The 144,179-nt window shown below is 42.0% G+C and overlaps 4 protein-coding genes across 10 annotated transcripts; 1 reads left to right on the top strand and 3 right to left on the bottom strand.

Moving 5' to 3' along the window:
* Positions 1–32,794: 32,794 nt before the first annotated feature.
* Positions 32,795–34,444, bottom strand: LOC112262546 (vasopressin V2 receptor-like). Its single transcript, XM_024438168.1, has 2 exons — positions 33,309–34,444; positions 32,795–33,096 (listed from the first exon to the last, which is right to left on the bottom strand). Exons 1-2 carry the CDS (start codon positions 34,222–34,224, stop codon positions 32,891–32,893), a joined length of 1,122 nt encoding a protein of 373 aa, XP_024293936.1. The 5' UTR covers positions 34,225–34,444; the 3' UTR covers positions 32,795–32,890.
* Positions 34,445–34,723: 279 nt separating this feature from the next.
* Positions 34,724–43,333, bottom strand: trnt1 (tRNA nucleotidyl transferase, CCA-adding, 1). Of its 4 annotated transcripts, none has more exons than XM_042331584.1 (8): positions 43,312–43,333; positions 42,734–42,876; positions 37,264–37,457; positions 36,890–37,028; positions 36,664–36,790; positions 36,326–36,519; positions 35,863–36,116; positions 34,724–35,710 (listed from the first exon to the last, which is right to left on the bottom strand). In XM_042331584.1, exons 2-8 carry the CDS (start codon positions 42,867–42,869, stop codon positions 35,462–35,464), a joined length of 1,293 nt encoding a protein of 430 aa, XP_042187518.1. In that variant the 5' UTR covers positions 42,870–42,876; positions 43,312–43,333; the 3' UTR covers positions 34,724–35,461. The 4 variants fall into 4 exon arrangements, with proteins under 4 accessions (XP_042187518.1, XP_024237616.1, XP_024237623.1 ...); XM_024381848.2 differs by lacking the exon at positions 43,312–43,333 and adding an exon at positions 43,214–43,305; XM_024381855.2 differs by lacking the exon at positions 43,312–43,333 and having other exon boundaries at positions 42,724–42,863.
* Positions 43,334–43,709: 376 nt separating this feature from the next.
* Positions 43,710–47,098, top strand: LOC112220179 (PRA1 family protein 3). The gene is made up of 3 exons (XM_024381866.2): positions 43,710–44,030; positions 45,915–46,132; positions 46,323–47,098. Exons 1-3 carry the CDS (start codon positions 43,852–43,854, stop codon positions 46,499–46,501), a joined length of 576 nt encoding a protein of 191 aa, XP_024237634.2. The 5' UTR covers positions 43,710–43,851; the 3' UTR covers positions 46,502–47,098.
* A 16,694-nt stretch (positions 47,099–63,792) lies between these two features.
* Positions 63,793–141,151, bottom strand: LOC112220185 (FERM domain-containing protein 4B). Of its 4 annotated transcripts, none has more exons than XM_024381901.2 (23): positions 140,839–141,150; positions 107,991–108,056; positions 107,777–107,871; positions 107,213–107,305; positions 106,443–106,527; positions 95,160–95,216; positions 94,699–94,721; positions 81,512–81,595; positions 80,722–80,787; positions 80,159–80,216; positions 79,575–79,661; positions 75,120–75,196; positions 74,363–74,501; positions 70,938–71,079; positions 70,675–70,808; positions 70,476–70,592; positions 69,964–70,192; positions 69,687–69,743; positions 69,414–69,561; positions 67,018–67,763; positions 66,664–66,781; positions 65,517–65,667; positions 64,854–64,990 (listed from the first exon to the last, which is right to left on the bottom strand). In XM_024381901.2, exons 2-22 carry the CDS (start codon positions 108,054–108,056, stop codon positions 65,550–65,552), a joined length of 2,739 nt encoding a protein of 912 aa, XP_024237669.1. In that variant the 5' UTR covers positions 140,839–141,150; the 3' UTR covers positions 64,854–64,990; positions 65,517–65,549. The 4 variants fall into 4 exon arrangements, with proteins under 4 accessions (XP_024237655.1, XP_024237669.1, XP_024237646.1 ...); XM_024381878.2 differs by lacking the exon at positions 65,517–65,667 and adding an exon at positions 66,023–66,274 and having other exon boundaries at positions 64,868–64,990; positions 140,839–141,151; XM_024381887.2 differs by lacking the exon at positions 65,517–65,667 and having other exon boundaries at positions 63,793–64,990; positions 140,839–141,146.
* Between the last annotated feature and the right edge of the window lie 3,028 nt (positions 141,152–144,179).

The raw sequence follows: 144,179 nt of genomic DNA, 5'->3' as shown, positions 1-144,179 counted from the left end.
AACAAATCTAAATATATTTGATATTTGAAATTCTTCAAAGTAGCCACCCTTTGCGTTGATGACGTCTTTGCACACTCTTGGCATTCTCTCAACCAGCTTCATGAGGAATGCTTTTCCAACAGTCTTGAAGGAGTTTCCACATATGCTAGGCACTTGTTGGTTGCTTTTCCTTCACTCTGCGGTCCAACTCATACCAAACCATCTCAATTGGATTGAGGTTGGGTGATTGTGGAGGCCAGGTCATCTGATGCAGCACTTCATCACTCTCCTTCGTGGTCAAATAGCCCTTACACAGCTTGGAGGTGTGTTTTGGGTCATTGTCCCACTATGATAGTCCCAATAAGCGCAAACCAGATTGGATGGCGTATCGCTGCGAAGACATGAAAACTATGAAATAACACAGGAGGTGTGACGGTTTGGGTGTGCTTTGCTGGTGACACTGTCTGTGATTTATTTAGAATTCAAGACACACTTAACCATTATGGCTAACATAGCATTCTGTAGCGCTATTATTCTACAATGTAGAACATAGTAAAAATATAGAAAAACCCTGTAATGAGTAGGTGTGTCCAAACTTTTGACTGGCACGGTATTTATGACCAGCAGATGAATACCTGTATTCCCAGTCATGTCAAACTCATACACTAGGGTCTGATGAATTTATTTAAATTGGCTGATTCCCTTATATGAACTATAAGTCAGTAAAAACGTTGACATTTTTGCATGTTGTATTTAAATTTTTGTTCCGTATATATGATCTGCATATGATAATAGAAAATACAAATTTTATTAACCTTTGCATTCATTTGAATTCTTAATTTTAATATTTTTTTTGCTGAACACATTTACTTAATGAAAATATATAAATGGCAAGGAACATGACTGACGTGGACTTGTGCTTTGTGATAATAATCACTCATTAAAGAGGGATTCAGCAGTCGGCACCTGAATAATAAAAATATGATACATGAACATGAATTCTCATTTAGCATGCATAATCTCCAGTCCAATTCAAATGCCATCCCACGGCTCTCCCTCTCCTTTCATTTGTGGACTCCATGTTTCCAAGCTCCTCATGCATTTCATGCATCGGTTATTCATTTTCTTGCTGGTTTTCCTTATGGCGGAGTCTACTCTTCATATTAATGTAGGGTAGGTGTACCCATTAAGCCCACATAACCTTGATTAAGCCCACATGCATCATTGGTTAAAACTTCTTCGGGATCGGTGTTCTGTCCACGGGACGGTTGAGCTAACGTAGGCTAATGCGATTAGCATGAGGTTGTAACTAACAAGAACATTTCCCAGGACATAGACATATCTGATATTGGCAGAAATATTAAATTCTTGTTAATCTAACTGCACTGTCCAATTTATAGTAGCTATTAAAGTGAAAGAATACCCTGCCATTGTTTGAGGAGAGTGCACAGTTTTGAACATGAAAAAGTTATTAATAAACAAATTAGGCACATTTGGGCAGTCTTGATACAAAATTTTGAACAGAAGCGCAATGGTTTATTGGATCAGTCTAAAACTTTGCACATACACTGCTGCCATTTAGTGGCCAAAATCTAAATTGCAACTGGGCTGGAATAATACATTATGGCCTTTCTCCTGAATTTCAAAGATGAACATTTTTTTTTTAAATTGTTTTGTTTTTTCTTTCTATTATATTTTACCAGATTTATTGTGTTATATTATCCTACATTCATTTCACATTTCCACAAACTTCAAAGTGTTTCCTTTGAAATGGTACCAAGAATATGGATATCCTGGCTTCAAGGTCTGAGTTACAGGTAGTTAGATTTGGGTATGTCATTTTAGACGAAAATTGGGAAAAAAGGGCGTATCCTTAAGAAGTTTTAAGAATGATGGAGGCCACTGTGTTCTTGGGGACATTCAATGCTGTAGAAATGTGTTGACTCTTCCCCAGATCTGTGCCTCAACACAATCCTGTCTCGGAACTCTACGGACATTTCTTTTGACCTCATGGCTTGGTTTTAGCTCTGACATGCACTGTCAACTGTGGGACCTTATATAGACAGGTGTGTACCTTTCCAAATCATGGCCAATCAATTGAATTTAGCACAGGTGGAGTCCAATCAAGTTGTAGAAACATCTCAAGGAGGATCAATGGAAACAGGATGCACCTGGGCTCAATTTCGAGTCTCATAGCAAAGAGTCTGAATACTTATGTAAATACGGTATTTCTGTTTTTCCTTTTTAAAACATTTACAAAAATGTCTAAAAACCTGTTTTCCCTTTGTCATGTCATGTGTGCAGCCTGATGAGGAAAAAATAATTTAATCCATTTTAGAATAAGACTAATGTAATGTAACAAAATATGGAAAATGGAAGGGGTCTGGATACTTTCTGAATGCAATGTAAGGGGAAAACATTGAGCCCACAAGTACTTTGTGTGCTAGCTAACTTTAGCTAATGTACAGTATCTAACAAGCCAATCAAGGTGCCAAACTAGCTAGCCCACCAGGCGATATTTAGCTAGCTAGCTAGTTAACATTAGCTCACCATTCGTGTAGTTAGACTTTTCTAGGCAGTGACGTGCTAGCTTACCAACTGTCCTTGCCATGGTGCTGGCCTAACATTAGCTGGCAAGTCTGACTACATGAACAGTGAGTTAACGTTAACTAGCTAGCTAAATATCCCTTCCCTGGTGGGCTAAGGCTAGCTAGGATGTCACCACATGAAAAAGTATGACTAGACGAACAATGAGCTAATGTAACAGTTGTTAAAGTACTATGTGAATTTCATCAGGTTCATATATTAATATGTCATGTTGATTTGTTATGCATGCCTGCATCCTGGGAGAAGGGGAGTGTGTACCTACGTTTTGCCCGGCGTGCTCGTGCTCAAATCATTTTGATGCACTGAGAGAGGTAGGCACGCTTTTTCTGTCTTCAGAAAAGTTTGATTCTTTTAAGTACAAAGTCATACACACAGTGTTTTGTTCATGAATAATGATGTATATTTAGAGGTTACTCATAAGTGGATGGTATTGTTAATAAGATGTAATTGTACTTTTTAGGATGATATCAACATTCTGAATTCAACATGTGGTTAATTAATAGCTAGCTAAAGTATTGGCAGGCTATTGTATGTGTGAGTGATGGCTAGCTCCTCGAATGATCCCAGTCCCTCCTATTGTGCATCTGTTGTAGAAAGAGTCGACGATTTGCTGAACATATGTGCTCTACAAATGTTTTATTTCCTTTTGGATGCAGGTATGTTTATCTATGTAAAATATGTTATGTATAGTAAGGAGAAACTGTACTAATTTTTGTATTCGAAAATCATTTTGATGCACTGAGAGAAAGAGTCGAAGATTTGCTGAACATATGTGCTCTACAAATGTTTTATTTCCTTTTGGATGCAGATGCAGGATGCAGAGAGTGAGTTCTGCTTAATTAAAACTACCTGATCTCCAAAGTCCACGTCTATAGTCTCAATCAACCACACACAACACAGAGTTACAGGGGTGCAGTATAGCACAAGTTATACTAACATTAACTAGCTGGCTTGCTCACTAAAAACTTGTCAATAAAAAGGTCACACCAGTCATTATGCTAGCCTATGCTGGTTTTCATTTTACTTGTAAGGAAGGGTAACGTGTGTTGTAAATCTAAATACATTCGGTGGTTATCTAAAAAGATTTCATAAGCACCTAGCTAACCACAGATCTTTACCGGAACCAAAATAGCTTGTTAGCACCTAGCAAACAGAGCTTACCTTATCACACGGCTCCAACAATGCCTCTAGCTTACAGAGGTCGGAAAATGATAAAACGCACGTGTGCTTATCAGAGTAGTATTTACAATCTGGTAGATAGCACAGAATCATCCTTGCTTCTGATCGACAGAGAGACCTAAGGTTAGCTAGTTACAAAGGCCGGGGTAATTAAAACAATTACAATCATTAAGAAAATGCTAAGGTAGGTCATTTGAAAGATGTTAAACAACAACACACATGATAAATACATGTTATTAATGATTTAAACGAGAAAAGGCTATAATATCTACTAGTTATTCTATTTTACTTTACTTATTAGGTTACTCGCTACTTGTTGCTGAGAGTTCTTTGTGGAGAAATTAGTTGGCTTTTCCCACTTTGCAATGCTGCGTTGAGTGATGACGTCAAAGCTGACAACATGATGTGTAATTCTGTAGGATAGCTACATTAGCGGCTAATTAGAATTACATTTTGTGGGGGTAATTACAGGCGAATATATTGATTAAAGTTACGTTTTCCTAGAGAAATGTACGTGGTTATCAAAATGTCGCGCCATGTTAAGCATACACGAAACACAGGCCTTTATATGAAGTCGTTCTAATGTCCCCTATGGAAAATTTTATGGTGGAAAAACAATTGGAACCATTACCATGTTTGACCACTAGATTTTATGGGTATTTTGACTCATACTGTGGTACTCAATAGACAACAATATTATACAAAGTTAACATTGATGATATGGAGCAATATTTATTTCCATTTACATTCTGTATAATTGGGGTGCTTTTTGTGCTACTGTACCCTTTAAGACCACTTAAGCCCACTTGAGATAAATGTCAAATTTATGAAAAAGGCATCTACGTATAACAATGCAAGGTTCATTTAACAGTAAATAAGACAAAATTAGATGTGACTTCTTGATATCTTTTACATTGTTGTGGCTCACTGAGTTATGTTAAATATACCTATGTGAGAATGCTGTTCATCGACTACAGCTCGGCATTCAACACCATAGTACCCTCCAAGCTCGTCATCAAGCTCGAGACCCTGGGTCTCGACCCCGTCCTGTGCAACTGGGTACTGGACTTCCTGACGGGCCGCCCCCAGGTGGTGAGGGTAGGCAACAACATCTCCACCCCGCTGATCCTCAACACTGGGGCCCCACAAGGGTGCGTTCTGAGCCCTCTCCTGTACTCCCTGTTCACCCACGACTGCGTGGCCACGCACGCCTCCAACTCAATCATCAAGTTTGCGGACGACACAGAAGTGGTACGCTTGATTACCAACAACGACGAGACGGACTACAGGGAGGAGGTGAGGGCCCTCGGAGTGTGGTGTCAGGAAAATAACCTCACACTCAACGTCAACAAAACTAAGGAGATGTTTGTGGACTTCAGGAAACAGCAGAGGGAACACCCCCCTATCCACATCGATGGAACAGTAGTGGAGAGGGTAGCAAGTTTTAAGTTCCTCGGCATACACATCACAGACAGACTGAATTGGTCCACTCACACAGACAGCATCGTGAAGAAGGCGCAGCAGCGCCTCTTCAACCTCAGGAGGCTGAAGAAATTTGGCTTGTCACCAAAAGCACTCACAAACTTCTACAGATGCACAATCGAGAGCATCCTGGCGGGCTGTATCACCGCCTGGTACGGCAACTGCTCCGCCCACAACCGTAAGGCTCTCCAGAGGGCAGTGAGGTCTGCACAACGCATCACCGGGGGCAAACTACCTGCCCTCCAGGACACCTACACCACCCGATGTTACAGGAAGGCCATAAAGATCATCAAGGACATCAACCACCCGAGCCACTGCCTGTTCACCCCGCTATCATCCAGAAGGCGAGGTCAGTACAGGTGCATCAAAGCTGGGACCGAGAGACTGAAAAACAGCTTCTATCTCAAGGCCATCAGACTGTTAAACAGCCACCACTAACATTGAGTGGCTGCTGCCAACACACTGACACTGACACTGACTCAACTCCAGTCACTTTAATAATGGGAATTGATGGGAAATGATGTAAATATATCACTAGCCACTTTAAACAATGCTACCTTATATAATGTTACTTACCCTACATTATTCATCTCATATGCATACGTATATACTGTACTCTATATCATCGACTGCATCCTTATGTAATACATGTATCACTAGCCACTTTAACTATGCCACTTTGTTTACATACTCATCTCATATGTATATACTGTACTCGATACCATCTACTGTATCTTGCCTATGCTGCTCTGTATCATTACTCATTCATATATCCTTATGTACATATTCTTTATCCCCTTACACTGTGTATAAGACAGTAGTTTGGGAATTGTTAGTTAGATTACTTGTTGGTTATTACTGCATTGTCGGAACTAGAAGCACAAGCATTTCGCTACACTCGCATTAACATCTGCTAACCATGTGTATGTGACAAATAAAATTTGATTTGATTTGATTTGATGTTGCTACTGTATTGATTGTTAGTATGAAAAACCCACATTTTCAATTGGCAAGAAATAGTCATTAATAACCATGTAGTATGCTATCATATGCAACACATTAATTTCTTAATTTTACATTCAAAATTTGGTGTGGTGGCCACTCTCAGATTAAATGGAAGAAGTTTGGAACCACCAAACTCTTCCTAGAGCTGGCCGCCCTGCCAAACTGAGCTTTCGGGGGAGAAGGGCCTTGGTCAGGGAGGTGACCAAGAACCCAATGGTCACTCTGACAGAGCTCCAGAGTTCCTCTGTGGAGATGGGAGAACATTCCAGAAGGACAACCATCTTTGTATCACTCCACCAATCAGGCCTTTATGGTAGAGTGGCCAGGCGGAAGTCACTCTTCAGTAAAAGACACATTAGAGCCCGCTTGGAGTTTACCAAAAGGCACCCAAATTATTCTCAGACCACGAGAAACAAGATTCTCTGGTCTGATGAAACCAAGATTCAACTCTTTGGCCTGAATGTCAAGCATCACGTCTGGAGGAAACCTGGCACCATTCCCACTGTGAAGCATGGTGGTGGAAGTATTATGCGGTGGGGATGTTTTTTAGAAGCAAGGACTGGACGACTCGTCAGGTTTGAGGGAAAGATGAACAAAGCAAAGTACAGAGAGATGCTTGATGAAGCTGTACTCCAGACCTGCCAAGAGGAACGATGTTAAGTGCCACATGCCTTTTAATGCATGACTTTGAACACCTTGAAATGCATTTGTTGTTAGAAATGTGCTATATAAATAAAGTTTGATTTGATTGATGACATTACAGCTGTAGAATATTTAATAAGCTCGAATTTTCACGAGGATAGTTTTTCCATGAACATTTAGATGATAACTTTTTTAGCACTTGACATAGCAATCATACAGTGTGAAGGATCCTATACATGAAGACTGTCTGGCTTCATGTACCACTCCAAATAAATAAATACTTTGCCTTTGAAGATTTGTCTCTGGTCATGTAACTACAATACAGGCTGGATGTCTAAACAAAGTCAAATTCTGAATGTCAATATATTTTTTGATTAATTCTCATCAATGAAAACATTCTAGAACTTAATTATCACTTATCTCAAGTCTGGTATCGGGGGTAATCTGGTTAATGATTATATAATAGAATTTTAAGTGGCTCTTTCCTTGCAGAATGTTAACAGCTGTATAGAACACATTGTATTGCTAATATGCTCAAACTTAACTTAATAGCTACACTCAGCGACACAGGATAAACGTTATCCCTCATGCTGGCCCTAACCAAACTGGTAAATTGCCTAGACACCAAAATTCGACATACTGTTGTCATGACGTTGGCCTGGGGGGGTAGGTTTATGTCATAAATACCTCTTCCCCCCCTTTTCCTCTCTCTACCCTACTGAGGTTACATTTCTAAAACACTTGGTTAGCATAGAGATTCTGGGAACATCAGAAGGTGGGGGGAAATGAACTATATTCTGGTAATCCGACCAATGGAACATATGCGGTGGTACTTAATGAATATGATGTCAGTTCGGTTGTCATCTGAGACATTCTCATCAATGATAAGATGACATAAACTCTACAGTGGAAAGTTTACACATCAGTGTAGTTATCGGATTCACATGGAATTGTTGTTCAACTTAAATGTTTGAATATGAAATTATTCATGATGGGATGAAATGCGATTTTAGCTTCTAAAATGTGAGATTTGGGTTTTCATAAGATAGGGCTCTGCTCAATCAGTGGCCCGCCCCTGTGAAGGGACATGGGCTATAAAACTTTTCAAACGCGCCCTCCTCTCTCTTCCTATATAAGCCCTTGATGACAATGAAACCTCCTGTTCCGAGGATGTAGGACAACGGTCCGATATCAGAATGGTTCAGATAATAACTACAGAATGAAGCCAACATCAGCGTGAGCTTTGGTTGCGAATGGTATGAACTTGGAAGTCTTATTCACTACAGAAGTGATACCTCCTAGCTGTTGAGTTAGCAACAGCAGCTGCAAACTCAAGATAGGAAGGAACAGACAGAGTATCCCGTCTACCACACAACGACGTTACTACAACGTATCCAATTGACAACCAGAGAGATTCTTCAAAGGACTCGGTTGGGCAACACGGCCTTCCATCTACCACCAACCAACAGAAGCGCAGCTCAGAGATAATATTTATTGCATTTTCCTTTTCCAACTGGACGGTAATTTAGAATGCATACAATACTGTATTTATGATAGCACAGCTTCGGCCTTTGTTCCTCAGTCTTCCCGTCCTTCACTCAAACCCAGCCCCTTTTCTTTTGTGTAACAAGCTGTCATCTCTGTTCTGCCCGCTAGGGAGGTTTTCCTTTATGACGTCATTTGTAATCAGGTTATAATTTAATTATGTGTATGTGTAAATCTGTGTGATAAGTTAGGTATTTAGTAAAGAAATAATTAAACCCAATTTTGTATTGCTGATTCAACTTGTGAGCCAGGTTTCGTGCAGATAACCAAGAATTTACAACTTTCAGATGAGACTGAATTAAGATGACAATTAATATTGACTGCTATTGATGTAAAATATTACTAGGTCTTTAAGAGTTTACTCGGAAGATAACAGCTCTATAAATATTATTTTGTGGTGCCCAACTCTCTCTCTCTATTTACATGATTAGCTCAATCAGGTGATATTAATTACGGAGAAATTATTTTATAGAATAGCATGTCATATCACTAAATCCGGCATAGCCAAAGACACAACACTGTACAAACAATTATCTAGGCTAAGTAAAACAAAATATGTTTTCATCTACTGCTCTGCCAGCTAGCCAGCTAAAGTGTAGCCAGAAGCTAACTAAGACAGAGAAAGGGGATGTAAGAAGTTCAACACTTTATTCAATTCATTTCAATACACCACATGGATTCATCATGGATTGGGCACAGAAGTTCTCTGATTGCTCTGGTGAATGATAGCTGACAGTGTTGGTTAGAGATGACATGCAAGAGCTTCCTGCAGGAATCTTTAGTCTTACTGAGGTCTTCTCTGTTGCTAATTAGCATTTCAATTTAGAGTAAATTTAGGTAAATATATTGATAAAACTCACTTTGTCCGAGAGAGAACTACACGGTTATCAAAACGTAAGCCTACACCACACACATACTTAATTTGAAGTGTTTGTAAAATTCACAATGAATGATGGAAACATGATTGAGCGCTAGGTTTAATGGGTGTATTATGACCGTCCACTATGGAGGACTATAGTGTATATTTACACACCAGACCATTGGTTTCCAAATATTTTATGAGTAAACTTTGATATGCTGTCTTTTTTATCATAAATCATTGTTGTTCCAACTAAGCCCAAGTATGCTCCTATTAAGCCCGGTTTGCATTAAAACACATGGGGATTTTGTGTTGATATCACTAATATTTAATTAATCTGAACATACATGTTTTATGCATCTATACATGGTGCCTTTACAAAGATTGAAAAACAATTAACCTCTTATGGCTACAAAGATTTTAAACCTCTTGCGACAAGCAATCCCGTATCCGGGAGCGTAATTATAGCCTCAAGCTCATTACCATAACGCAACGTTAACTATTCATGAAAATCGCAAATGAAATGAAATAAATATATTGGCTCTCAAGCTTAGCATTTTGTTAACAACACTGTCATCTCAGATTTTCAAAATATGCTTTTCAACCATAGCTAAACAAGCATTTGTGTAAGAGTATTGATAGCTAGCATAGCATTAAGCCTAGCATTCAGCAGGCAACATTTTCACAAAAACAAGAAAAGCATTCAAATAAAATCATTTACCTTTGAAGAACTTCGGATGTTTTCAATGAGGAGACTCTCAGTTAGATAGCAAATGTTCATTTTTTCAAAAAAGATTATTTGTGTAGGAGAAATAAGCTCCGTTTTGTTCATCACGTTTGGCTGAGAAAAAAACCCGAAAATTCAGTCATTACAATGCCAAACTTTTTTCCAAATTAACTCCATAATATCGACAGAAACATGGCAAACATTGTTTATAATCAATCCTCAAGGTGTTTTTCACATATCTATTCGATGATATCTCATTCGTGGAAGTTTGGTTTCTCCTCTGAACCACATGGAATACTGAGCACACCTGATTCAACTAATCAAGTCGTGATTGAAGAATATGATTAGTTAGTTGAATCAGGCGTGTAGTGATTGGCAATAACAAAAGTCTAGGCCTAGATTGATCTCTGCAGATACAATTGGACACCCCCTGTTATGAGTGCTACTTCCATGATGAATAATAATGATAAATAGATTTTAATAACTTTGGGTGAGAGGATTATAATTTAAGCATACATGTCAGTTTAAGTTTTCAACATCTGGAAATTAATTACAAATTGATCATTTAAGAGGTGGGCTTCTTTGTAACACCCATAGGCTTAAAGGGTACATTCAATACCCATTAAGCCCAATGTGGATTTTCACATATTTTATCAAAGATTTTTCTCTTACATAACAAATATGGCGTAAGTCTAGTCATAAAATTTCACATGAGAGATTCATCACCGCACAGCGGGCTGACTGAGATAACATATACACTGAACATATACACTGAAATTCCTAAAACACACACTCGACCCCCCTTCTGGATGGGCTCCAAAGGATACTGACACCAGGCTGGAGGAGACTGTCTATCACCTACAAGCAACCTACCAGAAGCCAGGACTACCAGAATCTACCTACGTCATTTCAATGTATAAAATGAACTGTACGACATGTTTCCGGCCTCTTCTTCCGATAGTTCCCTAAGAACTAAACGAATGGGGCCGTGCAGCACGTTTTGCCAGATGTCATTACTCTTGAATAAACGGCCTTTACTATACCTTATCCGCCTTGTCCAGAGTCGCAACTTGGTCTCGTTTCTCATATATCTATTCATCAACAAATGCGAGAAGGATCAGAGGACCAAAATGCGGCGTGGTATGTGTTCATGGTGAATATTTAATTCAAGAAAGTACTGAACACTGCATACAAAAACAATAAACCAATAACGACCGTGAAGCTACAAATGAGACCTGTGCTGACACAAGCAACTAGCATAGACAATCACCCACAAACAAACAGTGCAACCCAGGCTACATAAGTATGATTCTCAATCAGAGACAACTAATTACACCTGCCACTGATTGAGAACCATACTAGAACGAAATGTACAAATCCCCAAATCATAGAAAAACAAACACAGACTGCCCACCCAACTCACGCCCTGACCATACTAAATAAATACAAAACAACGGAAATAAAGGTCAGAACGTGACAAAAAGTAGATTTTGGTGGGCTTAATAGGTCAACTTACCCTGCACACTACTATATCATTTAAATTCTCCAGTCCTTATATATATATACAGGTCAATCAACATAGGTAAGTCATGACACTTGTGGTTCAATGAACAGTCCTCATTTAGCTTTTTTTCATAGGGAGTGTTTGCTATGTATGATAATACCATATGTTTTGTAAGCTACATATTTACACAACTTTCCTTCATGACCATTGTCCCATTCTGGTCTTAGTCACTGTCCGCTCCCACGTTGGGATGCATTGACACTGACTTGTTATTTCTGGGATAGCTGGTCATATTCTTCTCTCCTCCTGCTCTCTCAGTATAGTCACTCACTATCAGATCTGAAGTATCATTGACGTCAATGTGATACCTTTGTGGTATAATCATGTCACAGAGATTATGTCAGATATGACAGAGGTAAAAATAGAGTCAATTGCCTCAAAATACAGCTGTACACTTTAATAGACCAACCTTATGTAAGGCCTCAGAGACACATAACAAAGCAAATCATCTCCGGTACTTGTTTTTCTCAATAGGCTCCAGAGCTTCCATAGTCTAGGCTACTATTAAGTAACACATAACCATCCAGTCAATCTGAGCTTCCATAGTCTAGACTACTATTAAGTAACAAATAACCTTCCTGTCAATCTGTGCTGCCTCCGCTCCCCTCCAGCTCCCCTTACTTTGACGCAAGTGATTGCTTCAATAACAATGATCAGAGAGGCACTAGCTATCTACCTGCTCTCTGGCAGAAGCACCATCTTATTTAAAATCACAGAATGCAGAATAACTTGACAACTCTCTCCCACATAATCCCATGTCTGCACCTAAGTTTGGGGGCTTGTCTCTTTAGTTTGTCTCCTGAGGATGCCAGTGTACCACTAATTAACAATGAGTGGAAGCCATAAGGCAGAGGAGGCAACAGGATTCCAGCACCGGTTTTGATTCTTCTCTTCTTAGTGTCACACAGTTGTCAACCGTTCAGTGTGTGGTACTCAGAGATAGCGTATGTATTAACAGTGCACTCCGTGACTTATCTGTATTGTGCTTTATGAGTTTAGCTATGACTCTGTTACTGTTGCATCCCCTGTTTAGTTATTGCAATGAGAAACTCGACAGTATAAAGCATTATCACAAAGAAGGTTTATTTCCAACATGACAGCGGATATAACTTACCGGGACCAAGCTGCACCTGCTCAAAAGTAGCACACTTGAATACCATGGCCAACAACCAATGAGGACATGTCAATAAAGCTATGCACATCCAAACAGATACATATTTCCAAAACCACGCACTGAACACCAGCATACCATTTTAACCAGGTGTGCATAATAACATGCTGCTTATCTCTCAAACACTACAGTTACTTGAACCTTTCCTTCACTCAGTATTATGCAGTTATAACAAATCTCTAGGGGGCACAGCTCTCAGATGTATCTCAACCCTCACCTGGAAACGCCAACATAAAGTGTTTTAACAGGGTGTTGGGACACCACGTTCCGCCAGAGACATTGATAATGTATGATGATTTGATTGTATTGTTATGGTAGGGGAATAGCTAACTTATTTCAATTTGATGGGAGAGGGGTGCCAGGTAGCCTGTTAGTGGTTAGGGTGTTGGACTAGTAACCAAAAGGTTGGAAGATCGAATCCCCGAGCTGACAAGGTAAAAATCATTCTGCCCCTGAACAAGGCAGTTAACCCATTGTTCCTAGGACGTCATTGAAAATAAGAATTTGTTCTTAACTGACTTGCCTAGTTAAATAAAGGGAAAAAATAATAATAATTTGGAACATAGTAACAACCCACTGGGCACAAACAGGTTGAATCAACATTGTTTCAATGTCATTTGTCAAGATAATGGTGACGTGAGATCTATGTGGAAAATACATTGGATTTTCAAAAAGTCATCAACTGGATAGCTGTGGATAGGTGGTGTTTTGAGGATGAACACACAGCATTATGTCATCATGGTAACCAATTTTCAACATAGACAAACCTTATATATAATATGTTGAATCCGACCTTTGAAACAACGTCATATCTTCAAAGTTATATCTACTATCAGAAAAAAATAAGAATAGGCTGGGCAGGACCTGGAGAGTTGAATCAAATCTAACTTGAAATGCACATTAAATAAAGTTTGATTTGGTTTTGTCCTATTCTTAAACTTTTTTATGGTTGAGATGGAGATGTAAATCCCAACCGAACTGGAGTTAAAGCCAGACTAAGTCTGTGGCACAGATGGAACTATACAAGCAGAATATCCATTCCCTTCGAATTGTTAGGTTCTAATTCTCAGAGTAAAACAGTCAACAGACATTATGAAAGCTTAACCAAGTTTATTCTTCCCAGAGGATCAATACAGCTACATTAGACAAAAAACGTATATATAAAAAAAAAGTATATATACTCCAATTTAGGCACTCTTCCTCTCCAATCCTTACATGTATTATGGTTTGACAGGAAGACGAAGTAATAGGGTAATAAACCATAATTTCTCCCTCAAGGGGATATGACCTTACCTCAACCCCTCATTTGCTTAATCCACAGATGTCCATCCATATGCGCAATAGCAATCCTGTGACTTCCTCCCGTCCACCCAGCACATTCCAAAGCCATCTGTCTCCTACAGATAAGCATTAACTTCTGATGTAAAAACAAGTCTCTAGGATAGCAATGTTCCAAGTTTAACCCAGAATCCAACAGTCACCCATTTTGAACATTTTAACTCCGTACTGTTCAACATTACATACACTTGGAAATGACTTATAAATGAACAAACAATAATAATAAAACATGAACAAAAAAATCAAATAAAACATGATTATAAATGAATGAACGATGATAACAAAACCTTCACCGGCAGGTTTACAAACTCAGAGACTTATGGCCTCTGATCTATGACCACACCATACACAATCTTATTTCCATCTCTCATCACACAACAGAATGACATTCCAGCTGAAGCTGGTGGCTTCCTCCACTTCAGCTGGAACTGCTTTTAGTTTCTCCACTTTCTGCTTCTGGTTCCTAAGAGAGTGACAGCATAAGACTTGGAAAGCAACAAAATGACACACAAGACATAACATTATTAACAATGTGGTAAGCTATGCATAATTATATATAAGCATGAAAACAAAAGTTTGAGACCATGACAATTTCCACTCTCTCTTCACCTGACTCTATGCCTCCAGGATACTTTTCTGATGGATTCCACAAAAATGAAAGACCTAAAAAGCGTCCTCATGCTTTCGCCCAGTCTTCCCCTTTCTGGCCACAGGTTCCGAGAGGTGTTCCCAAGTCATCTCATTTTCACTTTGTTCCCCATCTCCTCCATTTCCACCTGATAGGCACGTCACCTGATAGGCAAGTGCATATCCCTAATCAACACTACATCCTCTTGAGGTAACTCAGCACTGTATATGCTTTCACATCAATGCCTTCAAAATGTTGTTTAGAGTACAATTACCCCAACGTCTATCCTCTTTCATATGATGCATTAACCAACAAAGCAGCTAACCCAACTAAACTATGATGTTTATAGTAGCTCCCAGCCCCAACCCATTTGCATGTCTTACAGTGGAATCTAGCCTCTCTTTCTCTCTTTAGTTCCACTTCGTCTGTCATGGTGTCTTCAAGCTCACCCATGATTTCTTTCTTTATTTTTTATTTTATTTATTTCACCTTTATTTAACCAGGTAGGCAAGTTGAGAACAAGTTCTCATTTACAATTGCGACCTGGCCAGGATAAAGCAAAGCAGTGCGACACATACAACGACACAGAGTTACACATGGAGTAAAACAAACATACAGTCAATAATACAGTATAAACAAGTCTATATACGATGTGAGCAAATGAGGTGAGATGAGGGAGGTAAAGGCAAAAAAAGGCCATGGTGGCAAAGTAAATACAATATAGCAAGTAAAACACTGGAATGGTAGATTTGCAATGGAAGAATGTGCAAAGTAGAAATAAAAATAATGGGGTGCAAAGGAGCAAAATAAATAAATTAATTAAATACAGTAGGGAAAGAGGTAGTTGTTTGGGCTAAATTATAGGTGGGCTATGTACAGGTGCAGTAATCTGTGAGCTGCTCTGACAGTTGGTGCTTAAAGCTAGTGAGGGAGATAAGTGTTTCCAGTTTCAGAGATTTTTGTAGTTCGTTCCAGTCATTGGCAGCAGAGAACTGGAAGGAGAGGCGGCCAAATTATGAGCAATGCTCTCACTTCACATGAGAACTATGCACCCACCGAGGAGAGACATGATCATTACCACTGCAGGTGCTGTAAGGAGTACTGACCAGACCAAAGCTGTCCCAACACCCTCGCCTGGTGTATCTTGATGTAACAGTATAGCTTCCGTCTCTCTCTTCACCCCTTCCCGGGCTCGAACCAGGGACCCTCTGCACACATCGACAACTGACACCCTCGAAGCATCGTTACCCATCGCGCCACAAAAGCTGCGGCCCTTGCAGAGCAAGGGGAACAACTACTTCAGGTCCCAGAGCAAGTGACGTCACTCGATAGAAACGCTATTAGCACACACCACCGCTAACTACCTAGCCATTTCACATCGGTTACACTGATGTACACTCAATCTCCAGAATTCAACCTCTGCCCTCAATTATCTCCTGCTCCTCATGTGCTGCTTTAACCTGAGGATAAACAAACTGCAACACGTGTCATTTCCTGACAACATAGACTCTCCTCTTATGGCAAGATTACTAGTTTGTGACATTTGAATAACAACCCCCTCTGTACTCCCATCGGTATCCCAGTTACCAGTTACCAAGCCATGTGGCATGAGTCTTCATAAACTGATATGCCAACAATGCTACTAAAGTAAACCCTGCTACTACTAACATGGCCCATGAATATAGCCTCCTTTAATTACAGTCCCTGCAGCGACTGCCGTGAGAATAACTACTGCATGTAAAGTGTTTTCCGGCTGTTAGAAATTGGGATAGAATGAATGAGTTGGAAGAATATCTAACCTAACAAAACTCATAGTCACAGGTTGCTTGAAACTTTACCATAGTGTCTGAAATGCCACCACTATTTCTTCTACTCTCACCATGATCTGGGTATGTTTAATGTTCAATTTAACTTCATAATTGTCCCTATATTGTGCACAGTTAGCTGTCCTCCCTCTCCTATGAGCTTTCTCCTGCAACAATATACATAGTCTCTGGAAATGATGCCCCTCTACCACCACAACCTTAATTTATGAGCCCCCACAGATCTCCACTGCAGTCACGTTCCATCCCACTTAACAGCCCTATGTAAACATTCTGTGTCAAACACCTCACCTCCTGCTACAGATACATTTGCACATATAACATTCAATCTAACCCATAACACACTACTCACTACTCCTAATGCAATTCTACTGTCACAACTTCCACCGAAGTCGGTCCCTCTCCTTGTTCGGGTGGTGTTCGGCGGTCGACGTCACTGACCTTCTAGCCATCATTGATAATTTTTCATTTTCCATTGGTTTTGTCTTGTCTTCCTACACACCTGGTTCCAATCCCATCAATTACATGTTATGTATTTAACCCTCTGTTTCCCCTCATGTCCTTGTCGGAGATTGTTTGTTGTACTGGATGTAGGTGTTTATTGTTAATTCTGGTGTGAGAGGGGTTTTGCCAAATTCAAAACAACAGAAATCCCATAATTAAAATTCCTCAAAACATACAAGTATTATCCACCATTTTAAAGATAAACTTCTTGTAAATCTAACCACACTGTCCGATTTCAAAAAGGCTTTACTGCGAAAGCACACCATGCGATTATGTTAGGTCAGCACCTAGTCACAGAAAACCATACAGCCATTTTTCCAGCCAAAGAGAGGAGTCACAAAAAGCAGAAATAGAGATAAAATTAATCACTAACCTTTGATGACCTTCATCAGATGGCACTTATAGGACTTCATGTTACACAATACATGTATGTTTTGTTCGATAAAGTTCATATTTATATCCAAAATTCTCAGTTTACATTGACGCGTTATGGTCAGAAAGGCATTGTCTCAAACAAACATCTGGTGAAAGTGCAGAGAGCCACATCAAATTACAGACATACTCATCATAAACATTGATAAACGATACAAGTGTTAAACATACAAATAAAGATAAACTTCTCCTTAATGCAACCGTTGTGTCCGATTTCAAAAAGGCTTTACGGAGAAAGCACAATTTGCGATTATGTTAGGTCTGCACCTAGCCACAGAAACCCATACAGCCATTTTCCAGCCAAGGAGAGTGTCACAAAAGTCAGAAATAGAATTAAAATTAATCACTTACCTTTGATGATCTTCATCTGGTGGCACTCCCAGGTCTCCATGTTAGACAATAAATGTTTGTTTTGTTCGATAATATCCCTCTTTATGGCCAAATACCTCCTTTTTGTTTGCGCGTTTTGTCCAGTAATCCGAATGCTTAAGGCGCGTGCACTAAATCCAGACGAAAAGTTTTAAAAAGTACAATAAAAGTAAGTATAAACATGCCAAATGATGTTTAAAAACAATCCTCCGGTTGTTTTTGTCATAAATAATCAATTATATTTCAACCAGACAAAAGCTTTGTCAATAGGAAAGGAGAAACACGAAAGGCGCGTTCCCGAATAGGCGCATGGCTGATGAATGGAAATTTCCACTTGCCACTGATTGAAAGTGCTGTATCTCCCTCATTTTTCAGAGTAAAAGCCTGAATCAATGCCTAAAGACTGGCCACAATGCCTAAAGAAAGCCACAGAGCTCATGAACTGGATCCTAAGTCTTTGTATGGTGGATAGGCTTTCAATGGAAAAAAGCTTTCCAAAAAAAGCCTTTCAAAATAATAGTACTTCCTGGTTGGATTTTCACCTGCCATATCAGTTCTGTTATACTCACAGACATTATTTGAACAGTTTTGGAAATGTTAGAGTGTTTTCTATCCAAATATACTACTTATATGCAAACCCTATCTTCTGGGCCTGAGTAGCAGGCAGTTTAATTTGAGCACGCTTTTCATCCAAAATTCCAAATGCTGCCCCCTACCCTAGTGAAGTTAAACAGCTCAGTTTTTACCAAGTTCATATTCCTGCGCCTGACTTCTCTGCCACCAGCACGCACCACATTACATCTACAGTTATAAACATACTAAAACATTCTCAAATCAATTAGTCAATATACATCAGTCCCTCCTCTGTCATCCCTGTTTAACATATATCCTTTCCTTCTATGTGCAGACTGAACAACGAACAGTTGTATATTTACCCAGGACCCCAGGGAACTGGTAATTTTCCCTTCAGACACATGACTCACATCGTGATTCAAAAACAACATGTTAAATATAAAATAAGCACATTCGAATAACCAATCAACTTATCTCATAAAGCAATGGTAAAATAGAACAAAAAATTGTGTTTCTCATTCATTTTATAATTAAATCCCACCTGTTTCTATAATTTCTGGGGAGATTGAGCAGGCCTCACCAGAAAGTCAGGATACAGGACATTTAACACCATTAAATATTTCCTCTCACTTTTCTTTCCCTGTCCTTCAGAAACCATTTCAGAACCTTCCAAATATTTCCATCCTCCTGCATACCCAATTTTAAACTAAATTGAAAAGACCACTTAAATCCCACAGTATCAACACCACTAACGCATATTTGTAACTGGTAAATTGTGTGTGCTTGCTGGTGTGTGTGGTAAAACGTAGGTATAAAAAAACACACATGAACAGGCCTTACTTATCTGGGAACTCTGTTTATGGCCTAATCCAGATACTTTTATACTTAATATCACTAACTGCTCTCCCCAATACCACAGTCTACGGGGACATTCCAAAGAGAGATATCTTCCTCTTCTGGAAAAGAAAGTGTACATTTTAATCAGCAATCCAAAAGTGTTATTTGTAAACCAAACATGATAATGGTGAATCCACTGTCCTTACTCCAATCATTAAATGGTTGTTTTCAATCCACCCCATAGTATATTTAGCACATTATCTCGCAACCGAGTCTAACGATTCACTGCTCTCTTTTCCCCATGATTCTCCATAACCACTGCACCACCATGTTCATGAACTAACTAAAATTAAAAGTTCATGTTAGGTTTGGTAACCCCTTCGCTAATTCCTCGTGACTCCTCCACCCTTTCTTCCATTCTAGAAATCTATTTCAGAATTAGACGACATAAACTGGAAATCTATTTAATAATAAAACCACATAAAATGTCTCATGAGATAAAAATAAAAAAATCCAGGGCTCTCTGAGTTTGCAAGGAGTGTTTGGCCAGATAATTTAATTTTGTTAGCTCTAGAATCCATTCCCCTGGCATTTCGCCTAGATTCTACAACCCAAAATTTAAAAAAATTGTGGCAAATGTAGCCAATTTCTCATCATATGGAATCTGCAATATATGTTCCCTGGCATCTATTAACAAGTTGTGTAACACGTGATCTCGTACGTCTTCCTTCACATAGAACTGTAATCTCTATGAACCACTATCGATCGTACCAAGGCTATACACCGATATGTGACATTTCCTCTCCTGCTACTCTCAAAAGGATTTGTTGTTGCTCTTTGGAAAAATATGCAAATGCTTGTATAGAGGCATTTCCTTCGAATGCAGCAGGTTTCAGTATCACCTTACACTCATTCTTCCAATGTCTGATAGTCCCACATCTAAAACAGGGAGCTATCTCCTTACGCTTTGATGTTTCTCGCTACATTTCTTTGTCTTACCTTGGCCATTGAAACTATAGTTAGTGACGTTCCCTGTGGCCCTATTAACCCTTTGTACGTCTGCGAAGTGAGTGGAGTTATATTCCACTCTCAAAACATCCTGCTCTATTTCATCCACTACCCCCGCAATTACCGTTTTGATCACAGGGTCCTTTGTTTAGTCTTTATTTAGTATGGTCAGGGCGTGAGTTGGGGTGGGCAGTCTATGTTTGTTTTTCTATGTTTGGTTTCTATTTCGGCCTAGTATGGTTCTCAATCAGAGGCAGGTGTCGTTAGTTGTCTCTGATTGAGAATCATGCTTAGGTAGCCTGGGTATCACTTTTGAGTTGTGGGTGTTTGTTTCCGTGTGAGTGTTTGTTGCCACACGGTACTGTTTCGGTTTTCGTTCATGTTCACGTTTATTGTTTTATATTTCATAGTGTTCAGTTTATATCTTATAATAAACGTTATGGACACTTACCACGCTGTACATTGGTCCTCCGATCCTTCTCGCTACTCTTCTCGCTATTTTGAGGTTACTGTAACTATAAATGTCTTATGTAATCATAGAAAGTGTGCATGTTCAAGATTGCATGCATAGGTCGCAGGTCTGTGGAGATCTTCACAATAATATAATAATCTGTGCAGAATCACTTGCACCATTGATGTTTAATGTAATCTCAACTGCAATCAAGGTTATTTGGTTGTGCTATTAGTTGAAGCACAGTGATAACACATTCAGTTGCATAAGTTGTAACGGTATTCAGAGGAAGAAGGTGAAAACCAAGGTGCAGCGTGGTACGTGTTCATATTATTTATTCTTACTGAACACTGAATACAAAATAACAAAAGAATAGCCGAATCAGTTCTGACAGGTGCAACAAACACTAAACAGAAAATAACCACCCACAACTAACACTGGGAAAACAGGCTACCTAAGTATGGTTCCCATACCCGGCCAAAACATAGAAATACAAAACCTAGACATACAAACATAGAATGCCCACACACATTCATTAGTCCATTGTTGATATAGTCCCAAAAATGTTTTGCAAGTCAGCAATAATGTTTTCAAGATATATAACTTTCAAAATACAGAAATATAAAAAAAAGCAAAATGCATCATACTGACTGTATTTCTGTATTTTGAAAGTGACACATCTTGAAAACTTGATTTCTGACATGCAACATTTTGGGACTATATCAACAATGGTCATACTATCTGTTGATAAGCAACTGCTTGCTAATGTTACAGTTATGTTTAGAATAAGGGGCTAGGGTAAGGGTTAAGTTTAGGGTTAAGGTTAGGGTTAGTAGATAGCTAAAGTGCCTCCGGACAGTATTCATACCCCTTGACCTTTTCCACATTTTGTTGTGTTACAAAGTGGGATGCAAATTGATTTAATTGTAATTTCTTTGGTCAACTAGATACAAAATATTCTGTAATATCAAAGTGGAAGACAAATTCTAACATTTGTAAAAAATAAAAAAAATAAAAAATTAAAAGATCATGAAAAATAAAACACATATTTTGATTACAGTGCATTCGGAAAGTATTCAGACCCCTTGACTTTTTCCACATTTTCACACAGCCTTGTTCTAACATTGATTAAATTGTTTTTTTCCCTCATCAATGTACATACAATACACCATAATTACAAAGAAAAAAGTATTTTTGCTTTTTAATTTTAAGTAAATGTATAAAAAACGTTTATATCACATTTACATAAGTATTCAGACCCTTTACTCAGTACTTTGTTGAAGCACCTTTGTCAGCAATTACAGCCTGGAGTCTTCTTGGGTATGGCACTACAAGCTTGGCACACCTGTATTTGGGGAGTTTCTCCCATTATTCTCTGAATATTCTCTCAAGCTCTGTTAGGTTTGATGTCGCTACACAGCTATTTTCAGATCTCTCCAGAGATGTTCGATCGGGTTCAAGTCCGGGCTCTGGCTGGGCCACTCAAGGACATTCAGAGACTTGTCCCGAAGCCACTCCTGCATTGTCTTGGCTGTGTGCTTAGTGTTGTTGTCCTGTTGCAAGGTGAACCTTCGCCCCAGTCTGAGGTCGCGAGCACTCTGGAGCAGGTTTTCATCAAGGATGTCTCTGTACATTGCTCCATTCATCTTTCCCTCGATCCTGACTAGTCTCCCAGTCCCTGCAACCGAAAAAACAGCATCCCACAGTATGATGCTGACTCCACCATGCTTCACCATAGGAATGGTGCCAGGTTTCCTCCAGACGTGATGCTTGGCATTGAGGCCAAAGAGTTCAATCTTGGTTTCATCAGACCAGAGAATCTTGTTTCTCATGGTCTGAGAGTTTTTAGGTTCTGCAGAGATGGTTGTCCTTCTGGAAGGTTATCCCATCTCCACAGAGCAACTCTTGAGCTCTGTCAGAGTGAACGTCGGGTTCTTGCACACCTCCCTGACCAAGGTCCTTCTCCACCGATTGCTCAGTTTGGCCTGGGTGGCCAGCTCTCGATGGTTACAATCTTCTTCCATTTAAGAATGATGGAGGTGTTCTTGGGGACCTTCAATGCTGCAGAAATGTTTTGGTAGCCTTCCCCAGATCTGTGCCTCGACACAATCCTGTCTCGGAGCTCTACAGACAATTCCTTCAACCTCATGGCTTGGTTTTTGATCTGACATGCACTGTCAACTTTGGGACCTGAGATAAACAGGTGTGTGCCTTTTTAAATCATGTCCAATCAATTGATTTTACCACAGGTGGACTCCAATCAAGTTGTAGACACATTTCAAGGATGATCAATGGAAACAGGATGCACCTGAGCTCAATTTCGAGTCTCATAGCAAAGGGTCTGAATCCGTATGTAAATAAGGTATTTCTGTTTTTATTTTGAATACATTTGAAAACCTTTCTAAAAACCTGTTTTTGCTTTGTCATTATGGTGTATTGTGTGTAGATTGATGAGGGGGGAAATGGTTTCATCCATTTTCGAATAAAGCTGTAACACAACAAAATGTGCAACAAGGAAGGGGTCTGAATACTTTCCGAATGCACTGTAGATAAGTATTCATCCCAAGTATTCAATACATGTCAGAATCACCTTGGGCAGCAATTACAGCTGTGAGTCTTTCTGGGTAATTCTCTAAGAGCTCTCTACACCTGGATTGTGCAACATTTGCCGATTATTCTTTGCAAAATTCTTCAAGTCTGTCAAGTTGGTTGTTGATCAATGCTAGCCAGAGATGTCCAAGTCTTGCCATAGATTTTTAAGCCAATTTAAGTCAAAACTATAGCTCGGCCACTGTCTTCCTGGTAAGCATCTCCATTGTAGATTTGCCTTGTGTTTAGGTTATTGTTCTATAGAAAGGTGAATTAATCTCCCAGTGTATGGTGGAAAGCAGACTGAAACAGGTTTTCTTCAAGTATTTTGCCTGTGCTTAGCTCCGTTCTTTTTTATCCTGAAAAACTCCCCATTCCTTAACAGTTACAAGCATACCCATAACATAATTCAGCCACCACTATGCTTGAAAATATAGAGAGTGGTACTCAGTGATGTGTTGTATTGGATTTGCCCCAAACATAACACTTTGCATTCAGAACAAAAAGTTAATTGCAAACAAGATGCATGTTTTGGAATATTTTTGTTGTGTATGAGCTTATTTTCATTTAGATTAGTATTGTGGAGTAACTGCAATGTTGCTGATCCCTCCTCAGTTTTCTCCTATCACAGCCATTAAACTCTGTAACAGTTTTAAAGTCACCATTGGCCTCATGGTGAAATCCCTGATTGGTTTTCTTCCTCTCTGCCAACTGAATTAGGAAGGACACCTGCATCTTTGTAGTGATTGGGTGAATTGATACACCATCCAAAGTGTAATGAATAACTTTACCTTGCACAAAGGGATATTCAATGTCTGTTTTATTTATGTATTACCCATCTACCAACAGGTGCCCTTTGCGAGGCATTGGAAAACCTACCTGGTCTTTGTAGTTGAATCTGTGTTTGAAATTCACTGGTCGACTGAGGGACCTTACAGATGTGTGGGGTACAGAGATGAGGTAGTTAATCAATAATCATGCTAAACACTATTATTGCACACGGAGTCCATGCAACTTATTATGTTACTTGTTAAGCACATTTTTACTCCTGAACATATTTAGGCTTGCCATAACAAAGGGTTTGAATACTTATTGACTCAAGACATTTCAGCTTTTCATTTTTTATTAATTTGTAAACATTTCTCTAAACATAATTCCACTTTGACATTATGAGTTATTCTTTGTAGGCCAGTGACCCAAAATAATCTCAATTGAATCCATTTTAAATTCAGGCTGTAACAAAACACATTGTGTAAAAAGTCAAGGAGTGGGAATACTGTATGCTTGAATTCTCCTGTGAAATTTCCATTACATCTTGGTAATATTCATATTTACACTTATGCAATGAATGGCATCATTTGAACATAGTAAACATGAGGCATTTCTTATTAGAAAGAATCCTGTCTGTCAAGTGGTTGTTGTTAAAAAATATATATTTCACAAATATCAGTGTGATGGTAATGGGTCCAACATGAGCAATGCATTTCTGTCTCATTAATGATCCGATTAAATACGGAGAAGGGAACATTGGAACACCAACGGATGACATCCAACATTGATGAACCAATCTGATTCACAAAGTAGCCTGCGTATGTCATACATCAAGAGATGATTGCTATTCCCTGCCATTTTCAAGACATTGTGTGCTTTGTCTGTGTCGCACAACCATGGAATCGATCATACGTTATTTGTCTTTGTTCGTTTGTTCATTGTATTTCTAAAAATAAATCACTTTCAGCTATCCTATTTTGCCTGGGGATCTTAAATTTATAGCCTATCTCATTGCATTATACAACCATCACCTCAACGGGTCATGGTACAGTCAACTACTGTATTGTGTTTGGCTGTGCTCAGTCCACTGTGTTCAGTCCACTGTGTTTAGGCCACATAATTGATTTAGCTTTCAACTTTCAGTTTCAGATTAAACAATTACCTCCTAACTGTACATTGACACCTGTACATTGCCCAAAGTGATGTTATTTACATATCACAATACTCTGTTCATATGTATTTGATAAAGCAAGTTTGTCATAAAAATAATAGAATTGGTAGAAGATATTGAGAAAATAACAATTTGTTGGAGATATTTAGGACAATAAAGATTCGATACAAGGGTGTTAGACAGTGTGAAATGTAATGTTACAAATATTCTGAAAATGTTTGTTTTATATTATTTTTGTCTTTCATTATATCACATACTCTAACAAAACCATACAAATGAAACCGAATGTAATGAATACATCTCGTTAAACACTAACACTATCTATCAGTCAGTGCTACACTCCCCATGTTCTCACTTCTCCACTGGTTTTGTTTTCATGCGGTACTCATGGATCGACTTTGGTGATTGTTATCACAGCATGGAAATACACCTCTTTGGAATTGCAATGAGATACATTAGTGGAGCCTAAATACAAAGTAAATCTAAAACACTGTGTTTAAAGGCACTTATTAGAGCTAGCTAGTCTTACTTTACTATGTTGGCGATTAGATTTGTTTAGGGTTAATTAAGCCATCTATAATAACCTTTGTGCACATGCAATCATTGGTATTTAGAAATTACTATTGCATTTTAGCAAATAACGGTGATTATTGGTTTAATTTGTATTTCTAATCAAATATATTCTATGCAGCAGGTTTTAATGGAATAGCTTTCAACCATAATGTGTGAGTCATCCCTTTTACATGCTTACATTTGTAAGGTGGCTGGTGTGAGGGAAGGAGTGAGTGAGTGAGTGAGTGAGTGAGTGAGTGAGTGAGTGAGTGAGTGAGTGAGTGAGTGAGTGAGTGAGTGAGTGAGTGAGTGAGTGAGTGAGTGAGTGAGTGAGTGAGTGAGTGAGTGAGTGAGTGAGTGAGTGAGTGAGTGAGTGAGACCAACAGACAGACAGACACAGACAGAAAGAGAGAGTGAACATTACGAACGTACATGTGTGTACTGCAGTATGTGTGGTTTGATTTTTAATACAGCTTTGATTCCACTCCCCAGGACGTCTTCCTGAAGGAACAGACTGATTGACAATGTAGTCTGTTTGTCAGGAAGCTGGATAATGATGGACGGTGTGAATGCTTTATCAGAAAAGGTCAAAGCTGAGACCTGAGACAGCTGCCACACTGGAGAAATAACAGATTGCAGGACACTGGGCTCAACACACACCCTACTGCTCAAAGGCTTTTAATGCACCAGTCTTCCAGTGTTATGAAGTGGGACTGGACTAGATTCATTGAGCGTCCTTAATTCAGGATATTGAAACATGATAAGAACCTCATTCTCTTTTAGATTATAATGTGCTGTGCATGATCATTTTCAAAACGTCTCAGAGGATGGACCATGGTATGGTAAAATAACAGTTCCAGAATATTATAATCATGACCAGGGACCATACTATATTTTCAACACAACTTCAATGCACTACAACAACAACCTTTTTTTATTAAGCTAGGCCTACTGAGTCAGAGTCAGATTTAGCTGATGGAATCAAACGGCTCTCATCATTAGATGTGATAGCCGTCGATAACAGGCTGCTATTTTACTGTAAGCAGCAGATTTTTTCCAAACCTCTGCTTGGCAATACTCAACAATCCGTTCTCAATTGAGAAGTCAACGTTGTCTTCTAAACTCTCGTGGCTAGTTGCAGGGGGAACATTTAAAATTAGAAAATGCCCCGATCCATTATTAAATTAAATCAATTTTTGCTCCATTAAGTAATCCAACAATGTATACATCATCTTGTTTATTTTTGATCCTCTCTCATTAATAAAGCCAGGCGAGTGACATTCAAAGCAACGCTTGATTTCTTAGTTTCGCTCATGATGTGCAGCCCTTTGGGCTGGACACCCACCTGTCTCGGACTTCGCGAGAATATCAGAAATGGACAAGAGGATGGCGTATACATTGTTGGATTTCTTCTTGGAATTTTTAAAAATGTAGTTACAGAGCATTTTCTCAACTCAAGCGGTTCCCCTGCCACTAGCCATGGGATTTCAGTAAACACCGGTGACTTCCGAATTGAGAACAAACTATCACCAAGTAAAGGTTGGTAAAAAATCTGCTGCTTACTGCTAAATAGCAGCGTTTTGAACAGCCATCACAGCTGATGATGAGAGCCGTTTCATTAGAGAGCCATCAACTAGATATAATTGTGGATGGGCCGTAGTGAGAAAGAAAGTTTAGTGCCAAAGTCCATCACAATTGTAATAATGTGGGAACCAAAGAGCTGATCAGACATTACATTGAGGATTAGTTTGAATCCATATTAGGTTTTCAAATGCCATGTGAATGCTCAGCAGGGACTCCAATTAGACCGTGATTTGGCAGAATAGGCAATTCATGTCTCAACCATATCCTCTGTAGCTCATTACAGAAACATTTAGTATATTTACTATGCCTTTGAGTAATTATTAATGGTTCACAGTAAAGCTGTGAAACCTATTGTTATTGTTAGATTTTTTTTTCATTGACATGGTCAAATAACTCAACTATAGATAGGTAAAAAAAAAAAAAATTGGGGGGCACACAAAAACAAGAGGCCATGAGCAACTTGGTAAAAGATAATAGCCTATAGGTGACGCTGTTATAAGCATTAGACCCTTATATCCGCCACCCGTTTTACCTAGAGACTTGAAACTTTGTATGTACAGTTGAAGTTGGAAGTTTACATACACTTAGGTTGGAGTCATTAAAACTGTTTTTTCAACCACTCCACACATTTCTTGTTAGCAAACTAGAGTTTTGGCAAGTCAGTTATGATGTCATGGCTTTAGAAGCTTCTAACAGGCTAATTGACATCATTTGAGTCAATTGGAGGTGTATCTGTTGATGTATTTCAAGGCCTACCTTCAAACTCAAAGCTTCTTTGCTTGACATCATGGGAAAATCAAAAAAAATCAGCCAAGACCTCAGAAAAAAGATTGTAGACCTCCACAAGTCTGGTTCATCATTGGGAGCAATTTCCAAACACCTGAAGGTATCACGTTCATCTTTACAAACAATAGTACGCAAGTATAAACACCATGGGACCACACAGCCGTCATACCGCTCAGGAAGGAGACGTGTTCTGTCTCCTAGAGATGAACGTACTTTGGTGAGAAAAGTGCAAATCAATCCCAGAACAACAGCAAAGGACCTTGTGAAGATGCTGGAAGAAATAGGTACAAAAGTATCTATATACACAGTTAAACGAGTCCTACATCGACATAACCTGAAAGGCCGCTCAGCAAGGAAGAAGCCACTGCTCCAAAACCGCCATGAAATAGCCAGACTACGGTTTGCAACTGCACATGGGGCCAAAGATCGTACTTTTTGGAGAAATGTCCTCTGGTCTGATGAAACAAAAATAGAACTGTTTGGTCATAATGACCATCGTTATGTTTGGAGGAAAAATGGGGAGGCTTGCAAGCCGAAGACTACCATCCCAACCGTGAAGCACGGGGGTGGCAGCATCATGTTGTGGGGTTCCTTTGCTGCAGGAGGGACTGGTGCACTTCAAAAAATAGATGGCATCATGAGGTTGGAAAATGATGTGGATATATTGAAGCAACAATTCAAAACATCAGTCAGGAAGTTAAAACTTGGTTGCAAATGGGTCTTCCAAATGGACAATGACCCCAAGCATACTTCCAAAGTTGTGGCAAATTGGGACAACAAAGTCAAGGTATTGGAGTGGCCATCACAAAGCCCTGACCTCAACCCTATAGAAAATGTGTTGGCAGAACTGAAAAAAACGTGTGCGAGCAAGGAGACCTACAAACCTGACTCAGTTACACCAGCTCTGTCAGTAGAAATGGGCTAAAATTCACCCAACTTATTGTGGGAAGCTTGTGGAAGGCTACCCGAAACATTTGACCCAAGTTAAACAATTTAAAGGCAATGCTACCAAATACTAATTGAGTGTATGTAAACTTCTGACCCAATGGGAATGTGTGATGAAAAAAAATCAAAGCTGACATAAATCATTCTCTCTACTAATATTCTGACATTTCACATTCTTAAAATAAAGTGGTGATCCTAACTGGCCTAAAACAGGTCATGTTTACTTGGATTAAATGTCAGGAATTGTGATAAACTGAGTTTAAATGTATTTGGCTAAGGTGTATGTAAACGTCCGACTTCAACTGTATGTGTCTTTCTTCATACTGAACCAATTTGCCTCAAGGACCCAAAAGTTCCATTAGTATAGATTTTCCTCAATCTTGGTAATTTTGGATAACCTTTGACAAATGTATTTTCATTCAAACTTATCTCCAAATTCAGTATTTATGCTCATGGTATATCGCTTAACTTCATTTGAGAAGAGCTAAGGCATTGGTTAGGAGATGGCTGAGTTATTCATACATCAGTAAATCTGATATTATGTGTCCATTTAAATCTTTTGTAAATCCACTTCACAATGGTCTCCACTCTAAATGTTTTAGCATCATCAAAGGGGATCCAGAGTGGCGCAGCAGTCTAATGCACTGCATCTCAGTGCTAGGGTTAGGGTTAGTGCAAACTGGCTCTTATGGTTAGGGTTAGCGCAAACTGGCCCTCTAGGCAGAGTTCCTCTGTCCAGTGTCTGTGTTCTTTTGCCCATCATAATCTTTTATTTTTATTGGCCATTCTGAGATATGGCTTTTTCTTTGCAACTCTGCCAGCATCCCGGAGTTGCCTCTTCACTGTTGACATTGAGACTGGTGTTTTGCGGGTACTATTTAATGAAGCTGCCATTTGAGAAGTTGTGAGGCATCTGTTTCTCAAACTAGACACACTAATGTACTTGTCCTCTTGCTCAGTTGTGCACTGGGGCCTCCCACTCCTCTTTCTATTCTGGTTAGTGCCAGTTTACGCTGTTCTGTGAAGGGGGTAGTACACAGCGTTGTACAAGATCTTCAGTTTCTTGGCAATTTCTCACATGGAATAGCCTTCTATTTCTCAGAACAAGAATAGACTGACGAGTTTCAGAGGAAAGTACTTTGTTTCTGGGCCTTTTGAGCCTGTAATCGAACCCACAAATGCTGATGCTCCAGATAATCAACTAGTCGAAAGAAGGCCAGTTTAATTGCTTCTTTAATCAGCACAACAGTTTTCAGCTCTGCTAACATAATTGCAAAAGAGTTTTCTAATGATCAACTAGCCTTTTAAAATTATAAAATTGGATCAGCTAACACAACGTCACATTGGAACACAGGAGTGATGGTTGCTGATAATGTGCCTCTGTATGCCTATGTAGATATTCCATTATCAATCAGCCGTTTCCAACTACAAATAGTAATTTACAACATAAACAATGTCTACACTGTATTTCTGATCAATTTGATGTTATTTTAATGGACAAAAACAGTGCTTTTCTTTCAAAAACAAGGACATTTCTAAGTGACACCATACTTTTGAAAAGTAGTGTATGTTGATTTTACTGTGTATATATCATGTAACCAGCTCAATGGTTGGATGTTAAAATTCATGCCATGAGATTTAGAACATCTCTGAATCATCATTAGCCTTATCTCTATGTTCAAATGTACACGTGCAACAAGGTTTCTTAACATTGTCAGTAGGCCTATTTACATATTTGTACACAGCTCCCAGTCTATATTCATTTTCAGAGTTAAAAAAACAAACAGATGTGCTATAACATTTTCTTGTGTATGACATGTACAAAAATAATTATCATTTTCCCCTAAGATATAGATGATCTTAGAATGACCTGTATACGGAATATGCTCTTTATATTTACAGTTGAAGTCGGAAGATAAAATACGCCTTAACAAAATACATTTAAACTCAGTTTATCACAATTCCTGACATTTATTCCTAGTAACAATTCCCTGTCTTAGGTCAGTTAGGATCACTACTTTATTTTAAGAATGTGAAATGTCAGAATAACAGTAGAGAGAATGATTTATTTCAGCTTTTATTTCTTTCATCACATTCCCACCCAATGGGTCAAAAGTATGCATACACTCAATTAGTATTCGGTAGCATTGTCATTAAATTGTTTAACTTGGGTCAAATGTTTCGGGTAGCCTTCCACAAGCTTCCCATAATGAGTTGGGTGAATTTTGGCCCATTCCTACTGACAGAGCTGGTGTAACTGAGTCAGGTTTGTAGGCCTCCTTGCTCACACATGCTTTTTCAGTTCTGCTAACAAATGTTCTATAGGATTGAGGTCAGGGCTTTGTGATGGCCACTCCAATACCTTGACTTTGTTGTCTTTAAGCCATTTTGCCACAATTTTGGAAGTATGCTTGGGGTCATTGTCCATTTGGAGGACCCATGTGTGACCAAGCTTTAACTTCCTGACTGATGTCTTGAAATGTTGCTTCAATGTATCAACGTAATTTTCCTCCCTCATGATGCCATCTATTTTGTGAAGTAGACCAGTCCCTCCTGCAGCAAAGCACTCCCACAACATGATGCTGCCACCCCGGGGGTTCACGGTTGGGATGGTAGTCTTCGGCTTGCAAGCCTCCCCATTTTTCCTCCAAACATAATGATGGTCATTACGACCAAACAGTTCTATTTTTGTTTCATCAGACCAGAGGACATTTCTCCAAAAAGTACGATCTTTGGCCCCATGTGCAGTTGCAAACCGTAGTCTGGCTTTTTCATGGCGGTTTTGGAGCAGTGGCTTCTTCCTTGCTGAGTGGCCTTTCAGGTTATGTCGATGTAGGACTCGTTTAACTGTGTATATAGATACTTTTGTACCTATTTCTTCCAGCATCTTCACAAGGTCCTTTGCTGTTCTGGGATTGATTTGCACTTTTCGCACAAAAGTACGTTCATCTCTAAGAGACAGAACACGTCTCCTTTCTGAGCGGTATGATGGCTGCGTGGTCCTATGGTGTTTATACTTGCGTACTATTGTTTGTACAGATTTACGTGGTACCTTCAGGCAGGGCGGCAGGGTAGCCTAGTGGTTAGAGCGTTGGCCTAGTAACCGAAAGGTTGCAAGTTCGAATCCCTGAGCTGACAAGGTACACATCTGTCGTTCTGCCCCTGAACAGGCAGTTAACCCACTGTTCCTAGGCTGTCATTGAAAATAAGAATTTGTTCTTAACTGACTTGCCTAGTAAAATAAAAGTTAAAAAAAATTGGAAATTGCTCCCAAGGATGAACCAGACTTGTGGAGGTCTACAATTCGCTTTCTGAGGTCTGGCTGATTTCTTTTGATTTTCCCATAATGTCAAGCAAAGAGGCTTTGAGTTTGAAGGTATGCCTTGAAATACATCCACAGGTACACCTCCAATTGACTCAATGATGTCAATTAGCCTATCAGAAGCTTCTAAAGCCATGACATAATTTTATGGAATTTTCCAAGCTGTTTAAAGGCACAGTCAAGTTAGTGTGTGTAAACTTCTGTCCCACTGGAATTGTGATACAGTGAATTATAAGTGAAATCTGTCTGTAAACAATTGTTGAGAAAAATTACTTGTGTCATGCAGAAAGTAGATGTCCTAATCAACTTGCCAAAACTATAGTTTGTTAACAAGAAATTTGTGGAGTGGTTGAAAAATGAGTTTTAATGGCTCCAACCTAAGTGTATGTAAACTTCCGACTTCAACTGTATACATCAAGCTCTATCAGCCCCGCTGTGCCGCTTGTTTCATCTGGATTCGGAAAGGCTCTTAAAACTGATGTACAAGGAGCTGACCACAGTGGCTTCTTCTTGTATGGAGTCCTTAATGTCCGACTGGCTAACACACACCGCCATGAGTCTCTTGGGGAACTTCCCGCTGAAGAGCAGGTAGATGCAGGGGTTTGCACAGCTGTTCAGACTTGCCAGAAGCATCAGGATAGAGAAAGTTGCAGCTGAAATCAATATTAAAACACAGAATATTCTTATCAAGTAGCAGCATCCTGATTCAATGTAATTCTATACATTTTAGCATAGGCCTACCCCAATAGAAGATAAATAAATTAAACCTATGTTGTAAAGTTTTAATTCAGGCATTAAAACATTTGACAATATGATTGAATTCTAGTAGAATTGTAAGTTTTTCTGAATATTGAAGAGCACTTACTCTCAGTGGGTGCTTGGACATCCCAGACAGACCACAGCTGGACAGTGAAGAAAGGAGTCCAACAGATAATGTAGACAAGAACAATAACCACAGTCATCTTCACGGTCTTAATCCTGGCTTTGGACACTCCAGCAACACTACTGGTCCTGGAGTGCAGAGGTTTGGTGACAATTTCCGATGCTTGATGTGTTTTCATGTGAAAGTTGATTTGAACAGCTCGGCAAATACGCACCTGGCAAACGATAACAGTTAAGATTGGCAACACAAATATCACCACAGTGGTCCAGGTCACGTAAGCTTTTAGTCCCCAAGGTTTGATGAAGTCAGCCCAGCAGTCATAGACACCAGGCGCAATTTGAACTCGGGAGAAGATGAACAGTTGAGGGAGACTGCCGAAGAGGGACACGGACCATGCAACGCACACAGGCACGTTCCAGCTCGCTCTGCGCCTTTGGAAAGTCACCATGGGGTTACAGATGGCTTGGTAGCGATCAATGGTCATCACTACAATCATGTAAGTGGAGGCAAACATGCCAACAACCTGCATGTATTTCACCAGGCGGCAAATTATGTCAGGACCAATGAATCTGTCCGTTACATCCCACATCAGCTGCGGACAAACTTGGAAAAAGGTGACCACCAGGTCTGCCAGGCAAAGGTGAAAAACAAAGACGCGCATCCTCGACAGCTGCTTCCTCCGCTTCCACAGCACCAATAGCAGTACAAAGTTTAACATTGCGGCACTGAAAAATATGATGCTCAAAAGGGCTATTTCAATTCGAGCCAAGCGCTCATCACGAGGCACATCTTCTGCCAATTCCGTTTCCAAACTTATATTACTATTATTTGAAGTAAAGAAAGTCATAATTTCGCTACAAAATGACACAATTTTAAGATAAAAACTCAAATAATTCATTAAGCTAATGTTCACGAATAGTTCAAATATAACCTATCAACTGCACAGCATATCACAATAATCAAAATCTGCCTTGGAAAATGTATGCAACTGAAATACAAATTTCCTTATGAAAATGTACACATAATTAACAGACTAAAGACGTTAACTGATCTACAGCAATTGTTTAAAGGATAGACCTAGAAAGCGTCTTGACGCGCGAAAACTTGAGGTGGATGTCACCAAGTGCGTGCAACGATGTGAATAGAGGAGAGTCGGCAGCAGCAAATTATTTATATTGGATGAGCAGCAGGAGGGAGGGGCTATGCTTCTGCGTCTTTACAATAACGCCTTCTATACATTTTATAAATAAATTATACATCTGGATAGGTTATACCGGTACTCAGGATTCACTGCAAAAGGCAGAAAGTGGCATGCAATAGTACAACATGATAGGACTAATAGGCATCACACAGTAAGCAGCATATATATATATATATCAAAATTAAGTAGAATACCATTTGTATTTTAGTTCAAGTCAAGCTTGTGCTTTATTATATGTGTCACTTAAATATCATCCTTTCAAAGTTAGGCTATAGTTTAACCTTTTACACACCATCTGCTTTATCTATGAAACAGTAATTAAATAGACTAAATATTTAATAAGAGAAAACACACAAAGAAACCACACTATACACAAGCTGATTTCACCCTCAAGCCATTTGATGAGTTGTCAAAAAAAAATATCTAAATTCCTGGAGTCATGTTTTTTCTCAGCCCATGAAATAGATTTATTCAGTTCACTATATTGGTCAAAGAAGACCGTCTTTCTGAGATATGCTTATAGGGCATTTAAAACAATTCCACATGGCTCATTAGCCTTTCATTGCTCAAATCTCTCCAATCACCATTGAGAATTGGCAAAATATCCAGTTTTCCACTTAATCGTATTGACTGAATCCCAACTAAAATCCCAACAGCAGACTGGCCAATCTCAAAGGAATTGCAGGGCAGGAAATGTACAAAATAATAGTTCTGATATCAATAATGCCACAGATGTTGAGATACTGCAGTGGCTTAGGTTGATTACAAACTTTCTTCATAGGACAGCGGTGCAGCTGAGAGCATAATACCCCAACTCTAAGTGCTGCACTGGGCTAAATTAGTTAAACACAGTAAATATGATTCAGTCCTTGTGGGGTTTCTTTCTCATATTCAACACTGTGTATGAGGGGGTAACACCTGATACACACTGGAATTATGTCTTGTTAACATGACAAAGCAGCTCGTCTTTGTCCATCTGGTAACGGCTCCTTTTCCACACGTCTCGTAGGTTCTGTATGGTAGTACCGATCTCCTTGCCAGAGGTGATGCCCATCTTCCTCAAGTCATGCCCACTCACGGGGAAGCGAGGAATGGACCATCTGCTCATCTCTGCCAGTAACTTGTCCTCTCCCTGGTACTTGAGCAGTTCACATACTTTACTCTGAGCATCCACCTCCCGACTCTGCAAACAAGATACATAGAAAGTATCTATCAGACCATGTGGTTCTGTCAGATTGGGCTTCATACACTCAGTTCCAAAAAGGACACCATCTTGACAGTCTTAATTTAAATACAGTAAGTGGTATTACATCAACTCATTTTGACTGTGCTTACATCGATGATAAAGTCAGTGTAGGGCTTCAGGCTGTCTGGATCATCCTGGGACTTATGGAGGTCCTGTCTGTGTTTGACCAGGAACAGACCCAGGTTCTTCTCCTCCCTGGAGACCTTCAGCCTCAGGTCCATCTTCTCCACATCCTGGGAGCAGCGGAACAGGGCCGACAGAACAGTCACGGGCTTGGGAGAATGGTCCTTCACATGCTGCCAGATCCGCTTCATCTCCTCCACGTCGCCCTCTACAGGTAAACCTTGGAATAAAAGTATAACTCTTACACAACTACAATAACATCTAAAAATACCTATGCTCTAGCTGAGAACACTTCTAGTGGTCTGTCACCAGGATGCCCTAAATATAGTGCTTTGAGGTATGCTTTATGTAGTTGGTTGCATGGTTACTATAATTGGTTGCATGATTTTTCATAACATTGTTCTTAGCAAACAGGGCTTTCTCCCTCACCTATGTACTGAGCCAGGCCCAGCTCATACATGACCTTTAGTAGGTGGGCAGCATGGTTACCCACCACCATCTTCTTCAGCTCAACCCAGATGCGCTCCCCTGATATGGCTGCCAGGCCACGGGCATTTTCCCTGATGGCCTCCAAGGTGGCAGGGTCATGTTCCGCTGCCTTTACTGACACCCGGCCATAAAACCTGGGGGCAGACCGGGGGAAATACACAAGTAAGGACAGAAGTAACATGCAGAAACCCTCACATACTAAAGTTTAATTTGTTAATAGCCATAGCCAAGTCCAACAAACACCTGCCCCATTTACACCCCAGACAAGTCTAGATTACCTGAAGTATCGTAGTATTCTCAAGTAGTCCTCCTGAATCCTTTGCTCAGCACAGCCAACAAACTGAACCTTTCGGTTCTTGAGGTCCTCATATCCTTGGAAGTAATCATATAGGGTCCCATCTAACCCTGTTTGGTCAGAAATCAAATAAGACATGTTTTATCCCCCCTTCTAATGTCAAGTTTGGCATTCATTTCAGAAGGGGTGAAAATATACTATAAACACACCTAAAAACATGGAGTTGATGGTGAGGTCTCTACGCTCTGCGTCTTTTTGCCAGTCTGTTGTGAACTCTACCTCTGCATGACGTCCATCCGTCTCAACATCTACACGCAGTGTGGTCACTTCAAAGTTTTCATTGTGAAGCTAGAGATGAAAAGACAAATGTCATGTGTTTTAAAGCAACAAACACACAGGCCTACTGTACAGCAGAATTCACGCTACATTGACTTTTAACACTTCACCCCATCGTAACAAAATCAGACTGTAGAAAGAAATGTAGTGTAAGAGAACATTTCAGCATCCAAAATGTGAGACTGATGTGATCTGGAATATTTGTGTATAGCTGGTCAAACTGCACATCAATCTTGGGTACTCTTACTCGAGCAGTGATGGTCCCATGCTTCTCCCCTTTATTGTTGATCATCCTGATCCCTGCATTCTGGAACATGCTCTTCATCTCCTCTGGTGTTGCTGTGGTCGCAAAGTCCACATCCTCTGGCCGCTCCCCAGACAAGAGGTCCCTCACAGCACCCCCTGCTATCCTCAGCTCAAACTTGTGCTTCTCAAAGAGCTCTATGGAGAAATACAGTGGGGCAAAAAAGTATTTAGTCAGCCACCAATTGTGCAAGTTCTCCCACTTAAAAAGATGAGAGGCCTGTAATTTTCAACATAGGTACACTTCAACTATGACAGAAAAAAATGAGGGAAAAAAAAAAATCCAGAAAATCACATTGTAGGATTTTTTATTAATTTCTTCGCAAATTATGGTGGAAAATAAGTATTTGGTCACCTACAAACAAGCAAGATTTCTGGCTCTCACAGACCTGTAACGAGTGGAGGACAGGCTCCTCTGTCCTCCACTCATTAACCGGAAATTAATGGCACCTGTTTGAAATTGTTATCAGTATAAAACACACCTGTCCACAACCTCAAACAGTCACACTCCAAACTCCACTATGGCCAAGACCAAAGAGCTGTCAAAGGACACCAGAAACTAAATTGTAGACCTGCACCAGGCTGGGAAGACTGAATCTGCAATAGGTAAGCATCTTGGTTTGAAAAAAAAAAAATCAACTGTGGGAGCAATTATTAGGAAATGGAAGACTTACAAGACCACTGATAATCTCCCTCGATCTGGGGCTCCACGCAAGATCTCACCCCGTGGGGTCAAAATGATCACAAGAACGGTGAGCAAAAATCCCAGAACCACACGGGGGGGTCCTAGGGAATGACCTGCAGAGAGCTGGGACCAAAGTAACAAAGCCTACCATCAGTAACACACTACGCCGCAAGGGACTCAAATCCTGCAGTGCCAAATCAAATCAAATTTTATTTGTCACATACACATGGTTAGCAGATGTTAATGCGAGTGTAGCGAAATGCTTGTGCTTCTAGTTCCGACAATGCAGTAATAACGAACAAGTAATTAACTAACAATTCCAAAAAACTACTGTCTTATACACAGTGTAAGGGGATAAAGAATATGTACATAAGGATATATGAATGAGTGATGGTACAGAGCAGCATAGGCAAGATACAGTAGATGATATCGAGTACAGTATATACATATGAGATGAGTATGTAAACCAAGTGGCATAGTTAAAGTGGCTAGTGATACATGTATTACATAAGGATGCAGTCGATGATATAGAGTACAGTATCTACGTATGCATATGAGATGAATAATGTAGGGTAAGTAACATTATATAAGGTAGCATTGTTTAAAGTGGCTAGTGATATATTTACATAATTTCCCATCAATTCCCATTATTAAAGTGGCTGGAGTAGAGTCCGTGTCATTGACAGTGTGTTGGCAGTAGCCACTCAATGTTAGTGGTGGCTGTTTAACAGTCTGATGGCCTTGAGATAGAAGCTGTTTTTCAGTCTCTCGGTCCCAGCTTTGATGCACCTGTACTGACCTCGCCTTCTGGATGACAGCGGGGTGAACAGGCAGTGGCTCGGGTGGTTGATGTCCTTGATGATCTTTATGGCCTTCCTGTAGCATCGGGTGGTGTAGGTGTCCTGGAGGGCAGGTAGTTTGCCCCGGTGATGCGTTGTGCAGACCTCACTACCCTCTGGAGAGCCTTACGGTTGAGGGCGGTGCAGTTGCCATACCAGGCGGTGATACAGCCCGCCAGGATGCTCTCGATTGTGCATCTGTAGAAGTTTGTGAGTGCTTTTGGTGACAAGCCGAATTTCTTCAGCCTCCTGAGGTTGAAGAGGCGCTGCTGCGCCTTCCTCACGATGCTGTCTGTGTGAGTGGACCAATTCAGTTTGTCTGTGATGTGTATGCCGAGGAACTTAAAACTTGCTACCCTCTCCACTACTGTTCCATCGATGTGGATGGGGGTGTTCCCTCTGCTGTTTCCTGAAGTCCACAATCATCTCCTTAGTTTTGTTGACGTTGAGTGTGAGGTTATTTTCCTGACACCACACTCTGAGGGCCCTCACCTCCTCCCTGTAGGCCGTCTCGTCGTTGTTGGTAATCAAGCCTACCACTGTTGTGTCGTCCGCAAACTTGATGATTGAGTTGGAGGCGTGCGTGGCCACGCAGTCGTGGGTGAACAGGGAGTACAGGAGAGGGCTCAGAACGCACCCTTGTGGGGCCCCAGTGTTGAGGATCAGCGGGGAGGAGATGTTGTTGCCTACCCTCACCACCTGGGGGCGGCCCGTCAGGAAGTCCAGTACCCAGTTGCACAGGGCGGGGTCGAGACCCAGGGTCTCGAGCTTGATGACGAGCTTGGAGGGTACTATGGTGTTGAATGCCGAGCTGTAGTCGATGAACAGCATTCTCACATAGGTATTCCTCTTGTCCAGATGGGTTAGGGCAGTGTGCAGTGTGGTTGAGATTGCATCGTCTGTGGACCTATTTGGGCGGAAAGCAAATTGGAGTGGGTCTAGGGTGTCAGGTAGGGTGGAGGTGATATGGTCCTTGACTAGTCTCTCAAAGCACTTCATGATGACAGATGTGAGTGCTACGGGGCGGTAGTCGTTTAGCTCAGTTACCTTAGCTTTCTTGGGACCAGGAACAATGGTGGCCCTCTTGAAGCATGTGGGAACAGCAGACTGGTATAGGGATTGATTGAATACGTCCGTAAACACACCGGCCAGCTGGTCTGCGCATGCTCTGAGGGCGCGGCTGGGGATGCCGTCTGGGCCTGCAGCCTTGCGAGGGTTAACATGTTTAAATGTCTTACTCACTTCAGCTGCAGTGAAGGAGAGACCGCATGTTTTTGTTGCAGGCCGTGTCAGTGGCACTGTATTGTCCTCAAAGCGGGCAAAAAAGTTATTTAGTCTGCCTGGGAGCAAGACATCCTGGTCCGTGACTGGGCTGGGTTTCTTCCTGTAGTCCGTGATTGACTGTAGACCCTGCCACATGCCTCTTGTGTCTGAGCCGTTGAATTGAGATTCTACTTTGTCTCTGTACTGGCGCTTAGCTTGTTTGATAGCCTTGCGGAGGGAATAGCTGCACTGTTTGTATGCAGTCATGTTACCAGACACCTTGCCCTGATTAAAAGCAGTGGTTCGTGCCTTCAGTTTCACACGAATGCTGCCATCAATCCACGGTTTCTGGTTAGGGAATGTTTTAATCGTTGCTATGGGAACGACATCTTCAACGCACGTTCTAATGAACTCGCACACCGAATCAGCGTATTCGTCAATGTTGTTGTCTGATGCAATACGAAACATCTCCCAGTCCACGTGATGGAAGCAGTCTTGGAGTGTGGAGTCAGCTTGGTCAGACCAGCGTTGGACAGACCTCAGCGTGGGAGCTTCTTGTTTTAGTTTCTGTCTGTAGGCAGGGATCAACAAAATGGAGTCGTGGTCAGCTTTTCCGAAAGGGGGCGGGGCAGGGCCTTATATGCGTCGCGGAAGTTAGAGTAACAATGATCCAGGGTCTTTCCACCCCTGGTTGCGCAATCGATATGCTGATAAAATTTAGGGAGTCTTGTTTTCAGATTAGCCTTGTTAAAATCCCCAGCTACAATGAATGCAGCCTCCGGATAAATCGTTTCCAGTTTGCAGAGAGTTAAATAAAGTTCGTTCAGAGCCATCGATGTGTCTGCTTGGGGGGGGATATATACGGCTGTGATTATAATCGAAGAGAATTCTCTTGGTAGATAATGCGGTCTACATTTGATTGTGAGGAATTCTAAATCAGGTGAACAGAAGGATTTGAGTTCCTGTATGTTTCTTTCATCACACCATGTCACGTTGGTCATAAGGCATACGCCCCCGCCCCTCTTCTTACCAGAAAGATGTTTGTTTCTGTCGGCGCGATGCGTGGAGAAACCCGCTGGCTGCACCGCTTCGGATAGCGTCTCTCCAGTTAGCCATGTTTCCGTGAAGCAGAGAACGTTACAGTCTCTGATGTCCCTCTGGAATGCTACCCTTGCTCGGATTTCATCAACCTTGTTGTCAAGAGACTGGACATTGGAAAGAAGAATGCTAGGGAGTGGTGCACGGTGTGCCCGTCTCCGGAGTCTGACCAGAAGACCGCTTCGTTTCCCTCTTTTTCTGAGTCGTTTTTTTGGGTCGCTGCATGTAATCCGCTCCGTTGCACTGGTTGTAAGGCAGAACACAGGATCCGCATCGCGAAAAACATATTCTTGGTTGTACTGATGGTGAGTTGACGCTGATCTTATATTCAGTAGTTCTTCTCGGCTGTATGTAATGAAACCTAAGATGACCTGGGGTACTAGTGTAAGAAATAACACGTAAAAAAACAAAAAACTGCATAGTTTCCTAGGAACGCGAAGCGAGGCGGCCATCTCTGTCGGCGCCGGAAGTACCTGCTTAAGCCAGTACATGTCCACGCCCGTCTGAAGTTTGCTAGAGAGGATTTGGATGATCCAGAAGAAGATTGGGAGAATGTCATATGGTCAGATGAAACCAAAATATAACTTTTTGGTAAACTCAACTCGTCGTGTTTGGAGGACAAAGAATGCTGAGTTGCATCCAAAGAACACCATACCTACTGTGAAACATGGGGATGGAAACATCATGCTTTGGGGCTGTTTTTCTGCAAAGGGACCAGGACGACTGATCCGTGTAAAGGAAAGAATGAATGGGGCCATGTATCGTGAGATTTTGAGTGAAAACCTCCTTCCATCAGCAAGAGCATTGAAGATGAAACGTGGCTGGGTCTTTCAGCATGACAATGATCCCAAACACACCGCCCGGGCAACGAAGGAGTGGCTTCGTAAGAAGCATTTCAAGGTCCTGGAGTGGCCTAGCCAGTCTCCAGATCTCAACCCCATAGAAAATCTTTGGAGGGAGTTGAAAGTCCGTGTTGCCCAGCAACAGCCCCAAAACATCACTGCTCTAGAGGAGATCTGCATGGGGGAATGGGCCAAAAAACCTTGTCAAAAGTTCAGTAAGTCTTCACCTCTGTCATTGCCAACAAAGGGTATATAATTGAGAAACTTTTGTTATTGACCAAATACTTATTTTCCACCATAATTTGCAAATAAATTCATTAAAAAATCCTACAATGTGATTTTCTGGATTTTTTTTTCTCCATTTTGTCTGTCATAGTTGAAGTGTACCTATGTGCCTCTCATCATTTTAAGTGGGAGAACATGCACAATTGGTGGCTGACTAAATACTTTTTTGCCCCACTGTACAGGGCTCCCTTGTGAAAGCGTTCTCTCAATGTCCCGGTTTAAATAAAAGGTTCATCATTTTACAAATCACTAAGTAGAGAAATGGGTTATTTTTAAACTGCCGAGGATAAACTTATTCTGAGCAGTTCTCATCTTCCACTTTCTGCTTGTGAGGTTAAGTGCCACTGACCTAGACTTTGATGTAGCCAAATTGGTTGGTAGCAAAAATGTACCTGCTCTCACCTGCTATGCCATTCAGTCCATCGCTGAATAAGGACTTGAACTCTGTAGTCTTCAGCTGCATGGTGAAGAGACTTCTGGCACTCCAAGTGAGACGAACTCTGCTAATCACCACAGGATTCAGGATTCTCCCCCACATCTAGATACTGTCGTTGAGCAGAGCAAGTCAATGTTAGCTATAGCTAGCTGTGGTTAGCTAGCTAACGTTAACTATTGATGTGCAATTGCAGTGAATTAACTTGTGGGGGTTGCCACACACATTCAGCTAGTTTAGAGACCAAACAACTATCGTAATATTATCATTACAGCTAGTAGCTGGTTAGCACAGAAATTGGATTCCATGTTCCACTAGCTATTGCTAGATAATTTAGCAAACTGAAGCGAGCATATTGGCTCTTGTAAGCGACATATATTTAAAAAGTACATCTGGTAAAGTACAATTGTATCATCATGCAGCTGGCTATTAATCTCATATGGACAGACCTGCAATAAAATATGAATAATTTCCCTTCTTTGGGGATATTGGTAGAAACATTATTCCCGTTCCATACTTGTTCTGCTACAGCAGGAAGTGTACTTACTTTCACCACAGGAAGTCACTGACTGTGACCAATAAGAGTGTGATTCGTCATATAAAGGGCGGGGTACAGAAGAAACAACGCGCGACTTCATTCGAATAATTTTTTGAATTACTGTTACTTTGTTGCAATTTATTTGACACTTTTGGCCAGTTGCGCAATGTCTAGCAGCGTAGAACATTTCCCTAAACTAAGTACTAATTCCACTTGTCAGCTCATTTTGACTGAGCGAGAGAGAGATGAAAATACTGTAAATATATGTATGGTTGATAACTATTTTAAATTGATTCAATAGATTACTCTAAAATCAATTAACTGTTATCAGAGAGATTATAAAACGCATTTTCAGCACGCTAGATAAATGACTCCGTAGCCTCTGATCAGACCATTCATTGATCTATGGGTTCTACAGGGTGGTACTTCGAAAGCTATCGCGAGAAACTGAACATTTTTTATTTAGTGACTGTTGAATCTGATCTTCTGTTTGCTGTAGCCTACAACAAGCCGAGTCATTATATTATACACTCTTCACACAGTAGCCACATGGCTAGGGTAGAACTCACACCGTTGAAACCCTGGGACGATTTCTTCCCAGGTTCCGACCGATTTGCTAAACCAGACGCGAGAGATTTACCTAGATGGAACAACAGGGTTGTCAACAACTTGCTTTATTATCAGACAAACTATTTTGCAATGGCTATCATTGTTTTCCTTATTGTGGGGTAAGTAGCATGAGACTGTCCACAATTTGTATCGAGAACATAACATATCTGGTGTGTCATACTACATTCAGGTTAAAATGGGCTGGGTGATATATTAAATGTGCAGAAATCACTCAGCCATTTCCTGTTTGCTAAAATTTTAATAGTTTGCCTAATTTCAGTTTATGTGATTAAACAAGCAATGTATAGTGTCGAGAATCATTGTACCTTCAAAACTGCAGTACAATATATTTTCAATACCAGGAAATAGTATCTTCGGCTGTTTGGAGCTAGTTTACAAAATCGAAAGAAAAAAGACAAACTAAACCTAAGGACGGGAAGCATATAAATAGTGAACTATTAATAGATATACTGCTTCTTAGACTTGCTCTATAACTTTCATTTGTATGTGAATCTGGTCAGTCGCCCAAAAAGTTACATATTGCAGCTTTAAGTGTTGGGAAATCTGATTTACTGTAGTTCACCATCACTAGTCATAACAGTTAACATCAATTAAAACTACAATCTTGGATTCGTTTATCAGCTAAATGACAGCCGCTCCTTGTTTTGGGATACATTGTTAGGTTATTCTTGTGTGTATGAACAATGGAGTATAATTTGGGATATGATAGGGTAAAACAGTTGTGCTATTGAGCTGAGCCATTTATATGTTCTTAAAGAATAATTTTATCAATGGCCATTAAACAGATTCTCAGATCCCAGATTGCACCTTTAACTAATGCCTGAAATTAAAGTTGGGTCTCATTAGCTAATTATGGATGCAGGGACTCACTTTTTAAAGTCTAAACATAGGAGCTGCCCATAGCAGCTGTTATGGCACTATGTGGCTACTATGCATGATGTTGATGTTCCTCCAAACGTCACTCTGTAGATACTGGTCCTCTATTGCCAAAGACGTAGCACCCATCTGGGTGATGCAATGGCTGCTGAAAAGCACACAAAAAGCCACCACGTCTTGGCAATGGTTAATCTCTGGATGCAGCATACAGTCCTTGTTGTGGTTATTCCCAACAGATGAAAGCCGGGACTGCATTATTTCAATTCAAACAGCCATTTAGCTAGCTATTGCAAATGCAATGCTTTTCTATGTATGCTATCACATTAACATTTAATTTATTTAATTTCACAATGCTTTTAGAAAATTAATATAAACCCTTGCTAGTGTCTAATTCGTTATTTTTTTTCTAGAATTGCTCAGATTTACAATGTGTAATTTCACAAATGGTGGTATCCTGTCATGACTGCATAACTAACAATTGATCACCAAAATCACTATAGAGGAAGGGTTTTTACTTTAAAAATGTGGATTCAGTTTTTCAAAAGAATGGTCATCTTTTGGCTAGGCCTACTTGGTTATGATGACACACCGCTGCTATGGTGGTCAACTACTAGGCCCCTAATCCCTGCTCACTTATCAGCTGCTGTTCTAGATCACAGGGATATGAGAAACAGCTGTCGTTATTCACTGGAGGTTGGGCAAAGTTCACTATTGAAGTCGGAAGACATAACGTCCAGGAGTCATATTATCTTAAACAACACTCTTGAATGAAGTTTGAGACAAACCATTGGAAATGATAATATTCCTAACATTGCACCATAGGGCTATGTCAAAACTACTTGCTGTGTAAATGTCCCACTCATCCTTCAGTGGGTTATTCTTTTGTAGATTCACTTCTGTAACATGTCATCATAATCTTTGAAATTGCTCTCATTGTGGTTGTTAACAAAACATCTTTTGTATAAATATTTGCATTTGGGCTAAAAAAAGTCACGTTGATGTGTTGACAACCTATCACCACTAGATGGTATATCCATGACTACATGAAATATCAAGTGTTCCACCCACCCAGTCCTCATTATGTTGTGGTATGTGTTTCCCTGCAGGTTTCTCAACCCTATGGGGATGTTCATGGGCATGGCAGTGGTGTCGCTGGTCTTCCTGGGCTCAGTGTGGGCTGGAGAGAATAAGGCCATGATCAAAGACTTTAAGAGGCAGAACCCCACATTATTTGTCATGGCAGTGATGGTAGCCAGCTACTTTCTTATGTCTCTCTTCGATGGTGTCATGGTCTTCATGTTTGGGATCACATTTCCTATTCTCTGTAAGTTTAACGGTTTGGTATTAAATGTTTCTTTAAGTTACACCACAATTATGCCATTGGTAAATAAATAGGCAAACTTGAATAGAAGTTATTCCAATTTGAAAATATCCTGGAGGTATTACTTACATTGGTGTTTTTACATTAGTGCAATGTAAGGGTATTAATCTGCTTCTATATATTTTGACTTCAGTGATCTTTGTACACGCCTCACTTCGACTTCGCAACATGAAGAATAAACTGGAGAATAAGATAGAGGGGGCGGGGCTGAAGAAGTCACCAATGGGTATTCTACTGGAGGCGCTGGGCCAGCAGGAAGAGAGCCTGCAGAAGATCCAGGAGTTCCTTGAGGGGAAACCCAAGGAAGGATGAACTCTACACAGAAAACCAACAACACACACGCCACAGTCCCTATGTTGTCATAGGTCCCCTATCACATCCCTGGCCTCTGATTAATGGGAACGCGTTCCTTTGCACACCCCCTTTAATGTGCAGTCTCAATGCATTCAATCAATGTTGGATAGAAATCATTGTAATACATGTTTGAACACTTCAGCTACAAACCGTATAGCCTATCTCGCATGCAGGTATATGTGTGTTTGTTGATTTAGTCTAGAGAACATGTGTTGAAAACCAAAGCTTTAATTTTACTTCAGAATATTTGTTACTCCACCCAGAACTTGTCAGAACCCTTCTTTCAAGTAGTGATGACAGCATCTCGATACTGGCTCACATCCTTGCTATGCAATGTTGCAAACAAGTTGCAAATTACTATTCCTTGTTGAATGTATTTGTGTGTGTAGGTGGGCAAATGTTTCCAAATCCCACATGCAATATTTACACAACCTGTTCATGCTTTGTGACTTTTGTAAATATAACAAGAGTGAAAACATTGTGGTGTTAAAAGCACATCTGTGACCTGACAGATTGAGGTCACTTGGTTTGAAAAAATAAACAAACAGAACTATGTTTTATTGTTCCATGAATGAATTCAGTTCTCACAAATGAAGCGGTAGTGAATTAGGTTTTTTAAACGCTGTGGATTCTCTCTCTGAAGTGTATACAAACATTGTAATGTGAAAATTCTGATTTGTGGAGAGTAGAACTTTACTACCTTTATTTCTAAGCTTTACTACATTTTTGGTTACCGTCTTCAAAGGATCTGAATTATTTAATTTATGCTTAATTATTTTCAATTAACAGAATCTGACAGGCTTGCCTATGAGAGGCTGTGAAATCACTGTGGATAATAAATTATTGTGTAAAATAAATATATCACTGCCAAACTATTCTGAAGGCAAGAGAGTATCAAGTGTTTTATTTTGTACAGGGTGTTTTTCCTCACTAAATTCAAAGGTGTATTTAACTACAACATTGGATGGTAAGTAGCCCTAGATTTTACTCTAATAAAATAAGAACCAGACTAAAGAACCAAGCCAATGCTTTGTGTCCTGGTGCATATGAGAGAGATGTAGAACTTTAATGTGGTGTATTTCATAATCGCATCAAATAGTCTTTAAACAAGTATATGATTTAGAACTTCAAAGTAATAAGGGGTACTAACCTATGTCCATCAGCATTCACTCAGCACCTCACACTATCTAATCTCCATAGTACCTCCAAGGTTATGGATGACCTAACTTCTCCCTCTTCCGCACTTGTCCCAATGCTAATCAATAGGCTGCAGTAGATTATAGTGAAGAGCAGAGTACTGCACAGTCAGTGACAGAGTGGATTCATCTGCAGTCACTTGCTTCCCAACCCCTAAACCTTCTCTGGATTGCGGTGTCAGCTACTTCAACCAGGCTCACATTGGAAATGTATTATAAATCCCAAAGTGGGCTCTCTCTATTGCACTCTCCACTTTGACATCTTGCACATAAAGTTTTTAAGAAAGGTTTATGATTTACATAACAATAGTCTTTGGGGGTGTGTGTGCATATGGGGGAGAGAGAGATAAAGACAAAGTAGAGGGCAGGAGCTGATGACCTCAGGTGCAGTGCTTTAAGTTCATGTTCAGCTGCAAAGCCTTATTTGAGCTCTCAGAGAACTGATTCATGTCCCCTCCTGCAGTAATCTTCCTTCATGCAGACTACATTGATCAACGTGGGAGCACACGAACGCACACGGCCCAGCGGCAGTAAACCCAAGTAAAGTCTAGTCTCAGAGCAGAAAACACAGTGGAGGCCCTTGTTCTCTATCTCTCTCCCCTGCAGCTGTTGTACTTATCCACACAAACATAAGTGTCTGTTGTGTGCAGCAGCTCACCCAACAGGCATGTGTCTTTGGTCTATTGCCTCCTGATCTGAACAGACGTGAAGTGTGAGGCTTTAAGAACAGACACATTACTCTGGCAAGGAGCCTGGTGAGGAAACATCCTTTGTGCTGCAGAGACTCTCAAAAACACATGAATCTTTGTTGTAGTGTGTTTGGAATATTTCAACCTGGACTTAGGGGTAGACGTAACATAGTAAATGTAAATCTGGGACACTACAATTAGAATGATATTTTATGTTTCATATGGTATGTATTAATTTGAGGATTTCCATTATCCATTTTGTATGATATATTACGAATTGCAATTCTTACAATCTGTTAAGAATTTCTTGTGGCTAATATTAGCTAGATGGCTAACGCTAGCTCAGTGGATAATGTTAGCTAGACTAGGGGTTAGGGGTTAAGGTTGGGGTTAGGTTAGGAGTTAGGTTACAGGGTTAGTGTTAGGGTAAGGGTTAGCTAACATGATAAGTAGTTGCAAAGTAGGTAAAAAGTAGTAAGTAAAGTTGTTAAATAGCAAAGTTGTTAAATAGCTAAAATGCTAAACTTGCCCATGATGAGATTCAAGCACGCAACCTTTGGGTTGCTTGACGTTCACGTTATACGCCCACCAATCCATCCACCACGACCAACCACCCTACTTTCGTTTTTGCCTTAAGTAACCGTCTGTCTTATGTAACCATACCAAATGTTACATATCATACTAATTTGAATGTCCCGGATTTAGGTTTACTATGTCATGTCTACTCTGAGACCTGGATGAATAATTTGAACTGGGATTCAACAGTGTTATCTAATTGGTCATCACTGTCAGACCATGACCACACCAACAGGTGTCTTTTACTTTTCTGTATGAATACATTTGACCACAGTTGGCTGGCATGTAGTTTGTATTTAGCATTTTGACACACTGTGTTTTCCTCATGTGCTGTTACTGGTTTGAAGATTACATCTGTCTCTTGTTCTCTTTGTTGCAACAACTCAGTCGTTGGCATGAAAGGTAGTAATTCAGCATAACGCAACATTCATTAAGTGTCAGCTAATCCAGGCACACTTCAACCCTGTGAGCTGGCTGTGCATCCGTTGACCCATCATGCCCCCCGGCATGCTTGGCTTGCCTGAGAGGCTTTGGGATGGTTAAGCTGGTTAGCCTCATCATCAGTCCAACTGTCATTCACCAGCTTTGTGCTATGGGGTCTCTCATCGTAAAGCGTGATGTTCACTGTACAACACAGAGATGATGACCATAACAATCCTGTCAGTCTGTTATATCCTGATGAGACCACTTTAACCTGCAGAGGAGATATCTCTACCCTATATTACTCATGGGAAGGTTATACATGATCTCATGAACAATGAACTCCAAGCTCCAGCTATCCACTCCAGCTATCCACTCCTCAACTATAAGGAGTGTCCCACTGGGCAAAATCTGGTTGAATCAATGTTGTTTCCATGTCATTTCAACAAAAAAATTTAATGTGATGATGAAACAACGTGAAAAACAGATTGGATTTGAAAGAAATTCATCAAAGTGAGGGAATTTCGGTTTTTTTCACCAAATGTTTAACCTAAATCCAATGACATGGTGAATTTTTTGATGATTTCACATTGAATTCACATTCGTTGATAACTCAACCAAATGCAAATCAAGGTCTGTGCCCAGCGGGATTGTTCCCTGAGCAGAGATAGGATCTGCTGCCCTGAGGCGTGATGACTTACCATCCTGACTTATAGTTGCTTTAAGCTGAGCAGGGTTAGCAGCAGGCACGGTCTAGCCAAACGTGGGACACATACCTGCATTTGACATCGGGGGAGTATGTTTGTGGTGTATAGACATACAGAACATAGGGAGCCCATTGTTTGTGTAGTTGTGTGTCAACTGGAACAGCAGTAGTGATATTCTAGTGCAGCTGGTGTCTAGGGAGGAAGCAGAGAGAGACTGGGGAAGACAGCTGCAGAAGAATGTCTGTCTCTCCCTCCCTTTCTCTTTCTCCCTCTCTGTCCAGGGTAAACTCAAGGACTTGGAAACCTCCCAGACCTACCCAGAGTACACTGGAGTTTAGAAGCATAACACTGTGAGGAGATAGAGTTGAAGTCGGAAGTTTACATACACTTAGGTTGGAGTCATTAAAACTCGTTTTTCAACCACTCGACAAATTTCTTGTTAACAAACTATAGTTTTGGCAAGTTGGTTAAGACATGACACGTAATTTTTTCCAACAATTGTTTACATACAGATTATTTCACTTATAATTCACTGTACCACAATTCCAAAGGTTCCAAAGGTTACATACACTAAGTTGGCTGTGCCTTTAAACAGCTTGGAAAATTCCAGAAAATAATGTCATGGCTTTAGAAGCTTCTGAAAGGCTAATTGACATCATTTGAGGCAATTGGAGGTGTACCTGTGGTTGTATTTCAAGGCCTACCTTCAAACTCAGTGCCTCTTTTTACCTAGAGACTTGAAACTTTGTATGTACAGTTGAAGTTGGAAGTTTACATACACTTAGGTTGGAGTCATTAAAACTGTTTTTTCAACCACTCCACACATTTCTTGTTAGCAAACTAGAGTTTTGGCAAGTCAGTTATGATGTCATGGCTTTAGAAGCTTCTAACAGGCTAATTGACATCATTTGAGTCAATTGGAGGTGTATCTGTTGATGTATTTCAAGGCCTAGCTTCAAACTCAAAGCTTCTTTGCTTGACATCATGGGCAAATCAAAAGAAATCAGCCAAGACCTCAGAAAGAAAATTGTAGACATCCACAAAGTCTGGTTCATCCTTGGGAGCCATTTCCAAACACCTGAAGGTACCACGTTCATCTGTACAAACAATAGTACGCAAGTATAAACACCATGGGACCACGCAGCCGCCATACCGCTCAGGAAGGAGACGCGTTCTGTCTCCTAGAGATGAACGTACTTTGGTGCAAAAAGTGCAAATCAATCCCAGAACAACAGCAAAGGACCCTGTGAAGATACTTGAGGAAACAGGTACAAAAGTATCTATATCCACAGTAAAACAAGTCCTATATCGACATAACCTGAAAGTACGCTCGGCAAGGAATAAACCACTGCTCCAAAACAGCCATAAAAAACAACAGACTACGGTTTGCAACTGCACATGTGGACAAATATTGTACTTTTTGGAGAAATGTCCTCTGGTCTGATGAAACAAAAATAGAACTGTTTGGCCATAATGACCATTGTTATGTTTGGAGGAAAAAGGGGGAGGTTTGCAAGCCGAAGAACACCATCCCAACCGTGAAGCACGGGGGTGGCAGCATCATGTTGTGGGGGTGCTTTGCTGCATGAGGGACTGGTGCACTTCACAAAATAGATGGCATCATGAGGTTGGAAAATTCTGTGTATATATTGAAGCAACATCTCAAGGCATCAGTCAAGTTAAAGCTTGGTTGCAAATGGGTCTTCCAAATGGACAATGACCACAAGCATACTTCCAAAGTTGTGGCAAAATGGCATAAGGACAACAAAGTTAAGGTATTGGAGTGGCCATCACAAAGCCCTGACCTCAATCCTATAGACAGTATGTTGCCAGAACTGAAAAAGCTTGAGCGAGCAAGACGGCCTACAAACCTGACTCAGTTACATCAGCTCTGTCAGAAGGAATGGGCCAAAATTCACCCAACTTGTGAATGTGATGAAAGAAATAATAGCTGAAATAAATCATTCTCTCTACTATTATTCTGACGTTTCACATTCTTAAAATAAAGTGGTGATCCTAACTGACCTTTTTTTTTACAAGGATTAAATGTCAGGAATGGTGAAAAACTGAGTTTAAATGTATTTGGCTAAGGTGTATGTAAACTTCAGACTTCAACTGTACATACAACCCAAGCTGTTGAACCAGGGTATTTACAAACAGCGCAGGAATGAAATCCTCCACATGTATTGATCACATCTTTTGCTTTAAAGCAGTATCGAAATACATTGGATGTAGTGATTACAATTTGGTGGCCATATCTAGGAAAACCAAAAGTTCAAAAGGCTGGACCTAATATTGTGTATAATAGGTTCTGCAAGAGGATTTGTAGTGATTCCTATGTTGATGATGTAAATAAATATTTGCTGGTCTGTGGTGTGTATTGACGAGCAATCAGACGCTGCACATGACACATTTCTGAAATTGCTTACTCCAGTTACTAATAAACATTCACCCATGAAGAATATGACTGTAAAAACTGTTAAATCCCTGTGGATTGCTCAGGAATTGAAAAATGTTGTGGTTGAGAGGGATGAGGCAAAAGGAATGGCAAATAAGTCTGGCTGCATAAGCGATTGGCAAACCTACTGAAAATTGAGAAATCATGTGACTAAACAGAACAAAAAGAAGAAGAAACTATACTATGAAACAAAGACAAATCATACAGTATATAAACCCAGCAAAAAATAAACGTCCTCTCACTGTCAACTGTGTTAATTTTCAGCAAACTTAACATGTGTAAATATTTGTATGAACATAGTATTCAACAACTGAGACATAAACTGAACAGGTTCCACAGACACGTGACTAACAGAAATGGAAGAATGTGTCCCTGAACAAAGGAGGGTCAAAGGGTGGTCAAAAATAACAGTATCTGGTGTGGCCACCAGCTGCATTAAGTACTGCAGTGCATCTCCTCCTCATGGACTGCACCAGATCTGCCAGTTCTTGCTGTGAGATGTTACCCCACACTTCCACCAAGGCACCGGCAAGTTCCTGGACATTTCTGGGGGGAATGGCCCTATCCCTCACCCTCAGATCCAAAAGGTCCCAGTCGTGCTCAATGAGATTGAGATCCGGGCTCTTCGCTGGCCATGGCAGAACACTGACATTCCTGTCTTGCAGGAAATCACACACTGAACGAGCAGTATGGCTGGTGACATTGTCATGCTGGAGGGTCATGTCAGGATGAGCCTGCAGGAAAGGTACCACATGAGGGAGGTGGATGTCTTCCCTGTAACGCACAGCATTGAGATGGCCTGAAATGACAACAAGCTCAGTCCGATGATGCTGTGACACACCCCCCCAGACCATGGCGGACCCTCCACCTCCAAATCGATCCCGCTCCAGAGTACAGGCATGGGTGTAACGCTCATTCCTTCGATGATAAACGCGAATCCGACGATCACCCCCGGTGAGACAAAACCGCGACTTATCAGTGAAGAGCACTTTTTGCCAGTCCTGTCTGGTCCAGCGACGGTGGGTTTGTGCCCATAGGCGACGTTGTTGCTGGTGATGTCTGGTGAGGACCTGCCTTAAAACAGGCCTACAAGCCCTCAGTCCAGCCTCTCTCAGCCTATTGTGGACAGTCTGAACACTGATGGAGGGATTGTACGTTCCTGGTGTAACTCAGGCAGTTGTTGTTGCCATCCTGTACCTGTCCCGCAGGTGTGATGTTCGGATGTTACGATCCTGCGCAGGTGTTGTTATACGTGGTCTGCCACTGCGAGGATGATCAGCTGTCCGTCCTGTCTCCCTATAGCGCTGTCTTAGGCATCTCACAGTACGGACATTGCAATTTATTGCCCTGGCCACATCTGCAGTCCTCATGCTTCCTTGCAGCATGCCTAACATACGTTCACACAGATGAGCAGGGACACTGGGCATCTATCTTTTGGTGTTTTTCAGAGTCAGTAGAAAGGCCTCTTTCGTGTTCTAAGTTTTCATAGCTGTGACCTAAATTGCCTACCGTCTGTAAGCTGTTAGTGTCTTAACGACCGTTCCACGGGTGCATGTTCATTAATTGTTTATGGTTCATTGAGCAAGCATGGGACACAGTGTTTAAACCATTTACAAAAAAGATCTGCAAAGTTATTTGGATTTTTACGAATTATCTTTGAAAGACAGGGTCCTGAAAAAGGGACATTTCTTTTTTTGCTGAGTTTAGTAACATAGTAAAAAGCTTTGGAGCAGCTTAAATTAAATTTTGGGCAAAAAGGCAAACTCAGCACCATCATTTATTGAATCAGATGGCTCATTCATCACAAAACCAACTGATGTTGATTTTTTTCATTGGCAAGATGAGCAAACTCAGGCATGACATGCCAACAACAAATACGGAACCAACACATCCAAGTAAAACCGACCAAATTATGAAAGACAGAAACACATTGTGATTTTGAATACTGTAAAGTGAGTGTGGAAGAGGTAAAAACATTATTGTTGTCTATCAATAATGACAAGCCACCTGGGTCTGACAACTTGGATGGAAAATTGTTGAGGATGATAGCGGACGATATTGCCTCTCCTTTCTAACATCTCTTCAATCTAAGCTTACAAAAAGTGTGTGCCCTCAGGCCTAGAGGAAAGCAAAAGTAATTATGCTACCTAAGAATAGTAAAGCCCCCTTTACTGGCTCAAATAGTTGACCAATCAGCCTGTTATCAACCTTTGGTAAACCTTTGGAAGATGTGTGCTTGACCAGATACAATGCAATTTTACAGTAAATAAATTAACAACACACTTTCAGCACACGCATAGGGAAGCTCATTCAACATTCACGGCACTTACACAAATGACTGATGATTGGCTGAGAGAAAATGATAACAAAACGATTGTGGGAGCTGTTTTGTTAGACTTCAGTGCGGCTTTTGACATTATCGGTCATAGTATGTTGCTGGAAAAATGTATATGTTATGGCTTTACACCCCCTACTATACAGTGCCAACGGAAAGTATTCAGACACCTTGACTTTTTCCACATTTCATAATGTTACAGCCTTATTCTAAAATTGATTAAATGAAGAAAAAAATCCTTAGCAATCTACACACAATACCCAATAGTGACAAAGCAAAAACAGGTTTTAAGAAATACCTTCTTTATATAAGTATTCAGACCCTTTGCTATGAGACTTGAAATTGAGCTCAAGTGCATCCTGTTTCTACTGATCATCCTTGAGATGTTTCTTCAACTTGATTGGAGTCCACTTGTGGTAAATTCAATTGATTGAACAGGATTTGGAAAGGCACACACCTGTCTGTATAAGGTCCCACAGTTGACACTGTTACATATGTCAGAGCAAAAACCAAGCCATGAGGTGAAAGGAATTGTCTGTAATGCTCCGAACAGGATTGTGTCAAGGCATAGATCTGGGGAAGTGTGCCAAAACATTTCTGCAGCATTGAAGGTCCCCAAGAACACAGTGGCCTCCATATTTCTTAATTGGAAGAAGTTTGGTACCACCAAGACTCTTCCTAGGGCTGGCCGCCCGGCCAAACTAAGCAATCGGGGGAGAAGGGTCTTGGTCAAGGAGGTGACCAAGAACCCGATGGTCACTCTGACAGAAACCTGGAACAATCCCTATGGTGATGCATGGTGGTGGCAGCATCATGCTGTGGAGATGTTTTTCAGCAGTAGGGACTAGGAGACTAGTAAGGATCGAGGCAAAGATAAACAGAGCAAAGTACATGAAGTCCTGAGCGCTCTGTAGCAGTTTTTCAGACTGGGGTGAAAGTTCTCCTTCCAACAGAACAATGACCCTAAGCACACAGCCAAGACAACTCAGGAGTGGCATCTGGACACATGGAACTCTATTCCACATCAAGTAACTCACTCAAGCAGTAAAATAAAAATTATAAAAATACACCTAATGGAACAGCGAGGACTGTGAAGAGTCACACACACACACGTACTGTACACCTAGATTGTGTGTTGTAGTACAGTGTCATGACGTTGCCTCTTTGGGTGTGGCGAGCCCCATCCCCCTCTCCCTGCCTCCCCCTTTCCTCCTTCAACTAGGCTGCTGTTGCCAGAGAGATGTCGTAAATTCCTGAGGATCTCCTCATGGACACACAGTATAGAGAGAGTACATTTTCATAGAGAACAAAGGAATTCCTTCCACCTCACAGAACTTGAGGTACAAACAAATTTCATGTTCCGGAGAAAGTATAAAAGATCGGTGAAGAATCCAGCTACGAACTGGTCCGTTTGTTACAACTTGGGGAAGCTCATGGGAGACGGGGTGGCCACATTACCATAACGCTGTTTATATAATAGCCTCAGATATGAGGTTTACATCTAATTGTTGTATAAGATGAATGAGTGAGTATGATACTGTTTACACAATTTTAATGTCCAATTTTAATTTTGGACTGTTTAATGAATGAAAACTCAAAAAGAGAATTGGATTGAACTAAATCAGAGGACCGCTCCTGAGCCCAGTTAGGGACAGGCGTCCTGGGACAGCCCCTTTTCTGCAATTCCGAATAAAACCCAACTTTGAGAAATTATCACCAGACCATGTATTTCTCCATTAGGAGGGGACAAAGGTTGTAGACCATTGCTGAATCTTTTAGCCATACCAAGTGGTTAAACTCTTAGACAATCGATACCGACAGAATAAGAACAAGTCTTTGATATAAATTACTAGTCTGCAGCTAGGAATTCGGTATCATTGAACGCGAAGAACGACAACTGCTGAAACATCCATTCTATAAGAAATGAATGCATGTCATTTTGATCTATCCCCTCTAACCAAGCCACAGAGAGAGAGAGGACTAAACTCTCCAACAGAAACAAACTTTTCACCAGCGATCAAGACGACACACTGAGCATGAATATATATATTGATTGCAATTGTTCCCAAATGAGTGAGCGTTCATGTGTAAAGGATTAGTATTTCAATTGTTATAATTATCACTCTGTAGTGACTTCTTAGTCGACCCCCACTTCCCCTTTTGTCTAACAAGCCGCCATGCCGGTTTAGCCCACTAGGGCACATTCTCTTATCATTTCTTGTAACTATATTTACTGTTTGTTTGTGCATTTATGTGAATTACTTTTAAGACAATTTAAGACAATTGCTGTATGGATGACTCATAGTGAAGACTGGGTTTGTGCAGATAACCAACAATTTACTACGTTTGGAATGAGACTAACGTGAGGTAAAGTAAATAATTCATTAATTCGAAGACTAATTGATCAGATAAAATATCTGAAAAGTTATTTTAGGAACTTATAAGTTTAATCTGAACATTTTTCCTTGGTGCCCCGACTTCCTAGTTAATTACAGTTACGTGATTAATCAGTTGATCGCGTAATACTAATTACAGAGAATCTTTGATAAAAAACTATAAGTCTTCAATTTAATGATAGTAAACACACGACAACAGTAATGGCCAGTAGGCACACACTTAATGTATTGTGATATCTGTTGTAAAAATGTATGTTTACATTATTATTTTTAAATAATGTATATGTTACGTTCCCCAGCAAGAAACCAAATAATGTCACTCAAGCAGAAGGGGGAACTAACAAAGAGTCATTGACAACAAACAAAACAAAACAGATGGAGTTTTAGGAGGGGTTCTAAAAGACACTCATGGGGGTCTCCACTGACAGATGACTAGCAACAACAACTGGAACCTGAAAGACACCCACCATGAGTGCCCACTGAATTTGCCCAAGAGGCAAACAAAAGAAAAACCCACAACTTAAAGATAAGAAGCAAGAAAAGAAGCAAAGAATATGTACATAAAGATATATGAGTGATGGTACAGAGCGGCATAGGCAAGATACAGTAGATGGTATCGAGTACAGTATATACATATGAGATGAGTATGTAAACAAAGTGGCATAGTTAAAGTGGCTAGTGATACAAGTATTACATAAGGATGCAGTAGGTGATATATAGTACAGTATATACGTATACATATAAGATGAATAATGTAGGGTATGTAAACATAATATTAGGTATTATATTGTTTAAAGTGGCTAGTGATATATTTGACATCATTTCCCATCAATTCCCATTATTAAAGTGTCTGGAGTTGAGTCAGTGTGTTGGCAGCATCCACTCAATGTTAGTGGTGGCTGTTTAACAGTCTGATGGCCTTGAGATAGAAGCTGTTTTTCAGTGTCTCGGTCCCAGCTCTGATGCACCTGTACTGACCTCGCCTTCTGGATGATAGCGGGGTGAACAGGCAGTGCTCGGGTGGTTGTTGTCCTTGATGATCTTTATGGCCTTCCTGTAACATCGGGTGGTGTAGGTGTCCTGGAGGGCAGGTAGTTTGCCCCCGGTGATGCGTTGTGCAGACCTCACTACCTTCTGGAGAGCCTTACGGTTGTGGTTGGAGCAGTTGCCGTACCAGGCGGTGATACAGCCCACCAGGATGCTCTCGATTGTGCATCTGTAGAAGTTTGTGAGTGCTTTTGGTGACAAGCCAAATTTCTTCAGCCTCCTGAGGTTGAAGAGGCGCTGCTGTGCCTTCTTCACGATGCTGTCTGTGTGGGTGGACCAATTCAGTTTGTCTGTGATGTGTATGCCGAGGAACTTAAAACTTGCTACCCTCTCCACTACTGTTCCATCGATGTGGATAGAGGGGTGTTCCCTCTGCTGTTTCCTGAAGTCCACGATCATCTCCTTAGTTTTGTTGACATTGAGTGTGAGGTTATTTTCCTGACACCACACTCCGAGGGCCCTCACCTCCTCCCTGTAGGCCGTCTCGTCGTTGTTGGTAATCAAGCCTACCACTGTTGTGTCATCCGCAAACTTGATGATTGAGTTGGAGGCGTGCGTGGCCACGCAGTCGTGGGTGAACAGGGAGTACAGGAGAGGGCTCAGAACGCACCCTTGTGGGGCCCCAGTGTTGAGGATCAGCGGGGTGGAGATGTTGTTGCCTACCCTCACCACCTGGGGGCGGCCCGTCAGGAAGTCCAGTACCCAGTTGCACAGGGCGGGGTCGAGACCCAGGGTCTCGAGCTTGATGACGAGCTTGGAGGGTACTATGGTGTTAAATGCCGAGCTGTAGTCGATGAACAGCATTCTCACATAGGTATTCCTCTTGTCCAGATGGGTTAGGGCAGTGTGCAGTGTGGTTGAGATTGCATCGTCTGTGGACCTATTTGGGCGGTAAGCAAATTGGAGTAGGTCTAGGGTGTCACGTAGGGTGGAGGTGATATGGTCCTTGACTAGTCTCTCAAAGCACTTCATGATGACGGAAGTGAGTGCTACGGGGCGGTAGTCGTTTAGCTCAGTTACCTTAGCTTTCTAGGGAACAGGAACAATGGTGGCCCTCTTGAAGCATGTGGGAACAGCAGACTAGGATAGGGATTGATTGAATACGTCCGTAAACACACCAGCCAGCTGGTCTGCGCATGCTCTGAGGGCGCGGCTGGGGATGCCGTCTGGGCCTGCAGCCTTGCGAGGGTTAACACGTTTAAATGTTTTACTCACCTCGGCTGCAGTGAAGGAGAGGCCGCATGTTTTGGTTGCAGGCCGTGTCAGTGGCACTGTATTGTCCTCAAAGCGGGCAAAAAGTTATTTAGTCTGCCTGGGAGCAAGACATCCTGGTCTGTGACGGGGCTGGTTTTCTTTTTGTAATCCGTGATTGACTGTAGACCCTGCCACATACCTCTTGTGTCTGAGCCGTTGAATTGAGATTCTACTTTGTCTCTATACTGACGCTTAGCTTGTTTGATTGCCTTGCGGAGGGAATAGCTACACTGTTTGTATTCGGTCATGTTTCCGGTCACCTTGCCCTGATTAAAAGCAGTGGTTCGCGCTTTCAGTTTCACGCGAATGCTACCATCAATCCACGGTTTCTGGTTTGGGAATGTTTTAATCGTTGCTATGGGAACGACATCTTCAACGCACGTTCTAATGAACTCGCACACCGAATCAGCGTATTTGTCAATGTTGTTGTCTGACGCAATACGAAACATATCCCAGTCCACGTGATGGAAGCAGTCTTGGAGTGTGGAATCAGATTGGTCGGACCAGCGTTGAACAGACCTCAGCGTGGGAGCTTCTTGTTTTAGTTTCTGTCTGTAGGCAGGGATCAACAAAATGGAGTCGTGGTCAGCTTTTCCGAAAGGAGGGCGGGGCAGGGTCTTATATGCGTTGTGGAAGTTAGAATAGCAGTGATCCAAGGTTTTGCCAGCCCTGGTTGCGCAATCGATATGCTGATACAATTTAGGGAGTCTTGTTTTCAGATTAGCCTTGTTAAAATCCCCAGCTACAATGAATGCAGCCTCAGGATGTGTGGATTCCAGTTTTCAAAGAGTCAAATAAAGTTCGTTCAGAGCCATCGATGTGTCTGCTTGGGGGGGAATATATACGGCTGTGATTATAATCGAAGAGAATTCCCTTGGTTGATAATGCGGTCGACATTTGATTGTGAGGAATTCTAAATCAGGTGAACAGAAGGACTTGAGTTCCTGTATGCTTTTGTGACCACACCACGTCTCGTTAGCCATAAGGCATACGCCCCCGCCCCTCTTCTTACCAGAAAGATGTTTGTTTCTGTCGGCGCGATATGTGGAGAAACCAGCTGGCTGCACCGACTCCGATAGCGTCTCTCCAGTGAGCCATGTTTCCGTGAAGCAAAGAACGTTACAGTCTCTGATGTCCCTCTGGAATGCTACCCTTGCTCGGATTTCATCAACCTTGTTGTCAAGAGACTGGACATTGGCGAGAAGTATACTGGGGAGTGGTGCACGATGTGCCCGTCTCCGGAGTCTGACCAGAAGACCGCTACGTTTCCCTCTTTGACGAAGTCGTTTTTTTGGGTCGCCGGCTGGGATCCATTCTGTTGTCCTGGGTGAAAGACAGAACACAGGATCCGCTTCGCGAAAGTCATATTCTTGGTCGTACTGATGGTGAGTTGACGCTGCTCTTATTATTCAGTAGTTCTTCTCGACTGTATGTAATGAAACCTAAGATGACTTGGGGTACTAATGTAAGAAATAACACGTAAAAAAAACAAAAAACTGCATAGTTTCCTAGGAACGCGAAGCGAGGCGGCCATCTCTGTCGGCACCGGAAGTACATATATACAATATATAGCTAATTTTGACATTGCAGCTGGCCCATCTAGTGGAAATTGCTCAGTTCAGCCCGCAGCACAAGATCAAATCAAATTAAAGTTTACTGGTTGTGTACAGTTTTACACATTTTATCACAGGTGCAGCAAAACTCTTGTTTCTAGCTGTGTACAGATTCACCCCAATAAATTTTCCACCTGCCTCATTTCCCAATGAGCATGACAATCATATATGTACATTTCAATCTGAATGTTCTTCAATGTTGCACCCTCCTAAACGGGCCCAGGTTCAGTGCGGTTGACTTTAGCTTGTCATACGTGGGAAGGACAGAGTGGGCGTCTGTCTTTAAACAAACTGGTTTTGTCTGGTTTACAGCTTATGCAGAGACAAAACCAGTTTGACTACACAGCGGTGAGAAAATGGAGCCAAAACCTGAGGCTAGCAACAGTTGTTTACAGCTATGACACTTTATACTCTGCTACTCTGATATAGGTCAATCAAATGTATTTCTAAAGCCCTTTTTACATCAGCAGATGTCACAAAGTTCCATACAGAAACCCAGCCTAAAACCATAAACTGCAAGCAATGCAGATGTAGAAGCACGGTGGCTAGGAAAAAAACCCTAGAAAGGCAGGAACCTAGGAAGAAACCTAGCGAGGAACCAGGCTCTGAGGGGTGGCAAGTCCCCTTCTGACTGTGCCGGGTGGAGATTATAACAGTGCGTGGCCATTAAGGCCAGATTGTTCTCCAAAGATGTTCAAACGTTCATAGATGACGAGCAGGGTCAAATAATAATCACAGTGGTTGTAGAGGGTGCACCTTGTCAGAACATCAGGAGTAAATGTCTCTTGGCTTTTCATAGCTGGGCATTCAGAGGTTGAAATTGCAGGTGTGGTAGAGAGGTAGCACGTCCGGTGAACAGGTCAGGGTTCCATAGCCGTAGACAGAAGAGTGAAGCAGCAGCACGACCAGGTGAACTGGGGACAGCAAGGAGTCATCAGGCCAGGATGTCCTGAGGCATGGTCCTAGGGTTCAGGTCGAGAGAGGGGAGGGAGAGAGAATTAGAGGGGGCCAACACAGGGGCCCCTCAGGGGTGCGTGCTCAGCCCCCTCCTGTACTCCCTGTTCACTCATGACTGCACGGCCAGGCACGACTCCAACACCATAGTTACATTTGCCGAAGACACAACAGTGGTAGGCCTGATCACCGACAACAACGAGACAGCCTATAGGGAGGAGGTCAGAGACCTGGCCGTGTGGTGCCAGGACAACAATCTCTCCCTCAACGTGATCAAGACAAAGGAGATGATTGTGGACTACAGGAAAAAGAGGACTGAGCACGCCCCCAGTCTCATCAACGGTGCTGCAGTGGAGCAGGTTGAGAGCTTCAAGTTCCTTGGTGTCCACATCACCAACAAACTAACATGGTCCAAGCACACCAAGACAGTCGTGAAGAGGGAACGACAAAACCTATTCCCCCTCAGGAGAATTGGCATGGGTCCTCAGATCCTCAAAAGGTTTACAGCTGCACCACCGAGAGCATCCTGACCGGTTGCATCACTGCCTGGTATGGCAACTGCTTGGCCTCCGACCGCAAGGCACTAGAGGGTAGTGCGAACGGCCCAGTATATCCCTGGGGCCAAGCTTTCTGCCATCCAGTACCTCTATACCAGGCGGTGTCAGAGGAAGGCCCTAAAAATTGACTCCAGCCACCCTAGTCATAGACTGTTCTCTCTGCTACCACATGGCAAGTGGTACCAGAGCGCCGCCTAGGTCCAAGAGGCTTCTAAACAGCTTTTACCCCAAGCCACAAGACTCCTGAACATCTAGTCAAATGGCTACCCAGACTATTTGCTTTGAACCCCCTCCCCTCTCCACACCACTGCCACTCTGTTGTTATCTATGCATAGTCACTTTAATTAACACAACCTACATGTACATACTACCTCAACTGACCGGTGCCCCCGCACATCGACTCTGTACTGGCAACCCACTGTATATATTGTTCTTTTTTACTGCTGCTCTTTAATTACTTGTTAATTTAATCTCTTATTCTTATTCGTATTTTTTGAAACTGCAGTGTTGTTTAGGGGCTCGTATGTAAGCATTTCACTGTAAGGTCTACACCTGTTGTATTCGGCGCATAGCCCACGAAGATCTCCTCCACCGCACAAGCTCGAGGGGTTAACATCTTCTGTATCAGGCATATTTCATCCCTCTAACTTGTCCATAGCAAGTGCAGGGAGATAGATATGTTACTCTGGTGATGGTTAGAACAGAAGTAGTAATTACATAGTCTGGTGGGAAAGAGGTTGAAAATGTTTGTCACAGTCATATTGAAAAACATCCCAATCCAAAGCCATTAATCTGACACTTTACTGAAACTGATTTATTTAGGGAGGGATTATAGCAACGTAAAAGAGTCATCATCGTCCTGAGCTCTTTAAGTTCATTATCTTAAGTAAAAAAAAGCATTGAACTTTCTTTACGGCTCTAGATTTAAATCCTGTGTTTTACTGAATCAGTTACAGGAGATTTGTTTTTCAGTTCTTCTCAGATCCTCAACAGACAGTCATCACAACCATTTTATAGACTAAAACATGAATAAACTGAAGACGTAGCTCAAAATATTTGTTTTAATTCAAACGCATTTCAAATTATACAAACGACTAAGAACCAGCTTGACAAATGTGATGGTTTACTATTCATAACATGCTTCTTAAAATATATAACAAAATGCTCCAAAAACAGTTCTGTACATTCTATTTACATTATCAACATGTACATACAAATTCCTTATTGAGAGGAATCGAAAGCACCAGTCCATGGATTCCAGCATGGGATGCAATAAGCATTTAAAACTGACATTTTGTCTCACTGCACTGAGCAATAAAATGAAGCCATGTAATAGAGTGGACACATTACATAACTGGCATTAATAGTGTTAACATGGTCTTTGAAAGTATAAAAGCTGACATGGTTGAGTCTAGACTTTAATGGTTAGACTGAAGCATTTGGCAGTAAAGATGATCAAATTACTGAGAACAAGAGAGAGGTCCAAATACTGTGTTAAATGGCTGGTGCAAAAAGACTGACAACCTAAGAATAGCACAAAGTGCTGTACAGTATCTACAAACACTATCATAGAATGGGCTCTAGAAATCAGTAGTGACTGGAGAACGTTTCAGCAGGTCGCCATTGCTAGTCATCTTCACACTCAAAATCCAATTTCAATCCTTCATTTCAACATTTAAAAGTGTCAATATTGGAAAGATCTGTCATTGTAATGGTGAGCATAAATCTTGCCCAATTATCGATCTTGCAGGACAAGTCATGTTCATTATCCTCCATCCTCATGCCAGCCTCTCAGGCTAACCCAACCAGCCACAGCACCAAGTGCAACTCAGTGCACAGACAAACACCCCCCTAGCAATCCAGAACATTCAGATCAGGTGACCGTGTTGTAATTCTGCTTTCAGAGAGCGTACGCAGGTGGACCTACTTTGTTTGGCAATTCCGTGTATGAGAACTCAAATCAGCTGTACTTAGACTTAAGGTCCTCCCCTGTGTGAATTCCACAGTGGTTGATATTTGATTCTTTGGATCCTATTTCCATCCAGAAAAACAGGTAAGTGCAGTCCAAGGCACATGTTAGTGTCACAAAGTGGAAGTTGAGAGAGTTGATGGCCCTGACTGCTACACTATAGTTCCAGGTTTGGAGGAGCCCTCATGCCAGTAAAGTCTCTGGTCATCTGGATCCAAGCTGCAGTTCGTTTGGCTGTTGATGTAGGTTTCTGTTTGGTTCACATCTACATTGGGTCTGCAACACATACAGGATGTATACAGGTTAGGCTAGCAACAAAAAACTGATAATACAATCCAAGAAAAGAGACATCTCCACTGGTGAAAAGTTATTTGAGTAATTTAACCCTGGGTTGTTACTTCATTGGAACACAGCACTGGAGAAATTAAATGGAACACTCCACCTTTAAGAGTTATATCCCAGTTTCAAAATGGCAGGTGTTAGTTAGTGTGTTCCACCAGGATTAAACTATTCACACACCTTAAAACAAAGCAGATGGACAGATGAACAACAAGCATCAAACACACGCAGCATTCAAATATCCAAAATCCAGGGTCACTTGCCTTCTTCCACAGATACCACCACTTCCAAAGCTGCTGCCCCACCACCCCCACCACCACCAGTGTACACCACCATAGAGTAAAGAGTACTAGGACAACCAAAGCAGTCTTGTGTTTAAAAAACATTTTTTTTACTGCCACGCACAAAATGAGTCACCACCAACACCATATAATCTGTGGCGGTAGTTTGTTTCTTCTCTCACCCTTTATTTAGCGCGTGTGTTTAATTTCGGTGGTCAGAACTCAGTACCATGACAGGCACCAGAATCAAACCTTTCTAATGACCCTGTAGCCACTGCTGGCCCCGGCACCAGTCTATCACAGCTCCTCCACCCATACCCTGCTGTGGGACATCTGTGCACGAGAGGGTCAAAGGTCAGTGATAGTGATAATGGGGTGGGAGAGGAGACAGCGGGGGTAACTGACAGTTGAAGTGGTGTATGTCTATGCACACCCCTTAAGAGAAATGTGACCGCTGGATGACAATTTGGTATGGAAGCTGAAAGAGATGGCAGAAATGAACAACAATCATAAAAGCCATGCAGTTCCCTTATCATAGAGAGGGAGACAGCCCAAACAAACAGCTTTGATACTAATTGAAAAAGAGAAGCCCAAAGCACAGACCAGGACATTGTTTAAGCTCACTTAAAAAAAAAAACAAGCAAGCAATGAAGTCACGCTGAAGACAGACTGGTAGCTGGTTACTTACTACTATCGTGGGCTACACTTAGCAAAGGAGACTTTACTAAGCCTCTGGCTTCTGTAGCTGTGGGGCAGCTGCAGTGGACTGGAGCCCTGGCCCTGGGCCCAGCCGGAGCCCACAGCCAGGGGAGGAGGAAGGAAAGGAGGAGAGGTGGTGGAGGATAAAGAGCTAGCAGGGACAAAGGCACAGCACCTCTGGCCATCAGGGATGTACCAAGAGCCCTTAGAGTGCTGGTAGGAGGAGCAAGAGGAGCCATATCTATGAAGAGAGTAGCCCAGTGGACAGTTAAAGCAGGAGAAGAAGAAGAACCATTCCTAAGGCCAGTAAGATGAAGAGCTAACCACTGGCTGCACAGACAGACGCTATAATCCATTTCAAGCAGCCATGCTAATTGGCTGAGTGAGCACCAACTATCAAACTGTTTCCAACACTTCTGGGACATATCATGGTCAGCAAGGGAATGTCAGACACACAGGTCACAATGGTGTGTGGCCGATAAAACCAAAGAGATGCTTCATTTTTTCCAGGGAGCATCCATTCTCCACAATGACACAGTAGTGGTGTTTAGCTCCATTGTTAATTAAGTAGGATCAGGGACAGCCAATCAGATACGGAGCTGAATTGGGACTAAGAATGACTTCTCTCACCTGTTGTGGGCGTGCTGGCTGTAGTGAGCGGTGCCGTAGGAGGGGTAAGGCTGCTGCACCGGTAGGGGCATGTGGAACTCTGACATACCCCCTCCTGTGGAGGACTGCTGTGACGAGACTGGAACAGAAACCACAACAAAGAAAAGTTACAATAGGATAATTTATCTCTGAGATATAGAACGCAAATGAATGACTAAATGTTAGCATTCATTGACATGCTTGAATGCAGAGAAGGCTGATGCGTGTCGTTTTGCATTGCCCATTTAAGTGAAACCAAATAATTGCCTTTGACTAACAGACTGGAATATCATTCTGTTTGCATGTGAGATGAGGGAGTTTGCAGGCTGTCTGTACCTGAAGAGTAGGATGTGTTCCTGCTGTAGGGAGCTGGCATGGTCTGGTAACCCAGGCTCTGCTGGGAACCCCTCTGGTTGTAGTCGTAAGTCTGTGGTTGCTTGTGGCTTGCATTGCGCTGGTACCAGCCTTTCAGGTGCTCTGCCACCAGCGCCTTCTGGATGTTCTTGGTCAAATGTTCCGTCCTGGGCAGAGCTTGACGGTTCCTGGGCGGCCTCAGGGTGGCGTAGGGGTTCTGAGCCATACTGTCCATCTCGTCGTCACCATAGCGACTGCTGTACACATCATGTCCGTGGTTGGCCGGCGCGGCGTGGTATGAAGGGTTAACGTTGTAGTGACCCTCTAACTCGTTGTTGTACATGTAGACTCCATTAGAGTAGGGCTCTGGCTCTGTGTAGCTGGGGTAGCCCGTCACATAGTAGGCCGTGGTGGTGGGTCGTGGTGCCCGGGGGGGCTGGTATGTGTTGTAGCAGGCATCAGCCTGTGCCAAGTTGGGCATGCTGCCCGTGTTGGCATAGATGTTGCCCTTCCTGCCACGCCAGCGGTCCCTGGGGCGGTGGGTATGGTTCCCAGGCACTGTATACTCCGCGCTGGACTGGCTGGTGTAGGATGAGCCATCGTCCAGGACCTCTGTGCTGTTGCTGCGGCGGAACGGGACGAACGCTGGCGCCGGGGGTGTGGTCTCTTGAGACTGGGACTCCAGACTGCCACTCCGCTGGCGGAAATGCTGGGGGTCGTCATCTGACCTGGAAATGAACAACATCATGATGAACAACATGATCCTCCTTCTTATATACAGAGCTAGATTGATCACTACCTGACATAGGGTTAGAAATCCCATCCAGAAGTTATACAGAGGACAAAGGTCTAGACAGGACGCTAGTCTAATTGGGGCTCCTGGTCGGATCAGAGGCATCTTTGTATGTGAGGGGTGTACGGAGGTCATGGAGGCCAGGGCCTGTATTCACAAAACATCTCAGAGTAGAAAATTGGTGCTGAGAACAAACATTTTACTCCTACTCTTATGGGTAAAAATAAAAGCTATACATGAAGCCTCTTTAGTAATAAGAGTCCCACCTAGTCGACATATTTAGGACACTTCATGAGCTGTCCTAACCAGTTAAGAGTTACTAGCAGGTGTCTTGATAATAGAAAAATGCAGCAAGTCAGTGGTTCCTGTTTTGATATTTCTACATGATCAACCCGTAAATAATCTAAACCTACATGCAACAGTACCTCTTCCACTTTTGATAATGATTTCTTATGAGGCCTATTTCACATGATACACCTAAATAAACAATGTTTTTCTTTCACTTATTGAATTACCTACATTGTCATTTCAAGTTAGCCCTTTGGAGCGCAACATCAGGTTGTTAAAACAGTCTGAATTGGCATGCCTTAACGTTTGGCAGTTGAATTCGTCTTGATTCTAGGGTTATGTTAACTTGATTGTGTTCGATGAAAGTTAGATCTTTTAAACGCTGTATGCGACATTATCGGCAAGTGACTTGATGCCTACTGTGCCAAAAAGATTTAGAGTTGTTAGACAGGAGTGACAAGTGTATTGATAAAACAGTTTTATTGTAAACATTCAGCTGTTAACAACAATCGGAATTTGTTAAAAAATTCCTAAGATTAAAATTAGATTAGAAACAGTAGATTAATACTTAGAATTAGATTCTGAACTAATGACTAATACTGTTAGTAGAAGCAGTTAACATGACAGGAGGGAAAAGGTTCCTGGACTTCGCCATAATTTAATCTGAAACACAGATAAGAACCATGCTTTTCACAGACGTGGAGCTTCTACCTTGATTACACGGCCTCTCCCTCTCCTCGCCACTCAAAACATAATATTAAAGCTGTATCCTCGTGTGCAGGGATTTCAGTCATCATTTTCACCTGGATGACTGTCATTTCATAGGTCATTGATCTTTCTCTTCATGGAACGGTAAACAAATACCATTACCAAACAGTAGCAGTAGAACTCCTGCTCTCCTCTCTCCCAGCAGCATATCATCCAAGTCATTTGGTAAATGTTCACGCAGTGAGCGAATACGTTCAAATTCAGAGTTTCCAGAGCAGCTTTCCGGTCCCAGACTATTTTCCCCTCCTTGGGATTGTGGTTTCTTCCTTAGCAGGCAGAGACATGCTTACTGCTGTCTATTTCTTTTTTTACATGGAGCGTGTTGGGGCTGATAAGAGAAGGTTGTGGGGGCAGCAGGAGAAGAGGCTGGTAGGAATGCAGGCAGCTCTCCCTGGTTCTCCTCTACAGGTCTATACTCGCTGCTGCTCCCTGGGCCCCAAGAATAACAGTCTGAAACAGACTGGGTAACAAAACAATCCAGAGCCAGGAGAGATGTAGCCAGTGGCCAGGCCCGTGCAAGAGCTCTTACCTGTTGTTGGGGTTGAGGTCCTGGGACTGCTCGTGGGCTGAGGCCAGTCGGTCAGACTGGTAGTGGAAGCTCAGGGTTTCTGAGTGGTGGGGCCGGGGAGAGTACTGCACAGAATGGGACTGTTGCCTTTGGCCTCCCAGATCCTCGTCTAAAACACACAGGTGAACAGAAGGAACTGTCATTGTCACAGCCTGCTAAAAGCTATGGGGATGATACAGATGTGAACAGAGAATTTAGCTAATGTATGTATGATATAACCTCCGCAGCACTCACCATCGTCCAGAGTAAGACTGTCGGACAGTGAGCTGAGTTCTGCAAGGTTCACATCATCTGAGAAAAGGGGAGAAACGGAGGTTAACACATGCTTGTGTTGGGCTTTTCATTAGAGGCCACATCTGATAAAAACCCATGTCCTGAAGTCTTCTTTCTTTCAGACAAGGTGCTTCTGACAGGAATTGTGATTTCTCAGTATGCTACAGTCAATCTAAACTGTGTTATCACTGTGACTGTATGCAATGTCTGGCTGTTGGTATGGCATGGTGTAGGCTACCTGTTATGATTATTGATGCTCTCTGGGTGGGCTTTTTGCCCGTCTTGATCCTGTATTTGTTGATCTCCTCCTCAATCTCCTGCAGCTTCCTCGTGGCGTCCAGGCAGTTCCTCCTCCTCTTCTTCTTCACCGTCTTACAGAGCTCAGCCTCGTTGGCTAGTTTCTTGGCCGCTTCCACGATCTTCTGCTGCAGGGCAAACCTGCTCTCCAGGTTTCTGAGATGGGGATCCTGCAGGACAAGAAGACACAGTAGAAACAGATGAGATTAGTAACTTGCACACAGGTACGCAAATGCAAAGGGGATATTCACAGAATAAAAGAAGCATATTCATCACTAGAAATTCCTTATCCTGGTCGTATATAGAGAATGTCCTCCACACACACACAAACACACACACACACACGATTAAAATGTTGCATTACAATGTCAGTCAAGTTTAAGATTTATTAGCCAAAAGAACACATAATATTTATGACAGCCAGTGCTCCCATCCTGTGACTCCTATACTAACCGCATCATAGGGGAAGAGGTCGTCCAGTTTGAAAGCTGTCCCCATGCGCCGACGCACCGCAGGGGGCTTTTCACCCGAGTCCAGAGGGTACTCTTTAGGCAGCCTGCCTGTCAGCTCCTGGAAAAACAAAAAGATAACAATCAGCAGTGATATAATCTAATTGAAATGATTTCATTCAAGTACTGATGAAGATGCTTACAGCTTCTCGCAGGCAGATCTTCTTGAGCTCCTCTAGTTTCTGAGTCAGAGAGTCCTGCAAGTCCTTCTCTTTATTCTTCAGGTCAGCAATCTTCTCCTTCTTTAACTCCTCGCTCACATCAGAGTCTCCTGACCCTGCATCAGGCAGACATTCTATTAAAACCATTATGATCACTTCAATCTCATCTAATCAGCATTGTCTTTATGAAGTCAATAGGACCGATATGTCCGTCAAGCATTGTCCATTGTTAGCTCATTGTCTACCTGCTGAGATGAGGGATCTGTTGCTGGCCATGATGAGCTGGTCTTTACTCTCCATGCTGGACAGCTTACTGATCCAGGGCGCTCCAATCTCCGTCAGGTCCATGGCGATGTCACCCAAACTTCTGGCCGTGGTAACTTTGGACTGGAGAGAGAGGGGGAGGGGAAGAAGGAAAAAGAGGGAGACGGTAACAGTCACACACCAGTATTTATTCTTAAATGACTGCGCAGCGAGATAAGAGCCCCATTTGATGCTTCAGCCCAGGCTGGGAAAGGAGCCCTCTCTCAGCACAATTCCTGGATGAGCACCATCTGCTTCTGAAAGGCTGAAACCCACCTGACTGCAGCCACACACTCATTCACCCCTCGGAGCAACTATCATAACTCACACTCAGCTTGTGTGACGACAGTAAGGTAAAATAACCCACCAAAATATGCACCATCTAAACAAACACGTAAAAAAATGTCCTTCTGTGTTGATTCATCAAATAGAGCAGCAAGGAAAGTCGACATGAAATCAAGAATCCCCACAGCTATGCTTAGGCTATTCTAAGAACACTATAATATACATCAATTAAAATGGGGCAGATACATGAGGATTGTCCCAGACAAAAAAAATCTTGGTCGATCAAGAGTCGTCTGTTCTTTCGACCAATCGATTGGCTATTCAGTAGGCTATTCTTTTGACCAATCGATTGTGCTGGGCCTGGCTCAGACTTGCTGCACTGTGTAAAAAATAAATAAAAAACAGCGAGTGACTGACTAGCACCTGTTGTCTCCCTCTCCTCCCTGCTGCAGTCACCACCACAGAACATCAGTGTTTATAGTGTTGTCTCTCTCTCCTCCCTGCTGCAGTCACCACCACAGAACATCAGTGTTTATAGTGTTGTCTCTCTCTCCTCCCTGCTGCAGTCACCACCACAGAACTTCAGTGTTTATAGTGTTGTCTCTCTCTCCTCCCTGCTGCAGTCACCACCACAGAACATCAACAGTGTTTATAGTGTTGTCTCACTCTCCTCCCTGCTGCAGTCACCACCACAGAACATCAACAGTGTTTATAGTGTTGTCTCCCTCTCCTCCCTGCTGCAGTCACCACCACAGAACATCAACAGTGTTAATAGTGTTGTCTCCCTCTCCTCCCTGCTACAGTCACCACCACAGAACATCAACAGTGTTTATAGTGTTGTCTCCTCTCCTCCCTGCTGCAGTCACCACCACAGAACATCAACAGTGTTAATAGTGTTGTCTCTCTCTCCTCCCTGCTGCAGTCACCACCACAGAACATCAGTGTTAATAGTGTTGTCTCTCTCTCCTCCCTGCTGCAGTCACCACCACAGAACATCAGTGTTAATAGTGTTGTCTCTCTCTCCTCCCTGCTGCAGTCACCACCACAGAACATCAGTGTTAATAGTGTTGTCTCTCTCTCCTCCCTGCTGCAGTCACCACCACAGAACATCAGTGTTAATAGTGTTGTCTCTCTCTCCTCCCTGCTGCAGTCACCACCAGAGAACATCAGTGTTTATAGTGTTGTCTCTCTCTCCGCCCTGCTGCAGTCACCACCACAGAACTTCAACAGTGTTTATAGTGTCTCTCTCTCCTCCCTGCTGCAGTCACCACCACAGAACATCAGTGTTTATAGTTTTGTCTCTCTCTCCTCCCTGCTGCAGTCACCACCACAGAACTTCAACAGTGTGTATAGTGTCTCTCTCTCCTCCCTGCTGCAGTCACCACCACAGAACATCAGTGTTTATAGTTTTGTCTCTCTCTCCTCCCTGCTGCAGTCACCACCACAGAACTTCAACAGTGTTTAGTGTCTCTCTCTCCTCCCTGCTGCAGTCACCACCACAGAACTTCAACAGTGTTTATAGTGTCTCTCTCTCCTCCCTGCTGCAGTCACCACCACAGAACATCAACAGTGTGTATAGTGTTGTCTCCCTCTCCTCCCTGCTGCAGTCACCACCACAGAACATCAACAGTGTTTATAGTGTTGTCTCCCTCTCCTCCCTGCTGCAGTCACCACCACAGAACATCAACAGTGTGTATTGCGCTGTCCATGTTGCTGAAGTTACAACATAATTACAGATATTTCTGACTGAAAAGTTCTATTCTCAAAATGCCTAATTTGTTTAGGAAAAACATTCCCTATTCCCTCAACACTTGCTCTCCTTACATGACACATGTATGCATCACATGCACGTGACCAATAGGGTCTGACTTATAGCATATCATAATATGTAGGCCGTCATTGTAGTAGGACGTCATTGTAAATAAGAATTTGTTCATAACTGACAAGCCTAGTTAAATAAAGGTTAAATACAAAATAATCACATCAATAAATTGGTTATAACAAACTCCTAACACAAAATGGATGCAGAGGAAGTGACAAATAAACTCGATACCAGGGAATGTTCACCCGTTGCTTATTAGGAAAGGGAAATTCAGACGTGTGGAATAAATTTGACTTGTTTTTGGGACAATTTGGAAGAGTGTAAAGAACACTAAATAAGTTATAAATAATACCAGAGGCTGGTCTAACAAACACATATTGTAAAGCATTTAATACAGCATAGTAATGATTTAAAAAAGCAGAATTTGTGAAATTGTTTATCTAAAATGTTGTGGTTGCGTGAGGCTTGGTGCACACAGAATCAGTAGGCTATTAACACAAACATCCAGCAGAAGAAGGATCAGTCTTATTTCTGGAGATATATATGGATGATTTATAAAGCCAGGCACATTTAACAGTTAGGCTGTTGATTATAGACCTAATTAAGTTGGGGTTTCCTTTCTCCTCACTTTTCATAGACAATTAAGTCAAGGGCTGTTTTCTCGTCTCCTAACCGCCGCTGCCTCCACCGCATTGTTCTCAACACCAATATGCTGGTTAGCTTTGCAACTATGCACACAGCAACATGGTCTAGGAAGCGCACTGATATTTTTCAAAACCACGGACAGCGACCACTATCCAACGTGGGAGAAAGCGCATTTGTTATAAAATTCAATTATTTTTTTGTGTTGCACCATTATTCTTACATAATATAACCATAAACAATTTCAGTAGCATGTCTTACACTGATGGACTGTGCCATCCCAACAATGGATCAGTCCACTCAGACAGGTGTCTTGTACACCATGATTTAACAAAAACATTTTTTGCTGCTGCTCGACTAAAGAAATCTTAGTCGACCAACTACCGATCGACCAAACAATCGACCAGTCGACTAAATTGAGTTAACCATAAGAAACATGTTAGCAAACAGAGGAGTAAAGGTTAAGACAAGGACAGTAGCACTCAGATGTGGAGTGGAGTGAGAAGGAGTGTGGTGGGGGTGACAAAGCCCTGATAAGGCTGGGAACAGCAGAGAGGCACAGATGCAGGTAAGGGGATGAGGGTAGGAGAAGAGCAGTAGTGCTGCTGACACACTCACTTTGCTCTGCTTCCTGTCCAAATAGAACTGATGCTGACTGATGGCCATCACCCAGATGGTCTTAATCAGAGAGTGGCTGGCATACCACGTGTGAATGACCAATCCAGTCTGCCCGAAAGTACGCCTGGAAACTATCCTTCTGCGGATAAAAAGAGAGACAGACACAATTTTAATCCCTCATGTTACTGCTAGGTAGGAGTAATTTAATCTCTTTAATCCAAATTGACAACACAACAACTGAATACCTGGATATCTAACTATAGATACACTTTTAATAACATGATGGGATTCTGATATCAGAATCATAGACAATCAGAGATTAGAAAACAATTCCTTGCATAAACTAATCTCATGACTGGTTCTGTAATTCAATACATTGATGGGGGAGAGATGCAGTGTTGGAACAGAGATGTTTAATTCCAACCAAGGTGGCTAGCAGCACCATATTAAACATGTGATACAGCACTGAGGCTGGAAGTGCTGTAATGTCCTGAGAACACTGACTGCAGCAGTCCTTTACAGCAAGAAGGAAGGCCTTCATTCGACACTAGCAAGATATTGTATTGGAGTCAGCTCATTGACACGAAGCTCTGAAATTACGCCTGTTATGATTCAGAAAGGCTAGGATCAGAATAGAAGACAACAGATTCCTGGGTTGAGTTCAGCAGGCACCAAACATTTTGAGGTGCTAAAGAAACTGACCCTACAGAACACAACCCAGGATCACTATATGCATCCAGTGTCTGTTCCATCTCACCTGTCAGGGTCGTTCACCTCTACAGCAAATTTCTTCTCACGGAAATACAAATTCTCCAGCTGCTTCCACTGAAACAACTGCAGAGAGAGAAAACAGGACACACCACTTAGTAAATAGTCCACTGAACCATGCCCTGTTTGAGTAAGTGGCAGACCTAGAGAGATGTGCTTTGATGCATCGGTATTTATTCCAAGCGGCTTGAGGCATCCAATGTGTGGACCATCTAAACTCAAACACAATGCCACTAGCATGGAAAGACACTAGTTTAGTCCCAGATACACCAGCCTTTCTCAACGTTAACAATAACAGTAGCAGCTGTGCACAGAGGACAACCACTCAGTCAGGTGGAATTTACTTACTACTCATTAATGAAGCCAGTGTAGAGAGCAAGACTTGCCTAGCAAGAAGCCTCTCATTTCATTTTGTCCTGGAGGGAGAGCACTGAAAACAGGAGGAGGAGTGGGGTGAAACATCTGCATACAGCAGAACCGGGCTTTCTTTAGAGAGATTTGGAGCTCTTTTCGCTGAGAGCGATGGACTCTCCCCTGGTCTGGCTGTGTGAGAATCCACCACTGGCACCAGGGTCTGGGGTGTAGATTTATGGCAGAGGGACTTAATAAACATTCTCTACCAGGTACTGGCAAGCCAGGCAGATAGCCATAGCTCTAAATAATAAAACACATGACCCTTGACTACAGTCCTCAGCGAGAAATCTAAACGATATCACAAGCAACCTAGCCCATGATACTGTGTACTGCTCTCTTTTTTTACCCCTCATCCCCTATGGACTGAGAACTGATTTTAGTACATTGAAGTCTTGGTAAAAATGTTAATAACACAATAGGGAATCGTATTCTTCTAAACAGGTTCTACATGTTTCCAGTATAGTATACACTGCAGTCACTGCTTTACAACTGTGGATTGTACAGCACATTAACATACAATTACTTACAGGTAACCCAAAAACAGAATGACAACAGCAACTCAACTGAATATATCCTGAAGTACCTAGTCTGGTAAAAGGGGGCTTACCAGGGCAGGTTTTAGTGCTTTTTAAATCCTGGGTGAATTATCAGGGTGGTATTGAATCCCCTGGCCAAGTTTCCAACAGGGCTAGAGCGTCCTTGAACAATACATTCATCTGTTCTCAGGCAGCCAGATAGGTGTTGCAAGAGTGTCAGCTGAGCAGGCTCCGCCTCTCTCCTCCCATCCCCTCTGACATCACAGACACCTCACTCTGACCTCGCCCACCTTGCACTGCTCTGCTCTCTCTCCTTTCCTCATTAATTCTCTCTGTGTAACTCACTCCTTCTCTCCCTCTATCACAATCTTCCTCCTCAGTCAAACCAGATGAACAACTTGTGCACAGAGAGGTATTCAACCTCCTCTCGTCTTCAGGGAAAAGACCATTATGACCCCCTTTCTTTCAGTGTGTTTCCCTTCATCCACAGATCTTAGATTAGCCCTCCACAGTCATAACCCTTTGTGATGTGTTATCTGGGTTCTAAATACCATGCCAACCCCTGTTGTTCAGTGTGCTATCAATTCCAGCCTCCCATCGCTCCCCAAGACAAATATTTCAGGAATCTACTACTTTGGTCTAATCATTAATAGCGGGCCCCTCTTCACCTCCATGTGAATACAGGACAGCTCTCGGTCAGCTCTCAGAACTGGGCCCAAGCTGACAAGGAAGAATCTCTCACTACACCTATAAAGTCCGTTATTAAAACCAAAGGAAAATGTAAAACTAAATTTCTGCAACTCACAAAGCAAATGCTGTAGCCAATAACAGTGTATTAGATGTCAATATTTCATAAGATGTTATTTCATGCTTTAAGTAAAGTGATCCAGACCATTTCTCCATTGCTGCTCCAGCCAATACTGTAGGCCTAGCCTAATCAATTAGATCCCCAGTATAACTGTGGATTGGGAGCATGGTAATTACTGAACAATGGGAACCAGCAGGCTCCACACTTCCCACAGACTCACCCCATTGTGTGGGACACCCCTCTCTAATTCACAAACCCCCTGGATACTTACTACAGCACATTCAGAAAATAAACAGATAGCATACATTTACATAACTAGATCATTAGACAGTTTCAAAACACCACACATACACACATAACCATTTTAATGAGTACTCATGTATGGCCGAAGGTAGTAAGTGCCAAAATATATCAAGGATGTGTGACACACCTTTAACTCTGATCACAAGAACCCACTTACTATTTGGACAGAGGAAACAGTCCAAGCCAGTGCTGCCAAACTGCATTGCAGAGAAACCACCACCAAAACTAAACATGAGGTGAATGGTAGAGAGACAGTCCAGTCATCTGGAGAACAGAACAGTAGTTCCCCATTTCAATCTTGTTTATTTCAGATGTTAGCGGTTTCACTTCTCATTAGAGCCCATGCCAAAATACCTGTGGTTTGAGATATTCCCAGAACATTCTGATGCAGACCCAACCCTGAACCCACAACAACCTCCCCCAGACTCCGCCAGGCCCTGTGACGTGATGGAGGAATCCTCTGAGGAAGATAAATAAAGTGTGTCAAAGGTCGGGACTTACACGCAGGAAGAGAACCACCACACCCTTCTCATACAGTCACATGGCACGCTGGTTCACTGAACATTTCCAGCAGATGCATGACGAGAGAGAATGCTACAGTCCACTACAAACACACACATTAATTAAGGCTCTGGTTTTAACCTATTATATACGGAGGTGAAAGAAGTGTGAAGAGGGCTTTTAGGGAATGGAGCTGCATGGTCCACTGACACAGCTAGCCTTGGATTTTAGCACCCGTATAAATATTTGAGCAGCCTTTTATTGTTCCAAGATAAAAAATTAAGGGTCTAATCATATATGATTATTACCATTACAGAAATGATTTTACCCTTACTGAGCTGTGCTTACATTGGTTTTATTGGTTGACCATATAACTGGACCTGCAAGTGATTATAATACAAGTAAGTGTTAAATTACTTGCTGATAAGAGGAAGAGAGAGATGGACTGAAACAGACAGAGACATGGAGAGAAAAAGAGAGATAGAGTGATAAAGCCCTTTGAATTGAAATTGAGAGAGAGAGAGCGAGAGACTGAAACAAACAGACAGAGACACACACAGAGAGCCAGAGCGAGAGAGAGAGCGCTCTCTATATCACAGCCATTTGCTCCTCAGACCATCTTAGAAATAACTTTTAATTTAAAGTACGGCCTTTGTATAAAATGTGGTGCTCTAGCATACATTTTATTCTCCTGTTGGTTACTATTGAGATTTTGGAAAAAGCCCCAGTTCTCTTTTACCCAACAGACAGGGATAGGAAGTTGTGGTTCATCCCATCCATTAAGTTGTGATAAAGCTGACAAGAGGTTAAACTACAGTAGCTTCTTTCAGCGTATGTCACTGAAGTCTGGGAAAACGTCAAGAATCCCAAGATTCCTCACAGGACGATTGGAGTGCTGCAGTGGGATTCCTTTTCTGCAGCCCCCCTCAAAACCCCTTCAGACCCCCACACTTCAAGACCTCCTCAACCCCCCACCCTTCAAGACCCACTCAACCCCCTTCCAAGCCCCTCACACCCTTCCAAGCTTCTCACAGCCCCCCTGACAAGGTGATTGTGTTTTATTGCTTGATCAATTGTTTGCTCTCTGAGAGAAACACACACACACAATGACAGGCAGCTTTGCATAATGAGCACAGCATGCTTGGAGAAGGGCAGAGGGGGGCTGCGATGAATACAAAGGTCGCCAGCCTTGATAGGAAGCACTATCAATATTCTACCAGATGACAGGCCCCTCTAGAACAGCAAGTTGAGTTGTGCAAAGTTGGCCCACCAACTTTGTGGTTGGTGGGCCTGGGTAGAGCATAGATCTCTCTCAGAGCTGAGCCCCTCACAGAGACCGCCCAGGCTGGCTTGGTGCCGGCTCATCCAGCCCCAGAGCCCTGCCTGCTCCCCATCCTGCACCATAATTACACCTTCCACTGGAAGGGCTGCTGAGAAAGGAGCAGGGATACGCTGGGTTTAATATATGGGACACGCCCAGTAATGCCTTGGCATTCACTGGAACAGCATTCCCAGCTGTGTCAACAGGGATCCAACATGTGAACAGGTAAGAGACATAGTAATGAAGTGGGCGGAGGAAAACACACAAGAATAAATTGTAACTTTTTTACATTTAAGGCCAAAACTGTAACTTTAGGTTTCATATTAGGAATCACAGTCGTGATTATTTCAATCACACCCTAAATGAGGAATGCCACAATCTTATCACCATAATCCAGATACTATCACACCCACATTGATAACAACTTTCCCTCCCTTTACCCTGGCCAAGAACACAAGCTTTTTGTTGCCATTATTTACAGTTTGGTGGATTATTAACCAGAGTGGAGCTGGTTGTTCAGTTAGACCATTATGAGAAACAAGTCACAGAAGGCCAACCTACCTTCCGAGGTTTCAACTTGTCCTGTAAATCGTACTGTCCAATGCCTTTATAGCTGACTCCCAGCCACCACGGCAGGCCCTGCTTGTCCTGTTGGGAAGGCAAGGCAAGGCACACCAGTCATTAGGAGCAGCTTAAGTGGTACATTTTTAAAAGAACAATGGGCCATTACTGTGACAATTACCCCATTAGGCTAGCAGCACAACACAAGGAGAGATCAAATGCATTGAAGCAGACCTAAAAAGCTACAGACCGAGTCATTTTAACAGCAGCGTTTGATGTGCTCAGACACCCTGCTTTAATGAGTGAGGAAGGAGAGCGGGGCTGGTGGGGCTGAGGCTCTGGGAGTGAGAGAGTTTCTGAGAGAAGGATCACTCAATCATTATTTAACTAAGCACGGAGCCTGAGAAAACAGCCAGCTAAGGTCCCTGTCCAGCCTCCAGAGGGAAAACGGCTGTATTTCTATCTGAACACACAACTTTTTTATATTTTAAAAATGCTAGCTAGATGGGAAAGCAAACATGAAAACAAATGTACAGATGTTTGATGCTTCCTACTGTAAGATACAGGGTTGATTTCTCTCTTACCTTTACTGGATAATAATGAACTCCATATGTAGGGAGGGACTCCACTAAGGCCAAATACCTTCAAAACGGAGAGGGACGAGTTAGCATTTATTTCAGGCAGTTACACTTCATCAACGTCTGTGAGTGGCTGCTCTACAGAAGTTTGAATGGGCTTTAAGCCCCAGTCAGTCATTCACCAGACACAGTCATTTACAGTGGCGGAGCCATCGATTTCTTTACAGGGCCTTTGGAGAATAAATTGATCAAGTCAAGGGCACAAAACATACAGCCGAGTGTAAATGACCTCGCTAGGCTAAGCCCTCCTAGGGAAAACAGAGTGGACCTCTGTCACACACTGCTGGCTGCCCAAAGCATAGTAAAAGTTTGCTGTCCCCTAATTAATGACACATTTTGGCAGTGTGACAGCAACCCCTTTTAAACAAAAACACAGCAGTAGACGCTACAGAGGACTGCAGAGTGTGTTGGACTGATGAACGTACTAAACTAGAGGTCCACAGCAGCTCATTTCCTCCATGCACTTGACCCAGATTAACATAAAAATGCCCATTTATTACACGACTTACCGCACAATTGCTTGCCCTCTGCTGAGGCCCTTCAGGTTCTCATAGTGCTCGATCACTCGGTCTTCACTGTAATAGAGAAAAATAAAAGCCGAAATGAATAAGCCATTACTGATTGTAGCATATCCCCAAACAGAGACAAGTGGTGAGACAGTCCTTCCCTGACACACATCGTTCCTGTTCATGGAGAGAATTCTGTCTGGCCTACTGGCCTGACTATGGTTCTCATCTCCTCTCAACTCACACACACAGCCCTGTAATTCCAATCTGCCCATTAATCCATACAGCTACTGTTCATCAGTGGGCTGGGCTGCAGCCTCAGATGAATGCTGAGGCAGAAGAACAAGATGCAGCAGCATACACTCAGACAGACACAGGAGCTGTTAACAAGCGGCTGGCCTGGCCGTCTCGTTCTCTCACCCTCCTGTCTAGCCCAGCTCCCATGAAGACATGATGAAGTCGGCACCACCCTGGCTGTTCATGATGCAGCCAGACGTAATTAACACAGAGCACTAATTAATACAGCCCATCTGAGATAAACAGCCTGGCAGGACTCTGGGTGTACCTCCACCTCGCTGCCCACACCAGCTCATCTGCATGGGAAAATAATTGCTTTGTGCATCCAGGTGTTAGCTACAATTAAAAAGCCATTTGATAGGATAGGGACGGGGTGAGGGGAGGATTGGTATTGACAGGACTGCGGTCTGATATCTATGGAACTGTGTGTAATCCAATTGGATTAATACCCCTTGTGCATTTGTGGTTAACGTGTTGTTAATGTGGCACTGCTTACCAGTATACCAGGGAGGGGTGCTCCCTCAGGACTCTAGTGGGTAAAACCGGGAGCTTGTTCAGGTCCGACCTGGAGCTTTCAACACTGTAAATACAGAAGGATTGAGACATAATGATCAACTGAATTAATTCACAAGAACAGTAACAGTTGTATCTTAAAAAGGATCATTTACATCTCCAATAGGACCAGGGGGCATTTTAATGCTCCATAATAATAACACTGCTGATTGATCAAAAGTTCTTATTACTGTCATTACGCCGTTATTAGACTGTCGTTACACTAGTAGACTGTCATTACACTAGTAGACTGTAATTACACTAGTAGACTGACATTACACAATTAGACTGTCATTACACAATTAGACTGTCATTACACTAGTAGACTGACATTACACAATTAGACTGTCATTACACTAGTAGACTGACATTATACAAGTACTGTCATTACACTAGTAGACTGACATTACACTAGTAGACTGGCATTACACTATTAGACTGTTATTACACTATTATACTGTCATTACACTATTAGACGGACATTACACTAGTAGACTGACATTACACTATTAGACTGGCATTACACTATTAGACTGACAATACACTAGTAGACTGTCATTATACTATTAGACTGACATTACACTAGTAGACTGACATTACACTATTATACTGTCATTACACTATTATACTGTCATTACAGTATTAGACTGGCATTACACTATTATATTGTCATTACACTATTAGACTGACATTACACTATTAGACTGGCATTACACTATTAGACTGACATTACACTATTAGACTGGCATTACACTATTATACTGGCATTACACCGTGTAATTACTACTCTAGATCTCCATGATGACCATCTCTGAGTTCAATAAACCCCTATATTCAATAATAAGCCCAAATGAGTTCTACAGAGCAGAACACAGGGGACAGAGATCATGTGAAATATCAACATTAAAATGTTTTACAAATTGTCATTGATGCGTTGTACAGAACAGGTAAAGTCCCACATCATATAGGAAGAAAGTGATAACCAAATCAAAATAAAAAAAGTGGTCATGACTGGACATTTTTCATATTTTTATCTGGCAGGCTATTGATGCATTCCAACAGACTAGGCTTAATATCCACTTAGGTCTTGTCAAAGTGTCTCAATAGAAACAAATAAAAGCCCTTTTAATTAACAGAGGAAATTGAAATATAATTCTATCATGTCAAGGCGCAGTTCCAGAATGGGATGGTAATTATGACTCACGAGTAAATGTTTTTCAATGTTATTACATGTGCATTCTTTGAGGTGTGTGTGTACAGTACAGGCGTTGACCTCAATCTTTGCATGCCAGTGTAAAGAGTGCGAGATAGTCCTACCATACGTCATTTACCATACAATTTCATAAACACACAATTAAGACCTCATGTAATCATAAATGCCACAGGTACCTCAAGTCTGGAGGTGATCTAATACACAGCAATAGAAAATGACCTCTCTGTATTAACTGTGTTGTATGTCACTGTCAAGGTCTGAGATAGTGAACTATGAGTCACTCCAACACAAGATGGGGGAGCATTTGCTCTACAATTACTGATCGACAAAGAGGGCTATGAGTTGGCAGGCCAGAGCACTGGAGCCCGGAACAAAAGCCATTCACCAGTTTTGGCAGCCCATGGAGTGTTGAAAGGTAGTGTACAACTCACAGAGGAGAGCTTTTCAAAAATAGGACTCGGCCTCTCAGACAGGACTCAGACCAGTAGATCCTTCATATCTGTATCATGTTCTAAACTACTGGGACAACATAGTATACTTATGTTTTGGTATTTTTTCTTTGAAACTATTTAATGTAATAACTACTGACGAAAATCAACGAAAGAAACTACAAAGCAGGAGCTGAACTTTTTAAAATATGTCAATTGCAGTTTCTCAATGATCTCCAAAGTGAAATGAAAATAACTAAACAATCCTTAGAATGCAGAGGCCATAATAATCTAGTAATATGAACCTGCTCACTCAGTAGAAAGGTAAAACACTACAGAGAGAAAGCCACTTGAATCATTGTTCCCTAGCTAGCTGCCTCCCAGAGGTTCACTAGTCTCTGCTGCTATGGCAGTTAGTTCACTGCTGTGGAGTTGGATGGCATACATTTTATAGGGCGCTGGGGCTGGTGTTGTTAGGGTGATCTACTATGTAGCCACATTGCACTGTCAGCAATCTGGAATTCATTACATGTCCTGTGACGTGGGCTGGGGGCAGCTCCTTCACCCTGCCAGCCAGCAAGGGGGTTGGCTAAACACTCATACATTAGGTCAGCTATTTCAGTGGGCTGATAGTAAGTCCCTGTTAAGGAAATGCAAAGAAAGAGACCAGGATATCCCCATTGCTGTGAAATTCCCAGTAAAAGCAGGTTGGGTCTACATTTGAGTGATTAAATTGACAGTGTCAGGGGTCCTGTAGCCTATAGGCATAATGGTTTATACTAACGACATTTAACTGGGATGTGACAGTTATCAGCTGAAAAGTATTACATGGTGATATTACACTGCATGTCATCTAGGCTAGTACATTAACACTGCATAACATCAAAGGTAAAATGACAACCCCTAGAATACATGTTTTTATTCCCCTATATGCACATAATCCCAATGAACATGCAAAATCAATCCAAGACTAGAGGCACAACAGGAAACTATAAAGTGATAGCTCAGCAGGGGGGGGCGGCTTTGACTACAGAGAAATGACATCACAATGGTTAGTATTTGACGCCCAGCAGTCTACCGTGGCCTAGTGAGGACTGCAGTCCTGAAGCTCATCCCTTTTAGAACAGGCAGTACATTTGAGGAGGGGGTTCTCCCTAACTCCTACACATCTAATCTCAGAGCTGCAGGGCCCTTTGCAATGTGTGTCTAGAGCTGCACATGTTTTATGAGAGGATTTGCCAACCTTCCTTATCCAAAAAGGTAGAAATTAAAACCATCAGAGGAAAAATATGTATTACCGTAATTGCTGGACTATTAAGCGCACCTGAATATAAACCGCACCCACTGAATTATTAAAAACTATGTATTTTGTACATAAATAAGCCGCACATGTCTATAAGCCGCAGGTGCCTACCGGTACATTGACACAAATTAACTTTACACAGCCTTTAAACGAAACACGGCTTGTAACAAAAATAAATAGGCTTTAACGAAACACGGCTTGTAACAAAAATTAAAACAGTAGCCTACCAAGAAAGTCATTGGTCACTATCTTCCTCCTCCTGTGCACTGAAACCACTGAAGTCATCTCCTTCGGTGTCAGAGTTGAATAGCCTCAGAATTGCTTCATCCGATGTTGGATCGTTTTCATTGTCGCTCTCATCACTTTCATCCGGAGGCAAATACCCCGCTGAGCTCATGCTGCCCCTTCAACACGCAGCAGTCCAGCCTTTCCAAACCCGTTGATGATAGTGGATTTTTTGACAATGCTCCACGCTGTCAGGACCCACTGGCAGACTTGACCATAAGATGCTCTTCGCCTGCGGCCCGTTTTAGTGAAGGATTTCTCCCCACTTGTCATCCAAGCCTCCCACTGAACACGGAGCGCCACCTTAAATGCACGATTTACACTGATGTCGAGTGGCTGCAAATACTTTGGGCCATCTGCTTTTCTTCCCTCTGAAAGCTTTTGTTGTCTTTTTGCACTGAGTCAGTTCCTCACGCTGCTGTTTCCAACGTCTTATCATCGACTCATTAAGGCCAAGCTCCCGTGCAGCAGCTCTATTTCCTTTTCCAACAGCCAGATCGATCGCCTTCAACTTGAAAGCTGCATCATATGCATTTCTCCGTGTCTTTGCCATGATGAGGGTGACAAAATTACTACCGTAATCAGAATGATGGGAAGTTTGAGCGCACTCGATTTACGTCACATTATGTGACGGTGCTCAGTTTTTTGGCGGCATGAATCTTGTGAAAGCGGGAAAAATCCATAAATTAGCCGCGTCATTGTATAAACCGCGAGGTTCAAAGCGTGGGAATAAAGTAGCGGCTTATAGTCCGGAAATTACGGTAGTCTAAAAACAACCCAGGAGAGAGTAGGCTGGGATATATAGTTGGACAGGCTCCCATCCACACTAATTTTACAGACTTTGTTGGCAGGGTCTGTTTCGTTGTGCTTTCAGACAAGACAAAGTGCAGCTGAAACATTAACTGACGAAGCTGCCTGACACCTCAGGGCTAAACAATCGGAAAACGCACCCTTAATATACTTCAACACAAGGCCGTGAAGGGCTCCACTGGGCATCCTGAATACTATACAATGAACTGAAGCTTGCCCGAGAAGTGGGATATAAAAAACAGGTGCTGCTGAAATTAGAGTTTTGCGAGTACAAAGATAAGACCTTGATGTAGAAACAAACTGCATTTTAAGCATCAAATATCACAGTGTGCATTTACACAATACATTTCCTTATAGAGCAGATCAATACTTCTGTGTTCAGATAGGCCTGATGCCCAGCGGTCTCTAGGAGACCCAAGCTGGGGATAACACCCCACAGGTTCAACCTGCTCAGTGCTCGTCCACTCTGACGGACAGGACAATATTTCCTGATTACCTCAGCCCTCTCTTCTCCACCTGATGACTAAATAACAAACCTTATCACCAGGTCAAGCCTTTCAGTGCTTTATCTCTCCACCAAAACACATTAGGCTTTGTAAATGTATATATATATATATATATATATATATATATATATATATATATATATATATATATATATAGATATAGATACAGTTGAAGTCGGAAGATTACATATACCTTAGCCAAATACATTTAAACTCAGTTTTTCACAATTCCTGACATTTAATCCTAGCAAAAATGCCCTGTCTTAGGTCAGTTAGGATCACCACTTTATTTAAGAATGTGAAATGTCAGAATAATAGCAGAGAGAATTATTTATTTCAGCTTTTATTTCTTTCATCACATTCCCAGTGGGTTAGAAGTTTACATACACTCAATTAATATTTGGTAGCATTGCCTTTAAATTGTTTAACTTGGGTCAAACGTTTCAGGTAGCCTTCCACAAGCTTCCCACAATAAGTTGGGTGAATTTTGGCCCAGTCCTCCTGACAGAGCTGGTGTAACTGAGACAGGTTTGTAGGCCTCCTTGCTCGCACAAGCTTTCTCTGTTCTGCCAACAAATTGTCTATAGGACTTAGGTCAGGGCTTTGTGATGGCCTCTCCAATACCATGACTTTGTTGTCCTTAAGCCATTTTGCCACAAATTTGGAAGTATTCTTGGGGTCATTGTCCATTTGGAAGACCCATTTGCGACCAAGCTTTAACTTCCTGACTGATGTCTTGAGATGTGGCTTCAATGTGTCCACATAATCCTTCCTCATGATGCCATCTATTTTTGTAAAGTGCACCGGTCCCTCCTGCAGCAAAGCACCCCCACAACATGATGCTGCCACCCCCGTGCTTCACGGTTGGGATGGTGTTCTTCGGCTTGCAAATCTCCCCCTTTTTCCTCCAAACATAACGATGGTCATTGTGGCCAAAAAGTTTTATTTGTTTCATCAGACCAGCCTGGCTTTTTTCATGGCGGTTTTGGAGCAGTGACTTCTTCCTTGCCGAGCGGCCTTTCAGATTATGTTGATATAGGACTTGTTTTACTGTGGATACAGATACCTTTGTACCTGTTTCCTCCAGCATCTTCACAAGGTCCTTTGCCGTTGTTCTGGGATTGATTTGCACTTTTCTCACCAAAGCATGTTCATCTCTAGGAGACAGAACCCGTCTCCTTCCTGAGAGGTATGACGGCTGCGTGGTCCCATAGTGTTTATACTTGCGTACTATTGTTTGTACAGATGAACGTGGTACCTTCATGCGTTTGGAAATTGTTCCCAAGGATGAACCAGACTTGTGAAGGTCTACAATTTCTTTCAGAGGTCTTGGCTGATTTCTTTTGATTTGCCCATGATGTCAAGCAAAGAAGCTTTGAGTTTGAAGGTAGGCCTCGAAATACATCCACACGTACACCTCCAATTGACTCAAATGATGTCAACTAGCCTATCAGAAGCTTCTAAAGCCATGACATCATTTTCTGAAATTTTACAAGCTGCTTAAAGGCACAGTCAACTTAGTGTATGTAAACTTCTGACCCACTGGAATTGTGAAACAGTGAATGATAAGTGAAATAATCTGTCTGTAAACAATTGTTGGAAAAATTATTTGTGTCATGCACAAAGTAGATGTCCTAACCGACTTGCCAAAACTATAGTTTGTTAACATGAAATTTGTGGAGTGGTTGAAAAGTATGTATGTTCTAAAGATGCCGTTATCGTTGAGTAATACATCATTATATTATATAAACAGTCACAGGTAAAGCAGATATGTACAGTGGTTCGTCCTTTAAAAAGTTGCAGCGTCCAGCAGCACAGCAGAATTCTATGGCACGTTATTTAAGTGCCAACCACTGGTACAATTAATGCTAGTTAGTGCTAGTTTGACCACCAGAGGGCATCTTTCAGAAGCATTTGATATCCTTCAATACTGGCTGTAATAGAGAATTTAAATCCTTTTTTGTAAGAATATAATATATGGGACTGATTGAGAAATTTGGCTTCATTAATTTGATTAATATTATGGTGTTTCTATTCCCAAAAAAACTAAAAACCCTCTGGGTTTCCATTAGGATGGAACGGAAAATATGGCGATGTACAACGTGACAGTTGGGAGTAGGCTACAGTGCTGGGCTATTTAGCTAAAGAATCCCCATGTCGTAAGGGCACGCGGGAGACCGGGGTTCAATTCCCTGATGGGGAGGAAGGAGTAGGCTGTCCTTGTAAATAAGAATTTGTTGTTAACTGACTTGCCTAGTTAAATTAAGGTTACACTAAGCGCATAACATTTCTACACAATAATTTTAGTCTAACCAATACCCAAACGGAGATTCAGTCCCCAAAAGAATCTCATTGATTTATCAAGACCAGTCCCCATGCTTAACACGAAACGGTGCTAAAATAGTTGAAGGCTATTGCTTCAAATGCTATTGCTTCCAAATTCAATATGCTCTTTAAATAGACCTACACCACATTTACCAGCACATTACTCAACACTAGTGAGACTCATGTCGCCTATGGAGTGCCTACAGTACATCGAAAAATATGACGTGACTCTCCGTCGATAATTACATATAGAGGATTGGAGGATTCTAAATTAAACCATAAGCCGCCTCATGGGTATCAAAATACAGAGAGGTGTTGGTAAAGGTATATTGTCCTGATAATAGCTCATAAATGGGCTATTATAATACTGTACATGGTGTCCAGGTCACGATAACCAAAACATGTATTTATTAAAGACCATCAGAAAGAATGTTGCTACTTACTTATTTTGATCCAAAGCCATGAATGAGTGAGTCACTCAGCTTTATGTAGGTGCCGGCTATTTATTTATCCGTTATTTTACCAGGTAAGTTGACTGAGAACACATTCTCATTTGCAGCAACGACCTGGGGAATAGTTACAGGGGAGAGGAGGGCAATGAATGAGCCAAATGTAAACTGGGGATTGTGATGGTTTGATGGCCAGATTGGAAATTTAGCCAGGACACCAGGGTTAACACCCCTACTCTTACAATACCATGGGATCTTTAATGACCACAGAGAGTCAGGACACCCGTTTAACATCCCATCCGAAAGACAGCACCCTACACAGGGCAGTGTCCCCAATCACTGCCCTCAGGCATTGGGATATTTTTTAGACCAGAGGAAAGAGAGCCTCCTACTGGCCCTCCAACACCACTTCCAGCGGCACCTGGTCTCCCATCCAGGGACTGACCAGGACCAACCCTACTTAGCTCCAGAAGCAAGCCAACAGTGGTATGTAGGGTGGTATGCTTCTGGCTATATGACTGTGCCATCAACTTGATAATATATAACGATATTTTGGAGGTTATTTCATTTTCAAAAAAAATGAAAGTCAGCGATTATAATCTGAATAAATGCAAAAATAATATTTGTAAATGCCAAAACATTTATTTCTGTTTTTAGAGGGAGAAAAACGCTGGGCCAATTGTGCGCCGCCCTATGGGACTCCCAATCACGGTTGGATGTGAGACATAATAATAATAATACTTAACTTCGGACCTAACTTAGAAATACATTTGACGATAGAATTCTCCACCTATCCTCCATCTAGGTAAGTTATTATCCAGCTACCTGCTAGAACGTTTCCCAAGTCAGCGCCATTATAAGTGCAATTCCCCTAAAATTGTTGCTCTGTGCTGCCCAGTGGGGTGGGGTGGGCGTCCACCACCCTTTCCTAGGTCAGGGCTAGGTCTGTCTTCTGTGTGCGGCTCTGCGGCGCATCCCGTGCCTTGAACCTTGTGCGCTTTCAGTGGATACAGCTGAGAACTGCAAGGCAATCCCATTGTGCTTCACTCGGGAGCCATGACCAATATGACCAATATATATTGTCCTGCTAATAACAGGGTTAATATCATATCTGTGAGAATATCCAAGGGGCTTTTATATCATTCTAAATTAATAATAATCGCTTTGTTTAAAAAAAATAACAAAATTTTGGAGATGATAACGTAAAATTAGCGAGAAAAACGACATTCTTGAACATGGGGTGACGCATTGTTACTCATTTGTAAATAAATATGTTATTTAGAATGATGATTTTCTGTTTTTAGAGGGAGAGAAACCAAAAACCTAGAGTCATCTCAGTTGAGGCCAGCACAGGTATTGAACCTGCATCTGTAGCAACACAGCTTGCACAGCTATGCAGTGTCTTAGACCATTGCGCCACTCAGGTGCTGTACAATGTGACTGGTCAGGAGTGGCCTACAGTACTACAGTAAGAGGAAAATAATCCTAACAAAATAAAATAAAAACCTTAGTGTAACAACAGTTTTAGTAAGTAATACTGAAGTCGTGCACAATTATCAGTTTCTATTTAGTTTTATGTCGCCCATTCATTATCCGTTAGAGACACAGTAGGACCCAAAAGCATAATCAGTGCTCTAACTCCCCCTTGCACTGGTCTGGAGCAATGAAGTGGTGACGCAGGGTACCGTACTAAACCACAAATTACCTCCAATACTGCAGCATAATCGCAAAACTTTTAGTGGAGCAACCACTGTAGAGATTTTGAATATCAGATTCCAGCTCAGTTCAATGTCAAAAGAAAAACATCAAGGCCCTCATTATTTTATTTTTTTACCTTCATTTAACTAGGCAAGTCAGTTAAGAACAAATTCTTATTTACAATGACAACCTACCCTGGACGACACTGGGACAATTGTGTGCCGACCTATGGGACTCACAATCACAGATGAGTGTGATACAGCCTGTGATCAAACCAGGGATGGCAAGGACTTGCACTAAGATGCAGTGCCTTAGACCACTGCGCCACTCGGGAGCCCACTAAGACAAAAAAGAAGATAAACTAAGATTAAAAAATAAAAAACAAGCCAACGTGGTAAAACAACCTCTTTAGGATCGGACTCTTTTTTAAAATTTTCCCTAAATTGACATACCCAAATCTAACTTCCTGTAACTCATGCCCTGAAGCAAGGATATGCATATTCTTGGTATCATTTGAAAGGAAACTAGAGTTCGACCGATTAATCGGCATGGCCGAGGACTACCTGACATGATGACTCCTTGCTGTCCCCAGTCCACCTGGCCGTGCTGCTGCTCCAGTTTCAACTGTTCTTCCTTATTATTATTCGACCATGCTGGTCATTTATGAACATTTGAACATCTTGGCCATGTTCTGTTATAATCTCCACCCGGCACAGCCAGAAGAGGACTGGCCACCCCACATAGCCTGGTTCCTCTCTAGGTTTCTTCCTAGGTTTTGGCCTTTCTAGGGAGTTTTTCCTAGCCACCGTGCTTCTACATCTGCATTGCTTGCTGTTTGGGGTTTTAGGCTGTGTTTCTGTACAGCACTTTGAGATATCAGCTGATGTACGAAAGGCTATATAAATTTGATTGATTGATTTCAAGTTTTCATAACAATCGGTAATCTGCATTTTTGTATGCCAAATACATTGCACTCCACGAGGAGACTGACCACCTGTTACGCGAGTGCAGCAAGGAGCCAAGGTAAGTTGCTAGCTAGCATTAAACTTATCTTAGAAAAAACAATCAATCTTAACATAATCACTAGTTAACTACACATGGTTTGATGATATTACTATTTAACTAGCTTGTCCTGCGTTGTATATCATCATCGAATCACAGCCTACCCGCCAAACGTGTGATGATTTAACAAGCGCATTTACGAAAAAAGCACTGTCGTTGCACCAACGTACCTAACCATAAACACCAATGCCTTTCTTAAAATCAATACACAAGTATATATTTTTAAACCTGCATATTTAGTTAAAATAAATTAATGTTAGCTGGCAATATTAACTAGGGAAATTGTGTCACTTCTCTTGCATTCTGTGCAAGCAGAGTCAGTGTATATATAGCAGTTTGGGCCGCCTTGCTCGTTGTGAACTGTGTGAAGACCATTTCTTCCTAACAAAGACCGTAATTAATTTGCCAGAATATTACATAATTATGACATAACATTGAAGGTTGTGCAATGTAACAGCAATATTTAGACTTATGGATGCCATCCATTCGAGAAAATACGGAACGGTACAGTATTTCACTGAAAGAATAAACATTTTGTTTTCGAAATGACAGTTTCCCGATTTGACCATATTAATGACCAAAGGCTCATATTTCTGTGTGTTATATTATAATTAAGTCTATGATTTGATATTTGATAGAGCAGTCTGACTGAGTGGTAGGCAGCAGCAGGCTCGTAAGCATTAATTCAAACAGCACTTTCCTGCGTTTGCCAGGCAGTTTTTCGCAATGCTTGAAGCACAGCGCTGTTTATGACTTCAAGCCTATCAACTCCCAAGATTAGGCTGGCAATACTATAGTGCCTATAAGAACATCCAATAGTCAAAGGTATATGAAATACAAATAGTATAGAGAGAAATAGTCCTATAATTCCTATAATAACTTCAACCTAAAACTTCTTAACTGGGAATATTGAAGACTCATGTTAGAAGGAACAACCAGCTTTCATTTGTTCTCATGTTCTGAGCACGGAACTTAAACGTTAGCTTTTTTACATGGCACATATTGCACTTTTACTTTATTCTCCAACACAATACTAAAGTGCCTATAAGAATATCCAATAGTCAAAGGTATATGAAATACAAATGGTATAGAGAGAAATAGTCGACACGTCATAATTCCTATAATAACTACCACCTAAAACTTCTTAACTGGGAATATTGAAGAACTGGGAATATTGAACCACCAGCTTTCATATGTTCTTTGTTCTGAGCAAGGAACTTAAACGTTAGCTTTGATATATGACACATATTTCACATTTACTTTATTCTCCAACACTGTGTTTTTGCATTACTTAAACCAAATTGAACATGTTTCATTATTTATTTGAGACTAAATAGATTTTATTAATGTATTATATTAAGTTAAAATAAAAGTGTTCATTGTTCATTCAGTATTGTTGTAATTGTCATTATATATATAGAAATAGTCTGATTAATCGGTATCAGCTATTTTTGGTCTCCAATAGTCGGTATCGGCGTTGAAAAATCATAATTGGTCGACCTCTAAAGGAAACACTTCGAAGTTTGTGGAAATATGAAAATAATGTAGGAGAATATAACACAATAGATCTGGTAAAAGATAATAAAAAGAAGAAGAAAAAATATATATTTTTTTGTACCGTCATCTTTGAAATGCAAGAGAAAGGCCATCATGTATTATTCCATCCCAGCTGCAATTTAGATTTTGGCCACTAGATGGCAGCAGTGTATGTGCAAAGTTTTTGACTGATCCAATGAACCATTGCATTTCTGTTCAAAATGTTGTGTCAAGACTGCCCAAATGTGCCTAATTGGTTTATTAATAACTTTTCATTTACAAAACTGTGCACTCTCCTCAAACAATAGCATGGTATTCTTTCACTGTAATAGCTACTGTAAATTGGACAGTGCAGTTAGATTAACAAGAATTTAAGCTTTCTGCCCATATCAGATATGTCTATGTTCTGGGAACCTCATGCTAATCGCATTAGCCTACATTAGCTCAACGTCCCGCTGGGGACCCACCGACCGGACCCTGAAGAAGCTTTTAAGGTCATTCCACCTCAGAAAGCAGAAGAAAGAGGATTTCGACACCCCCCATTTCAGATCGTTCTGAAAACGTTTCTCTAGTTAGAAACATATAAGATTAGCATTCCTGAAACATTATTTTGTTGAAATATTGGACTATTCAAGGAAAATTGGTTTGAAGCATTAGGTTGCTAAGAGAAGAACAAACTGAATTGCTTTCATGGAGAACTGGCTTGACCACACTATTTATTTTCATCATGAGCAAAAGCTATCGGTTTCTACCAAAGGTTGCAAAGAAAACGTTGAGTCCTATTTATTAAACACAAAATACCAGCAAAATGTATCAAAGGATGTGGTGGCAGTAGCAGGAACAGTGGCATCTAGTGTGCAGAACTTGGTACTTTCAAACTAATTTATGGTAAAGAATGCAAGCGACTTCAATGGCTAATTTCTTTGAACAGGGGAAGAAAACCATCACCAGATTTACAGTATATACATTACAAAGGTTGAAGAAGCAATACACCAAGCAGCAGCTCCATACTACTTATCAGACAGAGAGCTGATACTTTATACATTAGGTACTATATTTATTGAAGATGATAAGAATCCTATGAATTAAAATGGCCAATTTGGGTGAAATCAATTTGCTTAATTTCTCATAGAGCAAATGATATTTCAACAAAATAATATTTCAGGAATGCTAATGGGTCTTATGGGTTTCTAACTACCGCAACCATTTCAGAATAATTTGAGATGGTGGGTGACATGGCTTGCTGAATTGACACGGAATGACCCTGAAACTTTCACAAAAACATATTTAATGAGTTAGCCCCAGTAGCATACCAGTTTTACTCTTCCATAGGCCTACATGTTTTAAAATGTCCTTTTGCAAGTAGCCTACTGTGGCTGACAAATGTGACAGAGTGAGTAACTTAATGGTGCAAGCTGAAGCAATTTATGATATTTAACTAAATATGTATGCAGATAAGTGATCATTTTGATCTAATAATAATACTAATCTATTAGTGTTGACATGAGTGACTTACCTTGTGTAGTCTCCTTTGGCCTCCTGGGAAACAAAATAGTACCGTTACAAGTTAGAATAATTAATATGCATCAAGTACTAGCCTGGAGGACTTATTAAAACATTATCAAAACGTCATCAAATCAAATTGTATTGGTCACATACGCATGGTTAGCAGATGTTAATGCGAGTGTAGCGAAATGCTTGTTAATAAATCATTAATAAGTCTTCAACGATATTTAGGACTACGATAACACTTTTCAAGCTTACTCAGCTTTGAATAGTATTTACTACAAAACATCTTATTGCACACTATAAGAAGTACAATGATTTAAATATTGAAGTAAAAACGTAGCTGTACATCACTCACAAGACGATTCCTGAAATGAACTTATTTTAACAGCGTGCATGACAGTGTTGATTCAGTTTATATTCAAATCGCTGATGAATTACAAGTCACACAAGCTACAAAAATGCACTTACCTGCAAAGCATATGCAGCTAATTTGAAAACATTTTCACTCTCAACTTCGATGATCTCCTGTCGTTAAAAAATGAGAAAATGTGTTATAGTGTAAAAAAAAAACAAAGGTACCACGTTCGAACAGTAGCACTTGACTTAATATAAATATAATTCCCATCAGTATGTACCTCAACGCCACAGTTACCGTCTGAACCAATGTCAATGAAAAACGGTTGTACGTATTTAAGGTTGATTCGGAATCTTAAAAGTTATTCATATTCTTCATCGACGTTCGGAACTAAATATTGTTGCGTAGACTACATAATAACATGGAACGACAAAGTACATATATTAACTAACACAAAGCCTCTATAACCACAGTTATGTATAATTTTAACCACCTAATCATCAAAATGGTACATTCTACGAGCAAGTTCACGCTCCTCCAGTGTTGAAAAAAAATCGTCGTTGGGCACTGAGCTGTATGGTCCTGGAGCGTATTCATTACGCCAATTCTGTCTCAAACCATTTCCTAAACGGAAGCAAACGGGACGAAACGAGGAGACACCTACCTGAATTTGTCCAACAGAATCTCTCGTTTTGCTCTGTTTGCTTCCGTTTAAGAAACATCCCTGCGGTCCAAAATGGAAACAGACAGAGCAAATCAAGAGTATATATTGCATAAATTCAGGTAGGTACATCCCCGTTTTTCAACAGAATTAGCACAATGAATGCACCCCTGGCAAGTTGTCAGCATTATATCAAAGATGGTGGATAAATGAAGATAATTCACTCAAGTCATTTACCATTTAAAAAAATAGTTAGTTCCTGTCTACCTAACTGGGTGTGTCTCCCATAGACACCAACGCAATAGCAGCTGGGTGTGGTCTTCTTAGTTCTTACGCTGCGTTCAAAACAACAGGGAACATGGAAAAATACGAGGTCAAATCATAACGTCATAACAAAGTAACTTTGTGTTGTTGTTTTTGTCGAACTGCTTTGCTTTATCTTGGCCAGGTCGCAGTTGTAAGTGAGAACTTGTTCTCAACTGGTCTACTTGGCTAAATAAAAGTGAATAAATTACATTTTTAAAAATCAGGTCAGAGAGTTGGAAATATAGAAAGAAGCCTGAGTTCCCAAGTTGCAATGACCATTCAAATAGATTTTTCCCAGTCAGAGCTTGTTTTTCTTCAGAGTTCCCAGTTGTTTTGAATGCACTGAAGTTGGAAGTCTGAGATTTACTAGTTTTCAGTTGTTTTGAAAGTGGCGATTGAGCCCCATAGTGGAGGTGTCATTGTAAAAGAAAGTATGTCCTGCTTCTCTCCTCTCTACCTAACTTGCCCTCGCAGTCCCTTCAGTTTCCCATTTGTTTGGCTGCTCAGCCTACCTTAGTTATACCTCACCCATCATAGCCCTGCTATTCCTAACCAATCAGAGAGCTTGGAAATACACATCTGGACACTGCATCCGGCCACTCAGTTTAGAGTGTTATCATCAACCGAAGAGAGAAGATGCACATCTGAGGACTTTTTATTATCGACAGTAACATGAATGTCATAATGGTGTGCAGGCATCGAAATAAACACGACAATAAGACTTCAAGTCATTCAGATTACCCCAATCATATAAACATCTTCAAATGGAAACAGCTGTGTGTGTGTGTGTGTGTGTGTGTGTGTGTGTGTGTGTGTGTGTGTGTGTGTGTGTGTGTGTGTGTGTGTGTGTGTGTGTGTGTGTGTGTGTGTGTGTGTGCGTGCATGCGTGCGGTGGTGACTATCAAATCAAGAGTACAGTGATGGGCCTCAACATCATGTTCTAACCGGACTGCACTCTAGTTGGCAGAACCAAAGCAAACAACATTAAGTACAGTTGAAGTAGCCAAATATATTTAAACTCAGTTTTTCACAATTCCTGACATTTAATCAGAGTAAAAAATTCCCTGTCTTAGGTCAGTTAGGATCACCACTTTATTTAAGAATGTGAAATGTCAGAATAATAGTAGAGAGAATTATTTATTTCAGCTTTTATTTCTTTCATCACACTCCCAGTGGGTCAGAAGTTTACATACACTCAATTAGTATTTTGACAATCTGGACCCTCTATTTCTGAAACTATCCGCCGCCATTGTCGCAACCCCTATTACCAGCCTGTTCAACCTCTCTTTCATATCGTCTGAGATCCCCAAGGATTGGAAAGCTGCCGCAGTCATCCCCCTCTTCAAAGGGGGAGACACCCTGGACCCAACAGGTCACTGACCATCTCGAATCCCACCGTAACTTCTCCGCTGTGCAATCTGGTTTGCGAGCCGTTCACGGGTGCACCTCAGCCACGCTCAAGGTACTAAACGATATCATAACCGCCATCGATAAAAGACAGTACTGTGCAGCCGTCTTCATCGACCTTGCCAAGGCTTTCGACTCTGTCAATCACCATATTGTTATCGGCAGACTCAGTAGCCTCGGTTTTTCTAATGACTACCTTGCCTGGTTCACCAACTACTTTGCAGACAGAGTTCAGTGTGTCAAATCGGAGGGCATGCTGTCCGGTCCTCTGGCAGTCTCTATGGGGGTGCCACAGGGTTCAATTCTCGGGCCGACTCTTTTCTCTGTATATATTAATGATATTGCTCTTGCTGCGGGCGATTCCCTGATCCACCTCTACGCAGACGACACCATTCTGTATACTTCCGGCCCATCCTTGGACACTGTGCTATCTAACCTCCAAACAAGCTTCAATGCCAAACAACACTCCTTCCGTGGCCTCCAACTGCTCTTAAACGCTAGTAAAACCAAATGCATGCTTTTCAACCATTCGCTGCCTGCACCCGCACGCCCGACTAGCATCACCACCCTGGATGGTTCCGACCTAGAATATGTGGACATCTATAAGTACCTAGGAGTCTGGCTAGACTGCAAACTCTCCTTCCAGACTCATATCAAACATCTCCAATCTAAAATCAAATCTAGAGTCGGCTTTCTATTCCGCAACAAAGCCTCCTTCACTCACGCCGCCAAACTTACCCTAGTAAAACTGACTATCCTACCGATCCTCGACTTCGGCGATGTCATCTACAAAATAGCTTCCAATACTCTACTCAGCAAACTGGATGCAGTTTATCACAGTGCCATCCGTTTTGTTACTAAAGCACCTTATACCACCCACCACTGCGACCTGTATGCTCTAGTCGGCTGGCCCTCGCTACATATTCGTCGCCAGACCCACTGGCTCCAGGTCATCTACAAGTCCATGCTAGGTAAAGCTCCGCCTTATCTCAGTTCACTGGTCACGATGGCAACACCCACCCGTAGCACGCGCTCCAGCAGGTGTACCTCACTGATCCTCCCTAAAGCCAACACCTCATTTGGCCGCCTTTCGTTCCAGTTCTCTGCTGCCTGTGACTGGAACGAATTGCAAAAATCGCTGAAGTTGAAGACTTTTATCTCCCTCACCAACTTCAAACATCTGCTATCTGAGCAGCTAACCGATCGCTGCAGCTGTACATAGTCTATCGGTAAATAGCCCACCCAATTTTACCTACCTCATCCCCATACTGTTTATATTTATTTACTTTTCTGCTCTTTTGCACACCAATATCTCTACCTGTACATGACCATCTGATCATTTATCACTCCAGTGTTAATCTGCAAAATTGTCATTATTCGCCTACCTCCTCATGCCTTTTGCACACAATGTATATAGACTCTCTTTTTTTTCTACTGTGTTATTGACTTGTTAATTGTTTACTCCATGTGTAACTCTGTGTTGTTGTCTGTTCACACTGCTATGCTTTATCTTGGCCAGGTCGCAGTTGCAGATGAGAACTTGTTCTCAACTAGCCTACCTGGTTAAATAAAGGTGAAATAAATCAAATAAAATTCGGTAGCATTGCCTTTTAAATGATTTAAGTTGAGCCAAACGTTTCGGGTAGCCTTCCACAAGCTTCCCATTCCTCCCGGCAGAGCTGGTGTATCTGAGTCAGGATTGTAGGCCTCCTTACTCGCACACGCTTTTTCAGTTCTGCCCACACATTTTCATTTTCTATAGGATTGAGGTCATGGCTTTGTGATGGCCACTCCAATACCATGACTTTGTTGTCCTTAAGCCATTTTGCCACACATTTGGAAGTATTCTTGGGGTCATTGTACATTTGTAAGACCCATTTGCGACCAAGCTTTAACTTTTGATTTCTTGAGATGTTTTGAGATCTATTTTCTGAAGTGCACCAGTCCCTCCTGCAGGAAAGCACCCCCACAACATGATGCTGCTTCACGGTTGGGATGGTGTTTTTCGGCTTGCAATCCTCCCCCTTTTTCCTCCAAACATTATGGCCAAACAGTTGAATTTTTGTTTCATCAGGCCAGAGGACATTTCTCCAAAATGTACGATATTTGACCACATGTGCAGTAGTCTGGCTTTTTTATGGCGGTTTTGGAGCAGTGGCTTCTTCCTTGCTGAGCGGCCTTTCATGTTATGTCGATATAGGACTTGTTTTACTGTGGATGTAGATACTTTTGTGCCTGTTTCCTCCAGCATCTTCACAAGGTCCTTTCCTGTTGTTCTGGGATTGATTCACACTTTTCACACCAAAGTACACTCATCTCTAGGAGACGGAACGTGTCTCCTTCCTGAGCGGTATGACAGCTGCGTGGTCCCATGGTGTGGTCCCACCTGCGTACTATTGTTTGTACAGATGAACGTGGTACCTTGAGGCGTTTGAAAATTGCTCCCAAGGATGAACCAGACTTGCTGGTGAAGTGTGCCTTAAATTCTAAATAAATCACTGACAGTGTCACCAGCAAAGCACCCCCACACCATCACACATCCTCCTCCATACTTCACGTTGGGAATCACACACGCAGAGATCATCCGTTCAACCACTCTGTGGCCTGATTCACGCAGTTTCCTCTGAACAGTTGATGTTGAGATATGTTGAAATATGAACTCTGTGAAGCATTTATTTGGGCTGCAATTTCCGAGGCTGGTAACTCTAATGAACTTATCCTCTGCAGCAGAGGTAACTCTGGGTCCTCCTTTCCTGTGGCTGTCCTCATGAGAACCAGTTTCAAATCAAATCAAGGTCCTGGACGGCAGGAGTGATGTACTGGGCTGTACGCACTATCTTCTGTCGTGCCTTGCAGTTGGAAGCCGAGCAGTTGCCATACCAGGGGGTGATGTAGTCAGGATGCTCTCAATGGTGCAGCTGTAGATATTTTGGAGGACCTGAGGACCCATGCCAAATATTTTCAGTTTCCTGAGCGGGAATAGGTGTTGTCATGCCCTCTTCACGACTGTCTTGGTGTGTTTGGACAACAATAGTTTGTTGGTGATGTGGAAACCAAGGAACTTGAAGCTCTCATCCTGCTCCACTACAGCCCCGTTGATGAGAATGAGGGTGTGTTCGGTCCTCCTTTTACTGTAGTCCACAATCATCTCCTTTGTCTTGAGGGTGAGGTTGTTATCCTGGCACCACACTGCCAGGTCTCTGACCTCCTCCCTATAGGCTGTCTCATCGTTGTCGGTGATGAGTCCTACCACTGTTGTGTCGTCGGCAAACTTAATGATGGCGTTGGAGTCGTGCTTGGCCAGTCATGGGTGAACAGGGAGTACAGGAAGGGACTGATCATGCACCCCAGTGTTGAGAATCAGCGTGGCAGATGTGTTGTTACCTACCCTTACCACCTAGAGGCGGCCCATCAGGAAGTCCATGATCCAATTGCAGAGGGAGGTGTTTAGTCCCAGGGTCCTTTAGCTTGGTGATGAGCTTTGAGGGCACTATGCTTGGTGATGAGCTTTGAGGGCACTATGGTGTTGAACGCTGAGCTGTGGTCAAAGAACAGCATTCACATGTGTTCCTTTTATCCAAGTGGGATAGGGCAGTGTTGAGTGCAATATAAATTGCATCATCTGTGGATCTGTTGGGGCGGTATGCAAATTGGAGTGGGTCTACGGTTTCTGGGATAATGGTGTTGATGTGAGCCATGACCAGACTTTCAAAGCACTTCATGGCTACAGACGTAAGTGCTACGGGTCGGTAGTCATTTAGGCAGGTTACCTTGGTGTTCTTAGGCACAGGAACAATGGTGGTCTGCTTGAAACATGTTGGTATTACAGACTCGGTCAGGGACAGGTTGAAAATATCAGTGAACACGCTTGCCAGTTGGTCAGTGCATGCTCAGAGTACATGTCCTGGTAATCCGCCCTGCGGTCTTGTGAATGTTGACCTGTTTAAAAGTCTTACTCACATCGGCTACGGAGAGCGTGATCACACAGTCATCCGGAACAGCTTAGCGCTTGATGGTTTTTGCAACTGCACTTTAAGAAACTTCCTAAATTCTGGAAATTTTCCGGATTGACTGACCTTCATGTCTTAAAGTAATGATGGACTTTCATTTCTATTTGCTTATTTGAGATGTTCTTGCCATAATATGGACTTGGTCTTTTACCAAATAGGGCTATTTTCTGTATACCAACCCTACCTCGGCTCAAATGCATTAAGAAGGAAAGAAATTCCACAAATTAACTTTCAACAAGGCACACCTGTTATTGAAATGCATTCCAGTTGACTACCTCATGAAGCTGGTTGAGAGAATGTCAAGAGTGTGCAAAGCAATCCTCAAAGCAAAGGGTGGCTACTTTGAAGAATCTATAATTATTTAACAACTGTTTGGTTACTACATTATTCCATATGTGTTATTTAATATGTTTGATGTCTTCACTATTATTATACAATGTAGAAAATATTACAAATAAAGAAAAACCTTTGAATGAGTAGGTGTCCAAACTTTTGACTGGTACTGTAGATGGGAGGCATTGAGGGGAGCTAACAGCTGGGACTAAAAACAAATTGTAACGGTTTTCTTGAGTTGAAGGAGAGGCGGACCAAAATGCAGCGTGGTTTCTATTCATGGTTCTTTAATAAAGCAGCTCCACATGAACAAACTAACAAAACAAGAAACGTGAAAACCTAAACAGCCCTATCTGGTGCAAACACAGAGACAGGAACAATCACCCACAAACACACAGTGAAACCCAGGCTACCTAAGTATGAATCTCAATCAGAGACAACCAATGACACCTGCCTCTGATTGAGAACCATACTAGGCCGAAACATAGAAATACCCAAATCATAGAAAAACAAACATAGACTGCCCACCCCAACTCACGCCCTGACCATACTAAATAATGACAAAACAAAGGAAATAAAGGTCAGAACGTGACAGTACCCCCAAAGGTGCGGACTCCGGCCGCAAAACCTTAACCTATAGGGGAGGGTCTGGGTGGGCGTCTGTCCGCGGTGGCGGCTCTGGCGCGGGACGCGGACCCCACTTCACCATCGTCTTAGTCCGCCTTATTGTCCACTTCCGTGGCCTCCTAACCACGGCGACCCTACTAAATGACCCCACTAGACAGAGGGGCAGCTCGGGACAGAGGGGCAGCTCGGGACAGAGGGGCGGCAGCTCTGGGCTGAGGGGCTCTGGGCTGAGGGGCTCTGGCGCCTCTGGGCTGAGTGGCTCTGGCGCCTCTGGGCTGACTGGCGGCACTGGCGGCCCCTGACTGACTGGCGGCGGCCCCTGGCTGACTGGCGGCACTGGCGGCCCCTGGCTGACTGCCGGCACTGGCGGCCCCTGGCTGACTGGCGGCACTGGCGGCCCCTGGCTGACTGGCGGCCCCTGGCTGACTGGAGGCACTGGCGGCCCCTGGCTGACTGGCGGCCCCTGGCTGACTGGCGGCACTGGCGGCTCCTTGCAGACTGGCGGCACTGGCGGCGCTGGGCAGACTGGCGGCTCAGGCGCAGCTGGGCAGACGGGCGGCTCAGGCGGCGCTGGGCAGACGGGCGGCTCAGGCGGCGCTGGGCAGACGGGCGGCTCAGGCGGCGCTGGGCAGATGGGCGGCTCAGGCGGCGCTGGGCAGATGGGCGGCTCAGGCGGCGCTGGGCAGACGGGCGGCTCAGGCGGCGCTGGGCAGACGGGTGGCTCAGGCGGCGCTGGGCAGACGGGTGGCTCAGGTGGCACTGGGCAGACGGGTAGCTCAGATGGCGCTGGGCAGACGGGAAGCTCCGGCAATGCTGGAGAGGAAGGCTCTGGCAGCGCTGGACTGAGGAGCTCTGGCGCCTCTGGAATGAGGGGCTCTGGTGCCTCTGGAATGAGGGGCGGGAGCTCTGGCAGCGCCGAACAGGCGGGAGACTCCGGCTGCGCTGGAGAGGAGGAAGGCTCTAGCAGCGCCAGAGAGGCGGGAGACTCCGGCAGCGCTGGAGAGGAGGAAGGCTCCGGCAGCGCTGGACAGGCGAGGCGCACTGTAGGCCTGATGCGTGGTGCTGGCACTGGTGGTACTGGGCCGAGGACACGCACAGGGTCCTCTCCCGTCGAGGATTTCTTCCCAAGTCCAGAAGTCTTTATTTCGCTGCTTGAGTTGAAGGAGAGGCGGACCAAAATGCAGCGTGGTTTCTATTCATGGTTCTTTAATAAAGCAACTCCACATGAACAAACTAACAAAACAAGTAATGTGAAAACCTAAACAGCCCTATCTGGTGCAAACACAGAGACAGAAACAATCACCCACAAACACACAGTGAATCCCAGGCTACCTAAATATGATTCTCAATCAGAGACAACTAATGACACCTGCCTCTGATTGAGAACCATACTAGGCCGAAACATAGAAATACCCAAATCATAGAAAAACAAACACAAATAAAACAAATAAAAAAAGATAACTAATGTAAAATATAATGTGTCAGTAAAATGTATATAGTAAGCTGTAATTAGAAGCCTAAGTATTGTTGTCCATTAATTTTACTCCAATTATGGGAGGGGAGGTAGGGTTAGGGGAAAAAAATTAAGAAGGAAAATATATGTGTTTTAAATACAGTATATATAAAAAATATTCTTAATTATATTAAAACTGATCTACCCCCTAAATAGCAGCAGCGAGTCAAATAAGTTAGTGCAAAAAGGGTCAATGCAGATAGCCCGGGTAGCTAGTTTAACTATTTAACAAGCTATATAGCAGTATTTTGGCTTGCGGGTAGAAGCTATTCAGGCTCCTGTTGGTTCCAGACTTGGTGCATCGTTACCACTTGACGTGGGGTAGCAGAGAGAACAGTCTATGACTTGGGTAGCTTGAGTCTTTGACAATTTTAAGGGCCTTCCTCTGACAATGCCTGGTATAGAGGTCCTGGATGGCAGGGAGCTTGGCCCCCATGATGTACTGGGCCATACACACTGCCCTCTGTAGGGCCTTGCAGTCGAATGCCAAGCAGTTGCCATACCAAACGATGATGCAGCCATTCAAGATGCTCGCAATGGTACAGCTGTAGAGGGCCCATGCCAAGTATTTTCAGCCTCCTGAGGGGGTAGAGGCGCTGTCGTGCCCTCTTCACGACTGTGTTGGTGTGTGTGGACCATGATAGATCCTTAGTGATGTGGACACCGAGGAACTTGAAGGTCTCGACTCGCTCAACTACAGCGGCCGTGTTCGGTTCTCTGATTCCTGTAGTCCACAATCAGCTCCTTTATCTTGCTGACGTTGAGGGAGAGATTGTTGTCCTGGCACCACACTGCCAGGTCTCTGACCTCCTCCCTTTAGGCTGTCTCATTGTCGTCGGGGATCAGCCTACCACGTAGTATCGTCAGCAAACTCAATGTTGGTGTTGGAGTCGTACGTGGCCATGCAGTTGTGGGTGAACAGGGAGTACAGGAGGGGACTAAGCACACACCCCTGAGGGGCCCCCGTGTTGAGGGTCAGCGTGGCGGATGTGTTGTTGCCTACCCTCACCACCTGGGGTATAATTGTGTAATTACACAAATATAAATGTATGTTCATGTAATGACAAACAGTATGAGTGCTATTGATCATTGATCAATCGGTCTGCCAAAATCAAATTGCAATAAAACGTTGTTGATTGTCAAAAGTCAGACTAATAAGGAAAGTGAAGGGTGGGTGCACCACTCAACCCATTACAATCACTGCCGTGTGTGTGTGTTTGTGTGTGTGTGTGAGCGCGTATGTGTAAGTATAGGCTAATATGTGATGTATGTGTAACAGCTGTCGTGGGTTGAAGGTGAGGACCAAGGTGCAGCGTGGTACGTGTTCATCTTTTTATTTTGAACTGAACACTGAATATTAAAACAACAAAGAGCATGAACAAAAGAGTTCTGTCTGGTGCAGACACAAAAACAGAAAACAACTACCCACAAACACAGGTAGGAACAGGCTACCTAAGTAAGGTTCTCAATCAGAGACAACGATTGACAGCTGCCTCTGATTGGGAACCATAACAGGCCAAAAACATAGAAATACAACACACAGAACAAACAGAGAAATGAAAAACATAGAATGCCCACCCCAACTCACGCCCTGACCAAACCAAAATAGAGACATAAAAAAGGAACTAAGTTCAGGACGTGACAGTATGTGTGTCTGTATGTGTTTGATATGTAAGACCTGTTTCTCCAGCTCCATTATCCAACATGTATGGTAGATGATTTCCTCCTGTTAATTATCACAAATGCTATCTAATATTTTACAACAATACAGTTCATTTCTGCTACTCTGGCTGTGTGTGGCATGGGAAATATACACAGGTTTCTGAGGGGAGGCAGTGAATCAAGATATTGTTCTTGTTCATGTTGTTATAGTGCAGCGTTTCCAAAAGAAAGCCGAGTCAAATTATATTTTGGAGGATTAGGGAACTATTTGATGCTCATTGTGTTGAAGAATGTAGTATTAGAGTACATAAAACAAATGTGGGAAGTCTCTGTGAAGTGAGCAATTGAAGTGAGTTTAGCCCCATGAGTAATGAACTATGTACAGAACAATTACTCTTAAGACTGTTTTGGAAAGAGCTTGAAATAATGAATAGTAATGGCCTTCAATTTAATAGTGTCCAGTCAAACAGGCACTCCTTACAAAACAACTGTCTTCTGTAAATGATGTGTAGACAATATAACTGGCCACCAACTGTGTTTTGGGCCCACCTTGCTTGTTTTAAGATGTTGACATCTGGAGCCAACTTTCAGTTCCAGCAGCAACTCATCCTACCAACTAGAATGCCCCACAATGATTCCACAGCAGGAACTTTTGTCTTGTAATTCCATCTATGGGATTATATTTTCACCCAAATGATCACAGGTCACACAATTGGTTTATGTCTGTGCATGCAGTGGATGAGCCCAAACAGAGTAAGCACATTATTTGTGCAATGGCATGGAAATTGAAGGACAGGCTATGGAGGGCTGATTCGTGGCATGCTCAATACAATCATATTGAGTAACAAATGTAAGAAAATGAGTTACATCCACTTACATTGAAGACTGACGATTTGGCATTTAGGAAAAACAGCTCCACTGTTGTATTCTCTTTCAAAAATGTTATCTTCTCAATATAAAACCTGTAAAACACATAATGTAAATCATATGGAGTACTTGAATAATGGTATATAGTGCCCTTCCAATTTCAGAACATCTTCTTATTGCAGATTGTCACATTAGTGCCATCTACTGGACATGAGTCTCTACATATGATCCATGTTACATGTTTAAGTTTCATTTTTATTTAATTTAACTAGGCAAGTCAGTTAAGAACAAATTCTTATTTTCAATAAGAGCCTAGGAACAGTGGATTAACTGCCTTGTTCAGGGGCAGAATGACATATTATTATTATGTTTTATTATTTTTTATAACCTTGTTAGCTTGGGGGACTCGATCTTGCAACCATTTCAGTTACTAGTCCAACGTTCTAACCACTAGGCTACCTGCCACCCCTACAATAACTCTACCTCCGATTAACGCTGATTAACACTGGGGGTTGTCACTTTAGTAGCTCTTTGAGCCTTCTCTTGGGCAACATTGATAAATACCTCACATTTTCAGATGGATTTTCAAATAAACTATATGTAGTCTAGCTCTCAAAGAGGAAGGGGAGTCTATGGATTAAAGTGTGTAAGATACACTGTCAACGTCTAAGACTGATGCTACGTTTGTGATAGAGTACACTTTGGGTAGCCGGCTACTACAGTATGGTGGTCCATACTGTAGGCTACCAGCTGAGAGGCAGTGAGAGAGAGATCACTCACCTGACCAGGAACTTGAGCTCCAGTGGACCAGTCTTTTTAGTGAAGTCATGATCCAGGACCCTGCGATCCAGCTGGAGCCATTTACTCTGACCGCTGGGGAAGAATACGAGCAGATGCTACACCGTTAACTATGATGTCAACTGCTAGACTGATACAGAGTTGTCTCACTTGTGTCATGGAGATGCATGCAATCAGCAGCAGGAAAAGGAGCTAAACCGGTTTGCACCCATTCGCAGTATTTTGTACCTGACACCACAAGATTGAAAATGCATCAATGAACTAGAATGTAGTTACGGATGTACTATCTTAATTTGATCAGTTTCTCACAGCAGGAAAATAATCCTGCAGCAACAGGAATTGTGAATTATTATGTGTATTATAATGAATGGACATTTATGTAGGGGTTGATACATATTTTGTTAGAATGAATAAAGTCTGACATGTTAAAGTAGAAATTACAAACTTTAGAAGCATTTTAAAAACTTTGAATACACTACAATTTGCATTTCCTGCGACAACAGAGTGATCAAATTAAGATAGGACATCTGTAGGAGTTGTACATACGTGTCATCAATGAAGGATATTCCAAAATACTCCTTCTCCTTCAGGTTAAAGTGTGAGGACACCAAGTCTAACAGATCCCGGGACAAGAGCTTCGGCTAGGAAAATGAAACCAGTATAAATTAACACAAATTTATGAAGTGTCCACACTAGAGTGTAACATCACAGTGAACAACATTAGAAGTACGGAGGTTGAGGATGTGTGAAGGGTGGGTACCTGGACCATTAGGTCCAGCTTCCTGTCGTCCAGGAGGTGCACCTGACACAGCCGGCCCTCTGTCATCTGTGGGAAGGGAACAGACATGATGAGATCCCCTGGAATAGAGATTGGCAACTTGCGGTATGCCCCCCTTTTGAAGGCCCGCGGATCAATCCCCCCTACCAGGGAAAGACGCTGCACAGGATTCATGTCAGTGTTGACTCTCAAGGCTGCTTGATTATGGTGAAGGGTTGTGTTGAGCGAAAAACATGTGGCTCCCAACTGGTTAGGCTGGCCTGGCCTCTGTGGTGGAAAGTGACCACAGGGTGGAAATAGAAGTTCTGGGCTGTGTTAACTGCAGTCTACCAGGATATTGTTCCCTCCACCACCACAACAGAGCTGCTTTTAAGCTGTTATACAGGTTACTTTTTTGCTTTGTTTTTGAACACATTAAATCTAATTGAAATTACTGACTTATGGGCATGTCTGGACAAAGTATTTTATTTACTGTCACTCACTTAAGCGGATGACATGGTTCTGGTAGGACTCTTTTTTACAGATGCTACATCAGATGGGGACAGCTATTTTAAACAGACCAACAACCTTCAAAAATGGTGCTGGTCAAGTGCCTGTGGTCGACCAAAGTAATTGGTAATCGACCACAGGCACATTTGAGCAGTCTGTTCCACAACCAAAAAGAAGGCACTGGTGACCCCACCCACCCTCTACCACCTCAGTTCGAGAGGCTTGCCTCTGGCCGGCACTTCAGAATGCCCTTGGCCAAGAAGAATGTGTTCAAACATTCATTTGTTTCTTGTGCTGTTGGACTACTAAATGCCAAGTAAATTGTATCATTGCAGTTGGGACAGGGGTCGGTTGTGAGTGAATGTATCAGTATCCTTCATGTTTTTAGTGTATGCAACATAATGGACTGACTGGTTTAAATGTGTATGATGTGAGAATGTTTGCATATGTGATCCTTTTAATGGAAGGTGATGCCAAAGAAAAATGTCCATCCTGGATGGACAACGTTTAATTCTATTCTATTATGTAAACTCTCTTTTTCTGAAGTCAAACTGTAGTTTCTAGGCATTTCAAAAGCAGAGTTGAATCTCTAGAGATGATTCCCTTTCGGAATGGTTCAATAGCCCACTTATATAGCAAAGACCAAGAACCTTAATCAGAAACACAAGCATGGATTACTAGATGACAAGTTTTTATAACACAGAGAAAAAAAACTATAAGACTTGTCTTCATAGAACAACATAGGATTGTGTGTCATCCGTATTAATAGAGAATTTTTATAGCTGTTCATTACACAATCTCCATTGTCTAAACAGGGATTAGTCACTATAGTGATTGTGGGGGTTGTCAAGTGCATGATCCACACTATGGTGCATTTATCAATGCTGCATTGTTATGGACAAATGACATCCAAGCATACAAACAAAGAGGCCAGTAGCTCCATGGTCTAAAACGTGTTAGTATTCCAACATTGTTTCATGGGAAGAAGTGGGACAATATTAGTACAAATTTTGAGTTAAAGTATTTTTTTAAATCAAGTATCTCCAACATGCTCCCTGCTTTTCTGCTCCTTTTCTGTGCCTGTCTTTGTCTACCCCAAAAGCCCCCTTTACCTACAGTAACTCCATTTCAAATGCACCTTAGCAAGACATCTAATGAGCTACTGCTCAGTCTGAACCCTATCCCAAAATCATTACACCACAGTTCACTGCATAACAATTCATGTTCCTTACTTTAGTAGCGTGGAAGTAAAAGAAGACCCACTGGGCACAGACATACCTATCCCCACATTGGTTCAATGTAATTTTCATTGTAAAGACTTGGAAAAAATGTTAATTCAACCAGTCTGTGCCCAGTGGGAAGTTTTGTTTGTGACTACCTATCCTAACTAGAGGTCGACCAATTCATCGGCATGGCCGATTAATTAGGGCCGATTTCAAGTTTTCATAACAATCGGTAATCGCCTTTTTGGATGCTGATTATGGCCAATTACATTGCAATCCACAAGGAAACTGCATGGCAGGCTGACCACCTGTTACGCGAGTGCAGCGTCAAAACAACCTTGTGGCTGCAAAGAGCCAAGGTAAGTTGCTAGCTAGCATTAAACATATCTTATAAAAAACAATCAATCTTCACATAATCACTAGTTAACTTCACATGGTTGATGAAATTATTAGTTTAACTAGCTTGTCCTGCGTTGTATATAATCAATGCAGCACCTGTTAATTTATCATCAAATCACAACCTACTTCAACTTCGCCAAACGACTGATGATTTAACAAAAGCACATTCGCGAAAAATGTACCCAAACTATAAACACCAATGCCTTTCTTAAAATCAATACACAGAAGTATATATTTTTAAACCTGCATATTTCGTTTTTTTAAAATCATGTTAGCAGGCAATATTAACTAGGGAAATTGTGTCACTTCTCTTGCGTTCAGTGCAAGAAGAGTCAGGGTATATGCAACAGTTTGGGCCGCCTGGCTCGTTGCGAATTGTGAATTAATTTTCCAGAATTTTACATAATGACGACATAACATTGAAGGTTGTGCAATGTAACAGCAATATTTAGACTTAGGGTTGCCACCCGTTCGAGAAAATACGGAACAGTTCCGTATTTCACTGAAAGAATAAACGTTTTGTTTTCGAAATGATAGTTTCTAGATTTGACCATATAATGACCAAAGGCTCATATTTCTGTGTGTTATATTATAATTAAGTCTATGATTTGATATTTGATAGAGCAGTCTGACTGAGTGGTAGGCAGCAGCAGGCTCGTAAGCATTCATTCAAACAGCACTTTTCTGCGTTTGCCAGCAGCTCTTAGCAATGCTTGACCCACAGCGCTGTTTACGACTTCAAGCCTATCAACTCCTGAGATTAGGCTGACAATACTAAAGTGCCTATAAGAACATCCAATAGTCAAAGGTATATGAAATACAAATGGTATAGAGAGAAATAGTCGACGAGTCATAATTCCTATAATAACTACCACCTAAAACTTCTTAACTGGGAATATTGAAGAACTGGGAATATTGAACCACCAGCTTTCATATGTTCTTTGTTCTGAGCAAGGAACTTAAACGTTAGCTTTTATATATGACACATATTTCACTTTTACTTTCTTCTCCAACACTGTGTTACTTAAACCAAATTGAACATGTTTCATTATTTATTTGAGACTAAATATGTTTTTATATATGTATTATATTAAGTTAAAATAAAAGTGTTCATTGTTCATTCAGTGTTGTAATTGTCATTATTACAAATACATATATAAAAATCGGGCGATTAATCGGTATCAGGGTTTTTTGGTCCTCCAATAATCGGTATCGGTATCGACGTTGAAAAATCATAATCGGTCGACCTCTAATCCTAACCATTTTATTTTAACAAGTGTCAGGATGGACCGCTGAAGAAAGCAGTGTTTTGGAACATTTTCCAAATTTGACAGAAATATACATAGTTAGAACATGTCTCATTTGTTCATGAACAAGATCCAATAAATTAGTGGAAGCTTATATATAACGTGCAACTCCAAACATTTTGGGTGTGCACCAGCTCATGCTTTTCACTAGACTATGGGTGTGTTCATAAATTCCCTCTGGAGTGCCAGAGAACGAATTCAGAGTGTAGTCAGATTGTCAGTTTGTTAATTCAGAGCGTTCTGACCTCACAACGGCAGTCAAGCACCCAATCTAACTGGCTAAAGTTAGCTAGCATGCTAGCTACTTACAGACATAAATGAGAGAACACCTCACTCTGACAATTTTTCCTAACAATTTTTTAACAAGTGTCAAGATGGACCGCCCCTCACATAAGGCAGAAAGGCTAGAGGCCATGGCTTTAGAGAGAGGTTGACCCGCAGGTTTAAAGGAAGATAATGTGATGTGTAATAGCCATGCCAGAGAGGTCATCCCCCTAAAGGCCTGTCATTGGGGTGGGGCGTTCCAGCCGTGGCCTCTTCACACGACCTCCAGCCACTGACCTACATAGGCTTAGCTCCAACCCTGCAGCATTAGGACATGCCTGTAATTGACTGCTTATCAGGCTTATTGACATATTCTCACTGATTACCATCTCCTAACACCAGCTATCTTTACTGACAATGTAATTTAGCTTTTAATGGTAGTTCATAAACAACCTTTCCTAATTTGAATTCTTGACATTTTTTTACGTTTGGAACGAAAATGTATATAGTCAGAGGATGTCTCATTTGTTCATGAACAAGATCCCATTCAGGTGCTCCAACAAAAGACAGCACTTCAAAGACAACCTTCAAAGATCAAAAGACTGGCCGTGCTGCTTCCTGATGACTTCCATATGTGCAATGAGACCCATGTTAAACCTGTCTCTGTGACTCATAAAGAAACACCCTGTCCTGAGTCCTCACAGGCACAAACAGTAAACTTTCACCCAACAGACAATCTATCAAATACAATATGCAATTCTAAAAGTCCAATTAAAACATGGTAACCTTTGGATATGCTTCATAGTTATAGCCACAATGTGACGGTTATTCTACAGACTCCAGACAACTCCTGACAGATATATACATATACAGAAAGCAAGGTGTAAAACAGTATCAACAAGACAGGTCAAATTAGAATATATATCAGACATGATCTTGCTCCAGCCACCACTACATCCCAGTCGGCAGCTGGCACAGTAGCTGTCAACATAGTAGTCAATAAAAACCACATTGATTAGAGCTGCATGTACAGAACAACTTTTCCCCTGGAGTAAAGGGACTGATTGGTAACACAGTCCCAGCGTACCTGATAGAACTCCCCGAGCTGCCACCATGTCTGTAGGAAGCGGGGGGCTGGCATGATCCCCTGAGAGGACCACCTTCTGAGGGTCTGCTCTGCCAAGCTCCACACAACCTTGCAGCTTGATGCCAGCAACTCCTCCACTCCAGACATGAAGCCCAGAGCCATGGCTGTCACTTCACCGCTCACTCACTCACTCCCAGAGACCAGACTGAGATACCCTGTGCCCGGCACAGTCTCTCTCTACTGATGAAGTTGTAGAACGTCTGTGATGCTTGAGAGATGCTTGAAAGGTAAGCACACTACTCTGTCTTCTTGGCCCAAGAGAATGTACGCTGCTGAGTAAAACACCAACTTCACTCTGCGTCTAGAGGATGTTGTGACTCAGAATGTCAATGCCCTGGAGGAACATCAGTAGTAGTCTACACACACGCTTTACTATGTCTCCCTGCTGATGTAATCTGTGAGAGTCACAGCTCTGGTCTAGAGAGACTGGAGTTGTAGAGATGGAGTGGAGTGACACGCCATAGGGTGAGCTCCCAGCCTTCTGCCCTGGGCCCTGGTCCAAGACAGCCTGACACTCACATGGCAAAGGGCTGGACAGAGCCACAGAGAATCAGCCTAAAGAAGCTTGGTCTGCAGTGCACACCACATAAACACACTTTACACATACATGCTGTACCTACACTCACAGGCAGACTGACAGACAGCTCAGTCACTCCATCCCCGCCTCATAAACACTCTATTTTCTTTCTGACTTACAGCTTAGTCTGTTTCTTGAGGTTTTCCACTCTGTTGGTAGCTTCATTTTAGACTGTAGTTGTTCCTTCATTAGGGAAATGGATCAACTGTAATGCTGGTGTTACACGCCATTTGGAAGGTTCAGAGAGTGGAACGTCAACTATATGACAGTTAAGACCAAATAGAGGCAGCATACAGGAGTTCCAGAAGCTGTGATTTTTTTCTTGCCAGGCAACCACCATCTCAATGATCTTGCTTGACACACACCAATTTATAGGCACTCGCCAGGCATTACTAATCAATCACTAACATCCAATTCCTATCCTTTATCTAATAATGGTATTCAAATATATAATATCACATTAGATATAAGATATTGCTATATAATAGTGTGAAATAGCATGTGTAGATTTGAGTGATTCAGGATGGTTTCTGAAGGTCATTCATTTTCTCTGTACAGTACTCTGGGTGCAATTTCCCGAGGACAGTAGCCATCTACACCCATCATATTCCACACTACTCCACATATTCCACACTACTAAAAATACTAAAACTGAAACTGTCTTTTTTTGGAAATTGTTTAATGTTGGAACCTACATGTGACATCAGAATGTAACAGATATAGCTTAGGTGTCACGTCCTGACCTTAGTTCCTTTTTTACGTCTCTATTTTTGGTTTGGTCAGGGTTGGGGGTTGAGTTGGGGTGGGCATTCTATGTTTTTGTTCTATGTTTTGTATTTCTGTGTTTGGCCTGGTATGGTTCCCAATCAGATGCAGCTGTCTATCGCTGTCTCTGATTGAGAACCATACTTAGGTAGCCTGTTCCCACCTGTGTTTGTGGGTAGTTGTTTCCTGTTTTATGTTTTGTCACCTGATAGGACTGTTAAGTTTTTTCGTTGTTTCACCTTTGTTATTTTGTGTTCAGATTAATACCATGCTGCATTTTGGTACGATCTTTCATATTCCTCATCAGACGAGGACGAGAATCGTTACATTAGGAAAAGTGGGGAAAGATTTCCATAGTGTAGTTACTTTTGATATCAAACATTGAAATTTGAAATACTGTGGGGAAAACATACTCATATTCTTTAATTTATTTTGAATATTTGTACATTCCTTTTAGCAAAGAAGGAGGTGCATATTTCCCCAAAGAGCCGTACACCATTCTGACAGAAACTGAAGAAAACAAGTGAAAAGAGATAAAATGTGTGGACCTATACGTTTTTAGTTGAGTCAAACTAGCGGCGTCTCATCTGGCAACAATAGCTTGCTGTTTGTTTGTGCGTTCTGAGTCTCATAAAACCTTAACACGTTTGCAGTCAGCACGTACAGAACATGTCGCAAAGCCCTCTGAACAACATCCGAGGGATCATCTGAACAAAGCTGAATCATGGAATACTCGTAACAGGCCTCATTACTGTGAGAGTAAAATCAAATAAAATCCACATTTTATTTGTCACCTGCGCTGAATACAACAGGTAATACTTACAGTGAAATGCTTACTTACAAGCCCTTAATTAAGCAACAATGCAGTTAAGAAAAATAAGTGTTAAGTAAAAATATAACATATAAATAACAAATAGTTAAAGAGCAGGCATCTATCTCATCTATGGAAAATGTATCTCTTATCATCTCTGCCCACTGCCAATTGTCCTGACTGGAAGGACATGCATCATTGTTGAATCTTTTGGACTTCATGTGTATAGTCTGATAATTTATGGTAGTTTCCTAGCGCAGTAAAGACAAACACTTATTGAACAAAGTCCAACTGGCATTTTTGCAATAACATATCTATTGCAGATGAGACACAAAGTATGGCACTGTAGTCTAGCTTTAACATATACAGTAGCTCCATTATGACAAGACTGTAAGGGTTCTCTTGGGGTGAAGTAGAGGCGGACCAAAATGCAGCGTGGTTGTTATTCATTTTACTTTAATAAAGAAACTGTACACGGTCCTATCTGGTGCAAAACACAGAGACAGGAACAATCACCCACAAACACACAGTGAAACCCAGGCTACCTAAATATGGTTCCCAATCAGAGACAACGGATTGAGAACCATATCAGGCCAGACATAGAAATAGACAAACAAGACATCCAACATAGAATGCCCATCACACCCTGACCAACCAAAACATAGAAAAATACAAAGCAAACTATGGTCAGGGTGTGACAAAGACCTTCAGGAGGAATTCAATTATTCTATTTCGAGGTGACAACCATAAAGTATTTTGTATTTAAGATTTCAAATAGTTTAATCAAAGAGTTGTTTGATAAAAACATCTAATGACAAAACCTAGGTATTTAATGTGTGTATTAGGGGATGACTGGATTTGGATAGATCCATTTCAGGGTGATATTGTCACACCCTGATCTGTTTCACCTGTCTTTGTGCTTGTCTCCACCTTCTACCAGGTGTCTCCCATCTTCCCTCATTAATCCCTGTGTATTTATACCTGCGTTTTCTATCTGTCTGTTGCCAGTTTGTCTTGTCCTGTCAAGTCCTACCAGCGTGTTCCCTGTGCTCCAGTTTGTGATTTTCCTAATCTTCTCAGTTCTGACCTTCCTACCTGTCCAGACCCTGTACCTGCCTAACATCCTGTACCTGCCTGACTCTGATTTGGATTACGACTCTTTGCCTGCCCCTGTAATAAACTCTAAGACTTGTACTATCTGCCTCCTGTGTCTGCATCTCGGTCTTAGCCTGAGCCATGATAGATATAATTCATTAGAGGCCCACATTGAAGCTATACAAGAGTGCAGTGGGGGAGGGGAGTATATTCAATTAATCATGTTGCTTATGACACACACACAGAGTGGTAACAACTATGAAGACCACAGCTGTGTTGGACACAATACCATCGTTATCACCAATATACTGTATTTCACCATATTTTGCAACAAAAAATAAAGAGTACAGAGTTTTTGCCTGTGTCCACTAGACAAAGCAAGCACTTACAACATAAAACCAGTGCAGAAGCTATAGATAGCATCCTTATCTGTCAATAGAGTGGAGGGTTCCTGTGATATTACATGAAAGTGTGAAATCACATTCCCTCTGGCCACATCTCCTGTCCCATTCTATCCAGAGACTTGGACCAGGCAGTAGCCAGATGATTCCCTCCACAGTCAGAGGAGTAAAGGTCTGTTTGCTTGTATAACACACACGGACATGCAGGGGCTGCCTTCCATAGAGAGACAAAGGAACAGCCAAAACACACACATGTGCACACAGCAACCCGAGAACACAGAAACGCACACATACACACACCCACACACCGCCCGCAGGTGCCTGCTATTCACAACTGATATCCATGTGTGATGTGTTTCATTGGGCGGCAGTGGGGTAGAGGTAGGGGTGAGACCAAAACAAGAAACCGTTTGTGAATTTGCAGACAGAGGTGATCCCAGGGGAATGAGAACCAACGACCACTCTCACGTCTCATAGGGAGAACCACTCTTTATCTATTCCTAAAATCATCTGTCTGCAAGAATCCATGTCTCAAGAGGATATTCTATTCAGCTCTGTAAATGGATGCCCCAGGCCAGTTTGACATTTCCCCTCACACTAGTCTTGCTTGGCTGATCTTACAGTGCAGTGCAGGGGAATGAGACTACCCTCACACAAAATCCAAACCGTCAGTTAATCTGGGCCTTTTGAAGAATGGAGGTGATACAATGCAGTGGTGTGTAGGATATTTTCTGCCACAGATCTGTGAAACCTTAAATATTTCCTTATATTCCCTGATGAGAAAGAAAGAATATATCTATCCTCTCCTCTCACTCCTCTGGTTGTTGATGCATTGTGAGGGGACACAGGTGCTCCAGCTGTCTCTCTCACTCTGATTCACCCATCTGTTTCCATAATGAGCGACCCGCTAGAGAGGCTGGTAACACTGACTGCAGCTCTGCTCTCAGCTGTAAACAGCATTACCTCACACTCTGGCCCACTCTCCTCTCCGAGGTCACTCTCGTAAACACTTCACTGACAAGCCCCCTCCAAGTCATCTGCTCCACAGAGGAATCCATTTATTTGAATGATGATTATTGTCGTCATGACTTCAAGAGTGTGCTTTACCATCAATTGCGTTTTTTTTCTCCTAATGAGTAGAATACAATCAATTGCGGAGAATGAAGTCACTGCTGACTTGTAATTCATACTGCAGTTGCCAGACAACACCACACTACTAGACCAGACTACTACATCACACTACTAGACCAGACTCCACTACTAAATATGTATAAGGCAGTGGTCAGTCTACAACTTTCGTCCTTTTGTTCTAGCCCACTGAATCAGGTGTGTTAGTCCTGAGCTGGAACAAACCCCTGCACATCCTGTCGTTCTTTAGAACAGGTGTTTGAGACCCCTGATTTGTAAGGAGTACATTTAGTGCTGAGAATGTTCAGCTAATCATGTCCTGGGTGTTACCTTTATAACAATCATGTCCTGGGTGTTACCTTTATAACAATCATGTCCTGGGTGTTACCTTTATAACAATCATGTTCTGGGTGTTACCTTTTATGACAATCACATCCTGGGTGTTACCTTTATGACAATTATGTCCTGGGTGTTACCTTTATGACAATCATATTCTGGGTGTTACGTTTATGATAATCATGTCCTGGGTGTTACCTTTATGACAATCATATCCTGGGTGTTACGTTTATGATAATCATGTCCTGGGTGTTACCTTTATGACAATCATGTCCTGGGTGTTACGTTTATGATAATCATGTCCTGGGTGTTACCTTTATGACAATCATGCCCATCCTCCTCTCATGTTCCTAAAGCGTTCTCATCTGATTAGTGAGTCCTTTGAGGAGATGATTACACACCACAGGCATGCTCTGGTTCTGGTACTGAGGCAGCGGATGTCTGTTTCAATATAGATACCTCTCAGTCCAATTCCATAACTCATCAGTTTTAATAGGCTTGGGTCTGTAGAGAATGCAATGAGGGCATGACAGTACAGCCCGTGCTACCGAGATCATCACACGTCTGTGTCCCCGAGCTAATTTCATTAGAATGTCAATTACCATGTGCAGTAAACGCTCAGTTAATTGTCTAAAAGAGGATGGCCTCCCACAGTAGCAGACACACAGCTCCAGCACAGGGCAGGGTAACATCTGTTAACACACAGCTACAGCTGACAGGCAGGCAGGCTGGGACAAGAACACACAGAGTACAGTACGGCTGACAGGGCACAGCCCCATGCCACATACAGAGATACAGCTGTTAGCCAGGCTAGGACACGAACACATATAGTACAGTAGGACTGACAGGGCACAGCCCCATGCCACATACAGAGACACAGCTGTCAGGCAGGCTAGGACACGAACACATATAGTACAGTAGGACTGACAGGACACAGCCCCATGCCACATACAGAGACACAGCTGTCAGGCAGGCTAGGACACAAACACATATAGTACAGTAGGACTGACAGGACACAGCCCCATGCCACATACAGAGATACAGCTGTCAGGCAGGCTAGGACACGAACACATATAGTACAGTAGGACTGACAGGGCACAGCCCCATGCCACATACAGAGACACAGCTGTCAGGCAGGCTAGGACACGAACACATATAGTACAGTAGGGCTGACAGGGCACAGCCCCATGCCACATACAGAGACACAGCTGTCAGGCAGGCAGGCTAGGACACGAACACATATAGTACAGTAGGACTGACAGGGCACAGCCCCATGCCACATACAGAGACACAGCTGTCAGGCAGGCAGGCTAGGACACGAACACATATAGTACAGTAGGACTGACAGGGCACAGCCCCATGCCACATACAGAGACACAGCTGTCAGGCAGGCAGACTAGGACACGAACACATATAGTACAGTAGGGCCAAGGCAAGGCAAGGGCCGCATGGTGGACAGTGTTAGCATTCCATTTATTCTCAGAGATGACGCCCATGACATGCCTTCAGTGACAGGGAGAGTCCCATGGCTTTACACGGAAAGCCTCCTGACTGCTGCCTCTGTTCCAGGATATCACATTCCAGTAGTGGCATTTTGTAGTCATAATTCAAATATGAGTGGATTAAAATAAATAAATACAAAAATGTAAAAGAATCAAGTCTAGTTATGCATAAGTGATTGCTTGATTATTATGCTACGTCTCATACGTTGTAGTGTTTGTGTTTACCAAATTAAATGGATTTGGATCACTTTTACTCTTCCTCACTGCTCTAATATGCTCTCCCTATTCAGACGGGTGGCTTCATAAGCACACATTCTGCATTTAATCAACAGGGATGAACCTATAGATTCTGAGAAGGCTGTATCTTCTCCCCTCTGTGAGCTCTTAAAGTCACACCACCATGTCTGTGAATGAGAGGTCCACATTATACTCCTTGAGGAAAGTTGTCAGAACATCTTTGTAATACACACACAGGACATACCAGATTATACCCAATTAAAGCCATGTGATTAAGCTCTAGTTGGTGAATGTGGAGAGAGAGAAAAGCTTTTTGTGTGCTGCCGGGCGGTAGAGTCAAGCCCGGCTTTGTGCAGCATGGCAGGGGTTGGAGGAGAGGGGCCTGGGGGTCTGGACTGCCACCACCGTCCCATTGAGATGTCTGGATGTGGGGCCTGGTTCTCTGCACCCTAGGACACTGCTCTGGGGCCTGCTGAAGGCCCTGGCCTGTGACAAACACTGTGCATGCATAACCCAGATGCCACTGAGCTGAAGGGGCTGAGGGGGTGAGACAGTGCCCATGGTGTCAGTCGCACACTGTCTGAACCTATCAAATAAGCCCATGGCCCCAAGGGATTGTGGGTGCTGCTGAGATTTTCAAAGGCAGCAGTGGTGTAAAAAGTATCCAATTGTCATACTTGAGTAAAAGTAAAGATACCCTAATAGAAAATGACTCAAGTAAAAGTGAAAGTCACCCACTAAAATATGAATTGAGTAAAAGTCTAAAAGTATTTGGTTTAAATATAGTTAAGTATCAAAAGTAAATGTAATTGCTCAAATATTCTTAAGTATCAAAAGTAAAAGTAAATAATTTCACATTCCTTAAATAAGCAAAACAGACAACACAATTTTCTTGATTTATTATTTTACGGATAGTCATGGGCACACTTTATTTTATTTATTTATTTTATTTCACCTTTATTTAACCAGGTAGGCTAGTTGAGAACAAGTTCTCATTTACAACTGCGACCTGGCCAAGATAAAGCATAGCAGTGTGACACAGACAACAACACAGAGTTACACATGGAGTAAACAATAAACAATAAAAAAAGTCAATAACATAGTAGAAAAAATGATCTATATACATTGTGTGCAAAAGGCACGAGGAGTTAGGCAATAAATAGGCCATAGGAGTGAATAATTACAATTTAGTAGATTAACACTGGAGTGATAAATGATCACATGTGCAGGTAGAGATACTGGTGTGCAAAAGAGCAGAAAAGTAAATAAAATAAAAACAGTATGGGGATGAGGTAGGTAAATTGCCTTGGCCCTACTGTACCATTCACACACTGATGACATAATTGACAAATTAAGTATTTGTGTTTGGTGAGTTCGCCAGATCAGTGTGTGAATGGAAAAAATTCTGTCTGCTAAGCATTCAAAATGTAAAGCATACTTTTGAGTTTCAGGGAAAATGTATGGAGTAAAAAGTACATTCTTTTCTTTAGGAATGTAGCGGAGTAAAAGTAAAAGTTGTAAAAAATCTATAACTTAAGTAGTACTTCACTTAAGTCGTACTTTAAAGTACTTTACACCACTGAAAGGCAGAGCTGTTAGAGAGAGAAAAAATGACCTGGAGCTGCTGGGTTTTAATATGATTTGCAAGAGATGGAGGACATGAATGGCTGCTCTTAACATCTCTGCGGGGGTCCTAAGAGACAGACAAAGAGAGGGGGGAAGAGAGAGAGAGATAGAGAGAGAAAGAGAGAGAGAGATTCATATAACATGTATGCTGATATCTCATGCTTGATTGTCTAGCTCCTCTAACGTACTGTTTCTGTTTAGCTTGTCTACGTATTCATGATTGAGGAATTTACTTTATTCTATAAATGACATGAGTGTCACGCTATGCCTGTTCAACAACACATCACTGTTCAGTCATGTTTAAAATCTCTTTTTCTTTTTTCATTTTAGTGAACACAAAAACAAACAAAAAATCTGTGGAGAAACTTAATTTTCCTTTGAGCCAGCCCTTGTTAAACAAGTTTGTGCTGCCTGGTTTTATTTAAAGCTATATATTCAGCAATAACATTGTCCTTGTTCAGTAAATATAGATGAATTACCACCACCATGCATCCAATTTCCAGAGTAATGTGAATGGTGCCCAGGGGAAGGTCTTTAGGGACTTTAGTGAAAAGGTTATTCTGAATGCTAAACCAACTGTCGAGAACGCAGTGTTGTAGACACACACAGTGGACATGTGTCACATTATCAATGCAAAATATCTATACTTCGAAGACCTATATAACCAAATATCTCGCTCCAGTTAAATCCTACAACCCAACCCAGTCTTATCACTCTAGACTTATTTGATGCACTTTCTTGTACATCCTTTAGAGAGTGTTTGTCAGTTGATAACTACCATAACTACTGGATAATGTAATGAGACCCTCTGGTGACTTAAGCTGATCACTGTCAAACAATCCTCTAACACTACATAATCAGAACAATTGCACAGCTTTATCAGGCCAGCAAAACATGTGTAGGGAAGACCTCCCTGATTTAGAGGGGCAATGAAAACCTCAGAACTTTACCACTCCAAATTTGATAAGGAGTAAGGACTTTTCACTATGTGTGGATTTTATAGACAGAACAGACCCTGAGGCATTATGGGAAAAAGGCTAGTGGATACCCAGCAGTCACTGTGGATTACTCACCATTGGTCCATTGGAGCAAACCACCAATGTGACAGAGGACCTCTCAATCTGTCATAGTGTGAACACTTATGCCAGGGTCTGTCTATTCCACTTAGGAGGCAAACTGAGCTCATGGAAAGTCAGGATTTGGCATTGAGTTGTGCTTTGGTGGGGGTTGCATATGCAATGGTGTGTATTCATGGATACAAAAGGAAGCCAGGCTACCACAAATATTTGACCAATAAAAACATTTAAATTATAAAATAATTTATCTTTTGTCTATCTGGATTGTCATAATTTTTCTGTAAATTCGCAAGTGGTTGAATCTCACCTGAGAAATCATCAGAGCGAGGGAAATAGCACCCCTCTTTCTTAGTATGGGTAGACCATGTATCTGATGCTGTCTGGAACAAAAGAGTATGACATGTTGGCGCCGTAGTATTTCAATAATTGATGCCAGCAAGTATTTGGACTCCCTTGATCATTTTTAAAAATAAAGTAATTAGCCAATCAGAGTTGAGCTGAGCTCAACTGTAGGTTGTTCTGGGGCAGAAAAACACCCACCAAGGGTGGCCAGTTTGGATTAGGCTTTCCACCAATAAAATCACATCCTGAGCAAAACCTCCATCATTGTCAGAATAACGTGTCTGCTTCTTGTCTGCTTGTGTTGATGTCCTGCAGTAGCTAGCTTGTGTTGATGTCCTGCAGTAGCTAGCTTGTGTTGATGTCCTGCAGTAGCTAGCTTGTGTTGATGTCCTGCAGTAGCTAGCTTGTGTTGATGTCCTGCAGTAGCTAGCTTGCTAAATCGGCCCTTTCCTAAGCCATGGACGGTGATGGGGATTTGGACTTGTGGTTATGACTTAATTCTATGTAGAGGCCAATGGTTATGATGGTGATTCTGATTTAACCATATATTAAAATATTGTGCCACTGGTCTGAGATGATTGAAGTTCAATATGTAGCCTACTGTAGATGTAGCCTAGTTGGCTCACATTAGCTAGATAGCTAAACTAGCTGGTTCATTGTTGCCCATGGGAGGAAGTTAGGCTAGCAAGCAATTTAGCTAGATTGCCTATGGAAAAAAAAACTAAAGGCTTACAGAGCCATAGACCATTTGCCAACATGAAAGAAATTAGGACAGCATTGGTGTTCAACAAGTCTACAAGTAGGGTGAGTGCCCCAAAATATATTTTCTTGCGCAAGCACGCACACATAGACAGACAGAAGTACCATGAACAGCCACATGATATTTTGGTATCTTTAAGTTTGTTTTCAGTGTATTAAAGTAAACACATATTGCCTTGTTGATTTGATGATGTTTAAGTTGAAATGGTGCTGGAATAGCAGAGGCAGTACTCCCGTTGTCTTTGTGCTGACTTGCGGTAACGCCATGGTTCTAAATCAGTAGTTAGTAAACTGTTACATGCAATATTCGCTTTGTGACCGTCACTGGACAGATGTTGGTCTTCGGTTTTGTGCAGTTGAATTTATTCCGCCACTGGGTCACTGTTGTCTTTTTGTTGTCACAGACTTATTGTATATCACAGTGGCGTATGAACAAATGGGTTATAAAGCAAACAACACAAATATCACAACATAGGTTTCTTTACAGTGGTGTAAAGTACTTAATTAAAAATAAAATAATTAAAAGTACTATTTAAGCAATTTTTTGTGTATCTGTAGTTTACTATTTATAGATATTTTTTTACTTTTACTTCACTACATTCCTGAAGAAAATAATGTACTTTTTACTCCATACATCCCTGACATCCAAAAGTACTTGTTACACTTAAAATGTTTAGCGAGCCTGGAAAATTGTCCTATTCAAACACTTATCAAGAGAACATCCCTGGTTATCCCAACTGCCTCTGATCTGGTGGACTCACTAAACACAAATGCTTTGTTTGTAAATTATGTCTGAGTGTTGGAGTGTGCCCCTGGCTATCCGTAATTAAAACAAAAAAAATAAAATTGTGCAGTCTGGTTTACTTCATTAATATAAGGAATTTGAAATGATTTATACTTTTACTTTTACTTAGATACTGTATATGCCGATGACATGCTGAGACATCGACATGCATTTCTTTATGTCAGATGGCTTTTGGGTCTGCTTTGCAGATAGACGTACAGAAAGAGGGTAAATTGTACATTTTCTATCAGAATATTTTGCATGAAGATAAGCATTATCTTGTCAGATTATAGGAGAAACTCTGGTAGGCCTGAAACAGTCTTCCTCACCTCTTATGCACGATCCAGCTTTACAGCCGAGCACACTGCCACTGTATCAGGTTTGTTTCAATGTCCAGGTCACATTATCAGGGGCTGTACTCAACAACATTGACTGAAAACATTCATTTACACTGTAAGCCAATTATTGTACGTGACTAAAGTGTATTGCCATATAGAGACCAATGCACACTGATGGAAGAGGTGAGTGATAACAGGCCATGGTGCTAAGAAGGTGACTGACTGCTGCTGGCTACCTGCTCAGTGGCTTGCTGTGTGGAGGGGAACAGGACAGGTGGCCTCTAATGAGGGAGGGAGGAGGGCTCATATAACACAACATTAATGATGCAGGGCTCATCCACTCATGGATGACACATTGTCTTCGATCTGCCAGACAGCACTGAAATGACTTCTAAATCCTCAACATATGGCCTACACATTTAATGAAAAGAGCCAATATGAGCAAACACTGAATATAGAAAATAAGAATAAAGAGTACACTTTAGGCTTTAGACAAGCTATTGAGGAGAAAACTAATATATATATTCAAGCAATAAGGCCCTAGGAGGTGTGGCACTGCATATGTAGAAGAAAAAGAAACGCACACCTATTTAGGCGAGGTGCTGGCTAGCGGAGTAGAAAACTTGAAAATAAAAGAGAGCCGCACACTCTAGGAGCTCAGATGCAAAAATGTAATTACCAATGTTGAAACGTTGGTAATTAAATGTTTGCATCTGAGCTCCTAGAGTGTTCTCATACCTGTGGTATACGGTCTGATATACCACGGCTGTCAGCCAATCAGCATTCAGAGCTAAAAAAAACAAGGTTATAAATGTATATATATTACAGGTTCAGAAGGCTCTTTAGCGAGCGAACCATCTCTTTACCAAGCCATCCCCTCCAGCTGTAGCTCTGTGAAACACACACTTGGGGGTTGAATCACTGAGCAGTATTGATTACTCTGGTCTCATGGCTGTGGGATATGTCTGCTGCCTGAACACGGCTGCTTCCATGCTCTACATAGACATCACTATTGCTGCTTCAGTGAGAGAATAATAGCTGCTCATCTCAGGTCTATCTGTCCATTACCATCCCCCCATTCAGCACAGTCCTCTCAGTGGTCATTATAATTTAGGCCCTCAAACACAGCTCCTAAATGAGCACTCCAGCTCCTCTGGTGTGTGTATGTGTGTGTCAAATTAAATAGTTTTTGTCACATGCTTAGTAAACAACAGGTGTATACAAACAGTGAAATGCATACTTCCAGACCCTTCCCAACAACGCAGAGAGAAAAATATAGAAAAAAAGAATAGGACAAGGAGTAAATAAACAACGTTTAATCATAACAGATACATATACAGTGGGGCAAAAAAGTATTTAGTCAGCCACCAATATTGTGCAAGTTCTCCCACTTAAAAAGATGAGAGGCCTGTAATTTTCATCATAGGTACACTTCAACTATGACAGACAAAATGAGAATTTTTTTTCCAGAAAATCACATTGTAGGATTTTTAATGAATTTATTTGCAAATTATGGTGGAAAATAAGTATTTGGTCAATAACAAAAGTTTATCTTAATACTTTGTTATATACCCTTTGTTGGCAATGACAGAGGTCAAACGTTTTCTGTAAGTCTTCACAAGGTTTTCACACACTGTTGCTGGTATTTCCTCCATGCAGATCTCCACTAGAGCAGTGATATTTGGAGGCTGTTGCTGGGCAACACAGACTTTCAACTCCCTCCAAAGATGTTCTATGGGGTTGAGATCTGGAGACTGGCTAGGCCACTCCAGGACCTTGAAATGCTTCTTACGAAGCCATTCCTTCGGTGCCCGGGCGGTGTGTTTGGGATCATTGTCATGCTGAAAGACCCAGCCACGTTTCATCTTCAATGCCCTTGCTGATGGAAGGAAGTTTTCACTCAAAATCTCACGATACATGGCCCCATTCATTCTTTCCTTTACACGGATCAGTCGTCCTGGTCCCTTTGCAGAAAAACAGCCCCAAAGCATGATGTTTCCACTCCCATGCTTCACAGTAGGTATGGTGTTCTTTAGATGCAACTTAGCATTTTTTGTCTTCCAAACACGACGAGTTGAGTTTTTACCAAAAAGTTATATTTTGATTTCATCTGACCATATGACATTCTCCCAATCTTCTTCTGGATCATCCAAATGCTCTCTAGCAAACTTCAGACGGGCCTGGACATGTACTGGCTTAAGCAGGGGGACACGTCTGGCACTGCAGGATTTGAGTTCCTGGGGGCGTAGTGTGTTACTGATGGTAGGCTTTGTTACTTTGGTCCCAGCTCTCTGCAGGTCATTCACTAGGTCCCCCCGTGTGGTTCTGGGATTTTTGCTCACCGTTCTTGTGATCATTTTGACCCCACGGGGTAGAATGCAGGCGCCGACAGAGATGGCCGCCTCGCTTCGCGTTCCTAGGAAACTATGCCGTTTTTTGTTTTTTTTACGTGTTATTTCTTACACTAGTACCCCAGGTCATCTTAGGTTTCATTACATACAGCCGAGAAGAACTACTGAATATAAGATCAGCGTCAACTCACCATCAGTACGACCAAGAATATGTTTTTCGCGATGCGGATCCTGTGTTCTGCCTTACAACCAGTGTAACGGAGCGGATTACATGCAGCGACCCAAAAACGACTCAGAAAAAGAGGGAAACGAAGCGGTCTTCTGGTCAGACTCCGGAGACGGGCACATCGTGCACCACTCCCTAGCATTCTTCTTGCCAATGTCCAGTCTCTTGACAACAAGGTTGATGAAATCCGAGCAAGGGTAGCATTCCAGAGGGACATCAGAGACTGTAACGTTCTCTGCTTCACGGAAACATGGCTAACTGGAGAGACGCAATCCGAAGCGGTGCAGCCAGCGGGTTTCTCCACGCATCGCGCAGACAGAAACAAACATCTTTCTGGTAAGAAGAGGGGCGGGGGCGTATGCCTTATGGCCAACGTGACATGTTGTCATGAAAGAAACATACAGGAACTCAAATCCTTCTGTTCACCTGATTTAGAATTCCTCACAATCAAATGTAGACCGCATTATCTACCAAGAGAATTCTCTTCGATTATAATCACAGCCGTATATATCCCCCCCCAAGCAGACACATCGATGGCTCTGAACGAACTTTATTTAACTCTCTGCAAACTGGAAACGATTTATCCGGAGGCTGCATTCATTGTAGCTGGGGATTTTAACAAGGCTAATCTGAAAACAAGACTCCCTAAATTTTATCAGCATATCGATTGCGCAACCAGGGGTGGAAAGACCCTGGATCATTGTTACTCTAACTTCCGCGACGCATATAAGGCCCTGCCCCGCCCCCTTTCGGAAAAGCTGACCACGACTCCATTTTGTTGATCCCTGCCTACAGACAGAAACTAAAACAAGAATCTCCCACGCTGAGGTCTGTCCAACGCTGGTCTGACCAAGCTGACTCCACACTCCAAGACTGCTTCCATCACGTGGACTGGGAGATGTTTCGTATTGCGTCAGACAACAACATTGACGAATACGCTGATTCGGTGTGCGAGTTCATTAGAACGTGCGTTGAAGATGTCGTTCCCATAGCAACGATTAAAACATTCCCTAACCAGAAACCGTGGATTGATGGCAGCATTCGTGTGGAACTGAAGGCGTGAACCACTGCTTTTAATCAGGGCAAGGTGTCTGGTGACATGACTGAATACAAACAGTGCAGCTATTCCCTCCGCAAGGCTATCAAACAAGCTAAGCGCCAGTACAGAGACAAAGTAGAATCTCAATTCAACGGCTCAGACACAAGAGGCATGTGGCAGGGTCTACAGTCAATCACGGACTACAGGAAGAAACCCAGCCCAGTCACGGACCAGGATGTCTTGCTCCCAGGCAGACTAAATAACTTTTTTGCCCGCTTTGAGGACAATACAGTGCCACTGACACGACCTGCAACGAAAACATGCGGTCTCTCCTTCACTGCAGCCGAAGTGAGTAAGACATTTAGACGTGTTAACCCTCGCAAGGCTGCAGGCCCAGACGGCATCCCCAGCCGCGCCCTCAGAGCATGCGCAGACCAGCTGGCCGGTGTGTTTACGGACATATTCAATCAATCCCTATACCAGTCTGCTGTTCCCACATGCTTCAAGAGGGCCACCATTGTTCCTGTTCCCAAGAAAGCTAAGGTAACTGAGCTAAACGACTACCGCCCCGTAGCACTCACATCCGTCATCATGAAGTGCTTTGAGAGACTAGTCAAGGACCATATCACCTCCACCCTACCTGACACCCTTGACCCACTCCAATTTGCTTACCGCCCAAATAGGTCCACAGACGATGCAATCTCAACCACACTGCACACTGCCCTAACCCATCTGGACAAGAGGAATACCTATGTGAGAATGCTGTTCATCGACTACAGCTCGGCATTCAACACCATAGTACCCTCCAAGCTCGTCATCAAGCTCGAGACCCTGGGTCTCGACCTCACCCTGTGCAACTGGGTACTGGACTTCCTGACGGGCCGCCCCCAGGTGGTGAGGGTAGGCAACAACATCTCCTCCCCGCTGATCCTCAACACTGGGGCCCCACAAGGGTGCGTTCTGAGCCCTCTCCTGTACTCCCTGTTCACCCACGACTGTGTGGCCATGCACGACTCCAACTCAATCATCAAGTTTGCGGACGACACAACAGTGGTAGGCTTGATTACCAATAACGACGAGACGGCCTACAGGGAGGAGGTGAGGGCCCTCGGAGTGTGGTGTCAGGAAAATAACCTCACACTCAACGTCAACAAAACTAAGGAGATGATTGTGGACTTCAGGAAACAGCAGAGGGAACACCCCCCCATCCCCATCGATGGAACAGTAGTGGAGAGGGTAGCAAGTTTTAAGTTCCTCGGCATACACATCACAGACAAACTGAATTGGTCCACTCACACAGACAGCATCGTGAGGAAGGCGCAGCAGCGCGTCTTCAACCTCAGGAGGCTGAAGAAATTCGGCTTGTCACCAAAAGCACTCACAAACTTCTACAGATGCACAATCGAGAGCATCCTGGCGGGCTGTATCACCGCCTGGTATGGCAACTGCACCGCCCTCAACCGTAAGGCTCTCCAGAGGGTAGTGAGGTCTGCACAACGCATCACCGGGGGCAAACTACCTGCCCTCCAGGACACCTACACCACCCGATGCTACAGGAAGGCCATAAAGATCATCAAGGACATCAACCACCCGAGCCACTGCCTGTTCACCCCGCTGTCATCCAGAAGGCGAGGTCAGTACAGGTGCATCAAAGCTGGGACCGAGAGACTGAAAAACAGCTTCTATCTCAAGGCCATCAGACTGTTAAACAGCCACCACTAACATTGAGTGGCTACTGCCAACACACTGTCAATGACACTGACTCTACTCCAGCCACTTTAATCATGGGAATTGATGGGAAATTATGTAAATATATCACTAGCCACTTTAAACAATGCTACCTTATATAATGTTACTTACCCTACATTATTCATCTCATATGCATACGTAGATACTGTACTCTATATCATCGACTGCATCCTTATGTAATACATGTATCACTAGCCACTTTAACTACGCCACTTGGTTTACATACTCATCTCATATGTATATACTGTACTCGATATCATCTACTGTATCTTGCCTATGCTGCTCTGTACCATCACTCATTCATATATCCTTATGTACATATTCTTTATCCCCTTACACTGTGTATAAGACAGTAGTTTTTTTGGAATTGTTAGTTAGATTACTTGTTCGTTATTACTGCATTGTCGGAACTAGAAGCACAAGCATTTCGCTACACTCGCATTAACATCTGCTAACCATGTGTATGTGACAAATAAAATTTGATTTGATTTGATTTGATTTGATCTTGCGTGGAGCCCCAGATCGAGGGAGATTATCAGTGGTCTTGTATGTCTTCCATTTCCTAATAATTGCTCCCACAGTTGATTTCTTCAAACCAAGCTGCTTACCTATTGCAGATTCAGTCTTCCCAGCCTGGTGCAGGTCTACAATTTAGTTTCTGGTGTCCTTTGACAGCTCTTTGGTCTTGGCCATAGTGGAGTTTGGAGTGTGACTGTTTGAGGTTGTGGACAGGTGTCTTTTATACTGATAACAAGTTCAAACAGGTGCCATTAATACAGGTAACGAGTGGAGGACAGAGGAGCCTGTCCTCCACTCATTACAGGTCTGTGAGGTCTGTGAGAGCCAGAAATCTTGCTTGTTTGTAGGTGACCAAATACTTATTTTCCACCATAATTTGCAAATAAATTCATAAAAAATCCTACAATGTGATTTTCTGGATTTCTTTTCTCATTTTGTCTGTCATAGTTGAAGTGTACCTATGATGAAAATTACAGGCCTCTCTCATATTTTAAGTGGGAGAACTTGCACAATTGGTGGCTGACTAAATACTTTTTTGCCCCACTGTACATGTAGTAAGGTGAAGCGACTGTGTGTGTGTGTGTGTATATGTTTGTGAGAGAGAACGATGGAGAGATATAGTGAAAAAGAGAGTAGGATAGTAATAAAAAGGAGAGAGAAACAGACAGGGTAATTACAGGAAGGATCATCGACAGCTCCCACAGCTTGCAGGCAAAGCAGCAGGATAGCATCCACAGCCAGCAGACCGAACACAGAGCAAGAGCTAAACATTGGGTCTGCTTTGCTGTTATTCTCACTTTCTAAGCCTCAGAGCAATTGAGTGCTGGTCTGCAACGCAGAGGAAGAGACCAAACATAACCAAAGGATGGTAATGTGCTTTCTACACTGTGGTGTGGCTCTTAAGGGAACTACAGTAGATACAGCCTCAGGGCATTCCTCACTGCACAACCATTGCCCACTGGGACACAGGTTGCTCTATAGCTCAGGCTCCATCTTAGATCTGCTAGAAACAGTCTTCCTATACAACACAATATCCTCTGAGAGATGAAAAGTGACCAGAATTTACACAAACAATGGTTTGTCAACAAAGCTAGCTACATTGATCATTCTCAGAGTTCCCCTGCAATGACAGATTTCCTCTTCTTCGTCTGAAGAGGTGTAGCAAGGATCGGACCAAAATGCAGCGTGGTAAGTGCCCATGTTTTAATAGTATAAACTGAATATGACAGAATACATAATAACAAAGTGGATATAAACGACAGGTGTCCCGTGTGGCACAAACACTGACACAGGAAACAAACACCCACAAACCAACAGTGAAACCCAGGCTACCTAAATATGGTTCTCAATCAGGGACAACGATAAACAGCTGCCTCTGATTGAGAACCATATCAGGCCAGAAACAGAAATAGAAAAAACATAGAAACAAAAACATAGACTGCCCACCCCAACTCACGCCCTGACCATACTAAATAAAGACAAAAGGAAACAAAGGTCAGAACGTGACATCCCCATAAATAGACTTTAATGCAGGGAAACTTAAATCAGTTCTAAATCAAATCTCTATCAACATGTTAAATGTGCAACCAGAGGAAAAAAATTCTAGATCACCTGTACTCCACACATAAACGCGTACAAAGCTCTCCCTCGCCCTCCATTTGGTAAATCCGACCACAACTCTATCCTCCTGATTCCTGCTTACAAGCAAAAATTAAAGCAGGAAGCACCAGTGACTCGGTCTATAAAAAAATGGTCAGATGAAGCAGATGCTAAACTACAGGACTGCTTTGCTATAACAGACTGGAACATGTTCCGGGATTCTTCCGATGACATTGAGGAATACACCACATCAGTCACTGGCTTTATCAATAAGTGCATTGAGGACGTCATCCCCACAGTGACTGTACGCACATACCCCAACCAGAAGCCATGGATTACAGGTAACATTCGCACTGGGCTAAAGGTAGAGCTGCCGCTTTCAAGGTGCGGGACTCTAACCGGGAAGCTTACAAGAAATCCCGCTATGCCCTGCGACGAACGTTCAAACAGGCAAAGCATCAATACAGGACTAAGATTGAATCATACTACACCGGCTCCGACGCCCGTCGGATGTGGCAGGGCTTGCAAACTATTACAGACTACAAAGGGAAGCATAGCCGCGAGCTGCCCAGTTACACGAGCCTACCACACGAGCTAAATCACTTTCTATGCTCGCTTCGAGGCGAGCAACACTGAGACATGCATGAGAGCATCAGCTGTTCTGGACGACTGTGTGATCACGCTCTCCGTAGCTGACGTGAGTAAGAACAGGTCAACATACACAAGGCTGCGGGGCCAGACGGATTACCAGGATGTGTGCTCCGGGCATGTGCTGACCAACTGGCAGGTGTCTTCACTGACATTTTCAGCAAGTCACTGATTGAGTCTTTAATACCAACATGCTTCAAGCAGACCTCCATAGTCCCTGTGCCCAAGAACACAAAGGCAACCTGCATAAATGACTACAGACTCGTAGCACTCACGTCCGTAGCCATGAAGTGCTTAGAAAGGTTGGTAATGGCTCACATCAACACCATTATCCCAGAAACCAGATCACAGTTGATGCAATCTCTATTGCACTCCACACTGACCTTTCCCACCTGGACAAAAGGAACACCTATGTGAGAATGCTGTTCATTGACTACAGCTCAGCGTTCAACACTATAGTACCCTCAAAGCTCATCACCAAACTAAGGAACCTGGGACTAAACACCTCCCTCTGCAACTGGATCCTGGACTTCCTGACAGGCCGCCCCCAGGTGATGAGGGTAGGTAGCAACACATCTGCCATGCTGATCCTCAACACTGGAGCTCCACACGGGTGCGTGCTCAGTCCCCTCCTGTACTCCCTGTTCACCCACGACTGCATGGCCAGGCACGACTCCAACACCATCATTAAATTTGCTGACGACACAACAGTGGTAGGCCTGATCACCGACAACGACGAGACAGCCTATAGGGAGGAGGTCAGAGACCTGGCCGGGTGGTGCCAGAATAACAACCTATCCTTCAACGTAACCAAGACTAAGGAGATGATTGTGGAGTATGGGAAAAGGAGCACCGAACATGTCCCCATTCTCATCGATGGGGCTGTAGTGGAGCAGGTTGAGAGCTTCAAATTCCTTGGTGTCCACATCAACAACAAACTAGATTGGTCCAAACTAGAGGTCGACCGATTATGATTTTTCGATACCGATACTGATTAATCGGCCGATTAAAAAACATATGTATTTGTAATAATGACAATTATAACAATACTGAATTAACCCTTATTATAACTTAATATAATACATCAATAAAATCAATTTAGCCTCAAGTAGATAATAAAACATGTTCAATTTGGTTTAAATAATGCAAAAACAAAGTGTTGGAGAAGAACGTAAAAGTGCAATAGTGCTATGTAAGAAAGCTAACATTTCAGTTCCTTGCTCAGAACATGAGAACATATGAAAGCTGGTGGTTCCTTTTAACATGAGTCTTCAATATTCCCAGGTAAGAAGTTTTTGGTTGTAGTTATTATAGGAATTATAGGACTATTTCCCTCTATACCATTTGTATTTCATTAACCTTTAGCTATTGGATGTTTTTATAGGCACTTTAGTATTGCCAGAGTAACAGTATAGCCTCCGTCCCTCTCCTCGCTCCTCCCTGGGCTCGAACCAGCAACACAACGACAACAGCCACCACATCGAAGCAGCGTTACCCATGCAGAGGTCTGGACTCTGACTGGGCCACTCCAGAAGGCGTATTTTCTTCTGTTGAAGCCATTCTGTTGATTTCCTTCTGTGTTTTGAGTTGTTGCCCTGTTGCGTCACCAAGCTTCTGATGAGCTTCAATTGGTGGACAGATAGCCTAACACTCTCCTACAAAATGTCTTGATAAACTTGGGAATTAATTTTTCCATTGATGATTGCAAGCTGTCCAGGCCCTGGGGCAGCAAAGCAGCCCCAAACCATGATGCGCCCTCCACCATACTTTATAGTTGGGATGATGTTTCGATGTTGGTATGCTGTGCCTTTTGTTCTCCACACAGTGTTGTGTGTTCCTTCCAAACAACTCAACTGTAGTTTCATTTGTCCACAGAATATTTTGCCTGTAGCGCTGTGGAACATCCAGGTGCACGTTTGCAAACTTCAGACCAGCAGCAATGTTTTTTTTGGACAGCAGTGGCTTCTTCCGTGGTGTCCTCCAATGAACACCATTCTTGTTTAGTGTCTTATGTGTCGTAGACTCGTCAACAGAGATGTTAGCATGTTCCAGATGATTTCTGTAAGATTTTAGCTGACACTCTATGATTCTTCATTACCTCATTGAGCATTCTGTGCTGTACTCTTGCAGTCATCTTTGCAGGACGGCCACTCCCAGGGAGAGTAGCAACAGTGCTGAACTTTCTCGATTTATAGACAATTTGTCTTACAATTTGATGAACATCAAGGCTTTTAGAGATACTTTTGTAACCCTTTCCAGCTTTTTGCAAGTCAACATTTATTCATCTTAGGTCTTCTGAGATATCTTTTGTTCGAGGCATGGTTCACATCAGGCAATGCTTCTTGTGAATAGCAAACTCAAATTTTGTTAGTGTTTTTTATAGGACAAGGCAGCTCTAACCAATATCTCCAATCTCGTCTCATTGATTGGACTCCAGGTTAGCTGACTCCTGACTCCAATTAGCATTTGGAGAAGTCATTAGCCTAGGGGTTCACATACTTTGTCCAACCTACACTGTGAATGTTTCAATGATGTATTCATTGTAGACAAGAAAAATACTATAATATGTGTGTTATTAGTTTAAGCACACTATGTTTGTCTATTGTTGTGACTGAGATGAAAATCAGATCAAATTTGATGACCAATTTATGCAGAAATCCAGGTAATTCCAAAGGGTTCACATACTTTTTCTTGCCACTATATGTACACTGAGTGTATAACAAATAGAGAGCATCTTCCTAATATTGAGTTGCACCCCCCTGCAACATGTAAAGTGTTGGTCCCATATTTCATGAGCTGAAATAAAAGCTCCCAGAAATGTTCCATACGCACAAAAAGCTTATTTCTCTCAATTCTTTCACTGTTAGTGAGCATTTCTCCTTTGCGAAGATAATCCATCATTATGGCATATCAAGAAGCTGATTAAATAGCATGATCATTACACAGGTGCACCTTGTGCTGGGGACATTAAAAGGCCAATCTAAAATGTGCAGTTTTATCACACAACATAATGCTACAGATGTCTCAAGTTTTGAGGGAGCGTGCAATTGGCATGCTGAGTGCAGGAATGTCCACATGAGCTGTTTCCAGAGAATTTAATGTTCATGTCTCTACCATAAGCTGCCTCCAATGTCATTTTAGAGAATTTGACAGTACGTCCAACCGGCCTCGCAACCGCAGACTATGTGTAACCATGTTAGCCCGTTTCTTCACCTGCGGGATCGTTTGAGACCAGCCACCCGGACAGCTGATGATTTTCACAACCAAAGAATTTCTGCTGTCACAAACCATGTCAGGGAAGCTCATCTGAGTGCTCGTTGTCCTCATCAGGGTCTTGACCTGCAGTTCGGCATCATAAACAACTTCAGTAGACAAATGCTCACCTTCGATGGCCAGTGGCATGCTCGAGAAGTATACTCTTCACAGATGAATCCCGGTTTCATCTGTACCAGGCAGATGGCAGACAATGTGTATGGCTTAATGGGGGCAAGCGGATTTGCTGATGTCAACATTGTGAACAGAGTGCCCCATGGTGGTGGTGGGGTTATGGCATCGGCAGGAGTAAACTACGGAAAACGAACACAATTGCATTTTATCAATGGCAATTTGAATGCACAGAGATACCATGACAAAATCCTAAGGCCCATTATCATGCCATTCATCCGCCGCCATCACCTCATGTTTCAGCATGATAATGCACGGCCCCATGTCGCAAGGATCTGTACAGAATTCCTGGAATCTGAAAATGTCCCAGTTCTTCCATGGCCTGCATACACACCAGACATGTCACCCATTGAGCATGTTTGGGATGCTCTGGATTGGCGTGTACGACAGCGTGTTCCAGTTCCTGCCAAAAGGAGTGGGACAACATTCCACAGGCCACAATCAACAGCCTGATCAACTCTATGTGAATGAGAGATGTCACACTGCATGAGGTAAGTGATGGTCACACTAGATACTGACTGGTTTTCTGATCCACATCCATAACTTTTATTTTAAGGTATCTGTGACCAACAGTTACAGAGTTCAATGGCTGTGACAGGAGAGAACTGAGGATGGATCAATAACATTGTAGTTACTCCACAATACTAACCTAATTGCCAGAGTGAAAAGAAGGAAACCTGCCCAGAATACAAATATTACAAAACATGCATCTTGTTTGCAACAAGACAAATAATACAAGTAACACAGCAAAACATTTGGCAAAACAATTAACTTTTGGGGCAAATCCAATACAACACATTACTGAGTACCACTCACCATATGTTCAAGCATGTTATGGGTATGCTTGTAATTTTTAAGGACTGGGGTATTTTTCACGATAAAAAAGAAACAGAATGTAGCCAAGTACAAGCAAAAAACCTGGTTCATTCTGTTTTCCAACAGACACTGGGAGATGAACTCACCTTTCAACAGGACAAAAATATAAAACACAAGCACAAATCTACACTGCTTACCAAGAAGACAGTGAACGTTCCTGAGCGTTACAGTTTTGACTTAAATCAACTTGAAAATATATGGCACGACCTGAAAATTGTTGTCTAGCAACGAACAACAATCCATTTGACAGTTGAAGAATTTTGAAAAGAATAATGGGCAAATGTTGCACAACCCAGGTGCAACATTTGCTCTTATAGACTTACCCAGAAACATTTACAGCTGTAATCACTGCCAAAGGTGCTTCTACAAAGTATTGACTCCAGGGGTGTGAATACGTATGTAAATTAGATATTTATGTATTTCATTTTCAATAAATCTGCAAGAATTTCAAAAAACAATTTTTACATTGTCATTAGGGAGTATTGTGTGTAGATGGGTGATAATGTTTTTATTCAATCCATTTTGAATTCAGGCAGTAACACAACAAAATGTGGAATAAGTCAAGAGGTATGAGTACTTTCTGAAGACACTGTACATATGAAGTGGGTAAAACAGTATATAAACATGATTAAAGTGGCCAGTGTTCAATGACTATGTACTGTACATAGGGCAACAGTGACTAAGGTTCAGGGTAGAGTACCATGTGGAAATTGTTAAAAGGCATCCTTGTGCATAGAGTTGCATGGTTTTTTAAACTTTGCAATCATTGGTTTCTGTTTGGCATGCATTTTAAAGTGAAAAATCGGAGTCTCCGCATTACTTTGTTACCGTGGAATTGATTAGCACTGCTTTGGGGCATAAACTTACATTAGAACCCACCATAATCAAGTTGAGTAGCCACACTATTAGGCCTATTCATAAAAGTAAGCATACTGAAGCACAGACAAACTATTACAAACTCTACCAAAGTACAGAATTTTGCAAAGAGAGAGATGCCATCAATTTATTGCATCATTCCTTTTCTTTCCTATTTTGTCTTGTTGTGAAAATCTGTACGCAGTAAGGGGTTTAGAGTATATCCTGTAGACTAGAGGAATGACCTGGGTGGAAAACCTGTTCAACAGGACCTGCTCACTCTGTCAGATGACACCTGCATGACTACAGAATCTAATAACTACCAATCCTCCTGCTCTATGTGCATGAAAAACATTCAAATGATATGTGTGTGAAAAACAGAAAATGCTGATAACCAAATCTCAAGACAAAAGAAAGGCTGGGTCTAAAGGTGGGAAATTATAATAACCCTATTCTCAGACCCAGGTTTCTGGTTAACCCTGGTTAACCCAGGTTATGTGTCGCCTTTGTAGGCTAAGTTACATATAGACAGAAAAGGTTTCTACTGTTTACTCTCTGAAAGGCTGGTTTGTTTGAATGGCTCCGTGAATTAATGTATTCTGATTAGCAAATAACTCTTATCTGTGCTGGTTAAGCACCCAGCCTGGTCTCATAGACTAGACGTAACATAGTAAACGTACATTCAGACACTCAAATTAGAGAAAGGGGGATACCTTGTCAGTTGTACAACTGAATGCATTCAACTGAAATGTGTCTTCCGCATTTAACCCAACCCCTCTGAATCCGAGAGGTGCAGGGCCTGCCTTAATCAACAACCACATCTTCAGCGCCCGGAGAACAGTGGGTTAACTGCCTTGCTGGAGGCATATGACAGATTTTTACCTTGTCAGCTCGGGGATTCGATCCAGCAAGCTTTGGGTTACTGGCCCAACGCTCTAACCACTAGTATGATATGTTATGTTTGGTATGGTTACAGAAGACAGATGGTTACTTAAAGATAAACTAAAGTAGGTGGTTGGACGGGGTGGATAGGTGGGTGTATAACGCAAATTTCTATCAACCCAAAGGTTGCGAGTTCGAACCTCATCACTGCAATTTTAGCTAATTAGCAACTGTTCAACTACTTACTACTTTTAAGCTACTTTCAAATTACTTAGCATGTTAGCTAACCTTTACCCTAACCCTAACCCGAACCTTAACCCTTTTAGCTAACCCTTCCCCTAACTTTAACCCTTTAACCTAACTCCTATACTTAACCTTAATCCTAACCCCTAACTCTAACCCCTAGCCTAGCTAACGTTAGCCACCTAGCTATAATTTGTAAAAACATATAGTACATTGTGCAAATCCATAACATATAGTACGTTTTGCAAATTTGTAACATATAATACGAATTGGGCGATGGACATCTACAAATTAATACATAACATACGAAATGTAACATAAAATAATAAAGGGAGTGTTTTAGATTTTAAGTACAGAATAATACAAAATGCTCTGAGACCAGGTTGGAGCACCAGCAATGGAATCTTAGGTGACAGTTAATAGCTTTATTGAATTGGAAGCACTGACCCCATTAAAACCAACTGAACATCCCAGACTGAAGTAAACAAAATGCTGTCCTGCTTTTGTACTCTAATGTAGTGTGTGTGCGCGTGCGTGTGTGTCTGTGTGTATCTGTGTGTGACACTTATTTTATGAGCCTCTAATTTAATAATGTCCCCTTTACAAACCAGACCCATGCAGTATAGTGACAGGGACAGGACAGGCACATTAGCACTGCCTGTCCTCAGCATGTACAGCTATTTAAACTACCTGAGGTAACTGAGTGAACTGAGCTGCTGAGGTAAACTGAGGTCTATTAATCAAACTTTGTAGGCTACCAATCCATCTTGTTCACAGTTAGTTGTGGCTTTTCTGTCCTATAAAGTTAATACTTTGAGTAGCCTATATTTAGCCTACAATTCATTACAGTCAATTTTCCTCTTATGGGCCTATTTTGGTACTTGAGTCCAGAGTGACACAAACCCCATACAGGATATCACATTCTTTCTCCCATTGTTTGTCTTTCCCAGGAAACAGGAAACTCAGGCAGGAGTTGTGAGTCTGTGACTTTAAAACCTGTTTGTTTGTGTCTCAGACTGTGTGTGTGTGTGTGTGTGTGTGTGTGTGTGTGTGTGTGTGTGTGTGTGTGTGTGTGTGTGTGTGTGTGTGTGTGTGTGTGTGTGTGTGTGTGTGTGTGTGTGTGTGTGTGTGTTTGTGTGTTGTCTGTTACGTCTTTATTGTCCCTCTGGACGAGGTATTGACATAATCAACACCCTGTGTGCATGTTAGCAGCAGCATGTCTATTAGAAAACAAGCGTACACTTGTTTTGGTTTGATACCTCAGTCGGTCATCACCTGAGAGCAGCTGTGGGAGTAAGTAAATGAAGGTTATGGAAAGAATTGCATCTTATCTCTTTCTTGAGATAAACAAATAAATTAACATTACTTCCAATGATGAAATGGCAAAAACTAAATACAACCTATAAACTAGGGAATACTGATGACTGTATAAGTGTCTAGGTACAATAGGTAGGCATATTCATGCTGTTGGCTACTATAGTGTTTAAAATAGTTTTAAGTGCATAACATGTGCCAAGTAATGCACAATGCAACAAGATAAAGGATGAGAACAGAGTGAGATATCAGAACAATTACGAGCTTGTTTTACATAGGTTTACTTATTGTTGAAGAAAACAATAGTGTAGATTACAATGCAGATGAAAATATAACTTATACCATACATCATATGATATGGGCATGGCACAATTACAGATGGTTGACGGCCCAATCAATATTGCTTTTGATAAACATAGCTTCAGTTACCATCAAAAGCATGATTGATTCGTTTGAAAAGAAACTGGATAGTTCCTTACCTTTTTTTTATTTGTCGCCGTTATGGTCGAATTGAACTTTTTGTATGAACAGAAGGTTTTTTACCGGCAGCGATAAAAACAAATTATTCCACCGGCGTTCTCTCCGGCTGTAGCCCACCAAAACGAATAAAGAACGTAAAATTAACCGCTGCTCTTTCGCTAGTGATCCATTGGGGCCAGAAAGCGAAGCTGTCTACTAGGTCCACATATCCTTATCGTCCACAGTCCCATCCATTCACTCTCTGCCTCCTCCCCTGTATCCTTCAGTCAATTCAGAGAAGACGAATTTCTCACTATTTATTCTGTGCCAGTGCTGGCATGACCTGAACAAATGCACGATCCACGTACAAGCGATGCGGGACCTGCTGAACTATAGTCCATATAAACAAAGCTCTGTCAGTCTCTGCTCTGCAAACGTAGCTCTACATTTGTATTTTATATTTATTATTGGCAGCAGCTACTCTTCCTATGGTCCAGCAAAATTAAGGCAGTTATAACATTTTTTAAACATTACAATACATTTACAACAGATTTCACAACATATTAAGTGTGTACCCTCATGCCACTACTATCCTACCACGTATCTACAACACAAAATCCATGTCTACGTGTGCATAGTGAGTATGTTATTGTGGGTTTGTATGCATGTGTCTGTGCCTATGTTTCTGTTGCTTCACAGTCCCTGCTGTTCCATAAGGTGTATTCTTTATATATTTTTTACATCTAATTGTACTGCTTGCATGAGTTACTTGATGTGGAATAGAGTTCCATAGTCATGGCTCTATGTAGTACTGTGCGCCACCCATAGTCTGTTCTGGGGACTGTGAAGAGACCTCTGGTGGCATGTCTTGTGGGGTATGCATGGGTGTCCGAGCTATGTGCCAGCAGTTCAAACAGACAGCTCGTGCATTCAACATGTCAAGACCTCTCACAAATAGAAGTAGTGATGAAGTCAATCTCTCCTCCGCTTTGAGCCAGGAGAGATTAATGTTAGCTCTCTGTGTAAATCTAAGGGCCAGCCGTGCTGCCCTGTTCTGAGCCAATTGCAATTTTCCTGTTCCTCTTTGTGGCACCTGACCACACGACTGAACAGTAGTCCAGGTGTGACAAAACTAGGGCGTGTAGGACCTGTCTTTTTGATAGTGCTGTTAAGAACGAAGAGCAGCGCTTTATTATGGACAGACTTCTGCACATCCTAGCTACTGTTGTATTAATATGTTTTGACCATAATAGTTTACAAAAGTTTTATATTTTTTTATTGTATTTATTTAACCTTTAACTAGGCATGTCAGTTAAGAACAAATTCTTATTTATGATGACAGCCTACCCAGGCCAAACCCTAACCTGGACAACGCTGGGCCAATTGTGCGCTGCCCTATGAGACTCCCAAACACAGCCAGTTGTGATACAGCCTGGAATTGAACCAGGGTCTGTAGTGATGCCTCTAGCACTGAGCCACAGTGCCTTAGACCACTACGTCACTCGGGAGCCCCACTCCAAGTAGTTTAGGCGCCCTCAACTTGCTCAATTACCACATTATTAATTTCAAGATTGAATAATGTTTTAATTGAATGTAGGATAGCTAGAGGGGTTTAAATATTTACGGAACTGTAAAATGTATTCATGCTGGACATTCAAATTAGTTAACATTGGAACAAACATTGCATTCATCCTTCAGTTGTCAGAGAAATAGCAAGCCCACTTGATGAAAACAACCTTGGGGAGCCAACCTCTCAAGGTATTGATGCTAAAGAGCTGAATGTGTATTTTCTTGTGAAGGACAAAACCTATCCAACACTAATATTTGTATTCCAATATATTTGCAGGTGCACTTCATTCAATTACATTGATCACAGAAATGTGTATTTTGCTTTCAGGGAAATGTAATAACTACTATCAATCCTGTCCAGACCTCTGATTTCAAACATGGATGGCTCTGTGGATGCTTGTCACATTCGTCGTAACGATGAGACCAAGGCGCAGCGTGATTGGAATACATTCTTCTTTTATTTAACAAAGAACACTTAAACAAACGTGACGCTATAAACAACTAGTGCTGCCATGCAACTACACATAGACAATAACCGACAAAATCAAAATGGAAAATGGCAACCTAAATAGGATCCCCAATCAGAGACAACAATAAAAAAAAATATTTCACCTTTATTTAACCAGGTAGGCTAGTTGAGAACAAGTTCTCATTTACAACTGCGACCTGCCAAGATAAAGCATAGCAGTGTGAACAGACAACACAGAGTTAGACATGGAATAAACAATTAAGTCAATAACACAGTAGAAAAAAAAGAAGAAAAAAAAGCTGTCTCTGATTGGTAACCAATTCAGGCCACCATAGACCTACATATACCTAGACATACCAAAACCCCATAGAATACAAAAAACCCTAGACAAGACAAAAACACACATACCACCCTTGTCACACGCTGACCTAACCAACATAATAAAGAAAACAAAGATAACTAAAGTCAGGGCGTGACAATGCTGCTGTTCTCTCTCGAGCACAGTGATAGTCTAACCAATGGGGTAATGCGTTTTTTAGACTAAGTCTGCAGAAAGTTCAATTTTTATGATGATTAATCTATTAGTCAAAAAAGGAAGCTACTAGAGTTATCATGAAAATTATAACATTGTTAAAATGATGAACAGGCCCATTACTATAAATAGAAATTGATTGAGTAGTACTTGGTCAGTAGAATTTATGTGAATGTGCAAAATGCATATCTTTCAACTGACAGAATTGTGGAACAAGTTGTACGGGAAAGGAAGGGAGTGCCAGATCATTGTGGAGTCACTGGAAACTGAACAATGGAAAAACTCTGAAATCCCCAGAAACTGCAGGACTAGGAAATGGGAGGAATTGAAAAAATGACTAGGTTTACTGTAAGGTAGCTCAACCAGGTCAAAGCGTTAACAGACAAACTAAAGGTGGGTGGTGCCCTGTTCTCAATCTCACCCTTGCATACCCATTTAAAACAAAAGATTATCATTTGTGTCTAGGCAACCTACTGGTGTGTACGGAGACAAAATGTTTAGTTCAAAGCCTAAATTAGTCACCCAGGGGACTGCCTCACCCCCATCCCCCATTTTGGGGGATTTCTGCTTGCGAGTGATTAGGCTTAACCCAGTGCCATGTGTGCACTAAGCATCTCTACCCCCAAATCTCAGCCTGGCCTCAGGTCCCATGGCGATTACCACAGAAGGCCTCGTCACTTTGACACTTCCTATATCTGTCCTATTCATGATACACAAAAAATAAACATAGATTGCAAAACAACTGTCTTTTTATAAGGATGGAGCCAATTTTCCAAAAGAAAAAGAAAATC

Source organism: Oncorhynchus tshawytscha, linkage group LG02, assembly GCF_018296145.1.
Source record: "Oncorhynchus tshawytscha isolate Ot180627B linkage group LG02, Otsh_v2.0, whole genome shotgun sequence".
NCBI lineage: Eukaryota > Metazoa > Chordata > Actinopteri > Salmoniformes > Salmonidae > Oncorhynchus > Oncorhynchus tshawytscha.
This window is presented reverse-complemented; position numbering and strand designations above follow the sequence as displayed.

What these genes read in the sequence shown, in the direction of transcription:
- trnt1 (XM_042331584.1), bottom strand. Translation starts at nt 42,869, where the DNA reads ATGTGGGGGAGAATCCTGAATCCTGTGGTGATTAGCAGAGTTCGTCTC. An exon ending in TGGACTGAATGGCATAGCAG is followed by an intron (nt 37,458 to 42,733) that starts GTGAGAGCAGGT and finishes ATTTCTCCATAG; the next exon opens with AGCTCTTTGAGAAGCACAAG. An exon ending in AGAATACTACGATACTTCAG is followed by an intron (nt 36,520 to 36,663) that starts GTAATCTAGACT and finishes GTCTGCCCCCAG; the next exon opens with GTTTTATGGCCGGGTGTCAG.
- LOC112220179 (XM_024381866.2), top strand. Translation starts at nt 43,852, where the DNA reads ATGGCTAGGGTAGAACTCACACCGTTGAAACCCTGGGACGATTTCTTC. An exon ending in ATTGTTTTCCTTATTGTGGG is followed by an intron (nt 44,031 to 45,914) that starts GTAAGTAGCATG and finishes GTTTCCCTGCAG; the next exon opens with GTTTCTCAACCCTATGGGGA. An exon ending in GATCACATTTCCTATTCTCT is followed by an intron (nt 46,133 to 46,322) that starts GTAAGTTTAACG and finishes TTTTGACTTCAG; the next exon opens with TGATCTTTGTACACGCCTCA.
- LOC112262546 (XM_024438168.1), bottom strand. Translation starts at nt 34,224, where the DNA reads ATGAATTATTTGAGTTTTTATCTTAAAATTGTGTCATTTTGTAGCGAA. An exon ending in TGTCCAAGCACCCACTGAGA is followed by an intron (nt 33,097 to 33,308) that starts GTAAGTGCTCTT and finishes TATTGATTTCAG; the next exon opens with CTGCAACTTTCTCTATCCTG.
- LOC112220185 (XM_024381878.2), bottom strand. Translation starts at nt 108,056, where the DNA reads ATGACAGAGGGCCGGCTGTGTCAGGTGCACCTCCTGGACGACAGGAAG. An exon ending in TGGACAGGAAGCAGAGCAAA is followed by an intron (nt 71,080 to 74,362) that starts GTGAGTGTGTCA and finishes CTCTCTCTCCAG; the next exon opens with TCCAAAGTTACCACGGCCAG. An exon ending in GACCTCAACCCCAACAACAG is followed by an intron (nt 67,764 to 69,413) that starts GTAAGAGCTCTT and finishes GTTCATTTCCAG; the next exon opens with GTCAGATGACGACCCCCAGC.